At 44.1% G+C, this 143,669-nt stretch overlaps 4 protein-coding genes and 3 long non-coding RNA genes across 11 annotated transcripts; 4 read left to right on the top strand and 3 right to left on the bottom strand.

The window, feature by feature from the left end:
- Positions 1-2,239: 2,239 nt before the first annotated feature.
- lman2 (lectin, mannose-binding 2) lies at positions 2,240-8,972 on the top strand. 2 transcript variants are annotated; one of them, XM_026185243.2, is made up of 8 exons: positions 2,240-2,613; positions 4,478-4,596; positions 4,734-4,851; positions 5,308-5,390; positions 6,532-6,693; positions 6,795-6,909; positions 6,997-7,116; positions 7,283-8,972. In XM_026185243.2, exons 1-8 carry the CDS (start codon positions 2,478-2,480, stop codon positions 7,441-7,443), a joined length of 1,014 nt encoding a protein of 337 aa, XP_026041028.1. In that variant the 5' UTR covers positions 2,240-2,477; the 3' UTR covers positions 7,444-8,972. The 2 variants fall into 2 exon arrangements, with proteins under 2 accessions (XP_026041028.1, XP_026041037.1); XM_026185252.2 differs by lacking the exon at positions 5,308-5,390 and adding an exon at positions 5,456-5,535 and having other exon boundaries at positions 2,350-2,613.
- A 3,945-nt stretch (positions 8,973-12,917) lies between these two features.
- sparc (secreted protein, acidic, cysteine-rich (osteonectin)) lies at positions 12,918-27,299 on the bottom strand. 2 transcript variants are annotated; one of them, XM_026185271.2, is made up of 10 exons: positions 27,027-27,299; positions 18,785-18,850; positions 18,366-18,419; positions 17,132-17,219; positions 16,320-16,441; positions 15,785-15,905; positions 14,187-14,320; positions 13,721-13,869; positions 13,480-13,628; positions 12,918-13,342 (listed from the first exon to the last, which is right to left on the bottom strand). In XM_026185271.2, exons 2-10 carry the CDS (start codon positions 18,839-18,841, stop codon positions 13,314-13,316), a joined length of 903 nt encoding a protein of 300 aa, XP_026041056.1. In that variant the 5' UTR covers positions 18,842-18,850; positions 27,027-27,299; the 3' UTR covers positions 12,918-13,313. The 2 variants fall into 2 exon arrangements, with proteins under 2 accessions (XP_026041056.1, XP_080165382.1); XM_080309256.1 differs by lacking the exon at positions 27,027-27,299 and adding an exon at positions 18,934-19,170.
- An 8,407-nt stretch (positions 27,300-35,706) lies between these two features.
- On the bottom strand, positions 35,707-42,952 carry LOC113032376 (uncharacterized). Its single transcript, XR_013912680.1, has 3 exons — positions 42,931-42,952; positions 36,878-42,598; positions 35,707-36,691 (listed from the first exon to the last, which is right to left on the bottom strand). It is a non-coding gene; the product is annotated as an uncharacterized LOC113032376 (long non-coding RNA).
- A 5,202-nt stretch (positions 42,953-48,154) lies between these two features.
- On the top strand, positions 48,155-88,709 carry slc36a1 (solute carrier family 36 member 1). Of its 3 annotated transcripts, none has more exons than XM_026185198.2 (12): positions 48,155-48,511; positions 50,138-50,274; positions 52,373-52,484; positions 53,186-53,276; positions 53,362-53,450; positions 59,884-59,973; positions 60,229-60,313; positions 61,611-61,838; positions 62,743-62,841; positions 64,328-64,494; positions 69,114-69,283; positions 87,145-88,709. In XM_026185198.2, the coding sequence occupies exons 2-12, from the start codon at positions 50,238-50,240 to the stop codon at positions 87,417-87,419; spliced, it is 1,443 nt and encodes a 480-aa protein (XP_026040983.1). In that variant the 5' UTR covers positions 48,155-48,511; positions 50,138-50,237; the 3' UTR covers positions 87,420-88,709. The 3 variants fall into 3 exon arrangements, with proteins under 3 accessions (XP_026040983.1, XP_026040991.1, XP_080165373.1); XM_026185206.2 differs by having other exon boundaries at positions 48,156-48,511; positions 52,430-52,484; XM_080309247.1 differs by lacking the exons at positions 48,155-48,511; positions 50,138-50,274; positions 52,373-52,484 and adding an exon at positions 52,594-52,906.
- On the top strand, positions 53,457-57,621 carry LOC145432403 (uncharacterized). Its single transcript, XR_013912686.1, has 2 exons — positions 53,457-54,885; positions 54,929-57,621. It is a non-coding gene; the product is annotated as an uncharacterized LOC145432403 (long non-coding RNA).
- A 5,149-nt stretch (positions 88,710-93,858) lies between the features above and the next one.
- Positions 93,859-139,880, bottom strand: mtnr1al (melatonin receptor type 1A like). Its single transcript, XM_026185229.2, has 2 exons — positions 139,277-139,880; positions 93,859-98,458 (listed from the first exon to the last, which is right to left on the bottom strand). The coding sequence occupies exons 1-2, from the start codon at positions 139,536-139,538 to the stop codon at positions 97,689-97,691; spliced, it is 1,032 nt and encodes a 343-aa protein (XP_026041014.1). The 5' UTR covers positions 139,539-139,880; the 3' UTR covers positions 93,859-97,688.
- Positions 101,692-108,219, top strand: LOC145432402 (uncharacterized). Its single transcript, XR_013912681.1, has 2 exons — positions 101,692-106,976; positions 107,971-108,219. It is a non-coding gene; the product is annotated as an uncharacterized LOC145432402 (long non-coding RNA).
- Positions 139,881-143,669: the final 3,789 nt, after the last annotated feature.

Raw genomic sequence — 143,669 nt, 5'->3', positions numbered from 1 at the left:
TTGATTTGATGGTGTTGCCCTTTTCTGTTTTCTTCAGTTGTCTGTATATGCTGTGATCTTATTCTCCTCCTAATTTCTGGTCATATATGTGCTGTTACTCTGGTACATGTTCATGTCAAATATAGCCGAGGTTTCTATTCAAACACAAAAAGATTCAAACGCAGGACACAGTCAAGAGATTTAAAGCTTTCATACTCAGGTCGAGTCTCCTCGCAGCAGGTGAGTTTCTCCTCATTTTCTCCAAGAAAGACTTCCAAGTTTCCAAGCAGGTGAGCAAGTGAAGGCAGGCGGGGTGAGACGGGGTAAGGCAGGTCACAATGAACAATCACCAACAGGTGTCCTGAGAGGAAGGAGGAGACGAGCAGGTAAGCACAGGACTCAGGTCTGCAAACACACAGGTAAGTTTTCACAGAGTAGTAAGCTGTACAGCAGCTCTCTAACTGTTAGAGAGCTGCTGGATTCCTCTCCTTAAATGGTGCATGTTGCTGCATGGGGATTGTTACTTTCAAATGTAATAGGCTACAGATTACTAGTTACTTTGTCAAAAAGCTAAATACTGGTGCACCTACATTCTGATTACTTTTCAAACAAATGAATTATCATGTTTTTGAGCTTGTTTGTTTAATTTTTTTTCCTCGGTGGAAATAAATTCCTGCACTGGTATATGATTATGATCCAGAAGGAGTCACTGCTAAAAGATGCTCCTGATCTTTGAGAACTTTCTTCTGCTCTCACCTTTTCTCACCTATCCCACCTGCTGATGTGAGCCCTGAAGGTTTACCCAGAATCCACTTTGTGAAGGTTCCTGCAGTGAATTATCTGAAACAGATTAAACATAACGCTGGCTTCTGCTCCACTACATCACAGACATGAAGCTGCTGCAGTGTATTCAGACCCTGATGGATCCATCACACTGATGATCACAGCTGCTCAGAGAACACAAACCAGCTTTAGTCTTCAGACTGGGACTCTTGCAGTAAAAATCATTTGGTTGTAGTTTTTTAAAAGTGTAGGTAAGTCAGAGTCATCTGTAGATGAATTAGGATTAATATTAATGTAATGTGTCTTTTACTATTATTCATCTGTTTGTTATTGATTGAATGTTTGTCTCATTCTCCCATTATATGCTGCTACACTATTTTATTCATTGCGTGACGTATGTCACTTGTATTGATAGGTATGTTATTTTTATTTTATTTTATTGTATTTTAGTTTATTGTATAGTATTTTATTCTATTCTATTCATGTGCACTCATTTTTTTCTTTTCTTTCCTCCTGCCGCAGTGAGCATGTTCATGACAAAAGAATTTCCCTCAGGATAAATAAAGTTCTTATCTTATCTTAAATGTGTTCTTCAGAACTGAAAATTTCACGTACCTATCATCTGTATGTAGTTGGAGTGCGTGTAAATATTCACAGTATGAATGTAACATTTGCATGGTTTCATTAAATACATTATACTTAGAGAGACTGCGGCACCCACGGTGTGGGATGGAGAGATTTCGCAGGTCTTTCCTCCCCACTGCTCTCAGACTCCATAATAAAGACTTTAACTGATCAAGCACACACATCCATACATATGCAATAATACTAAGTGCAATAATCCTTTCTGTCATCGTTGTATTTTTACTCAGTTGTATATAGTATTTGTATTTGTATTCTATTTTTATCTTATTGTATATTTATTTTATTTTATTCTACTGTATATAGTATTTTATTTTATTCTATTCTGTACAGTTGTGTACTGTATTTATTCTTATTGTATTCTAATTTTTGCCTCATAACTTTTGCACTGTCCACTCCTGCTGTGACAAAACAAATTTCCCACGTGTGGGACTAATAAAGGTTATCTTATCTTATCTTATCTTATCTTATCTTATAGAGTAAAGTTTCCATGAGGGGCACAGGGGGAAACTTATTCCAGATTTGACTGATATTGTTAATTACAACCAGTGGTTTGACAGAGTGTAATGGAAACGCACTAAAACTACAACTCTGTTCTTCTCTGTAAAGCTAAAATCGTCATTGTTTTCAGCCTGACTGAAGAATACAAACCTTCACATGACCGTAGTCTGTAATTAAATTCCGGCAGTCTGTCTCCATCTAGTGTACGAGTAATAGAAAAACAACTTCATCGCTGATTGGCTTAAATTGCGATGTGCTCGTTTCTGATTGGCTAGCAAAATCTTTACCGTCTACAAAAGCCTTCCGTATGGGAACGCGGACAGCTTAACGTTTCATCTTCGTCATTATATTTTATTGTATCTCACCAATCAAAGCCTTTGTACCTGTTTGGTTTTATATTTAATGAGTGCAAATTTCAAAGGATGGAGAATGACGCCGAACAATCGTCGGGGTGATTATAAATGTGGCATTTTGTTGTTTCAGTCCGGATGAGAACAGCGGACGGACCAGTTTATGGCGTTTAGAGGAAGAAGCTTGGCGGTGAGAGTTTCTCTCGGTGCTGTTCGGGTAAAATGGGAGGCTGCAGAGCGTTTCGGGGCTCAGCGTTGCTCTTCGTGCTGCTGGAGCTCTCTCTGGTCTGCTGTGACATCACGGACGGAAACGCGGAGCACCTGAAGCGGGAGCACTCGTTAACGAAGCCGTACCAAGGTAGGGGCGTTAGCCCGGGAGCTAACCCGCAGACTCGGGGACGTCTCCGCGGCTTCTCGGGCCCAGCGGAGGCTCCGAGCCGCCTGCATGTACACTCATCTTACACTGAATGTTTAGGGGCTTTTAAAGACCGTGTGGCAGAGTGTCCTCCTGCGGGGTTAAAAGCCCCAAAACATTCGCTGGTGGGGAGCTGGAAGATCGATAGTTCCTGACAGGAAAACACACCAAATATGACTCACTTGTATCAGGAAGCTACACAGAGATTATTAAGTGATAGGCTGCAGTCAGCATGAACTAGTTTCTTCGCATCGCTAAGGTTAGAGATTTGCGCAAGTGAAGAAAATCAGTCCTACATATTTGTGTAATGGCGCACTGCGAGACATATCCTAGCATGTCTGCTTCATCGCATGAAAATATTAATATTCACAGAAACGGGAATAAATCGAAGATCGTCTCGGTGAATACTAAAATCGTTCTGCATGTCTGAGGCTGCTTTTAATCGAATAATTCGGACTTCACTGAAGAAAGTCTGCTGATATTTACTGGATCTGAGCATGTTCACGTGTGTACAGTATCTCTCTCTCACACACACTCACACACACACCAGTCTGTGGTCACTCAGGTTCATGTGCAGATTTATTCTCAGGCAGGATCGATCTTCTGGTGGGCAGGTGTAAGATGACAGGTGCTTTGAGTGCTCAGAGTAGCAGTGTCCTTTATAAGAAGCAGGAGACACCGAACTGCTTGTCAGAGCTGCTTCATGCTGATCTCCCTCCACATCTGAGTTTTTGCTTCAGCGGCTTTCCTGCAGCCACGCTTCATTTGGCCTGCCAGTATCTGTCAGCTGCCTCAGCAATGTACGTGAGGAACATGGTCCACTCAGACTCGCTGTCCTTCAGAATGCTGTTGAGGTTCTGCTGGCGCTGGGAATTGTACATCCTGAGGACCAGGACCTCTGCCAGATGCTCACAGCACACCCTGACTATGTATATGGGTATGAGCATCCTCCCCCACCACCTGATCCAACTCAGCACCAGGCAGTGATCAGGTGACAGGTCAGCTCCTTCCTTCAGCCAAGTGTCCAGAACATACGCCCCAGATCTGGTGATACGATTACAGAATCAATCACGGACCTGCAACGTAGGGCGCCCTGGTGCCACATGCACTTACGGACATGTTTAAACATGGTGTTCAGCACAGACACACCATTTTAGCAAACCGGTCCAGTGACAGATCGGGCTGTTCCTCCTGATCATACTGCTTCAGCGCACAGCTGCCCTTCAGGTGACAGATTCCAGAGCCCATGAAGTGCTCTAACATGAGTCAGACATGTTACAGCTGACCCCTACAGCGCCTCCTGCAGGCAGTGATGCTGCAACCGATTGATTAACTAAATAAATAATTCTGCATATCATCAGCAAACAGTTGATTTTCCTTTCCAAGTTTACCAGGCGCATGTTAGTTAGTTCTTCTACAAAATCAGCTCCACCCTCCCTGTTGAGCGTGTAAGGATGTCTGATTACAGAGTTCAACCAGGAGTCAAACCATGGGAGTAAAAAATTCACACATGGTGTAAGTGGCTCACAGAGTTCAAAAGAAGCTTTAAAAGTGCCTCGGTGTGAGTCCTCCAGATTAGATTGAACACTCTTTAATGTCATTATGCAAGTTTAACAACATTATGATTACATCTTAATCCAAGAGTGTAGCCACGCTGGTATGTGTAGTGTAGCCACATTATTAGTGAGCTTTAGAAGGTGTGAATGTTTGCTGAGTGTGAAACGGGTGTGACGGTATTGACACAGCAGCGAGTCTGTGTGCTTAACCTGCTCATGTGTGTCTGAGCGTTTGCCTGTTTTTCCCGCAGGTGTCGGCAGCAGCCCATCCAGCCAGTGGGATTTCTCCGGAAGCACTTTGGTGACGAGCTCGTACGTCCGCCTGACTCCAGATGAGAGGAGCAAGCAGGGATCCATCTGGAACACCGTGGTGAGGCGAGGCGCGATCACAGAGAATCATTTAAAGTTAAAAATGTCCCCTCTCTGTGGCTGAAGCCTCCTCGCTGAGACGAGGAGTTGTAGGCTTCGACTCAGTAGCGTCTAACCCTCGGCTCGTCTCTGTGTTAGCCTTGTTACCTGAAGGACTGGGAGATGCACGTGCAGTTTAAAATCCACGGCTCGGGGAAGAAGAATCTCCACGGTGACGGCATCGCTCTCTGGTACACGAAGGACAGGCTGCACTCAGGTAACACCGGGTCTTCGCTGCGAAGGTCCGGCTGGTGTGAAGGAGCTTCATATAGAGTTTGGATTTACCCAGAATTCTCTGCTGCAACCAAACTGAGGCCTAAGAAGGCAAAGTGTAGATACTGAGCAGCCTAACCTCCCTGAAGGTGGAGCTCTTTCTCTTTGTATACGACATAACCCAGCATAGTCGTTCGAGTCGGGCTTTGCGGCGTGTTCGCGGTGAGTAAACGTATCCCTACATGCAGCTCTGTGAGGCTGAGGTACTGCGGGCCCCTTCTCGCCGGTTAACCGCTTCATGGTCAGGAGGAAAAAGCATGTAAAGTGTTGCAGCTCAGAAGGACAGCTGTAAATCCAAACCTGTGTGTGTGTGTCACTCCATACGTGTCTGTCATCTCATCACTGCTGACCTCACATAGTGTCTCGCTCACGTCTCGCCTCATCTCTGCCTCCATCCTAGGCCCTGTGTTTGGAAACCAGGATCAGTTTCTTGGCCTGGCTATTTTTTTGGATACCTTCCGCAATGACCTCCATGGGATGGATGTAAGTGTGTGTGTGTGTGTGCGTGCATGTGTGCCGAAGTGACTGACCAGCTTGTTTCTTTGCAGGGCCCGTGTTTTCCAACAGCGCCGTCTTCCACGGGCTTGCCGTCTTTATAGATACTTACTCTAACGATGATGCGACAGATGTGAGTGGCTGCAGGTTTTCCCCGTCAGCATGCTGTCTCAGTGCACAGTCTGTCTCCTCGTTGTGAAACGCTGCAGGCCTGTTGAAGTAGACCTATTCACCGTCCTCCTTTTCAAGTCTGATTGGCCGGGGTGGGGTGGGGCTATAATGACATCTCCCCTCTATGACATCACACGGGATTACTTGTGCATACACCGACCTTATCGTTAGGAACTCTGTTCATGTTTAATATTGAAAAGAAGATATGACAGGACATAAGGAGAAGCAGAAAAGGTCCACTTCAGCGTCAGTGACAGAATATTTGTTTGTTGTTGTGTCACCTTATCGCTGTTCTGTGTCCCTCACATAGAAAAGGCCCCGGTTTAAATAGAAATACAGTTAACAGCCATAGAGAGTCTGCAAATGTCTGAAATACAGTAAATTACATTTTTAGAACTAAATGTCTTTGATATATCTTAAATTGGACTGGATTACAATGCTAATACTGATGTTTTAGACAGTGTGTGTGTGTGTATTGATCAGACCAAATCGATAACAATCTGAGCTTTGCAGCCCGGTCAGTGTTTGAAATCTTTCTCTGATTTTTAAAAAACAGTCATGAAATGCTTCACAGAGGGAGCAATAAAAAAGAAACTGCTTGTGTGGGGTCAAAATGAACGCAGAAGAAGCAGGAAGACGACACAGAACGCAACCCTAATCTGAACAGCTTTCAGAGCTAATGTTGGGAATGCCCTTAGTGGGCAACTCGGGCCTCGAGGCAAGGAGAGAAAAAGCACTCGAGTGTTTAATGAGACCTTTACCCTCGTCAGAGCTCAAACGCTCAGCAGGAAGTGAACATCACTGTAACCGCAACCAACCGCCATCGCGATTTGTGCTGATTACCTCAAATGTGTCATGTGGACATGTTTTGTTTTTATGTGATGTATTTGTTGGTCTTGTCAAAGCGTGTAACGCCTGTGTAGGACTCGTGTACTGATCATTTCCTGTCCGCCGCCAGCGCTCTTTCCCGTACATTTCAGCCATGGTGAACAACGGCTCTGTGAGTTACGACCACGGGAAAGACGGCCGCTCGTCTGAGCTGGGAGGCTGCTCTGCCGAGATCAGGAACCGTGATCACGACACGTACCTCGCCATCCGCTACTCCAAAGGGCGACTGACGGTAAGTGGCCGCACCTTCGGTTTCTGCTGCGACTGCAGTTTGAGGTGGAGCGTTTGCAGTGTTTTTACCTTTGGTCCTGCCTCCCCTCTGTAACCCGGCAGGTGATGGTAGACGTGGACGACAAAAACGAGTGGAAGGAGTGCATCGACATCGGCGGAGTTCGTCTTCCCACGGGATATTTCTTTGGGGCTTCGGCAGCTACGGGCGACCTGTCGGGTAGGTCTGAGCTGCCGGCGAAGGAGGAATACTGATTGTTAAAATCGCATTCTTAAACCTCGAAGTGTTTTCACCGACTCTTCACAGATAACCATGACATCATCTCCATGAAGCTCTACCAGCTGATGGTGGAACACACGGCTGAAGAGGAGAACCTGGACTGGACGAAGATCGAGCCCAGCGTCAGCCTCCTCAAATCCCCTAAAGGTAGATTCAAATACCCAAAACTTTATTTAGAATAAAGTGCTTCAGAGTGTTTCAGCAGGGCTACAAGTGGGAGGGATGTTTCTCAGACTTCTAAAATATTCCAGTTAAAAGCACAGTTAAAACCAGATGGAGTAAACTGATGGTGGATGTTCTTCCTGCTTCTCAGACAACATCGATGATCCCACCGGAAACTTCCGCGGCACGCCTCTCACCGGCTGGAAGGTGTTCCTGCTGCTGCTCTGTGCCCTGCTGGGGATCGTGGTGTGCGCCGTGGTGGGAGCTGTGGTTTTTCAGAGGAGACAGGAGAGGAACAAAAGGTTTTACTGAGGAGGAGGAGGAGGCAGCAGAGGAGGACGAGACTGGTGTTCTTACTGGAGAGGAATAAACTGTTTCCTGATCATGGATTGAGCACTTAATGTGAATTTGTTTTCTACAGATGGTCTGAATGTTTGTATCTGTGAAGCACTGCGGGGGGGAGGTGATGATTGCAGGGTTCGATTTCCTTTCATTGACAAACTTTTGGGGGGGTTTTCTTAAAGAGAGTGTTACGCCTGCTTTTTGTTGATCAGGTGTGTTCTGCTGCAGAGAACGTGAACGTGGCTTTGATCCATGAAGATGGTTTCTTATTATAGAGGAGAGCTGGTGCTGGTTTAGTGCCGACATGTGAGGAACAAACTCGTGTAAAGAAGTCATCACAGCCAACGGGAAGGCTTCAGATTATAGTCGGAGCCTCGGGCTGCGGTCCAACAGTTCAGACATCCCTCATTTGTTTGGTTTTGCTGGACGTTAAACGTGACGAGTCTGACCGCTCCCACTCAGCCTGCTTCACAGCGATGGTGGATGGTGTTAACGTGGGTCTGCCGTGGAGACGAGAGGATCATCTTACACACATCCACATCACGTCCGTTATGTTAGGGTCAGTTTCTCGTGTTATGTTCTGCCGCAGACACGTATCAGCCTTGTAGTCGTCTCCTAGGTCTCCTCTGCCGAAGGAGGTGATAAAGGACGCTTAGAAGCTCCTTTCCTTAGTGCTGGTGGGATTCAGCGGCTCTGGTTGTGCCTGCAGCCTTCAGGAAGTTAGAGACTCATGAGGGAATAGAAGGGACTCTTTGGCCGCGGCCTGATCGATTTGATTCGTCGTTGTTTTATCCATCCAATCAGAATCATTCAGTTCAATCCAGGATTTCCTGAAAGTGTTTTTTTTTTAAATTTTTTTATTTTATTTCAGAGAACAACTTTGTGTGTGTCTGTCTGTCTCTGCTCTGATCAGTCTCCAGCCTGTCGACGCCCCCTGGTTTACTCGATGGCGTCTGTGAAGCTTCGTTCTGATGGTTAGCTGACGGTTTCGTTTAACGTCAGAGGAAACTGATAAGCTTGCCTAAGAATAAAATATTTACTGGACTCTGCTCATCGCTCATGACATAAACACGTCAGGCTGTACAAACTTTAAGGGGACGGCGAGCAGCTCGGAGGGATAGTGCGGTCACTTCCTGTTTTAACTGAAGTAGACATCGTCCTGGAAACAGACGGTAAAGTTCACAGCGAGTTGAAACATTAGAAACATTAAAGCTGTTTATGTGTTTGTGGAGAGCAGCTATTGTCAGAGTTCACATAGAGTACGGCCTTCTGTCTTCAGTTTATGTGACGGGGTGTTTGAATCATGCTCGGAGAACAAGTGTGAATAATAACTGATCATTTCTTATTTTCTCCTTTTTGTTCGTTTGGGTTTTTGCTTTGCTCACGTTTTTCTGTCATCTTTCATTCAAAGCGTTTTTATTGATTTGGTTTTTCTGCAGAGACAGTAAACTCTCCTCTCGTCACAAATAATATACTGAAATAAAAAAAATTAACCGTGAGACTGTTTGTGATTATTCCACGTCTATGACATCATTACTTTACACTCTGCTGATAGTAAAGCATCCCCCTGCCTGCAGCTCCACCCTCTCTCCTCCGCACATGCTCAGACCCTCTGATCCTGCTCACTAGAGTTGGATGTCTCCAGACCACTTTTACGTGGTCTTGGTCTCGGATCCCTCGGTCTTGTCTCTGTCTTGCTGTCTCAGATCGACATCGTGGAGATTTGGAGTCAACAGTATCCATGACACACAACGTAACGTCCCATAATGTGTCATGCGCATAAGCATCAGCTCTGAGCCGTGCTTAGAGAGTGCTTGTAGTGAATCGGAAGAGTCGACTCCCATTGAGCGAGAGCCAGCTCCTCACTTGATTTCCTTTCGCTGCTCAGCTCTCACACAGTGGCTCAGCTATGCTCCAATCCCTCCATATCGTGGCCAATCACATGCGAGGATATAGGATAATATCATTATGTGAAAAACAGAGGGTGAGAGACGCGACAGTCAAGTGGAGCGTGCGTCTGTCCTCTCAGTAAGTGAGTGAGACAGTAGACAGCGGTGAGGAGGGCTGTGCGAGTGCATCTCAAAAACATAAATATGCCTGACACCTGTAAATGAAGCAGCATCTGGCTGCAGTTTAAAGACTTGTCTCGGTCTCGTCTCGACTTTGTCTTGGTCTTGACTCGGTCTGTCTTGGTCTCGATACCCTCTGGTCTTGGTTTAGGCGGTCTTGACTACAAGTCTACTGCTCACTGAACATCTCAGCCTCCGCCATCTCCAACCCTCACAGCAGGTCTCACCTCCACATTTAACACTTCTCTTTCTGTCATAAATCACACCTGACACTCATCTCCTGCACTTTCTCCGCCTCTCTGTGGATGTGTTGACCCCGGGTATTTAAACTCCACCCACCGTCACTACCTCCACCTGCGCCCCTGCTCTCACAGCGGTTCAGTTTTGGGTTGTTTTGTTTATTCAGATTGAATTTAAAGAAATCAAAAGTTCAAACATTTTTGTCCGTGATTAGTTATTTTCAGAATAAAAGCAAGTTCGTTACTAAAAAGTTTTTCATATAAATCCAGAAGCTTTGGTTTCCTGCACAGGAAAACTTTCTTGTGTTTAGACAAACCTCGGGATGGGCTCAGTTTAACCTTCAAAGAAGTTTAAATTAAACGTCTTTTATTTGCAGCACCGGCTTCTCTCCGTGCTTTCTTCAAAGATCGCCAGCTTTGTGCTGGAAATCTGAGGATTCGGGAAATTGTTTTAGGTCAGCACTTCAGGCTGTGTTCATGATAACCACATGAGACGTGGCTTAATGTGTTTGCCCCTTCCCTGACATGACGGTGAACGAGGTTGTTCCTCCTGTTAGCTCTGCTCTCCTCGTCCTTTACGTGAATCTTACACGAGGTCATATGAACACCATCAACGGGTCCAATGAAGAGCGCCGCTTTATCTCGTTTAGTTTTAATAAATACTGGAAACCAAAATTGTAACTGAAGTGAAATTGAATTGTTTCTATTATCTGTCTTCATGATGTTGAAGTCAAAAATGCAGTGAAACATCTTTCCAAATTATTTTTATATGAATAAAATCTTTTTGATAAATATGGCAGGGATAGACGCCCCCCCCCCCCCCCCAAGTGGAAGACTAAACTGTCGCATTAACAGCAGGTGGCAGCACACGCCAGGGGCGAGCAGGTCTTACTGGGAATAAATGAGTAACGAAAGCTGTTCAGTCACGGCCTCAGGATCAGGAAGCACCAGCAGAGGACGTCTTTCCTCTGTTTGGGGCTCTGGGATGTGCTCAGAGCAGCAACGCCTAAAGCTGCGAGGCTCTGTGCTCGTCCATGCAGCCTCCAAACACCGTCTGACCACGAACCCACACTGACTTTTGCACAGCTGCACAAACGTCAGAGCCCCGCGGTGACATCAGCCAAACACAGGACATTTATATCAAAAATACAAACGACCATGGGCTGCTGCACAGAGTTTGTTTTAGTCAGTTTTATGGTCCTTTTCATGTTAAAAGTGCCCTTAAACTGCACACAGGGCCTCACAGCAGCACAGAGGGCTTTTATTCTGTGTAAATGAGGATTGTTTCCTCTGCAGGACTGAGCTTCATATTCTCTGCTTGTTTAAAACGGGACAAACCTACCTCTCCCCCCTCCCAGCCTAACCTCAGCTGCAGTGACTCAAACTTCCAGTAAACCTTCGTCTGTTGGATGAAATCGCTGCTGTACTCACAGCTTTTTTCCCCCTGCGGCTCGGAGGCGGGGCTGGAATCTTTGTGGACGAGGCGAGGCTGTTGTTTCACATACTTGACGCTGGAGTCTGGATGAACGGGTGGAGACGGTAACCGGGTGCACCACCTCTCCCTCTCCGGTCTCCCGGGGGACCACGAGCAGCTTTGCACAGTCAGCAGGCACGCAGCTGCAACTCGTGCACTCACGCTCCGAGCTCACTCCTGTGTTTTAATGAGTGCAGTCTAAAGAGAGGCCTGTAATCGTCTGCATTTTCACAGTGATTTCTCAATTTTAGTCTCATTTTCAGCTTTTATGTCAAATAATTGTTAATAAAGTTGTGGTCCTCATGTGGCTTTGATATGATACCAGCTGTAGGAAAAATACAACACAAACCCTGCAAATGTTAAATCAGAAGGTTTCCGTCTGGAGATTCAATATCATTGGATCATTTCAGACGTTCACCTTGTCTAACAATAATATTTACAGCTGAAGAAGTCACACTTTCAAAAAAGTTTTGTTTGTTTTTGAGAAAATAAGACAACTTTTAAGTGAAATCACAGTAAAAAGGCCTTCGGTGCACACGTAACCCACAGCTGGATTAAATTGGAGATACTGAATAAATATTGTAAAATCCAGCTGTTTCTGTGGTTCTCCAAAAATATCTACCTGATACTCGGCACCAACCTTTGATGCATGATGAAAGCCACCAGGGAGCGATAGCTGTGGTTTCAGCTTTGTGACCCCTGTAGACTGTTTTGGGTCCCACTGAATAAAAAAATGTAGCCTGTTTTGAAAATCCTAATCAGACTTTATTAACTGTGACATCAAACCGCTCACTCACGACTTGTCAGTCACAGGTGAGTAGCCAATGAGCACGATGCACGATGTCATCACATCCAGGTCTTTCTGCCGCCAAGATGGAGATGGTGGAGACGGTGGAAACGGCGGTATGGTCAAAGCGGTAATGCTCCCACTATAGCTGCTATAGCCATCTTTTTTATACAGACTTTGCTTGTGCCTAATCCTGGACCGTCTGTTTTTCTTCTTCTTCCACTTCACAGCTGGCAGCTCTGATTCTTAGGGCTTCAGGTCATTTGCATCATGCGCTGCAACGTTTTGGCTAAAAGTTGTTCATCGCCAGAGGGACTGGGATCTCCTCCACTCTACTAATCCTCCACACTACTCATAGTGGTGGTGAAAAAGTTTAAACTATTTACTGCATCGGGGGCAAAGGGAAGACTGTAAAAAAAAAATTTTTTTTTTTAAAAAGAGGGGGGTGTAATTGGGAATCAGAGTATTTAAAGCTGATAAAGGTGGAGTTAGGAGACACCACAGAGGACGTCCTTCTCCCAAAAACGTGCCCATAAACAGATGGCTTTAGTAAAAGCTCCAGAGAACGGGAGAAAGAAATGCAGATACGAACGCATGCAGAGATGTTCAGATCTTTTCATAGTTTTTTATTCATGGATAAGAGATCGCTCCGGCTCTCAGCGTCAGTAGAAACATGAGAAAAACTCTCAGCCTGCGAGATTTTCCCCTCGTCATAACAATATATCCTCTTTATTGCTTTCAATGTACTGGTGTAGCAGTAGTCATAAGATCAAAAACCAAAATACATCAAATGACAAAAAAAAAAAGAGAGTCCACCACCGAAAGAGTGCAAAAACTAAACAGCTCATTTTAGTAGGAAGCAAGCAGAGGGAGCATTTATTTCCAAACTTTATTGTCAATTTACAGCTTTGTCCGCTCACAACACTTCAAAGCCATCTCCAATTAAAGCCCCGAACACATGGCAGCATGAATACAACACTGGCAGCACGTAGATTTACATCAGAGGTCTTTTGTTTTTTACAGGAGCTTTTTGTTCCACACGTGGACGATCCAAAGATCCGTGAACACATCGGGTTAGTACAGGCTGTGCACATTTCTCTCTTCTAATTGATTTTAGTGGTATAGGTAGGAAAGACCGTTATTTGAGAAATAAAAAATAGAAATGCAATTAGCACCGTTACTGTCATTTGTTTGTTTAACTTAGGGATCAGCACCTTTTCCCGTTAGTAGCGAATAAGAGACATCATACTGCTGCTGCGGGTCAGAGCGACTCAGATGATGAGATCTTTGTCCACATCCTCTGCAAACACAAAGACGAGAAACACAGAGAGGACACGGTCAGAACAGTGAGCTCGTCGGGTCACGCCCTACCCACCCAAAAACTCTGTCCCACAGTCCGAGGGATCGTATTAGATTTGTCAGGTGTTCGGTACTCACGGTCCTTGAGGCCAAAGCAGGTGGCCCACTCCTCCAGGGCGATGTATTTGTCAGCGTCAGCATCGCACTGCTCAAAGAAGCGGGTGGTGCAATGCTCCATGGGAATGAGAGGCGCGCGCAGAGGGGCGAGCTCTGTGTGGGTCAGATATCTGGAAGCAAACAAACAGGACAGCAAGGATAAGTTTGGCCTTTAGTTGGTGAGACGCAGCATCATCTCCCCCTCCCCATGACCCCTACATACCCGTCGACGGGGTGCTGGTCAAGCTGGCCGAACTGCCAGTGGACGGGGAAGATGTACATGTTGTAGTTCTTCTCGAAGTCGTGGGCGAGCAGGTCCAGGGAGTGATCACCGGCCTGAAGCCTCTTCTCGTTCTCGTAGATCTTCTTCACCTGAAACGTCGGACGGAGGAGTTCACGTCGGGTCATGTTGGAAGTGGCAGACGTGCAACAATAAAGAGCCTGAAAGCTTTTTTCTGTTTTATCATGTTTGTAGGTTTACTACTTATTTCCTCAGGCTGAGGTTAAATCCTCAAACTGTTCGACCGCATTTCAAAGCACTCGAAGCACAAATGTGCTTAAAGACACTTCTTTAAACTTACGTTTCATCATGAAACCTGAAACATTTGTGTCTGTGACTGCCGTCTAAAATGATGACAGTTTATTGTGAACAGAATAAAGGACAGATCAACAAGCCGGTCTGTTCTCACCCTGAGCTTCTGCTTCTCGGTCAGCAGGTTGTTGTCCTCGTCGCGCTCGTACAGCGTCACCAGAACGTTCTTCAGCCAGTCCCTCATACGCAGCGGGAACTCTGTCAGCTCGCTGTCCAGACAGGGCTCGATGACTGCAAGACAAAAGCACCATCAGACACAGACTCATACTGACTGCTGGGCTCTACACCTGCACAAACGTCTGTGATGCTGGAAATCAAAGCATGAGTGTTTCAAACATTGATGATGCAGGGTTAGAAGTGACGGCTACACCCAGGTGTACTTTGGTGTACTGAACAGTGCCGTGATCTCCATTTAAACCCTGGAGCCCAAACACTTCTCCTCGCGCTGAGCTTGTGTATCGTGTTCTATAGCTCGCGTGTTGGGACACGTCTGAACGCCGCCGAGCCACAGCCACAGTCAGACCCACCCATCAATCACTAGCGTGCTCTGACACACCTGAGCTCAGCCTATTGGCACGCCTGGGAGGAGGCAGGGGAACTGACTGGGAACTAAACTTCAGATATGTCTGAACCATCAACACCGAACCAAAAAACAGAAACAGGAAGAAACCAAAACGCACTATGTCGAAACAAAAGATGGGAGCAGCGATACAAGAATATCCAAATTCATGAGCTGGAAATCCAGATGAGATAAAATTCCAGTCGAGTTGTCAGATAAATTTAGGAGAGGTTCTCCCTGAAATCTCAGAAAAGCTGCACTCCTTTTACTGCAGAGCCACTTCAAACTCCTTTTTGTCCTCATGCATCCACAGATATAATTCCTATCTCAGTTTCATCTTTGTTTCTGTGCGTTATTGGAGGTTTGCAGCTCATCCTTCAGATCTTCTAGAATTAGTTTAAATGCTGCAAACAGGTTCAAATAATTAAGTGCTTTACACGTGATTAAAGAGGCTTTTTCCCCGAAGCCAACATTAACGTTTGGGTGTGACCAGGGTGGAGGCAGCACGCCCTCCATCCCGTCCTTTACTCAGTGACTCAGACTCACTCGAGACCACCCGAAGGCTCAGCGCTTCAATTCCTGCTGTATCCACTCAGATTAAAGGAGATAGCGTCCTCCTCGATTCAGTTTTATTTATATAGCGCCAAATTACAACAACAGTCGCCTCAAGGTGCTTTATATTGTAAGATAGACCCTACATTAATACATACAGAGAAAAACCCAACAATCATATGACCCCCTATGAGCAAGCACTTTGGCAACAGTGGGAAGGAAAAACTCCCTTTTAACAGGAAGAAACCTCTGGCACTCCACTTAGCCGCGCTGTGAGCTTACTTAATGCTCACTGATACCATCTAAAATACTTGCATGCTGATTCAGGACCGTTTAAATCAGAAATGGAAACAAACAGTTTGTTTCCATTTCTGATTTAAAACTTTGTTTAACTGGACAAATCTGTGAAGCCAAGTTCAGACTGTGCTAAAGACCTGCATCCAGAGAACACAACGTGTTAGTCTGTTAATCTGAGTCCTCATGAATAGAGGAAAATCTCTGCATGGTCTGCAGATCATGTGTTTTTATACCCTGCCATAATGGATCATTGCCTGAACGGTTCCATGCAGAGTGTGAGAGCTCACGTTTGCAGGAGCCGATGTAGTCGAGGTGCAGCTTGTGGCCCTTCTTGGTTCCCTCCAGGGTGCACTTGGTGGCAAAGAAGTGGCAGGAGGACTCGTAGGTCTTGTTGTCAGTGCCGCAAATCTGCAGGAGAGAAAGCAGAGCTCAGTCTGCAACGCAGTGACATTGCAGGGACAGACGAGTCCTCACACGTGTGCTTCTGACCAAAACAGCCCTTTAGTTTGAAAATATGATTTTCCTGAAACAAACTGAACTAAAAGCTCGGAATTCTTTCTTTTTTTTCTACTCTTTGCTTTGCGTGATGTCACAGACACCAGATAGCCCTAATAGAGAAGCTCCGCCCACCGGTGGCTCCTCTGCTTTGCTTGCAGGCCAATCAGATTACAGTTGGCCTAATGCTAAAATTCTTCTTTCTGCTTGCAGAGAGGACAAAATCTCTTCATGCAGAAACACGCAGAGCTGCACAGCTTCAACTCCTGCCGCAGATGCCAGTCACACCACTCAGGTCAGGAACACTCGGGCTGATTTTAAACTCACATGCTCAAAGTCTCCTTCCACCGGTGGGCAGGTAGAGGGGTCCTGGCACACACACATGGGAGTGTTGCTCTCATCCACCTCACACACTTTGCCCTTCTTGCAGTGGTAGTTCAGACAGGCATCTGTGGAGAAAACAGAAGTGAAACAGTAGGTTTTAGCTTCAAGGGACAAAATGTAGTTTTTATTTAAAGTGGACATAAAGAAGGCAGATCTGCATCATTTTTGCATTTCCATCTTTCCTTCTTTACGTCTCTTCTGTCCTTTTTGGTTGTCAGAATCAGAATCAGAATACTTTATTAAGGGAAAGTATGAGAGTTACGGTTGCTCCAGTACAGTAACATTAATAGAAACAAAAACAAAAACAGACTAGACTATTAGCAATACAATATGTTAAGATATAAGGAGCAGCACAATATATACAAATCATCAAATAATCACCAAATTGCTGTCAGCTGTTGCAGTGAGAACACAGCGGCTCGTAGCTGACCTGCTGTGCATTATTAAGTGAGGGTGTGCAGCTCATAGGCTGAGCTGCCTCTTAAAGTGGGTGGAATGTGTAATTACAGAGCGAGGGAGTCTGTCATTACGGCCATTTGAGTTGCCAGTTTGAGGCTTTACTAAACTCAGACAGCCACAAATGCTGTGAAATCAAATCCTTCATTCTAATGTTTACAGCAGGTTTGCAGGAACATCTGCTTTGACTTCAGCATCTCAACATCTTTCATGTCCACGTTACCACCCATCAGGGGACAGAAGGACATTAACTGTGACATTAAAGTTTTGATTGGAAGTGAGTGTGTTTGTGAACTTACTCTCAGTGACAACATCCTCAATAATGTCGATGGCCTCGTCAAACTCTCCGATCTCAACCTGCACTGGATTGGCCCCCACTTCGGTCTCCTGAAGGACACGAGAGGTCAGAGATCAGATCATAAAGCGCTCAGATTGAGGTCTGAGCTGTGTTCGGGTCTATTTCTGCCTGACGTCCACTTAAACCAAACCGCCTAAATACGTCTGGTTTCCTGAAGACGGGAAAAACAAGCTGAAGCATCACCGCTAAAGAAGGTTCCTCCCTGAAGGCCAAACAGAGTCTGGGAGCAGCCAGACCATAATATTCAACAATAACACGCAGCTGGGGCCACATGTGGAGTAATGGCTTCCTGAGCAGCTAAAATTAACAGCTGTGGGATCTTTGGTCCCACTGGACCTCTGAAGCAGGAAACCATAAAACGTTCTCATGAAGACTCTATGCTCTGCTGCAGGAATGTTTCTGGAATATCACGGAAAGAAACCTGAGTGGATGGAACTGAAAGAATAGGCGCTGCCGTGTGTGACATGGCGCTTTCCTGAAAAGGCAAAAGCACGGACGTTTCACATCTTCAGTCGCTGCGTGTCGGTTTTGGGTGGAATTTGCTTTAAAACCTGAGACGCCTTCAAGGACGAAACAGAAGCTCCCAGGCTTTTTTTTAAAAGCTTTGACGAGGCAAGAAGGTCACGACCCAGAAACAAAAGCAGAAGCACAGATGACTGATTCATTAAGCTGATCTTGGTTATTTTCTGACATGTCTCAAACATGTGTCAGCTCTTTGTAAAAACACTTCGTTGTGTCCTTTGGGCTCATGTTTTTAGAAAGCAACCAAAAAACAACAAGTTTTTGTTGATGATTTTATTGCTGGACTGATTTCTTCACAGAAGCAGTCTCTCCTGCAGTCACAAGTGGAAAAACGCCTCGAACTTCGGCTATGCTGCGGATGAACCCTAAAGCTCCGCTGCAGATCGCATCATCTCCGAGCAGCTGCGTGGCTCAGAAAATATGCCGCAGAGGCCAAATCAGACATACGGGAGAGCAAATGTTTCCCACAGACATCACGGTCACACTTACACTCGCTGCCAGAGGATTCCTCTGCAGACTTTCACCCAGGGTTTCTCACAGATCCACGAAGGCTACAGAGGAATCCTTATGGAGTGTTTCATGGAAACTGAAGCTTCCTGTTTGTGTGACGGACGATGATCACAGACGGCAAGAACATCAACATCTGGACTCACCTCAACAACTGGCTCCTCAGTCCCAGGCTCTTCCACGATGGGCTCCTCATCAGCCTGACACACACACACACACACACACACACACACACACACACACACACACACACACACACACACACACACACACACATTAAACATTATTAAATGCTTGTGGCTGCTCATAGAAGTCATGTGAGTGCGTCCACACAAACACACAGTAGAGAAACACTCACAGGGGAGGAACTGGCCATCAGGAAAACACACACACACACACACACACACACACACACACACACACACACACACGTCGAAGAGAAACGCACACACGATAAGTCACAGCAGAGGAAAGAAGAAAAGAGGTCACACAAAGAAAGGAAGATGCTATCGAGACGTAAACATCTACACACGCACACACACTCTTACAGGCATGTGTGACTTACAGGAGCAGCCCTGGCGTGGCCAGCCAGGCAAAGGAGGAAGACGATCCACACCCTCATCTTCAAAGTCTGTGGAGACAAACAGAGATGATGAGCTGACAAAAACGCACACAGACACTTGATTAAGTACGCAGCTTTGTGTGAGTGCTCACTCAAAGTAAAGCAGAGTTTTTGTTGCTTCTTCTTTCGCTTGTTAGAATCAGTGTAAACTATGGCGCCTCTGGCAGAGAGCCCTGCAGTTCTTCTCACGACCACAGAAGCCTGTGGGACGATTCTGACGCTGATGGAAGCGCTCCAGATTCCCAAACAGAAGCGCTCACTGTCTGCTTTGTTTCCCGACACGCTGGGTTCAGATGGTCTGTGACGCTCTGAGAACCATCTCTCCCTCTGAGAGGCGTTTGCTCTGCTGCAGGAGTCTGACCGAATGCTAACCGGGGTCCCCGTACGAGGCCGGGTCGGCCTGTTGTCATGCTCTTCGGGTGGAAATGGCTCCGGTCTTTGTGCGCTCTCTCTCACAGCAGCCTGAGGCAACGTTTGCACCAGCCAGTGTTTGGATCGACCAGCCTCAATTAAGCTCAGTTAAACACACATTTACACCCTAATGACAGATATGTGATAACAGGGCCCTGATATGTGACTTGGGGTCTTTTAAAGGGTGAGACAGGACTTGGCACCCGCCTGTGAAACACTTGAGAGTGACATGAGGTGACGTGGATGTGAGAGAGGCCTGCAGAAACAGATTCGCTGGAGTTTTAGGAGGACTCATTCAAATATCAGTTGACCAACTTATTTTGAAGGATCTGTGCTGAAACCTAAAGGTGTGTCTGCTGCTCGTGTCCTCACACCCGAGCGACAGAGAGGCTCGATTATGGAGCGACACGCTGGCGTCTGTGCGTTTGCGGTGGCAACGCCTTTGGTAAGGACAAAGTGTGTATTTAGAGGTGGAACCAAACACAACACCAGCTGGGAGCTTTATTAGGTGCTGGTGACGGTGCCACCACCTTCTGCCACCTTCACGAAGAGAGGTCATTGTGCAGTTACCAAAATACGCTTGATACGCTGGCGTGTTAGTGCTGCACATGCTGCAGTAAGCTCTGTCACCCCGAATGTGTCAAAGATAACAGACAGTGCATATTTCCTGTGAAAAGAGACTCTCTGTGTCTCCTCTAAGGAACCACTGTTGGAAACTCATCCCGGCTTCTGTCTCCTCTTTGTGTCATGTCTCCAGGACTGAATAAAGCCTCCTTTGTTTGCAACAGAGCGCAGCGCTGCTCAGTCTACTAGTTATCTCATCCTGCACCTCCATCAAGCTTCTCCCAGACATCAGGGGAAGAATCTGTGAGATCAAACATATGAGAAGGAGCAGACCATACAGATCAAAGCTCCTCCCTCTGTTATTGTGTCTTGATTTTGAAAAGAAATGGAATTCGCCCCAAAACACAAGGCAGTATCTGCAGTTTTGAGCGGACACAGTTTAAAGGCTGCGTGAGATCAGCAAGGATAATAAGACTTAGCAAACAGAGCTGTGCATACTTGGAATTCCTGCGCCTCGGATAAGAGTGCAGCAGCTTGAAACCAACAACAGTTGAATAAAAACGAATGATCCCTCCTTCCTCTGCAGCTTTAAACCTCCCAGCATGTCAAAGATAGCTGCAGCTGAATGGCGTGACTGTGAAAACACTGAAGCTGACACCGTGCCCGGCTGATGAAAAGCACGAGGCCTGTAGACACGAAGAGGCTGAGTCGAGCGATGTTTTGCGACACATGCAGAAAAGAGTAAATCTGTTTGAAGAACCTTCAGGCTAAACACGAGTCCGGGGATTGGCGTTTGTCTGCGATCGGCTCCAAATGCTCACAGCAGTGCTCGTTAGGAAGGACGGACGTTGATTTTTGGTTAAATTTGCAGCTTTAAGGAACCAGATTTCCTTCTACTCCCACCGGTTTCTATCAGCTGATACAGGGTGGTAATGTTTCAGCATATAAGTGCACACATTCATGTAAAGTCACAAAGTCCTGCTGCTGCCCCTCTGTAGGCTTCCTGAAGCTGGCCAAGAGGGAAATGGACTTTTAGCAGGGCTTTCTTTATTTAGTTTAGTTTTTTATTATTACATGTTGGTCATGCAGAAGAAATATATTTAATAAATAAATAAATCACAAAGAAAAAATGGTTCTAATTCTTATCGTTTTGCTTTCCTACTTGTCTGGAATCATAGCAACAACTTTCTTTTGTTCTTTAAACGTTTCCATGTGGTTCAAATTGATGCTGTCCTCTGGATTTATTTAAGAACCTGAGCTTGCTCTGATTATCACTGCTGTTGATGGAGGCCTGAAAAACCTTTAAGTTGGTGGGTGAGTTAACAGATATCACTTCCTGTTTCTGTTTCAGAAGATGAAATCTGTTTCCTTTGGCCTGAAGTCTAACGGGGGTTAAGCACTGCATCCCTTAGGGTCAAATCCTGACATGGATTGGGTCGTATTAGGAAAAGGAGAATAATTCTGATGTGTAGAGTTGCTCGTTGCTTCTGCAGCTATAAAAGATCGTTTGCTCTAAGCTCAGAGTCCAGGCAGGACCGGCACAGAGGTGTCCTCTGTTTCAGAAGGCTAAGAAGTCATAAGCAGCTCAGATGTGGAAAATTACAGAAGAGCTGGCAGCAGTCGGAGAATGACCTGCACAAAGGCACTTCTCTGCACCTTTTGAAAAGAAAGAAAAAAAGATGTTCTGCAGACGGGACATAAGTAAGGGCCTCTGACACATCGTAAGCAGAGTGTCTGGGCTGAGTGTCATCGCAGCAAGAAGAGAAAATAAGCAGGAAAGCGAGTGTTTGATTTGGAGGGACGTGGTGTTCCCATCGCTTTTACTTATTCTCGTTTGGCCAGAGAGCCACTGGGCTTGACTCGGCGGGAAAGGGGAGGCCGGACATGCTGATGTAACAGCAAAACAAATTATTTTATTTGGAAAGCCGCTCACATAATCAAACACGGTGAGGCTAAAAGGGAAACTTGAGGCTCATAAAGGGGCCTTTCTCCCTCCCCACCAGTGGATTTCAGCTGGGTAAGCGAGCGTAAACAGCCCAAGCTGGATCTTCCAGTGATGCAGACATTTCCCTCTGCAGCTGCTCCTCTCCCAGCAGGCCTTCAAAGAGAGCAGATTCACACAGGTTCTTTCTTCTTCTCCTTGGTGTCATAACGGGCAGGTTGGCGGGCCTGGATAAACAACCTGTCGCAGTGCGTCTGCAGACAAACAGCTGTGCAAAGCAAATGCTGAGAATGAACAGCGGTTTCCTCTGTGTGTGATGTGCTCTGCAGACACACACGCTGTTCAGAACGAGGAAGGTCAGCATTCATGATGCACGCAAAACACAGACGCATCCTAACTTTGACTCTCCTGCCTCGGCATGGCCCTCAGATCATCTCGCTTCTAAGGTCTTCGCTCAGTGTGAGCTACAGCGGTTTCCTTCAATCTGCTGGCTTCTCAATAACTTCTTCAACTCTACAAGAAGAACCTCTCTTCCATCGAGACGGACACCTCAAGGAAAGATTCCTCTGTGATGGCTTCCAGCGTTTGCCCTTTGACCTTTGGCACCACTGTCTCCCACCCCCGCTCCAAAAGACCCGTCCATCAAACAGGTGGCAGAAATCCGAGTGTGCCGTAAAGCCTTGCTGAGCCGTCTGTGACGAGTGAACAGGACTGACAGGAAGTAAAAGATCAGTGCAGACCCTGAGTCAGGCTGTTAGAGGAAAACTGGAGGGTCTCCTCTATGGGCTCAGATTTTTTTCTTGTAAATCACACTGATGAGTTACAAATTTTTTTGTTAAAGTTTGTCTACAAAAACCTACACATAAAACTCGAGTTGCAAGTATGAATTTTTCTTCCTGTCAGCTGATTGATCAATGTCATGTCAATCACAAATGTAACAATCCAATCAGAGAGCAGATGGGTTTAACTGTAGGAGGGGCGCTTCACTGAGCTTCAGGTCCCAGAAAGGTAAAACATTTTGAAGATGGAGGACGGCGACGGCGCTTCTGTAGCGCAGTGCGACTTTGTGTTAAAGTAATACTAAAGTAATAATGCTATTTCTGACCATTGGTATACCACAACTATACCCTTTCATCTTTTATCGAACATGTGTTCGCTGTCCTCCATCTTCATAAAATTCATTCAACTCTATAAAGTTTTCAGATATTTTGGTTTACAAGGTCACAAAGCTCAGTTCACAACGATGCAGTCTTATTTACAAATACAAAATATTTATGACCACAGTCTGAGCCCGTACTCCTCCTTCGTGTTTGGTTCAGAGAAGAAAGATTATGATTCGAACTTTAACGACTTTAAACAATCTGCTTTCTAAGTAGCTGAAATGAAAACAACAACACTACAGATTTAATTGAGGACAGAAGACGTGGCTGATGCTGCAAACCCAACAGAATCTGCAGCAGCAGTCACTGAGTCACTGATGGTTTCCAGTTTTCGTCAGTGGAAATGAGCAGAACATGTCCTAGAGGGATATATGAGGTGACATGGAGAGCATCCACTTTTCTGACCTCTTAACATCCACCACGTGACCCCTGGCCCATAGCAGATGTTACTTTTCCATTAGGACCTTCAGAATCCCATAAAAAAGCGTTGATTTTTTAATTCATCACACACCTAATGTGAGATGGGCTGCATGTCTTTGGATGGATGAGGTAAGTAGTTTTTCCTGAATATGCATCAAATCTCACTGGAACCTGGACCAGTAGGACTGTTTCCTTACCAGAATCTCTCTAAATTAACCAAATCTTCACTTATTGAATATAAGCTGCTGACATTAACTCTTTGTGGATTGCTTCATTACAGATTCTTGCATTACTTCAGGTTTAATCTTCACAGCCTGCTGCAGCGGTTTCTTTCTTCAGTCCGAGCTCACACCTGATGAATCTGGTTTCCAGGGAGTACAGGGACCTCCCTGTACTGAACAAAGAGCAGTTTTCACAGCGTCCCATTCACCTGCACCGCTGAGCACAAAGAGAAGAATGAAGGAGAACTCGAGTGGAAAAAGTCCGGATGTTTGTAACCCGAGTCCCTCGCCACATGACCTGTTTGACTCTATTTCATCCTTCTCTCCTTCCCTTCATAATTTTATCTTTGATATTCTTCTCTTTGATTGCTGTAATTTGAGGTAAAATAATATCACCAATCTTCATATCTACAGATCAGAGGGAACACGCTGCTCCGTCACTGGGCAGGCCGGCTTTAAGCGCTCTTCGCTTTCATCTCGGCCACTTTTGTAACACTGAACTACATTTGCTGCCGCTTTCACTTCATCCAACACACACAGCAGGAAACCAGGAGATCCTGACTTTATGTGCTCGGTATGGTGGTCACAGACCCTTTACTTCAATATTATTTATATTCTTTTTAAGGTTTTGGAAGATGATAAGAATAAAGCAGATGTAATCACACACAAATGTAACTTTTAATAAACTTTTAATGATTTAATGTTCACTCTTACAGCTTTACTCTGATTGGATAAAACACCAGACAACAGAAAGTTGCTCGTAGCTTGACCTGAAGTCAGACATTGAAATACCTGATCCACTCATATCAGTTAGCTATCTACATTAGCCTTAGATAACCGTGGAAGTAAGCTAACATTAACTCCGGTGAGGTGTCTTTCTGGCTGGCTTACCCTGGCTATAAAGCTAAATCTGAGCTAAAACCTCAGACAGCATAAAAGATGGTGGTAGCGTTCAGGTCTGACACCTGCTCTGTATCACCTGCTCAACTCTGTATATTTTTATATACCGGTATTTTATTTATTGTTTACTCTATTTAATTTGTAAAATATGTGTACACACACACACACGTAGAAAAATATTTAGTATACACATCCAGAAATGCATATACTATTATATATTGTACATATATGTATTAGTTTCAGATGTAGCCATTCTTGTATTTTGCTTGTTTACATTACTGTATTTTGCACAACTCTGTTGCTTTTGAAGCTCGCACACAAGAATTTCACTCACATGTACTGTACCAATGTACCTGCACATGTGATGTGACAATAAAAGTGATTTGATTTGATTTGATTTGCAGTTTCTCTAATGTCCACCAGAGGGCGACTGCTCTGCTAACCAAAACAATTCCAAGAGACAGGGAGTGTACCGCTCACTGATGGCAGCGTCCCTCAGCCTGTCAGTCAGAGCAGCCCCTCTCACACTTCCGCTCTTCCTTCCCTCACCCCAAGGCAGTCGCAGCCCCTCCCTGAGCCTGTTTCTGCTAGAGGTTTCTTCCTGTTTAAAGGGAGTTTTTCCTTCCCACGCTCGCCAAGCGTTTCCTCATTGGAGGTCGTGTGATTGCCGGGGTTTTCCCTGTATTATTGTCTGGCCTTTACCTCACCATATTGAGCGCCTTGAGGTGACTGCTGTGGTGATTTAAGTTGTATAAATTCAACTGAGAAGTCAGCACGCCTCGACTGAAGTGCTTCTTTAAACCGATGAATCAGTCACACCTCAGACTGAACTCTGAAGAGACTTTTCCCTCTAAGCAGCAGGACTTGTTAGTCTGTTGGTGTGTTCTCATATTTCTTTATTCTTTTACTTTTATGTCTCCTTCTCTGTCTCCTTCCTCGCGTCCTTCTTCCTCACATTGAACTCCAGATTTTTCTTCTCCGCGCTGAGCACAGACAGTAGCACAATCCCTCCTTCCTTTCTGGGGATTAGTGTTTTTCTAGAGATTGCCAAGCTGGCTTTTCACAGCATCCTCAGCTCCAGCCCCTCCTCCACCACCTCCTCCTCCACCTTCCACTCCGGTCCAGACCTGCCACCTCAACAATTAAGCAGCCAGAGACGCTGTGTCTGCACTTCTCTCATACTAATGCTGGCACATTGTGCTTCAGCCTTTCCACAGAAATCTCGGACAAATCCTCAACAGGTGTGACGAACACACAAAACGAGACTGGAGACATTTTACTGAGACACATGTAACCGAGTGTGACACAAGAAGAAAGGACTGAGCACATTTCCTTAGACAGCAGCGAGCAATGAAATAACCCAAGATTTTCTAAAGATATAAAAACTCAACTCAGTTTGAGTTAAAGTTTCATTTAGTCTGTGCATATCTGAAAAGTATCGTCCAGTAAAACTCAGGTGTGACTACACGAAGGTTCCTGTGGTTAAAGAGTTCCTGTAGATCTTCAGTTATTTTTTCAGTTTTCCTCATGCAACAAAAAACAAACTGCTGGGTGCAAAATTACATAAACGTCTCTTCTGTTGACCTTTTTTTCTTCCCAGGAAATGTTGCCATCCACAAAAAGGGACCAAAGGCAGAGCCATCATCATTATGAGAGCTCACATGCCACTAATGTTAAACTACTGATTTGTACTTTTACGTAAAATCACAGTATAAGTTTTGGATTCTTGAAGTCATGATGGTCATATGTGCTGTGCAGCTCTCTAGTTTATCCTCAGGCTGCTGGGTGGATCTGGGGTGGGGGTCACGGCTCTATGGGCCCAGTCAGGCTGTTCTAACCAAACTGTGAAAATCTTTATGGAGCTCCATGACAATCCAGCTGCTGCACCATGGATCAGCACTAACTCAAAGAAACAGCTGGTAACCGATCACCATGGCAACCTGCATTCCTTTACATGAGAGTAATCAGGGAGGGGGTCACAGAGGGGGTCAGGAGGAAACTGTGGAGAAACTAGAATCTGTCACAGCTTCACCTCCTCCTCGTCCGATTTTCTTTCTCTCTTTGTTTTTGTATTTTCACACATTTTTCCACATAATTGTTTTTTACAGAAACAATAATTCACCAAAGAGAGGAAAGCAGAAAATCGAGAATCAGAATAACAAAAGTGTCCAATTAAAAAGGGTCTGAATCCCTCCTCCCCCTCAGCCCCCCTCCTCTTATTGCCGATGTGGCACACAATAGCTCCACAGTCTGAATGCTCTCAGTTCGTTCACCTGCAGGCTGTGATTGAGCAGTAATGGCAAAGGAGCCGTGGCTGCTCTCAGACCACAGTCCTGCCTTTAAAAGCAAAATTCAACAAAGTGGAACAGAAAAAAAGTACCAGCTGTTGAATGTGCTGAAGTTAAAACGGACATCTGTGTTTGTGATAAGTGTGTGAGGAAAAGTGTCAAAGCAGAGCCCTTCTGCGTAAAGCCGTCACTCCAACTGACAGAGCTCTAACAGCAGAAACGTTTCACTGCATCTAAAAGTGTAAATGTGTCTGTACGAGTCGGAGGCAGAGCGCTTACCTTCAGCTTTCAGAGAAGAACACCAGAAGAGAAGTCAGCTGTGTGCGGGACCCCGACGATCTAACTCCAGTACTGCTTTACGCACAGCTCATTTCCAATGGGACGTCCCAGCCTGGATACAGCCCCCCCCCCCCTTTGGTCCATCACAGCCTCCCCCACCGCCTGTGGGCGGGTCTGTGATGTTAACCCTTACGCAGTGGCTGGAGGATAAATGAAGACTGGAGAGCAGCGATGACACGAGAAGAAACACGTGACCTGTGTCGTTACTTATTACTGTTAGAAAGATCAAAGACATAAAAAACATTTTGGTAACTCTGAAGAAAATCATCAAATACAAAATACTTTAAACATCTGGATTGACGTAGTCCACCTACAGACTGTATATGGAAGATGGGCACACATTGATTAGCTGAGCATTTGCACTTTGTGCAGCAATAAGATCAGGATAACCCTCCCAGTCCCAGCAGCTGATTCATGATGGAGCCTATCCCTGTTACCATAGGGCGAGAGGCAACGTACACAATTTGACCAATCAGGGCTAACACAGAGAGACAGCCATTGGCACAGACAGCCACTGGTACATGCATTCAGTCCTTTTGGCTGTGGGAGGAAACACAAACATGGAGAGAACATGCATGTGACATAGAACTCAGGCAACAGTGCTAACCATAGCTGTCCAGTATTTGGGTATATGGTATTTATTATTATTATAAGTGCGTGTCTGGTTGGTGATGGTCACTGATGGCTGCTGGCGTACACCTGCACCGGAAGCCTCTCTGTGTCCCGGGTTGTTTAAGCCAAAGCAGAATGGAGCAACAGCATAAAGACGCTCCAGAGGTCCAGTTCAGGGACTCCAGGTAGCTGAGGTGAAGCCTAGCAGGCAGCTAGCAGCTACAGCCACCTGTGTCACTGTTCACCTGTCAGTCAGAGAGGCCACGCCCATAATAATGCAAACTGAAAACTAGGTGAGTATAAAAACATTGTTCTAAAGTTTGTCTATGGGGACTGACTCACTGCTGCCTCTGCTGGACAGACTGCAGCTATCTGAGTTCTTCTCCGCCTGGTCTTGAACCTCGGGTCCAAGTTCTGTGCAAGTAAATCTTATTTTTCCGTAAATGTGCATCTATGCCTGAGTTAAATAGTCACGATCTCGCTCTACACTAAAGCTTCAGTCTTGTTCCCATAAAACTGTAACTCAGTGACTTCAGTGCTTTGGGGCATTTGTAGAACATCTGCATCACCACAGCTCAGACTCATGGACTGCTTTTCCAGCACCTGCTGTCCTCTGACAGACAGAAGCAATCAAGAACCATGTGCATGCCTCATGCTCTTCGGCTCGCCCTTCATTTTCTCTGTCTCATTGTTTGATGGACTGCTACTGTCTGTTCCCAGCATGCAGACCAGAGCTGATGTGAAGAACAGCTGGATCAGAGGGAGAGAGGGAAAATCCCTGCAATGCAACGTGGCGTTTTCCATTCTGCGAGGAAGCCACAGTCCAGCTGCAGATGGAGAGAAAAGAGGGGAGGAGGTGTTGTTACTCTTCAGTCTGCCCACCTTTTCTTCTTTTCTTCCCTCCCTTCTCTCTGCAAACGTGGCAGTCGTCTCTCTGTGTCTGATGAAACATGTCATTATTTTTTCCTCTGCTGCTAAATCATCCACGGGCAGCTCTGCAGGTCTGAAGATGTGAGGATTTAAACGCCCCTGTAATGTGGCAGCATTATTAAACAGGATTATGGAAACACACCCATCTGTGTGCCACGTAGTGAAACAAAGAAACACAGAAATATCTGAGGTCTGTGATTGGCTGAAAGCTGTGTTATTTTTTTATATAATCCCTGTGATTTAATATCGGTGATGTTTTGGGGATGGCAGAACGAGCTCTGCTCTTTTGCTGTGCGATGTGTTCATCACACTGCAGGATAATTTATTTTGTCTGAGTAAAGTCTTTGCAGGGACGTTACTGCAAAAGCATACTGGCATTTACATGCGCACACATTTCTCACATTTTATGACAGAGTTACCTGATTGGTGGCCTGTGAGCAGCGTGTCCGCCACATTTGACCTGAAGGTCACACGGTGTGGTGGTCCTGGGGTTTTCTGAGCTCTAGATTCTTGTTGGTAGTTTTCGGTTCTCGTGTTTTTGCTTCCTGTCTTGATGAGCTGAAGGCTTTTCTTTGTGTTCCTCTTCTGCTTTGTTTTTGGATTTGTGCCTCGTCTTCCTTCGGGTCAAAGTTCTGCTGTCATTCAGGTCCGAGTCCAGGTGGACCAGGACCAGGTGACCCTGAATCCTCCCTTAGTTATGCTGCAATAGACGTAGGCTGCCGGGGGATTCCCATGATGCATTGAGTTTTTCCTTTCCAGTCACCTTCCTCACTCACTATGTGTTCATAGACTCTCTGCATTGAATCATACCTGCTATTAATCTCTGTCTCTCTTCCACAGCATGTCTTTATCCTGTCTTCCTTCTCTCACCCCAACTGGTCGCAGCAGATGGCCGCCCCTCCCTGGGCCTGGTTCTGCTGGAGGTTTCTTCCTGTTAAAAGGGAGTTTTTCCTTCCCACTGTCGCCAAAGTTCTTGCTCATAGGGGGTCATGTGATTGTTGGGTTTTCTCTGATTCTATTATTGTACGATCTACTGTACAACAGAAAGCACCTTTAGGCGACTGTTGTTGTGATTTGGCGCTATATAAATAAAATTGAATTGAGTCACACAGCAGCTTTTCGGGGGGGGGGGGGGGGGGGGGGCAACAGCTGTCTGTGTTTAGGGCAACAGCACAGTGACAGTTACAGGTAAGAGATCCTGCTGCATTTGCATTTCCTCTCAAGGAGCAACAGGGAGCAGAATCTCTAAACCGCACAACCTGATTTACCAAAATTTGCAACATGTAATTTACAGATGCTACATCAGATACTTGATCTCCTCCACCCTTCTCCTGCCGAGAGCACAGCTTGAGACTTTGAAGTGTTCATTTTCATTCCAGCCTCTTCACATTTGACCCAGCAAACGACCTGCAGTGACACCCCGCCCTGTGCAGCTACACTTGGAACAACAGAATCCAACAGCCAGCAAGCCTCGGTCCGACCTACAACAGTCAAAGTGATGCGGCCTCCCACTGTGGTTCTACTGGGACCAGAACAGAGGGCCTGACAGGTTTAGGCTTTTCCACATCCACAAAACACACACCGTCGAACATCCTCCAGAGGATAAAGCGCCAGTTAAAGGTCCACCACCAGGACAGAAACCACTCTGTTCCTTTTTGGATTTTTCATCAGTAAACCTTGCTCTGTCTTCAGCCTCCACCTGGATCTTCCGCTGTAACTGAGGCAGTCTTCAGGTCCGGACTCCACCTGTGAAGTCGTTAGACTGCAGTGTACCTGCTGCAGGCTGCATCTCTTATTGGTTACAGCTTTGTTCAGTGCAAAATGTATGAAATGTATGATATGTATGATTTTTCCTGACTGTAAACACCAGAGCTGCAGCAGGTCCTGGTGTTTCTTCGAGTCTGATGAGGGGTTGGGGGGTCGGGGGTCCGTTTTTAAACTAAAAAAGAACATTTTAAACCCAGAAACAAACATTAAAGCTTCTTCTTTGACCTCTTCCTGTGAAATCACAGGCTCTTAAAATGATTGCTGCTCTATGCCGGCCTTCAGGAGGCTTCTTCACTTTGATGGAGGTTCAAGCCTCCTCCTCCTCCTCTTGCTGCTGTTCCATACCAACAGAAACATTGAGTATAAACCCACACTCAGAATAAATTATGGGTCATTTTAGATTTTTTTTTTTTTTTACTCATATGAACAAACTCTGAGGTGTAAATGACACGCTTACTGCTCGCTGCCGCGCCCTGAGCTAAAAAACAGAAACTCAGCTTGAAATAGAAAACGTGACAGCGCCATGATCAATGGAAGAAATGTGGAGAAACACAATAAAACCCAAATAGATTTTTACAGGCTGCCTGATTCCTGAGACGCTGTTTGATTTTCATAAATGTGCCCTTGAAAGAAAACAACAGTGAGCCGGCTGGATGTTTGCTCCAGACTGAGCATGCTGACGGTCACAAGATGAAATGATTGTTTACGATGCCCGCTGTGGCAGTGATGCGTCCGCCTCGCTGTCCTGTAAACTCTGAGATGATGAAACATCTGTAGGGTTAGGGAAACAGTCATGTTGTCATGGTAACGATGACTGTAACAGTCATGAAAATTTGTCTTCCATCCACCGAGGCCATCAAGGTCAGCTTCATGAAACTGATGAAAAAGTCTTATAACTTAGAAACTGTGCTTCTTACACATGTGCTGTGTCATCAGCATATAGAAAGCATCAAATAAAGATTTAAAATATTGTGTCACATTTGACCTCTGACCTCTCCTTCAAGGTCAATAAACTGATCTGAAGGTCGAAGTGATAATAATGTTGATAATGATGCTACACTGAGCTATTTAAGTGTTTCTGTCTTGGTCCTCCGGTCCATTTCTCACTTTCTCTGGCAACAGTGGGAATGAAAAACTCCCTTTTAACAGGAAGAAACCTCCAGCAGAACCTGCCTCAGGGAGGGGTGGGCCCATCTGCACACACTGTGCTGCTCGGATGATCTGATATCCTCGTGTTGGTGTTGTTCCCAGACCATCATGAAAATGTTGTTCCAGGTTCAACATTGCAAGTGACCAATCACATTGTTGTGACGTTATTCTTTTGCGCGCCAAGCCATTCGTGCATTTATGAAATTCCAATGTTGCAAGGACAATATCAATTCTGCTTACTGTTTATTAAAGGGTTACGGTTAGGGTTAGGGTCAGGGTCCGTTGATCGGCGGACAGAGGCGGTTTCACGCAGCTTAAGTACAGTTTTTTGTTTTACGCCGGTTTTTCCCGAAGTCGAAAAAGTATGACGTCACAACATTCTGATTGGTCACTTGCAATGTTGATCCTGGAACAACATTTAGTATGATGATCTGGGAACAACACCAACACGAGGATATCAGATCAACCGTGCTGCTCAGAGTAGAGTAGTTAACCCAAGCTCCCCGCTCTGACCCTGGAGGAGACGTGACTCCTGCGGTTTCATCAGGAAATCAGACATGGAAAGATGCTAACAAGAGCTGCTAACAGTAGCATGGCTCATGAGAAGATCGCTAACTGTCAGACGAGCTAATCACAGCTCTTTAAAGTGAAGTTTGAACTACACCCATCACTCTTTCACTGTGTTATGTTTGTTTTTGCTGCAGTCTTCCTGCATTGCTCTTTAGTCTAAATCACCAATAAATTCATGTCTCATTATGTTGTAAAATCGATCAGTCTGCCGTCCCGAGTTCAGCTGTGAAAAGCCAGTTGAAGCAGATATTTTCACTCCTTTCTTCATCTAAATGCATGTGTGGACTGAGCATGTGTGCCTGGACCAGCATTCGCGTTTCCCCCTTCAGGTTATTTGGTTTGTGCCGGGTGGGGATGGTTGTGGACACCTTCAGTGGGCGACAGCGTATCCTGTAGAGGCCTGGGCTGTAGTCCCGGCGCTGAGGCACTGAGCTCATCGGCTGTCCTGTAATTACAGCCTGCAGCCCTCCATCATGGTTTTGGTTTGGCTTGGTGACGCAGTGGGACTGATTTGGTTTTTGAGGAAATCGTGATGCTCTGTCGCATTTCAAGCATCCATCCAGAACATCAAACTATACTACTACTGCACATTTAATATAAACCGAGGATTTAAACCAGCTAAAACCCGCTGATCAAGTCTCAGAGCGTAGTTTAAGCTCAGGTTTAGGAAATCCTCTGCAGGTATGATGGTGCACCATCCATTTTAATCTGTATTAAACTCATTTTAAATTCTTGTGAAGATCCCAAAAGAAGACTTCTGGGTTTGAATCCATCACAGACGATGTGAACGACACAGTCAGTGAGGAATGAGGTGATTTCTCCCTGCACAGCTGAGCCAGAGCTGAGGCTGCAGCAGACGGTTTGGTGACGTGTAAACCTCGGACACACACACACACACACATCAGAGGCTTGGATTTGAGGCGTGCAGTAAAAGTTTAAAGGCTTTCAAGTGTGAGCACACACTAGTCTGCTACCTCATACTCTTCCTGCTATATGCTTTTGCTGCTTTAATTCATGGTTCAGATAGAGAGATTTTATTGCATAATTAAGATAATTAAATAACTAAGACTGTGTTCATTACTTTACTTTAGTTTCAATATATCCTGGAAGCTCAGAGGGACAGAACGCTCAGATGAGTGCAGCAGAATTCTCGCCTGGGCTCAGTTTGGTGTCCTGTCGACTTCGTGGGTGGTCACTTGTGCACATCTGTATCTCCTCAGAGTGAAGGCACCGGCACACCTGACACTCAGACACAGGCATGAGCGTCAGTAAAAAGAACAAGTGGGCTTAGAGGCCACCTTTCCTAACTCCTCTGCGATCACAGGTTAAATTACTGACTACAGACTACAGGAGGATTTAGAATCAGTCTTTTAGCAAGCACAGACCTGGTTCTGTTTGTAAACCATTATAACGTCTTTGAGCCATTTTTATGCAGATTAACAGTGTAACTGTGGCAGGAGGCTACCATGGACACTGGATGATGGTTGTAGCATATTTTATAAAGTGTTCTGACTTTATGTGATGAATCCTGAGATGCTTCAGATCAAATTCTACTAAAGTAAAACAGCTTTTATGAGATGTGTTTGGTTGGGCTGAAGCAGCCAAACTGAGTGGTTGGCAGGTAAAATCACAGTCCTCTTTTTCAAAATAAAACACATGAAGGTGGATGCGTTTGAGTGTTTGAGCTATCTGAGCTTATATAATAACTGCAGAATGTTTCCGCAGAAGCATGAGGCCACAAAGAGCTGCTGCTGAATGTCTGTCCAAGTTATTCACATTTACGCCACTGAGCGTGCTCAGGCTTGTGTTCGTCATTTTGTGGCTACAATCAGCAGCCATGGGCAAATCCTCCTCTGAAGACGTCGTCTGTGGTGGCTGCTCTCTGCTATCAGATCAAAGCTCACACACTTCATGCACACATGTCTGTTTCTCCTGCTTTTATCTGTCTTCCAGCTGTAATCTGCCACTCTCTGACTGTGTTTGTGTTTGCGTGAGCTTATTGGGATGATGACGGGAATTCTAGATAATCCACATTCTGATCAAGGTCCCTGATCCAGATTTGGGGACTATGTTAATTTTGGAATACAGATAGGAGACTAGGACCCTCATCTTTGTCTTATCTGCGATCCAAAACACGGCAGACGCAAATATCGCACGACGTTGTATTGGCGGATTTTCTTGGAGACTGATGAGGCAGCACGTGCTCCTCCGTGCTCCTCCACGCTGTGTTTTGTTTGATGGGTCTTACCCGGCCAGGGTGAGCCTGGTTTGAGTTAGGGCTGCTCAATTAATCGAATTTTAATCACGATTACGATCTGGGCTTTCAACGATCATTAAAAATGACTGAGCCGATTATTAGCCCCTCCCTCATTTATCCGCGACACCTTAAAGGCCGGTCCGTGAAAATATTGTCGGGCATAAACCGGTCCGTGGCGCAAAAAAGGTTGGAGACCGCTGATTAAGAGGACCCGAGGGAAGCTCGGAAAGCTAAGCAGAAGTTATTTGGAGAGTGACTGCCGTTGGTTGAAAAGAGAGTTTAAAAGAAAAAAACTTCAGTGGTGTTGCACACTATTTTATATTATTTTTTTAAAGTCATTGTTAACCCTTTAAAGCCGGTCAGAGCAGCACGCTCCGTTTTGCGTAACTATTGTTAAATCCCTGTAGAACCTGAACCGTGTAAGCTAGCGCAATAATTTGTTTTGCATATGAAACCGGAGGAGTTGTACTTACATCTTATGCCATCAGCTTGTCCTCGGTCACGGTTTCGTTCCACATATAGCTTTGCAAAAATTGCATAAAAAGCGCTTGCAGGAACAAAAACATAATATTCCAGAAACACGCTTTGCCGATCCATCAGCTGTTCGTAACACTTCCCACAGTGAAATGATGCACATGCTGTTTTCTTTGCAAATTTGCATCATAGGATTGTTTTTTGTTTTTCCTGCAGTATATAAAAATTGCTGTATCTCCAAAATAAAACTATGAAGACACTCAAAATAAATTTCCTGTGGTGGGAAACTATTTTTTGCAACTTTATTGTATTTAAAGTTTTGAGGGATAAACCTCTTAAATTTCTCCAAGTAGAAATATATGTAAACAAAACAAAAGCGATTTTCAATTTTTTTTGTAGTTTATTGCACTTTTTTGCAATTTATGTAATTACTATGGACTTAATGCATACATATTATTAAAATATGGGCTATAACAGTTGTATTGATGTATAGCAACTTGAAATGCTCCCACAAATGGCACTACAGCATGTAAAAAAAAATAATATAAGCTCTGGTGGACTTGGTTCTATAGTAGGTCTTAAAGGGTTAAATAAATATCGTCAAATAATCGTGATCTCAATTTCAGTGAAAATAATCGTGATTATCATTTTTGCCATAATCGAGCAGCCCTAGTTTGAGTGGCATCGCTCACTGGTTTGTTAGTTTTGTTGTTTAACGGGTAGGGGTGTGTGTATTGGCAAGAATCTGGCGATACAATATGTATCATAATACAGGGTAGACGATACGATATATTGCAATACTAAAAGCCAGACGATATTTGTGTTTAGTAGGACTAAATTTAATTAGGAAAACTCACAGTAAACAGTCCAAACTGTTTAATGCTTGACATGAAACATCTGAAACAAAAACACTCTCTAAGTTCAAAATGAATGGAGAAATTCACATCTGCCTTATTAGAAGTCATGTCAAATAAACAAACAAAACTACTTTACTGAAATATCAAGTATTTTTTAACATGAAAAAAGTAAACATGTAACACTGAAGTCTTTCTAAGTACTATGATTGTAAAATACTTATCCAAAAACTGCTCTATGGAGCATCAAAACAAAGTACTTTTTATGTGACCTTAACATAAACAAATATAAATCAAAAATGAAATTGCTTGTAAACATTAACAAAAAATGTAAAGTGCTATTACAATTAAGTCTTAATAAAATAAAGTACAGCTCTGCAGTGTCCATCAATGGAACACTTTTAGTACAACCTGAAAAAAGGAATTTACTCATCTAAATAAAAGTGCTTATGAGACTCAACCAAAATGTCAAACATTCTCATATCAGAGATTTTACATGTGTAGTGTTTTCTCAGTGTTTATTTTTCAATTTCCAGATTTTTGTGCAGGAATACAAGCTGATCGACATGGTCAGCTCTCAGGACACTTCTCTGTGCATTTACTATGTCTCCTGCAGAGGAGAAAACTCTCTCTGCAGAGACACTTGTTCCAGGAATGCATAGGAAACTTCTTGCTACTTTGGATAGCTGAGGGTATTCCTGTTCATGGTCCTTTCACCAACTGAGAGGATTTCCTGTGAGAGGCAAAGGGGTCTCATCTCTATACCTCTTGATCTCAGCTGCAGCAACATCATGTTCTGATTTTGGTGCAGTATTGTCACTAGTAGAGGTAAACGTAGCTCCGAACAAGTCCACCAATGCACATGAGGTCCTCTGTCTCTTTAGGGGTGGCCGAGGGATGGAGTCAAAGTTGTCTTTGATATGTGGGTGATGAGCCTCCTCTGTGGCATTCTCTTCCTCCACCTGTTTGTCAGTCTCCTCATTCTTTTGCTGCTGAAAAACATTAAATTCAAATAGTATTAATGTCAGAAAGTCAAAATTCAAATCCAAGATTCACCCTGTTTTTCACTAATATTTGATGACAAATGTCATCAATATGCATTTTTTTTTCTTTTTACTTTATTCACTTGCTTATAACTTCAGTTGAATTTTTCCAAATAAATTAATTTATTTACTTACATTTTCTTCCTTCTTTATCACAGTCACCACTGTGTCCAACAGTCTGGAATAGGTCTCACTGGTCTCTGCTTCAGACAGGAAGGGCAGGTCCTTAAACCGAGGATCAACAGTTGATGCCATCCATAGTGTCTCCCTTTCATTTACATATCTCTTTCCCAGATCTTCTGCTATGGCAGTCTTAATGTCCCTTACTATCGGTGTATCATCAACACTTTCTTGTGCATCCATCACAAGCTTGGCATGAAGAGGAGCAGGGTTGGCATACTCTCCTCTGACATCACCAGGGTGGCGTCCTTCATAGGCTTGAGTGCCCTGACAACTTCTTCTGCACATGTGATGTCAGACTCACTTAATGTGAAAATTTCTTTTTCACTCTTCCTAACTTCTGCAGAAAGCAGAGCTGCACAGATGGCTGGTTGCTGTTCTAAAAATCGTTCTATCATATCATAGGAGCTGTTCCATCTTGTAATTATGTCCGTGATCAATCTGTGAGCTGGTAGCTGAAGGAGGCACTGTTTCTGCTTCAACTGGTTGCTGGCTGTGGTGCTGCGCCTGAAAAAGGCTGTTACACGTCGGATCCTCCCGAGAAGTCGCACCACGGATTGTATTTTCAGTGCTTTCTGTGAGGCGAGATTCAGACTGTGTGCAAAACATTGTATGTGCGTCATGCCTGCAAGTCTAGCCGCGAGAGCCATGTTTGGTGCATTATCGGTAACAACAACAAGGTCCTTTGCGTTCAATCCCCATTCAGCCACAGCGTCAGTTAGTAACGCTGCAATGTGCTCACCTGTGTGACTGTCATGCATGGCTCGGGTTTGTAGTACATGAGACTGAAGGTTCCACTGGTCCGTTATGTGATGTGCTGTAACAGTTACGTACGATTCAGTGGCTCTCGAAGTCCAAGCGTCGCATGTCAGAGCAACTGTCTCAGCCGAGCTGAGAGAGTCCAGCACTGTCGCTTCGACTTCTTGGTACAACTTTTGGCAGAGCGATGTCCGTGATGTGTTGTCGAGAAGGAACGGTGTAACGGGGCTCCAGCGTTTTAATCATATTACGAAATCCTTTATTCTCCACAACACTCAAAGGGCGCATGTCTTTGCAAATAAAAACAAGTACTGACTGCATTATTTTTGTTGCAGTTGAAGTTGCTGGTAGTTTCGAAAAGTTAACTTCTTCAATTGTCCGTTGAGAGGGATCACCTCGTTTCGTTTTAAAATTAGCATTTGACGCTACGTCGCTATGGTGTCTAGACACGTGTGTTCGTAAATTTGTTGTGTTACCGGAATATTTGACTCTGGCGGTGCAGATTTTACAGACTGCATAGCTCTTGTCATAGTCTTTACTGCCTTCTTTTGTCCTAAATCCAAAATAAGTCCACACATCAGCTTTGAAAGCTGCGGGGGCCGGCTGTATCCTCTCCTCTTCAGTCATCAGTTAGCTAGCATCACACACGTCCACTGACTGTTCTACTTCGTTCTTTTGGCAAACTAGACGCTTCTACAGTTATCGTGAGACCTCGTTTTTACGTTATAGTAAAGGCGGTGAAAACTGCAAACCAGTGGCCGGAGTTTGAATTCCAACATACAAAAGAAATAAACAGTAAATGCATGTCATTTTTCAATTAAAAAAAATGATAACACTGATTTTAAATATCAATTCAGTATCATTGCGCGAAATATCGCGATATTTCGTTGTATCGATATTTTCTTACATCCCTATTAACCGGTGTTTTCATCATTTGTTCACATTTCTTTTGTTGAATCTATGAAAAATCCAAAAATAACAGTTTGACATGAAATGACAATTTTGTAGCAACAGCTGCAAAACAGACTCTTTCTTTTTTTCATTTTTTTTCAAAGCTTAAAGATGCAGGTGATGTTCCTAAGTGAAAATATTAAAGAGCTTTTCGTGTCAATTTCTGATTGTCAATTTCTGACACTTTAAAATACTGGCTCTGTCTCACTTCATCACACACAAACCTCTGCAGATAACTTGCTGTCGCTACCTCCACCTGTTTCTGTTCCGCTGTGCTGTGGGAGGATGGTGTTAGCTCACATCCATGTACTTTACGTTTCCCGGCGTATGAATTCTGGGCAACGGTCCACATGAATTTCCACCAAACGTGGAGGAAATATACGGCAGGGACTCCCAGAGAGATGCGAAGCCACAGGCCGGACTGCTTGTTTGCTCTCGTCTGTCAAACTGCACATTTCCCCGACTGTCTGTAACCTCCTGCTGATGCTTCTGTTTGCTTTGGCGCCCGGGACAGGACGTGACAGCAATAACTACACCCAACCCCACCTCAGCCCAAACCATAGGACACACACACACACACATAAATTACCTGTTACTGTTTACCTGCGGACAGGTGTGTGTGTATGTGTGTGTGTTTATGGCATACGCTGAGCTAAAGCTGACAGCATTATTGTGAGGCTACATCCAATCATTTTCAAGTATATTTCACATTTCAGTTCAGTTTTATTTGCATAGCACTAATTAACATCAACCTCAAAGCTCCATCAGATTGATTCGCTGTGAGCATCACCTGGTGATGGTGGGAAGAACTCCCTTACAACTGGCAAAGTTCAGTCAAGAGGCCTGAAACCAAGCAGTCAACAGAGTTTAAGAAGAAGAAGATAATAAAAAAGGATCCATGTTTAACATCCCCATTCATTAAATAAAACTGGACGAGGTACGAGGCCTTCCTGTGTTCTCATACTGCTCCGCAGGTAAAGGTGAGCTGGGTTTGCTCTGGGCTCCGCCTGCTGGTGGGGCCTCCCAGGTCCCGCTCTTCAGCAGACTCACCTGTCTTCATCCAGGTCATCCCTCACCTATACTTTAGGACCAGCAACACACAGCCGGACTGTCGTCTGTGGCCAAGTTTGCTGACATTTTGTTTTCCTGGCTTCTGAACAGCTCCCAGTCTTACCTGGTCAGAGATTCTTAGCTGTCTCCTTTGAATTGCTCCAGCTGTCCTGGAGAGAACTGGTAAAGGCCTCACTGCTCACCTGGGTGCTGCCCGGGTAAGAACACTCTTCATCTTACTGGACTAATCTCTCTAACACACAGATATCCGGCAGGGCTGGGCTCCTCTGAGCTCCTCCCATTAACGATGATGTCATCGTCCATGTTTGTGGACATTATGATCCACAGACGTCATGCTTCAGTGAGAAAAGACTCAAATTAAATCTTCTGCTTGGTTTTTATAAAAAAAATAAAAATAACATCAAACACTCAGGGAGTGTTCGTGGTATCAGTGTACAGTCGTATCTGCCTCTGTGTCTGTTTTAATGCTTGTCTTCTGTTTTCTGGATCTTTGTCTTGTTGGGCTGAATAAATACGACTGACCTGACTGAGCACAGGAGAGAATCTGTCTGTGATAGACACCGAGGCCACACAGAATCCAGAGTTAACCATCAGCTTTTCTCATTCAGCACTTTCTTTGACCTGCTCTGTGGTCTGAGGCACTTTTCGTCTTCTGTCCCTGACACGGCCGGGAGCTCCTCAGGCGGAAGAGCGTGGCCACACCGCTCCCCCTGCTGGCTGAAGGGCTGAGTTGTAAGAACGGCTTCCCACCTTCAGTTTACAGCGAGTGCAAATATAACCGTGACTTCTGTGGTGACGTGTCAGCAAACCAACAAACTGTCTGCTTTCACACATGTCAAATTCTGTCTGTCTGTTGTTTTTATGTGACGCCTTAGGCCGTGGCTCTCGTTATGAACCAGTTTCCTTTCCTCTTAAACAATCGTGAATCATAAGAGGGTCCAGATTAAAGTTCTGATAAAGGTGGAGGTCTCTGAGCAGCGTTAAAAACAAGATGAAAGTCCTTCTGTGATGCTGCAGAGAACATCAAAGTCATGGAAGAGGAGATTGCTCACTCCTCAGTTCCCTGCTCAGAGACAATTACTGCAGAAACAACAGAATTATTGTTGTTGCTCCCTCCCCAATAACCGTTTGCAATACAATGGTTTTACCCACATGAGAGAACAAGCTGAAGTTAATCAGTCTCAGCAGACAGAGGTCTGCTCACTGGCCGGTCCACTTTTTGTCGACATTACAGGATTTGTGGAAGAACAAATCATTTATTTGGTGCTTCAGTTAAATGTGAGTGTGTGATTACAGACCAGGCCACTGACAGGAGCCTTAACCTGTACCAGCTTCCACTATGTGAAGGCTTTCTATAAGATTTCGGTGTCTGTTATTTTTGCCCAGCAAAAGGAGCCTTTGTGAGCTCAGACACTGATGCTGGATGAGAGCACCGAGTCACAATCTGTGTTCTAGTTCATCCTAAAGGTGTTTGATGGCATCTGTCAGTAAGGTCCAAGCAGACTGACAGCCTTCCACAGAAACCCCCGACTCACTGTATCCGAGTACACTCACTAATGATGAACAGCGGCCAGAGTGACCATACCAAGCCATAAAATACTGCAGTATGTTTAACTGACCATATCTGTCATTTTTTAGTGCTTTATTGTTCAGCTATGTTAAAATAAAACTTGTATAAAAATACTTTTACTTTACAGCAGGGGTAGGGGAACTCCAGGCCTCAAAAGATGCTGTCCTGCAGGTTTTAGATCTCACCCTGGGTGAAAACACACCAGAATCAAGTGATTGGTTCATTACCAGGCCTCTGGAGAACTTCAAGACATGTTAAGGAGGTTATTCAGCCATTTAAATCAGCCGACACAGGCCCTTTGAGGCCTGGAGTTCCCCACCCCTGCTTTATGGGCACAGACTAAATTTAATAATTTTGAGCTATTTGGTCACTAACACGTTTGTCCTACAGCGGCCACTCTAGCTAGGATCATGCAATGGAGAGGGAGGGGGAAGAAAACAGAATTCAGCTGACTGCAAGCAGGTGGTGAAATTTTACACTGTTCCTTTAAGATTTCCTTGCAGTGGGACAGAGCATATCTGAGGTCAAAGGTTAGTACAGACTATTACACAACCTACAGTTTAAAAAAAGATAATTTTAGGATATTTGCATTTGTATGCTGAACAGAGACAATATTTTGTAGACAGTGTTTTTCTAAAAAGACTCAAGTGGAAATAAAGTCTGACGTACTGAAGACAGAAATGATTTATTTTCTCCAGCATTGAGACATTTGAGCATTATGGAGACAGCGGGCGAGGAGGAGAGCTCCTTACATTCCTAAAAACCACGAAAACAGCAGAGAATAGACTGTAGTGTCGAAGAGCAGAGTGGAGATGCAGCAGGTGGTCCCACCCTCACCCCCACATGGTGCAGAGCTCCAAATATCCTCACACAGCAAAGCTTCAAATGGTCTTTTTATGAATAAAATCAACAAATTTAATAAAACAGGTTCAGCAAACACAGCCAACAGGTTTCATCATTTACACCCCAGGAAATGGAGTCATCATCATCATCGTCATCATCACATAGCTGAAACTAAATCTAAAATGCTGCTTTTTCCTTTTTTCATTTACAGCCTGAAGGTAAAGGTTTGGAGATGATTACGCTCGGCAGGTTTGTGTGAGGACGATGTTGTAACTCAGGAGGTCAGAGGAGGCACACTTCCTGTCTGCATCAAGTGTGTGCGTGTGTGTGTGTGGGGGTGTGTGTGTGTGTGTGTGTGTGGGGGGGGGGGGGGTGTTTGTGCGTGACAGCTGGATGGGAGGGGGTGCAGACTCACTGAGGGTCTCAGACTTTAACTTGAATTTCATCTTAAATCTTCAGTTTGCAGCAGCAAGAATTATTTCCTAAAGCAAGACAAAAAAAGACATTTGCATTAAAAAAATATGAAAAAATAAAAGTGTAACTCTATTAATTGTGATGTGACTCTGAATGAAGTGTTGGGGGATCTGAGACAAGCAGAAGATAAACATCCTCTAAATGTGCACAAAGGTTAAAGTCAGCCGATGGAGCGCGCTCTCCTGTTAACGTTTCTGTGAGCTGCTGGAAGAAGATAGTGTCCCTGATATGTTCCTGCATGCAGTAAACTCAGCACGAAGCTGCAGATTTACAGGAACTTTATGGCCGTCATAAACATCAATCTACAGAAAACACGAGGACTATAAACGCTCCGGGTCACCTGGTGCAGGTCCTTCACTTCGTGCCGTTGTATTTGACCTCCTTTCCGGACTTTTGCAGCGCCGTCATCAGAACATCCACGTCTTTGTCAGACTCGATCCAAACCAGCTTCTTCGGCAGGTCAATTTCAAACTTCACATCTGGGAACAGGAACATAAAAACAAAATCACATGATGTCTCTGCCTCCCTAAAACAGTCAGCATTTCCACTGATGGGAGGACGTGCTGTAAAAACAGAAGTGATACTTGGATCATTGAGTCACACGAGGCTAAAAGGAAAACAGCAGCATCAGGGGACCTGTGGGCCGAACGTGAGGAACTGGATCCTCTGTAACAGACAGGACAAAACATGCTTCTGGTTTTTGCAATGGTTGCTGCACAGGCTGAGACCACCTTCACTAACTTCTGATGGGCACATGCAGTAAGGAAAACTGCTCGGGTCAGCACAAAAAGGGCTGCTTTTGGGGAAAAGAGTTAAATGTCATCACTGCACGTAGCTGAGCTGCTCCCAGTTTGGATTCAGGAGACACACAAACTCTCTACCTTTAAGATTAGGCTTCAAACTTTCATAGCATATAGTTAGGGCTGGACCAGGTGACCCTGAACGTTCCCTTCACATCTACCCCCCCCCAGCATATCCCTGACTCTGCTTAGGGCTGCTCAATTAATCGAATTTTAGTCACGATTACGATCTGGGCTTTCAATGATCATTAAAAATGACTGAGCCGATTATTAGCCCCTCCCTCGTGCTTTACTCTCGCGCTGCCCCGTGTGGCAAATCGAGCGCACCTCTCTGCATTTCGAACACATATCACAACAATTAAGAGTAGGGCTGGGTATCATCACTGATTTCTAGAATCGATTCAATTCAATTCAATTCGATTTGAATCTGTGAAATGTTGACAGTCAGAAATATTATAAATCAGATCAGTACATTTACATATTTTTGTACCTATATAAAGGAAGCTGACACTCCAAGACTTTACCAAAGGTGTGAGCATCACAGCAGATGCCTTTGTGTCAAAGTAGCTGAAGATAAAACACAGAAAAACATGAAGGTTTTCCTGGCCTGGGATTTTATACAAATATTCTGCAGTACATCAAAAACGAAAGAAAACCATTAATCAACATATGAACATTACCTCTGAAGTTACAGCGGTTTTATTACAGACACGGCTGAGCGTTTTGCATTTTGCATAATTTTAAAAAGTTTAAATTTGTTCAGTATTGAACAGCAGAAATTAGGTTTTCTTTTCAGAAGTATTTAAAACGAAAAAAAAAAAAAAAAACGTCGGCCGACAGCGCTGTAAACAACGGCAGAAAGTGGCCACTTTCATGCGTAAATCATATATAAATCATATATGGCTTACATGATTTACTCATGAAAGTCGCCACTTTCTCATTACTTTCATATATTTTTTTAGTAAGTATACAAAACATACAAGTTTCATTATATAATTTTTTAAAGGGATCTTATATGTGTTTTCACTCTTGTATGCTTTTCATACAAGTTTCATAAAAGACAGATAAAAACTTTATAAGATTTATATATATATATATCTTTTCCATATGGGGTGGTGGAAGCAAAACAGCAAAAGTAAGAGGGAATTCATGACGATGTTTATGTGAAGCATAGTTCGGATCTTCTTTTGCTGCTGGTTCGGTCAGTATAAACTATAAAACTAACAGCTTTATGATAAGCGCAAAAAGGGCATAAACACACAGCGCGGACCCGCGGATCAGAATCAGCGAGCTGTCGGCTTTCAGCCCCAACCGTCAGCTGAGAAAGGCAACATCTCACTGATTCTGATCCGCAGGTCCACGCTGTGTGTTTACGTCTTTGTGCAGAATCCGTGTTCCTGCTCTCATTTACTGTCTTAGCTGTTTGGTGGTTGTTGAAATTTTGTGATCTCTCACCTGAGATTCTGGCATTTCGGGCAAAATAAATTTATATTAAAAAATAGATTCAGGATTTTAATGAATCGATTTTACGTTATCCAAGCCAGAATCGATTTTAATCGATAAATCGATTATAAAAACCCACCCCTAATTAACTCATTCAACGTAAGTTGAACTGAAGCCCACCAGCAGTAAAAGTAGACCTGCAAGGAGGTGCAGGGTTTGCGCACGTAAGGGATTGCGCAGTGAGACAAAAATGTGGTGCAAGTCTTGTTGTGTTTCACTGCCAGCCGTGAATGAGTTAAGAGGACCCGAGGAAAGCTCGGAAAGCTCAGCAGAAGTTATTTGGAGAGGAGAGTGACTGCAGTTGGTTGAAAAGAGAGGTAAAAAAAAAAAAAAAAACTTCAGTGCTGTGGAAACATTATGGGTTCGCGGAGTCAGACGTGGATCAAGTAGACATAGTGTGTAAACTTTGCTACGGTGTCATAGCTGCACCACAGAGCAACACTGCAAAGTTCACTAAACATAGATGTTTACATTTTTCATTTATTTTTTATATTGCAAACATTTGCACTGTTATCAGTATTTGCACACTATTTTATATTATTTTTTAAAGTCATTATTCAATACATTGTTATTGTTAACCCTTTAAATCCCCGTAGAACTGGAACCGCGTAAGCTAGCGCAATAATTTGTTTTGCATATGAAACCGGAGGAGTTGTACTTACATCTTATGCCATCAGCTTGTCCTCGGTCACGGTTTCCTTCCACATAAAGCTTTGCAAAAATTGCATAAAAAGCGCTTGCAAGAACAAAATCATAATATTCCAGAAACAGGCTTTGCCGATCCGATCAGCTGTTCGTAACACTTCCCACACTGAAAAAGACGTCAACACGAACTATCGCATGTCCGCCATTTCCTGACAGACACCGTAAGTGACGTCATTTTTCGCGGAAAATGTAGTTTTTTTACTTGTAGGCCTTAAAAGCCTATACTGGTGTTTTTATAAGTCATGTTTGACTTTTCTGAATAGTTTCTGGGATGCTTAGAACTCGAATTGCACTGCTGGAAATAGTTTATTTTGATGCACATGCTGTTTTCTTTGCAAATTTGCATCATAGGATTGTTTTTTGTTTTTCCTGCAGTATATAAAAATTGCTGTATCTCCAAAATAAAACTATGAAGACACTCAAAATAAATTTCCTGTTGTTGTAAACTATTTTTTGCAACTTTTTTGTATTTAACGTTTTGAGGAATAAGCCTCTTAAATTTCCCCAATATATGTAAAAAAAAAACATTTTCAATTTTTTTGTAGTTTATTGCACTTTTTTGCAATTAATGTAATTACTAATGTAATTAATGTAATTAATTACTGACTTAATGCATACATATTATTAAAATATGGGCTATAACAGTTGTATTGATGTATAGCAACTTGAAATGCTCCCACAAATGGCACTACAGCATGTAAAAATATAATATAAGCTCTGGCGGACTTGGTTCTATAGTAGGTCTTAAAGGGTTAAATAAATATCATCAAATAATCGAGATCTCAATTTCAGTGAAAATAATCGTGATTATCATTTTTGCCATAATCGAGCAGCCCTAACTCTGCTCAATACTTTAATCTCCTCATCGCTCCTGTGACAGCAGAGCTAACACTGTGAGGCGGTGATCCTCCAAATGCTTTAACTTTCTACAAAGCTCCAGGAAAAATGTAGATAATTACCCAATCCAATAATAATTGCAGAGAGTCAGGTGAAAACCATAACCGTCTGCATGAGCCTCACATGCCAAGTGTATGATTGCTCCGTTTATACTGGAGTCTCTCCACTCCAGTATAAACTAACTGCTGCTATGAGAGGACTCTGTATAAATAAAACTGAACGATCAGCCTCACCTCCCATCTTGTTCAGGATCCTGGTAACAGCTCCTGAGCATCCCTCACACGTCATGGCCACCTCAAACTCGTGCTTCTGTCAGACACACATCAAAGTCCGGTTAAAGTGAACCCCACACCTCATTTCCTAAAACATGTACCACATTCACAACAAAGTAAGCCGAGCAGAGCAGCTGCAAGAGCCCCCGGTTATGGTTTAAAGCTACTTCAGAACAAGAACACTCCTGTACCCTGTGCACGGACATTTAGAAAGCAGCTACGGACTAACGTTAAACTTCACGCCGACAAAACTGCATAAATCTCCCCTAAAACCTTACAGTCATGTCTGAAGTGACGTGTCCTAACCCGGCGAACAGACCGATGTAGACTTTTGCCTCCACGTAACTACACGGCTCCAAATACTCCCAGGATGGGACTGCTGTTTAGCCGCAAGCTAGCTGCAGTTAGCACAACAAATACCGGATATCCGGGTTAAGAATACCAGATTTTCAAGATTTTCAAGACCGTTTTCACAATGTTTATATCTAATATACATAAAATAACCCTTTAATCAAAAATATTTTTATTTTAACATGAACGGTACACTTTTAGTTTCACTTGGCTAAATAGGTTGGTTGAGTAAGCTGAACAAGTTTAATAATAATAAAAAAAATTTTAAAAACAAACTGCATTATTGTAATCCCAAAAAGTTGATGATTAATATGCAAACTGTCGTGACCAATGACTAACAACCACTGATTGATCAGAGGCCATGAGTACCATTTACAGAGAGTTGGAGAAGTCTGCAATCATAACGTAGTAAGACTGTGAAAGCTCCTCGATTCAGAGATAGTCTTTACCTTGTCCTAGCTACCCCGGTGCACACAGCAAGCGAACCTAAATCCTTAAACGAGTTTCCAAAATAAAAGCCCAATGAATCCGAAAGCAGATTTGAGAATATGAGAACAGAGCGTTTTAGTCTACGTAATCGTATTCCTTTCGATAAGCTCACGTAAAACTCGTGATTTTATTCATTTCAGTTCAGTTTCAGTTTTATTTGTCATATGCACGTTAGCACAGGGTCAACATTGCAATGAAATGTGTTTGACGAGCAGCAGTCACTCAGCAGCACGGTACAGTAGAAGAAAATATAATAAAATAAAATAATAAAATAATAAATAGACTTTTTAAATATGAATATCAACAATAAAGTGGAGTGACCAGTGCAGATTAAACAGAGTACTTGTGAAGCTGCAGGGTAGCTTCTGAGTGCGTCCTGTGGACTGTGTTGTGTGTGTTTAAGTGTTGTGGTTGAGGTGTCGTATGGCTTGGTGGTCAAACTGTTTTTAAGTCTTGTAGTCCGAGCAGACAGACTCCTGTAACGTCTGCCAGATGGTAACAAGGAGAACAGCTGATGTGCTGGGTGGCTTATTTATTTATTTTATTGTGTAGAAGTGAACATACAGGACTGCGCAAATGGTAACAGAAAACTGAGAAAAAAGATTAAACCAATAAATAATAAAATAAAATAAAATAAAATGGTTTACCAACCGCCACGACATTATAATCCGTATCTATGGCAACGGGATCACGTCGAATGCCACGACCGTCCCTCTCGACAATGTCATGTGACCACACCGCTGGCTGTCTGTTGGAGAGTCGAGCCCGACAGAGCACAGTCCCGCTTTGCCTTCAATCTGTGCTGCTTCGCCACCATGAGCACGATACGAAAATAAAGCGGCCTGCGGCGGACTGAGAGCTGATAACGAGGCCAGGAGGACCGAGTCCGCGCGGTGTCTGCGAGGTAAGGCTGGCCGCTGCTGCCGCGGCTCGTTGTTTACTCCGAAAATGGCACCGCAGCACACAGCTAACTATGGCTAACAGCTAACCCTCCGTCCACAGCCGGTTTTGCGGGACCGTGGGCTCGTTTATTGTGTTTATGGCGGGAATGCCCGCCGGGTCTGTGTCCGTTGACAGTTTAAAATGATGCGATTATCACGCTGACTGCCGTTAAAGCACCGGGGGGCTCGGGCTGGGGCTGTCACGGTTTACCTGCACAGTAAAACACACAGCAGCTCATATCTGTTTTAACGCGAGGCCCAGAGGACGAAAACAGAAGAAAAAGAAAATACCAGAAAGTAAATAAACATGACAAATACGCCAACTCGGCTGGCGCGGTTTCTGAAGAGCAGCTGGGGTCAACATCTGCACAGGTGCACTTTAAACCTCCTCCTGTTTGTAGGTAAATATATAAAGGCTTCTTCTCTGCAGATGAGATAAACACGTGAGATAACGAGCTCATTTTCATGTTGCTCAGCCATCAATGTACACAGTGTTCCACAGCAGCAGGCTCCGTGTCACATTTACCTGACAAACACACGCTGATGATGATCATTGGCCATTAGATTAAACCAGAGTGTAAGAGAGAGAGCATCGGGACACACCTAAGCATCAGGACGAGCTCGATCAGTAACGTCTAATCGTAGTTTCTGAGAATGGCTGAATGAATCTTTATAACTCAGCAGTGTTTCCTGCTCAGGTAAATCACTTCCTGCTCACCTGGGCGACATTTTAATTTATATACTTTCCAATTTGATTATTGGTGTGAAATAAAAACACGCTCATTTGTCAGCTCAGCCGGCCGAGGAGGCTTTGAATCAGCTGTATGCACAGTGTTACAAATATCACCCAACAACAGCTGAATGTCACGCTGACTGCTTTTAGGCCAGAGAGTTCAGTTATAAAGGTACTTGAAGATGAGCACCTTCGAAATGGGATATTTAATAACTGATTGCTTTGTTCTGCGGGTGAAGCCTGGAATATAAAGCAGCTGTGTGGGAGCACAAAGGCGAGAAGCAATGCTGCAGGACTGAACCTTTCTGTTACATAGTGAAATAAAAGCCCACATTGAGCTGCTGATGCTGTTTTAAGTGCAGAAACTATGCGCTGTGCTGTTCAGGCCTCTCATGTCATGACTCGCTGTAAAAAAAAAAAAAAAAAAACTAACAAAAAAATGCTGAGTCGCTCCTGATGGCGACACTTTGGCCACGCTTGGTGAACCGCTGCTGGGAAACACGCTCCTCTGAAGAGGAAGTGCCAGGAGAAGTCAAGCCTCAGAATTGTCCCCTAAAAACCTCTTTCGGCTTTTCTTCCGAAAGCCATCAGACACAAACAACGAAGCGTGTGTTTGAAACCTTGTGCGAGTACGAAGGAGGTCATGAAGTCTGTTTAATGTAAGCATGATTAACCTCACAGCAGCTGTGTTATTGGTCATATAATGTCATTAAGAAGGCTCCAGCAGCGCAAACACGGTGCAGAGGTCCAGTTCAGGGACTCGTGCAGCAGCCTGTGAGCATGCTCAGTTTCTGACTCTGTTTTTGTTTTGCTGCTGCCAGATCTCATTCTCTTCTTATCTCTTATCTGTTTGCAGTGGACAGGCGTCCACGCTGGACTCCCTGATCTCACTGCATTAGGATCCGTGAGGCTGGGAGAGACGACGCCCGGCTGTCTGCCAAACCTTCCCACCTAGCATGATGGCATCCAGCGACGTAGACGGCCGAGGCGAAGGTAGTAAAGTCAGGACGATGGTTAAAAATGATACGGCGCACGAACGTGAGCCGGGGCCACAGTCACACAGGGATTATGTGTAATCCCAGCTGGCAGGTAGACGGTGAATCATCAAAGCAGCTTTCACTTCATCTACAGAATCCGTCTGTTGGCCGGCTCGCGTCTGGTTTGGTGGGAGGTCACGGCCAGACACGACGTGCTCGTTATGAGCGGTCACGACATAGATCTGTGAGCGAGCATGTTCAGTTTGTAGATGTGGAGTACAAGATTGTTGGCTGAAGTTTGATGTTGCTTATGTCGTGGTTTCATTGTTACACTCGTTCATGTTATTTAGCATGTAGGGAGGGAGCACGGGAAGGCACGAGTGTAACTGTGCCTCTGGTACAAAGATTAAAGCAACACAGCGGAAACGAGTCCATCAGAGAGGCAGCTCAGAGTCAGAGAGGGTGAGATGGTCTGAGCATGTGCAGAGGAGTGAGGGTGGAGGATGAAGATGGAGTTGCCAAGCAGGAGGAGAACAAGAAGACATGCAGAGGGGTGGTGTGACAGAGGAGGAAGGAAGGATAGGAGGAGATGGAGGCAGATGATGCGCTGCGACGACATGTACAATGTTTACCTCCAAAAATCAAACTTGCCTCCTTTAAAAAGCTGAAAGGTCGGAGAGGGTCACTTTATCATCATCAGTAAAGGAACGCGTCAGAGTCTGATTCAGTCTCTGCATTGCTGAGTAGTTCTTCATGTTCTTCAATGTTAATTTTGATTGGTCATCAGTTATTAGTTAATTCAAAGAATCAAGCTTTTTTTCTTCCCATCAGTATTTTCAGATTAAAGGTCGTGTTTAAGGCTGAAGAAAGTGGGTTGCTCTACAGTTTGTTTTAATCCTTGAGTGTGATGGCAGTGACCGCCTGTCTGTTTGGTGTCTGTTGGTCGCTGATGTGCTGCTGTCAGTCGTTCTGAGTTCTTAGATAAGTCAGAGATGGTTCCTCAGTGTAGCAGCACAAAGTGGGTTTTACTTTCTAAAGACTTTAAACACATGCAGCTGCTGCAGCGTGTGTGCGTTTGTGTTCCTGTCTAGCTATCTTTGTGAGGACCGAAATCTTCATTCTGCTATAATTGTGAGAACCAACAGTCACTTGTGAGGACACACTCACCGGTCCTCACAAGTTTGAAGGCCTGTTTGAGGCTCAAAATGTGGTTTTAGTGTCAGGGTTACAATTAGGTTAGGCATTCATTTTTGATGGTTAGGGTAAGGGGCTAGGGAAAGCATTATGTTAATGAAGGTCCTCACTAAGATAGCTGAACGGGCTTGTGTGTGTGTTGTGTGAGTAATAGAGTTTTATGTGTGTGCTTAGCATTAATAAGCATGTATGTGTGGACTGCAGATACAGTGGGGGTGGGGTGATATAATGTCCACTTTCATTTATAATTGAAAACCTCCCTTTGAGGCTATTTTTAGTTTACCTGCTAGTCTGAGATCAAATAAAGAGCAAAGATAAGAAGTGTTTGGTGACAGGTTCATGAGTGCAAGGCTCGGGTTCCTCTGAACGTAGTTACGATGCTCTCAGATCTTTAAAGACGCTTTTATAACTGTTAGTTTTATAGCGCTGTGTCTCAGCTCAGTTCACAGCTTCCTGCTGTTCTGCTCTCACGTGGAAGTACTTCCAGTTTTTATCATGAAGGGATAATAAGAGTCATGAACAAGTACTAAAGCGCCACATTATTAAACACAGCACTGAGCCTAATGTGTGCCTTCAGGACTTCCTGCTTATTGCAGTCAGGTGATCTTCAGTTATCACCGTGTTTATAGTCATGTGCAGCGAGCCTCATGCACGGCCAGATCTGAAGGGTTTCTTCTCCAACTTCAAGTCTTTCAGGTCCTGTAGTTTGTCACTGAGAGTGTAGGTGTCAGGTCACATGACGAGGTGGATGACACCTGTGTGTGTATATAACCGGAGTCACATCACTGTGAAAGGTGACGGTGCAGGAAAGCTTGCTTACACACTGCTGACTGACATAAGACAGGGCGGTAAACACATCAGAGGGTCACGTGATGTCAAACACATGGTTTTCGTCTTTGTCTCTTTGCCTCTCGTCTCAGCTTTGTTGTCCGACCAAAATCCGTCTGAGCTGGACGCTCTGTGTCCGTCTCCTCCAGGACCGTCCAGACCCCAACGCAACTACGAGAGGATAGGAGGACAGGCGGGGACCTCGTGAGTAAAATGCCTTCGGACTGTCCAATTGTTACGATCCAATGTTGTCAGTGTTTTGTGTTAGGCGTGACTGTTATGTGTTTCCTGTGGTACTTTGAAGGTCTGTCTTATCTCAGTGTGTTCAGTTTACGCTTCCTTGTCTCGTCAGTTCTGATTTGCCCCAGCTGTGTTTCCCTCCTGTTGTCCATTCCCTGATTGCTCCCTCTATGTATTTAAGCCCTGTGTTTCAGTTTGTCATGGGTTGTGATCACTGTGGTGTTGGTATCTTAGTTTTGTATATAGCTGTAAATAGATTTGTAAAGTAGCAATTGAGTATTTTTTTTTCCCCACCTTGTATATATTGTTCACTGCAGCAGCCTAGTAGGCGTGAGACGCCATTTTTGTTGATTAAGTTTTCTCCTGTTTTTCATGTAGCGAGTTAGGTAAGTGAATTGTCTTTTGTTTGGTTTTTCATTTTGTGTAGGAAAGCGTAGGGACCATTAGGGAGTTTTGTTTGTTATTTTTGGCACTGCTCACTGCTGAAGCAAATAAATGGCTGCTTAGCATTTTAAAAGATACTATTGTTTGGGTTCTTGTTTTGGGTGGAGTGTGGTGGGCAAATTTTTGTTGCGTTCAGGACACACCTAGACTTAGAACGTAACACCAATGCAGGACGTACAGATCTGGCTGGTCTGATTCTAACTTCATTTTTCATGCTGCAGTTTTTTCCAGACTCTGATCCACCTGCTCAAAGGGAATATTGGTACAGGCCTGCTGGGTCTGCCTCTGGCTGTCAAGAATGCAGGGCTGGTGGTAAGCATACCTGCAAAGGTCACATGACACAGAATTAGTCTGAGCCTTTAAACGCCACACAAACTCGGTCTGTGTTTGTGTGCAGCTCGGACCCATCAGTCTTCTGGTCATGGGCATCATCGCGGTTCACTGCATGAAGCTGCTGGTGATGTGTTCCCACCACCTCAGTGCAAAGTGAGTATCTCGATTCTCGCTCTTCAGCCCTCAAAAACACAATCATCTGGTTTGATTTCCTCACATCCCGTCGTCCTCCGTAATCCACACAGCCTCAGCCCACACACATTCACAGCTCACTCCTGTTCTTCATCTAACGCAAACACTCGATACAGGGATCGGATGGGAACACATAATACACAGAATAAAAGCTTCTTTTTTTTTTTTTTAAATGTTTCTCAAAGTAATAATAATGGATTGGATTTATATAGCGCTTTTTAAGGCACCCAAAGCGCTTTACAATACCACTATTCATTCACTCTCACATTCACACACTGGTGGAGGCAGCTACAGTTGTAGCCACAGCTGCCCTGGGGCAGACTGACAGAAGCGAGGCTGCCATATCGCGCCATCGGCCCCTCTGGCCAACACCAGTAGGCGGTAGGGTAAAGTGTCTTGCCCAAGGACACAACGACCAGGACAGAGAGCCCAGGGATCGAACCGGTGACTAGGGCTGGGCCATATTATACCGTTCACGGTAATACCGGTATAATGTTAGGCAACGATAGGAAAATGAAATATTGCGATAGAATGGGAGTAAAACGCGCAGTGCCTTTGTTTTCATACGCACATGGCCGATTGTTGAGTGAAACAGAAGGGCTTTGGAGTTGACGTCACGCCGCAATGCATTGTGGGAGCGCAGCTCCATTTTCGGGGTCTACGAATCAAAACAAACACACTGTGTTGGGACGACGACGACAAGAAACATGCTTAAAAGCAGCTCAAAAGAAAACGGACGGTATAGAGACCGATTGCGTCCAGAGGCGAAGCAGCGGTACTTGGAAAAAAAATAGAGTGCATCGCAAATCTGGACCCATTTGAAATACGGCAGTGGAGTAAAGACCCAGACGACTTACCGCCACTGTCCTACCCCGATATCTTCACGTATCTTGTTTGTGGAGTAAGCGCTTACACAGCGAACCAGTTTCGTAATTACAAGTCACTGGAGGCGCACATCCAATTTACAAATGGCTGGGTGCAAGATTTGGCTATTTTCAAGCCGCCAAACTCTGAGTATGTTGTCAAAGTAAGTCAGCTGGAGTGCACCGAGTGAAATAGCCATTTTCCACCCCCCACCATAATTAATGTTACACATTTATCATTTAACTGCTAAAATATCGTTATCATATTATATGCCCATAATTGTAAAGTACATGCAAGTTAACACATTGATAATCGGGTAAATTATTAACGCCAATTTGTGTCCTTCCTGTCTCATTTCATTTATTGTCTTTACATCAACCAATCAAGTCACTCCATTCTATGTTTGATCGCAATTTCTATAACTTCTGAGACCACCAACGATGATATTATTCAGCTATAAAGTGTGATGTGAACATATTTAGAACTTACCGGAATGAAAATGTCTTGAGCACACCAACTGATATCTGGAGACGTAACAGAACTTGATATCAGCTCGTCTCACGGCTGCTATCCAGGCTAGACGCCTTCGTTTGGTAATATCCGATACATGAGCTCCTTCATGTTGCTTCCAGGTTGGGAAAGCATAAAAAGACAATCCAAACTTATTCCCGTGCCGGTCGTAAGATCGAACATTGCAGCCGACCGCACAGCAAGTACGAACCATGGCTATGCTTTCGCTCCTTACTTAGACCCCCAAAATGGCAGATCGGGCCAAAATCCTTTCCACGCCCACCCCCGTGACATCACGCTCCAAAGCCCTGATGAACCAGAATAGTTGGGTTGCGGTCACGTGGTTCTGATGACGTGCGGAGGCAGCGCGATTTTTGAGTGGAGGGCGGAAGTAAACATGGAGGACACTGTGGAGAGTCAGGAGAGCAGCTATTGTGCAACTTTAGACCCCGTTTCTCGGGAGAGATATAAACAGATAGTTTAAAAAATATATCGGACGTGATCCGTATTCTTTGAAAATGTCCGAATACACCACAGAAGTAAAGGATTTGCCTACTATCGAGGCTGTGGATATCACCAACTACTTGGTCCTCCAGACTTCTTACTACACTAGGCAGCAAATGAAAGCTTTCAAGAGTCTGGAGGCGTACAATTTTTTTTGTCAGCGGGTAGGTCCACAACCTTGGAACAAAACGTCTCCGTGATGGATACAGTTTGGTGTTTGCAAGGGTGAGTGTTTGTTCTTATATTGCTTTTTAAACACGCTAACAGTTAGCGGTAGCGGCTTTAACGTCAACAAACATGCCACATCCTTAGGACTTCGTTAGAGTGACAGTTGTTTGTTTCAAGGTAAACCATTCTCAGAGGTCTAACGAGACACCTCTGAAGACTTGGGTAATTGCAAAGGAGGATGGAGAAGTGATTGCAGCTCATTGCAATTGTATGGCAGGGTTAGTAGCCTGTTCTCCACTGTCACTAGGCTCAAATCCGGGCTCTCAGCCGTCTGTTGCATATCCAAAATCGCCTCTGCACATCGATGCTGTTCTGCCTTAAGCTTCATTCTTTTCTCTCGTTTGAGAACTGATTCCGATCTGGGTTTTCGTTCGTAGCCGAGATTGACCGTCGGAGCCCAGTCCTCCGACTCTTCGTCATCCAAAGCACTTGGGCAGCCTATAGTCCCAATCAAGTCAATATTAGACTACTAACTTAAAAGCACTAAGTAAACGAGAATTTAACGACAACCTAATGCTAATAAGTTCGTTTGCAACCATAACATTACCTCTGACGAAGTGGTCGCTGCAGACACGGGCATTGGCAGACTCTGCTCCTCCCGACTGTAAACGTAAATTTAAAATCCATTTTTTCCTACGTTTTTCGGTTAGAATTTTCCATTTTTCTCCTCTTCGTTGGGCTATTTTTGGTACCCTAAAATACCGTTTATCAGTTTCTCTGGTCGACCTACTGGAGCATCCGTAAACACAACAGGACATTTTGCGTACTGTCTGTCTGTGATATCTTTTTCACTTCCGACCGCCAGTCAAATTTCGCGCTTTACGTCGACGTCACGTCTACGTCAAATGAAACCTAGCTATTGGTTTGTAAAAATGGTGCAACTTCCGTGATGTGGAACTGGTTTGGTGTTTGTCCGTCAGATACACAACAAAGCACATTTTTTTTGCAGAACATGCAAGCGGCCGTTGTTATTGTCGTATTTGTCGGACTAAGATGCTCTTAAATCTGGGAGTAATCTGGGTCCTAAACTCCGTATATTTCAGGTCAAACAACACTGCAGCATCACTGAGCGTTAAAAACTGTCTAAATTCTTTCATCTTTAATAAAACGATCAGCATTGCTGCTTTACCAGGTGTAACTATAAAGTTTAACTTCCAGGCATCCATGAAAACAAAAGTTATTACATTTAACGGAGTTAGAAGTTAGCAGGAAGCTAGCGGAAGTTAGCTCGCTAGTTTCGCTAGTTACCTAAGCATGATAATGCATGTTCTGACTGAGAGATTTCTGAAAAAAAAATCAAACGTACAGCTCTGCTATCACTTCCAACATAAATGAAGACAGGAAACTAAACAGCAGTGACGTTTGTAGGGTTACTGAAGTTGGGCTAGCTGGTATATAATGATGTGCTACGTGATCGCTAGCGACACAGCTATGTTAGCATAACATAAACAGTGAAGCTGGAGGACGAACACTAACACTTTTCCACTTATAAAAGTTAACGTGAAGGTTCCTCATGGTTAGAGACAAATGCAATCGCATGGCAGGATGCTGTAAACGGACCAAACTTCAGTCAGGAGAACAACTGAGATAATCCATCCACAATACGAGGTTAGTCATTAATATACTGCAACAACATGGGAATAGAGCAGCTGCCAGAGAATTCAACATTAAGGAATCAATGGTACAGAAGTGGAGGAAGCAAGAAGAATGAGTTTAATAAAGTTTGATTTATCTGACTGCTTTGTTTCGCTTAATGTGCCTTATAATCCTGTGCACCTTATGGTCCGAAAAATACGTATTGCACACTGCAGTTTAATGTTGCAAAGCACCTCTTTTTAACTTCAGTGGATATTATACATGGTTATGCTCAGGATATGTCAGCCCATTTCTACTGGAAATGCCTTTTGGTTAAACTTTCAGCAAGGAATTTGCATTTGCACTGTTACATTTTTATAAAGCTTTAATGTACATAAAAACCAGCTTCTTGTTTAAGTGAAAATAAATGGAAGGTTGTCTTTTTGCGCTAGTAATGTTGTGGAGTTTGTATTTTGTCTCGCATCAATTATATCGTCGGTTATATCGTTATCGCAAATTTTCAAATATATATCCTGATAAATATTTTTGCCCATATCGCCCTGCTCTACCGGTGACCTTCCGGTGACAGATGCGATTCCCAACCCCCTGAGCCACGGTCGCAAGTAGCTGGAGGCTCAGCAGGAAGACTGTAAGGTCCCTGTGTTTGGACGTGGCTGAGAGGATAAGTGCGTCACTTCGGTATAACTTTACGTTGGAGCAGAGCGGCTCTTTGCTCTTTGTTCAAATGAGATGTAAAATGTCCGGAAAATGCTGTTTTTCTTTCACTGCACACACGCCTGGAAGCAGCAGACTGTAAAATAACTACCAGCCCGATTGACGCACTCACCTGATGTTTGCAGCAGCTAATGTGTGACCGGCAGTGTGTCAAGACTTAAGAGATGAATCCTAATTGATTCTGAACAGATTTTAATGATCACTAAATCACTGATTTCTACTTTCCACAATAATGCAGTAAAACACACATTTCAGCTTTTATTTTGAAAGTTTTTTTTTGGAGATACCTCATTTATAGATGAGGTAGCATGAGGCACAAGAGCAAATTAAACTGGGTTTGTGGGCCGGTGTCATGTGACGCTTGTATCATGAGAACAAAACGGTCTGAGTCTGTGGCTCTGCTGAGAAATCAGCTGTATGTTGATGCACAGATCCAGTGAATCCAGTGCTGATGATGAATCCTGTCTGTTTTACGATGTCTCTGAGCTGCACGTTTTATTTTATTATTTTTAACTAACTGTAGAGGTCAGGCTGGGTTTCTGTAAGCTGTGCTCGAGTCCTCGTTGCTTTGAGTCTTTCTGTTTGAACTGAGTCCTTCATGCCTTTGCAGCAGCTCATTTTAATCTCCTTTGCACTAAAACCACACTCGTCCTTGCATGTTTGCTCTGCAGCGGCTTCGTTGTGTTTGCTGTTGTTCCTGCTTGAGGCTCATCAGCTGTCACAGACATTACCAAACACTGTCACCGTGACCTGTGATCAGCCCCACCTCTCCGTGGCGATCGCCACATCGGTTCAGTTTTAGTGAGATTACATAAGTGAAGCCATGTGGCCGAAAACCCAGAGTACCGGGGCTTATCTGTTTTACAGCTGGTGACACGTGGCAGCTCAGCAGATTAGTGCAGTCACTATTAGACTTTAATTGGTGTACTACCTGTGACTGTGAACCTGCCCATCCACCCCTCGTCCGCCCTTTGCCCAGTTCACACGGCGATCCATTAGCTGGGATTAAAAGGATCAAGGAGATCGCGCGTGTGAACGGACACCTCTGCACCGTCACGCATCAGCTGAGGAGACACAGAAGTGGTTGCGGCCCTTCCTGTTTTTAGAGGTTTAATTTTTGCCGAGTCAGTCGTCACTTCTCTGATTCTGTCATAGATATGGAAGAACCGCAGTTACCCAATAAGGGTTAAAACTAAACTTCATTTTCTTATTTCTTTGTCAACTCGTTGGGCATGTGCACCTGTGTTAAAGCCTTACTAAGGATTTTATTGTTTTTAACTCTACATATATAACGTTTATCTGTTTTTACTTCAGAGGGTTTCTGCAGGCTTTATCATTTTTTAGCTCATTTCGTGTGCTTCTGGGCTCCTGAAATGTCCCAAAGTCAGGGTATCTGTGAGCTGCTCTGTTACTACAGTAACCTCGCAGAAGCCATGTTATGGGTCAAATGATGTCATTAAAATGCTCCAAAAGCCTCCAACAGCACAAACACGTCCAGAAGTCCAGTTCTGGTGACACTAGCAGACAGCTAGCAGCTACAGCTGCCTGTGTCACCATCCACCTGTCAGTCAGAGAGGCCACGCTCCTGATCGTGCAAGCTTTAAGCCTTAATGCGATTTAAGCAGCTGAGTTATAAATCATCTATAGAGACTAAACCAGTGTCTGTGTCGGTCTGTAAACATGTGGGAGCTGGCTCACTGCTACCTCTGCTGGACACCAGATGAACTGCTTTGTTCACATAAGCTTTGGAGCTTAAGCTTGTGTTCAGGCGGTGTTTACTGCAGTGAACTTATAAACTGTATATTAAGATGGACATGGCTTGTCCAGGCTTGAAGCCAGTACTTTAAACCTGGATACCTTTATGTCCAGCAGAGGGCGACTTTTCTGTGCTGGTTATTTTCAGTTTGGTTATTTAGCTTCATGTCAGCTGAAACTGACTGACACCTGGATGCCCCCCCCCCCCCCCCCCCCCCCGCAGGATGAACCGACCATCTCTGACCTACGGCGAGGCTGTGCAGTACGGGATGGAAAACGTGCCGTGGCTGAGGCGACATTCACAGTGGGGAAAGTAAGAAACACGCTCACCTGTTCTGCTCGGTGTTTCTTTAGACACGTCAAGAAAACAAATTAATTTTAATATGTAAAACATGTAAAGATGTCAGATTTAGTCCCACAGGCATAAGAAAAAAACAAATAACAAAAAACGTAAATTTTTTAAAGGAAAGGAAATTCTTTCAGACCTGTGAACCTCAAAGAATTAAAGATGTGATCAGAGAGACGTCGTCCTGTTCTGTGTTTTTAACTGTTTCATCGTCTCGCCCAGGCGGACCGTCAACCTGTTCCTCATCATCACACAGCTGGGCTTCTGCTGTGTCTACTTCGTCTTCCTCAGTGACAACGTCAAGCAGGTCAACACACTCACATAATCAGATGCACTCACAGACTCACCGACAGACACACCGACATTCACAAAGTCACAGATGCACTCACAGACACAGTTTAATTGTCCCTGTCAGCGTTACAGAGTGATTTTCACCTGTGGTGTTTATTGGGCTGATAACCACAGAGCTGCAGCCAGTGTGACCTCAGTGACCTCACAGATGTTTTCGTTTTGTTTAACTGATCTGAACTTCATAAATCAGTACGGATCATTTCTTCATAAAAAAAAAACAAGACTGACTCTGAAAGTTATAAAAACTAAAAGTGAAACTTTAAAAGTATCCTAGAAGCTAAACTAAAGAGAAAATGAAAGATTTAAAGATACATTCAAATAAAAAAATGGAAAGCTGTAATAACTCCAGATCAAACCCCTGCATGCAGGTCAGCCACCCAGAAGGCTGTGCCATGTTACAACAAATTTTTGCAAAGTTTTGCACTCATGGAAAACCTGAAAATGTTCTCCAGAAGTAATCTGTCCTATCAGGCCAAGCGTGAGGAGGCACGCTGAGCTTCATCCACCTGCCTCAGTTTAAAGAAAGTGCAGACAGACTGACTGTAGAGTAAACACATGATCTAATAATTTTATGGATGTTTGCACGAGTAAATATTTAATTATGTTTGGTTCATACTCCTGTGGTTTTGTCTTTACTGAGAGAATAGAATACCATGAAACACACTGATATGGAGGAAAATCAGACGATCACTTATTTCAGCAGGGAGTGTGTGAGGTGATGGAAATGATGGCGATCAAGACAGGCTCAGTTTGTGTAGTTCAGTTTTTAGCCACTAGGGGGTGCCGCCTGCCTGCATGTATTTTGTGTCCGCTCATTTTTGCTGAAGCAGCAGTCAAACATCTGGTGGGCGGTGATTTTACTCAGAGATTCAGACTGACTCGGCTCAGTAAATACAGAGCCGTGTGTTGAAGAGCTGAGCAGAAACATGACACAAACACAAACACAGATCTGAAATATCCACAGTTTTCAACCTTCGGAGAACACAACACATTCCATTTCCAGGTGGACAAGCCCCATGCTCTTACTTTGAAAGTCACGTGATATTTGCTCTGTTATTTATTTTCACAGAGAGAATTTCGTATGATTTTTATGTCTCAGAAAACCTGCACACACTGCCCGAGCTCTAGCTCTGATTGGTTTGAGCCTGCAGACGATCTCTATCCAGTCCTGGGTTGTAATCACTCCTTTGGTGTTTAAGACCTTTTCAGCAGAATGAGCATCATCCTCTCTTTATCTGACCTGCCTTCACCAGGTGGTAGAAGCTGCCAACGCCACCACCATCAGCTGCCAGACGAACTACACCAACCAGACCCAGGTCCTGGTCCCGAGCTTTGACTCCCGCCTATACATGCTCTGCTTCCTGCCTGCCATCATCCTGCTGGTCTTTATCCGCAACCTGAAGTGCCTGGCCCCGTTCTCTCTGGGGGCCAATGTGGCCATGACGGCTAGTTTGTTCCTGATCTACTACTACTCACTCACGGTGAGCCGCAGGTTTCTCTCTGATTCGATTGCCTTCAGTCAAGGTTGTAGCCTCGTTTTTCACCCTCTGTGGTCTCATTAAGTTGTGACATTGAGCAGAAGCTTGTTTGTTACCTGGATAAGTAAGAGCTCCCTGCAGCAGCGCGTGGTGGAGAAGGTTGTGCGTGCAGCCTGTGAGATGACTGTGGCTGATGGATCATCTGAGCAGCACATTTGGGGATAAGCAGAGCATAAAGGCCACTAGCAGCTTTGAAAACAATCTGGATCTTCTGCTGCTCGGTGGGACTTTTTCCTCTCGGCATGAGCTCTGATTTGAACACCAGGATGATGATGATGATGATGATGATAATAATAATAATAATGTACTTTTTTTAATCACTTCAGATAGTTTTCAGGGTTCGGGCTCATCCTGCTGACCTTTTTTAATGAAATGCATCATCCAGTCAAAGTTTGCAGACAGAAGGTTAACTCGGTGCTCCTCTGCAGATACCTGCACACAGACACATGCTTTATAATAAATCATGCACAGGTAGTACATTTAGTGCTTAGGTGACCCTCCATCTCGCAGTAGAGAAAGAATCATTCATGTCCCAGACCAGAGTTTGAATTTTCAAAATAAGAGCCAAAAGATACAGAAATAATGGCATGTGTCTGACACAGCTGGCCGAGCTGCTTGCGTGGAGCTCTTTGAGCGGATGCTCTCTTATTTGTATTGTTGTGAAGAACAGGGCTGTCGTGCAGATAACATTTAACACCTCACTCCATCTGTAATTTTTAAGTCTGCAGCAGTTCATTTTCATTGTGCAGCTTTTTCTCGGCTAATCATGTTAAGAGTAGCGAGGATGCGATTAGTTGAAGAACAGCTCTAACTGGCTGTGGATCTATTTTGTTTTGTTTCTCTACAGAACATCTCAAACCCCACTGACCTCCCAAAAGTTGGCAGAGCTAAAGACTACCCTCTCTTCTTCGGAACGGCCATCTTTGCCTTCGAAGGCATTGGAGTGGTGAGTGAGTGGCTGATGGTAACACATGCACGCATGTGCTGCCGAAAACTTTATGACTGTATCAATGTGAAACACCTATGTGCCTCGATTACGTGGATTATAAACGGCACTGTTATCTCCCCCTGCATTACCGTTGGATTTCTTTATGCAAATGAGGCATCATGCATCACGCTGCTGTGGGGGGGGGCTGGAGATAGGAGAGCAGCAGGGGTCCAGAAAGAGGGGGATTACACCAGCACGTCCCACTGACCATTTTTAATAACAGAGTGTGGAATGTAAAGTCTGTGAATGATTTTACTGTCAAAATCCCCGTGTTCACCTAAACAATTCAAAGCAATATTTCAAGATGATCGAACACAGTTCACTGCAGTTCCAGGTTTTTAAAACGATACATTAAAAGATAAAAGATAAAAGCTCAGATGTGATAAGACTGTTGACTGTGCAATTAATGCAGGTATACAAACTTTGACATCACTATAAATATTTTCAGATTTACAGGCCCATATAGCACAAAGAGACGGTGCTTTTTAATCATTTTTTAAAATCGTGTCTTCATCAGTGCAGCAGATATCACGTGTCACAGATCTGGAATCTGTGCAGCTGCGAGTGTCAGTGTGAGTCACCTGTCAGAGTAATAAAGTGCATTCTGGGTAAACTTTGAGGGCTCGTGTCAACATATGAAAGGTCTCCTGTTAGCTACATAGGCCAGGCTCACCTTCATGCTGTGACTCCTTCACAGTCATTTTCTAATACTGTCATATTTGAATTAAAAAGTGCCATATTTGGATGAGCAGGCGACCATATGCCGCATGACTGAGAGCGGCCGGCTCGGGTTCGAGTCCAACCCGCGGCCCTTTGCCGCATGTTTCCCTCCGCTTTCCGGTCAGTCTTCTCTGTATCTGTCGAAGACAGAAAAAGGCCAAAAAATATATATATATATTTTTTTAAAGTGCCAGATTTGCACCCACTCTTGTGTACGCTCAGAGCTGGAAGGTATTCACAGTATGAAGCACAACGTGAGTCAAAATCAGTCGTCCGATTTCAGAGCGTTTAAAGTCCACCGCCGCTCACCGGTGACCATTGAAGCACACACGGTGTGTAACCCAGTGTTAATGTCACAATTACTCATTACAGATACATTATTGATATGTTATTATTTCACTTTATTGATGTTTATTTAAGAACATTTGCCTCATTTTGACATTTTTCAAAGCATCGTATGACTCTCGCTAACATCTGCCCTGCAGACACGTGTGTTTCAGAGTTGGCCTTTTTCCTGTCCATGCAGAGAAGCTTGTCTTTATAATGATGAAGCCTGGCTGATAAGCTACATTTTCCAAAAGCTCCATTTAATTCAGTTAAATCTGGTTTATAAAAAAGCAAAGCTTCCTGGCGAAGGCGAGCTTTCAGGGCATCAGTGTGAGCAGACACCACTGAGCCTTCACGTGTCACTGAAATGTCCCGCTAACAGCGTTTCTCTCTGCAGGTTCTGCCCCTGGAGAACAAGATGCAGAGGCCACAGAGGTTCACCCAGGTTCTCTATTTGGGCATGGGCATCGTCACCTTCCTCTACATCAGCCTGGGAACCATAGGATACATGTGCTTTGGAGAGCACATCGGCGGCAGCATCACACTGAACCTACCTAACTGCTGGTGAGATACCGCCACAACGCTCAGGATTAGAAATCGAGTCGAGTCGGCATGTTTAAAAACATTTGTGCTGGTTAATGTCCTACAGCACTCAGAGAATCACATAAGACACCACAGGATGGGTGGAGTCAGCTGTGCACTCAGATGACTCCACCCAAGCACATCTCCTCCTGTTGTGTCACCAGTGTTGGGAAGGTTACTTTTAAAATGTATTCCATTACAGAATACAGAATACATGCCCCAAAATGTATTCTGTAACGTATTCCGTTACGTTACTCAATGACAGTAACGTATTCTGAATACTTTGGATTACTTAATATATTATCGTGCTTTTTACAACAACGTGAATGTGCTATTGCTGTGTGATTTATTACTATTACTGAAGGTCCGCGACTCCGAACTGTAGTAAAGGGACCTCAGACTAATACGGCGGGGTCCGTGTCAGCTCGTAGCCGAAAAATAGCTTTACTTTGTGTGGGTCACCTTTTCTTGCGAGACACAGAGAGAGGTGTCGAAAGGCTGCTCCAACGGAACTTATTGTTTTCGGAGGAAAACATGAACACGGTGTACAGTCGAGTCTTAATAGCTTACTTACAACTGGGCTCGTCAGGCTCTCTTCTTGGCTGAAGTGGTTATTATTATATTTACATGCTTCCAGCTCCCGTTTTTCCTCGATGACAACTTGTACCTTTCCAATCCCCTTTTTCTCCCTCCTCGCGCTCACAGACACTGCCCATGATGCTACATTCTTTAGAGCTATGCTTGTAGCATTCTGCCTATTAGCTTAGCACAACAACGAAAAGGCGCTCTCTCACCCAGGAAACACACAGTCGCAGAGAGAGAGAGAGCGTCGCCCTGTAACCATGGCAACCGTAACGCTGCCGCCTGGAACAACAGAACGTAGCTGTCAAACAAAACCCAAACAGTCCTGACCCGCGACAAGATGAAACAGGAAAGTACCGCAGTGTAATCCATTTATTTCAACAAAGTAACTGTATTCTGAATACCACCTTTTTAAATGGTAACTGTAACGGAATACAGTTACTCATATTTTGTATTTTAAATACGTAACGGTGGTACATGTATTCCGTTACTCCCCAACACTGTGTGTCACTGCCTCAAACCTCCAGGAACACAAACTATTGTGTGTGTTTGTGGTGCAGGTGCGTCTCAATACACAAGTCCAAACCTCCTAAACTAAACTGAAGCACAGTGTGGTACGTCCAGACTCAGCAGATGTGATGTGCCGAAGAGCAAAGAGACTTAAATCTTCATTGTTTAGAAGAAAGGTGGCAGGATTGGGACCCAGTGTCTCATTAAAATATTAAAACCTGTTTTACTGTGTTTTAGACCCATAGATAGTAGGGGTGCAACGATACTCGTATCAATATTGAACCGTTCGATACAGTGCTTTCGGTTCGGTACGCATATGTATCGAACAATAAAAATTTTTTAATTTATTTTATCAAATCAAAATCAAATCAAATCACTTTTATTGTCACATCACATGTGCAGGCACACTGGCACAGCACATGCGAGTGAAATTCTTGTGTGCGAGCCCCACAAGCAACAGAGATGTGCAAACACAACACAAACGAGCAAAATACAAGAATGGCCAACCTGAAACTAATAAATATATGTACAATATATAATAGTGTATGCATTTCTGGATGTGTATACTAAATATTTTCGTGTGTGTGTGTGTGTGTGTGTGTGTGTGTGTGTGTGTGTATATACACATTTTTACAAATTAAATAGTAAAAAAAAAAAAAAATAATAAAATATACAGAGTTGAATATGTGCAAAACAAGTGGCATTTATATACAGTGTGGAGTGCATAATGTTGAAGTTCCAGTAGTGAAGCTGAGGTGTCTATGACGTGTTCAGCAGTCTGATGGCCTGGTGGAAGAAGCTGTCTCTCAGTCTGCTGGTACGGGACCGGATGCTGCAGAACCTCCTTCCTGATGGAAGCAGTCTGAACAGTTTATGGCTGGGGGGACTGGAGTCCTTGATGATCCTCCCCGCTTTCCTCAGGCAGCGCTTCCTGTAGATGTCTTGGAGGGAGGGAAGCTCACCTCCAATTATCCGTTCAGAGCACCGCACTACTCGCTGGAGAGCTTTGCAGTTGTAGGCGGTGCTGTTGCCATACCAGGTGGTGATGCATCCAGTGAGGATGCTCTCAATGGCACAGTGATAGAAGGTCCTGAGGATGCGGGGGGCTCATGCCGAATCTTTTCAGTCTCCTGAGAAAGAAGAGGCGCTGCTGCGCCTTCTTCACTGTTTTGTTTGTGTGTACTGACCACGTAAGATCTTCAGCCAGATGTACTCCAAGGAACCGGAAGCTGCTCACTCTCTCCACAGCAGCGCCGTTGATGGTGATGGGGGTGTGTACTTCTCTGCACCTCCGGAAGTCCACTATCAACTCCTTTGTCTTTGCGACGTTGAGGGTGAGATGGTTGTCTTGACACCAGTGGGTCAGGGCGCTGACCTCCTCCCTGTAAGCCGTCTCATCACCGTTGGTGATAAGACCCACCACTGTAGTGTCGTCCGAAAACTTCACAATGATGTTGGAGCTGTTAGTGGCTGTGCAGTCGTAGGTGTAGAGTGAGTACAGGAGAGGGCTCAGTACACACCCCTGTGGAGCACCAGTGTTCAGTGTGATGGGGGATGAGGTGATGCTGCCCAGTCTGACCACCTGGCGTCTGTCAGACAGGAAGCTAAGGATCCAGCTGCAGAGGGAGCTGCTCAGTCCTAGATCCTGCAGTTTCCTGTCCAGCTTCGAGGGAACGATGGTATTGAATGCTGAGCTGTAATCTACAAACAGCATTCTCACATACGTGTCTCTCTTCTCCAGGTGTGACAGGGCAGTGTGTAGTGTCAGGGCTATGGCATCATCAGTGGACCTGTTGTGGCGGTATGCGAACTGTAGAGGGTCCAGTGAGTCGGGTAGTGCAGAGCAGATGAAGTCCCTGACCAGCTTCTCGAAGCATTTGCTTACGATGGGGGTCAGGGCTACAGGTCGCCAGTCGTTCAATGAGGAGATGGTGGAGGATTTGGGTACAGGGACGATGGTGGCCATTTTGAAGCAGGCTGGGACTACAGACAGAGAGAGGGAAAGGTTGAAGATGTGTGTGAACACTCCAGCCAGCTGGAGTGTTCAACTTTCAACTTTCCTTCTGATGATGCTGTCTGTGTGGAGTGCTCAGTGGATCTGCGCTCGACAGTGCAGCCTAGGTGGAGTAGTCGAACGCAGATTCACTGAACGCAGGGCAAGCTAGCGAGACAGAAGTTAAGCTCTCCTTGCAACATGGCAAATTGAACCTCCCCCACCCTCATTCAGATCTGGCGTTTGGAACTATTTTGGTTTTCATGTGACGTATGACCCTGAAGGTAAGCGCATCATGGACTAAAGTAAAACCGTATGTTGGATGTGCCACGCAATGCTCAATTACATTGGTGGGAACTAGTGTGTTAGCACAGTTAGCTCGTTAACGTGTTGGCCGTGCACATTTACTCCGACATCATCCTAGTGCAAAGACAAGTGGAAGCAGACAAAAACAACAGGCACGCATGCTACAAACTTTACCCGAGTCATTTAGACAGCCGTTAGCACATGATTCTCCTTATGGGTGCCTGATATGTTTAATATGCTGCTGAGAATATAGCCCAGAAGAAGCGGATAGTATAGCTTTTATTTTGGAAAGAGCCATTTCTCTGTAATAAACTCTCTTTTCCAAAGATGAGTGATTCCTCAATCAGATATATTTATTTTTTTTATTACTTTGTTGTAACAGCAGCATTAAATTTAAAAACTGTACATTTGAGTTAAAATATATATTTATAATTTTAATAAATGACAAATTAAAAAGGCATGAACATTTTTTTTTTTTTTTTTTTTTTTGTATCGAAAAAATATCGAACCATGACACCAAAGTATCGAACCGAACTGAACCGTGAATTTTGTGTATTGTTGCACCCCTAATAGATAGATACTCAGAGCTGATGCTTCACATCCACAGCTTGTTGTATTTGCATCAGGAAACCTGCGGACACTGCATGATGAATGAATCAGGAAGCCATGGATCTGAATGTGTTTACATTACTTTAGTAAGTCCAGGTGAGAGCTGCTGTTACTGGTTTCTCCTTCAGTTTCCTGGCTCTGTGCTCACATGCTCCACAAGCTCTAGCGGTGGTGGATTGACTGAGTCTCCAAAAGTGCAGAGCATGCTGAGATCAGAGTGACAGCTGCATCAGGTTTTAAATCAGTTTTATGGCTCTTATCTGGCTCAGGGGCACACAAGCTACCCCCTCTCTCCAGCCGGACACTGAGGAAATAAACACTCAACCTCAAAGGGTTTTTCTCTGCCTTGGTGAGAGTGGAAATCCTCTCCAGCTCCACCTACCTGCTCTTTAAACTGTCTGTAGGTGAGTGGCAGCCAATCAGAAGAAACTTCACTCAAAGAGTGGGGAGGCGAAATGGCTTGTTTAAAACATAGCATTATTTTGAACTATGAGTCATGCAAAGCTACTCTAGGAGAATCTAGGAGTAAAAATAAGCGGGATAGGTCACATTTTTCCACACATTAATTGACTCCTTCCACTCCTTCCTCCCCATTTTCCAGGATGTACCAGGTCGTGAAGCTCCTGTACTGCTTCGGGATCTTCATCACCTTCGCCCTGCAGTTCTATGTCCCAGCAGAAATCCTCATACCATCCATGGTAGCTTGCGTGCCAGATCAGTGGGACACCGCCATCGACCTACTGCTGCGTGCTGTCATGGTCATCTTCACGTGTAAGTACGAGCGGGTCTGCGGTGTGTCGGGCGGCGGGCTGTTAAATCTGCACACGATGTCAGGCTCAACTGCAACGTGTTTCAGACCGAGAGCCGAGCCTTCTTATGTATGAATATAAATGGCACGCGTGTCAGCACGCACGATCGACTTTATGCTGTCACGGGATTTACAAAGAAACTCGTCCTCTTACTGTTATTTATGCATCAATTCTCAGACATGTGGGTTAAAGTGTCTGCTGTATGTTCGTGAAGGTTCTCACTCATCCAGGTCATTGTCATCCAAGAAGCTTGGAAAGAAAAGCATCTGGACAATTGGTGGAAACTCTCAGATTTGAGGTGTCCCCAAGAGGGTCATGGACCCTTCCTCTACCTAATCACACGACCCACCACTATATCCGCTGTATGTTTATTCTGCACATTGAGTCACAGCATGGGCTGATTTCCACTCCTCTGCTCAGATTTTCCTTCATGCGTTTCTAATGTGAGCTCTGAGCAGAGTCGTGGTTTTTAAACACTTTCAGCATCATCTCAGCTACTGCTTGTGCAGGGAATCAATTTAAAGAAATCTAATTTCTGCGTTTGTTCTTTAGAGAACAAACCCAGACCAAAGACCCCGATCTGTTATAAGCAGTTTGGTACTTTCCCTTTCTCACCGTTTAACTGTCGTGACTGTCACCAAACCCCATCTGGGGTTGCGAGGTCGTCCTCTGAGCTCTTCCCCCAGGAGGTATCAGACCAGGATGACTCTGGGCGAGCCAATCCAGGCAGGAGGAGCATCCTGGGTCTGGTGTGGGAATGCTTGTTTCTGTGTTCAACCTCTTTGATTCTGTTCTCTGTAGTCTTCAGACTGCAGAGCTTCACAGAGCAGCATGGCTTTAGGTTGATGTGAAATTGTCGTGTATCTTTAACAGCAGATGAAAGGTCTGCTTTTGGAGTTGCCATCAGCAATCCGGCCCGTGTTAGTGGTGTGTACTGACGCAGGAGAGCAGAGCGAGCGGTGTGGCTGCTCCTGAGTGTACTTCTGTGAGGCGCCTCCTTTATTGTATTTTTATTAGGCTTATTTCTGCAAAGAAAACTGAGTCTGCACCACAGCCAAGGCCCCGCTGACAAATGAGGCTCTTTAACAAGCCGTAATGAGGCAAACAGCACGTGTACAATCTGCTCCTCTCTTGTCTTTGTGCTTTTATCTAAAGTGGAGCTAAAAGGGGCAGCAGAGTAATTTACTCTTAGACATAGTAACAGAAGCGTCCCATTAGAAGGTCGCTGCTGCTGAGTTTTGCTCTTTAATCCCGTCAGTAACAGTCGTTTCAGCTGATTACCTGGACTTGGTTCTGGTTCCTGTGGAACTATTGACTCGAGCCCCTATGTGGCTAATCAGTTCCAGGTACTTCCACAGATGCAGAGAGTCCACAGTACCTGGAACATCCCTGTTTGTGTTTCTAATGAATTAGAGAGGATTTAAAAAACAGCAGACATACATGAAAAAGACTCATTTGTACTTGTTGTGTGAATGAACCTGCACACAAGGAGCTCACTGAGACTGTGAGCTCTGGATCTTTTGTGTTGTTGTTGTTGTTGTTGTTTTAACTCCTGGACTAAATAAAAAATCTAAAAATGTTCACAAGGAAAAGTTTGGCTGCAGTTCCTCTGGTGTCCAGCAGAGGCAGCAATGAGCCACTCCCCATAGACTCCCGTGTTAAAAGAAACATGCTTACAGGCTGGTACAGACTGTTTTGGTCTCTGTAGATAATTTCACCCTCACAACAGCTGTACAGGGCCTCTTTGACTGACAGGTGGATGGCACCACAGGTGGCTGTAGTTGCTAGCTGTCTGCTAGGCTTCACCTCAGCTAACTGGAGTCCCTGGACTGGACATCTGGGACACGCGTTTGTGCTTTTAATGACATTATCTGACCAATAATATGGCTGCTCTAAGGTTACGGTACCGCCCAGGACATCTGAGTGCCTGTTTTAGGATTATGATTGGATGATTCTTAGCACTGACCAACTGTGGGTGCAGCTTTAGCTGATAAACACATCCTGTCTGGTCTCCCTCTGAGGTGACGAGTGAAGGGACAACAAAGCCACGTGTCTCACATGCGTTCCCTCGCCTGATCCTCTCCCTCCTCCGGGTTTCCAGCAGTAGCCAACAGTTCCCCGTAATAGCCCCGCCAGGCTATTTATAGCTACAGTAGTCCTCCAATTGCAATCGATTCTCATCTGGCCATGACCGCTCATTCTCTGTGTTGCAGGCTCGTGCCTGATTGTGTGCACCGCTGCTGAGTCACGCTGAAGTCAGCAGGGGGCACACTTCCACCTATTGAGGGATCATTATATTTACATTAAAGGCAGAGTAGTTCTTGAAAGTGGGGGTGTATTTATCCTTTCACAAACCTTACAGACTGGAAGCACAGAAACAGACTTTCTCTCCCTGCTGCTTAACTGGTAGTTAACGTCAACTACCAGCTGTTTATTGTTGGTCTCCTCCATCAGCTGCTCAACATCTGCCGGCTTCAAGGTTAGGATCAGGACACTGGATGATGATGAATCTTCACTGAAGTACAGACTGATCATTTTCATATTTATAACGGCCATTAAAGTAATCAATAAATACAGTTTCTGCATCCAACAATAAGACTGAGCCCTCTTGGGTCTGTTATGTTAAAAAAAGTGTGATGCTCAGGTGTGCTCTCCACACGGACTCTAAAGGTGACTCTAAAAGTACTGCAGAACTGTACCCAGGAGGAATCGGGGTAGAAGGTGATCCTGGTATCAGGTAAAAATGGACCTCTGACCTGTTGTATGATCATCTCCTGTAATGATGGGAGAGAATCATTAAAAGGCTCCATTATTTAAAAAATAATGAAAATGCGTGACAGCTGAGATGAGCTTCCTGCTTGCTGTTAGAGAAACTTAAACATCTGGAAGAACGGCACATGGAGAATCCACGAACATCACTGCTGTAGTGCAGCAGGTAACTCATAAATCCAGCAGGCTTCACTGTCTGTAGAGGCGTCACATGTGGAGATGTTAATTTGATGGAAACGCTGGTCATGGGAGGAGTCTCAGGTCTTTGTAACGTGGGCGCTTTATCGGATTGTTTAAGATGAATACAGTTTCCTGCTCTCAGGTCATCCTCACTGCTCTCCACATGAATGACGCCTCACTGTTGATCTTCATTTACTTCATTTACTTCATTGCCTCTGAATTATGCAGATGGAATTTGCCTCGCTCTGTCGGTTTCTGCACACACATCCCGATAAGCTAATAAAGGCGTGCGCGCGCACCGGCTGTCTGCAGCTCGTTTGTCCTATGAGTGTGGCCACGCTCAGCAACAGGAGGAGAAATCAAAACACTCGAGCGTCCGGTGAGATTCTCTGCTGGATGCTGTGATAAAGGAGGAGGGGCTGCAGCAGGGACGGTGCTGCTACTGCGTGCACATGTGTGAGCAGGAGATTACTTTAGCTTTTGAATGTAAATACGAGATGAGACTGGGGCAGCACGCTGTTGTCTGTAGATGCTCTGAGGATGCCTCTGAGACTGTCTCCTGCTGTATTCTGTATTTTAGTGACTGATGTGTGTAGTGTGTGATTATACAGAGGTGCTGCATTGCTCTTCTAAAGTGGTTTAAACGGTTTGAAAACAAAGAAAGTCGGCCTTAAATTTTGATACTCGAGGAGAGCAGAGATGAGTCACCTTCAGACTTGCGTCTCAGTCTTCAAAACGCTCGCTCTTTGCTGTTTTTACATTTGCAGCCATCTGTCTGCAGTGTGATCGGTCAAAGATGGAAAATGTCACAGGAAGTGATTTTGACTGATGTGCCAAATGTGTTTGGCGCTCTTAGAGCTGCTGGCCAGCCAAGTCTCGCGTGCTTCCGCGTGAGCTCTCGGGCAGATTAGAGTTAAAAGTGGACGGCCTTGAGCAAACTCTCCCTCTCACTCTGCTGAGCGTCACTCTGACTTGCACTCCTGCACGAAAGGTCAGTTCATTTCAGCGCAGGCAGATTTCTTTTGAAGTGAGCACTCTATTCTAATTTAGTAGAGCGATGGCGGGAAAGCGCAGGAACTCAGCGTAGCTGCAACTGCTGCTGGGGATCAGCGAGCCTCTGAGTGGCAGCGGTGGGAATGCTACACGACTTGGCCGTGTTCCTTACAGTCGATGCTGTTATGTTGCTGTGTCTCACATTGATTACCTGAAGGCCACATCTCGTTTGTTGCCGTTTGATCACATTAGAAATGCCAAAAAGCCACAAACATGAGAAGAAGAGCCTCTGCTTTGGGACTGGAGATGAAGATGTGCATCGGCACTCTGCTGCGTCACATACCACTGTAAGCTTCAGCTTCCACTTTTCATTCTTAAAACAGGTTTCTAACATGTCTGAAGTCTGAGGAAGAAGCTGTGAGTGTCGTCTGCAAAGCAACAAAACATCTTCTTTAATAATACGAGGTTCTAAATAGTGTAGAAACGCTTCAGAGGTCGCGGGCTCTTTAAACGACTGCACCGAAGCTTAGTTTATTAACCTTGAGCAGGAACTTGTTTCCCACAATGAGCCATTAGAGTCCACTCTGATCCTCAGTAAGCCAGACCGGCTCACTTCATTTGGACTGTAGCCTCGAGGAGCGAGCGCTATAACCGCCCCTTCTGTCAGAGTCTCAGAAAAAGCATGACTTTCTACATGATGAAGAACCGCGGCTGCAGGAACTGCACAACTGTAAGAAATACGTATGCCGAAAACTTTATTTAAAAAGTAAAACACAAGATTTTTGTTTGTTTACATCTCATCTCCGTTCCTTTTAAAAACAAAAACTTTTTCGTGCTCAGTTACTCCGGTGTAGTTTTTATTTCGGAGGCAAATAAAAGTCCAAAGTTTACGCCCTTTGTCATGTATTCCAAAGCCATGCTGTGAGCCAGATTGGACTCTTTTGCCTTGCCAGTTCTGGCCTCCGGACCTTATGTTTGACAGCAGTCAGCAGTTCCTGGGTCTCAATCATGTCAGACTGGACCAGATGAATGGTTAAACTTGAAGCATCAGTGTTAAAAGCTGTGTGTGTGTGTGTGGCTGTGACAGAAGCAGACCTTCCCTCTTCATTAACAGTCCCAGCTTCCTCGTTAACCCTCACCGCGTGGCCGTGTGTGCCGAGACTCGCCGTGGTGCTGAGCGTGCTTCCTTTGTCTGAGTCACTTTGCCACAGGCTGCAGCTGAGCAGCTAGCATGTGCTGTTGATGGGAACGAGAGAGGACGTGTGGACGTCGCGTGAGCTTTCTCTTCTTCTTCTCTTTGTTGTTTCTTACAGCGCTGTGGCACAGAGGTGGTGTGCCGCTGGGACTTTGTGCTGCGTGTTGCCGGCTGTCGTATTTTTACCCTTTCACAAACATGATGTGTGCACACGTTCACCTTTTACGGATTCCTCTGGCCTTTGCTTCCTGCGCCTGTTTCGGCTCACCTGTGACTCTGACAAACTGAGTCAAAGATCTGACATGGAGCAGCGTGTATTTTTAGAGGAAGTAACGTAGTCACGTGGAGAGGAAAAGCAGTGAAAGTGTCTTCAGAGGTTAATTAACTGAATTTAAAATGAAATGGAAATGTCCTTTTTCATTACTTCCATGTGAAAAGAGAATTTTCTAACTCAATTAAATTCAGATAAATTGGAAATGAGGTGCAGTCCATGGCTGAGAGCCACACTGGCATTAAACTCGTCTGGCTCCGGGCTGTGCAGCAGATTTGGGGACCCGGCTGCAGGCATGTGTTCCCACGTGGCTTCAAGAGCATTACTCAGATCCTGATGCGGGACGATAAGGCCAGGAAGGTTCCAGCTTATCCCAAATGTGCTGGAAGGGATTGAGGTCAGCGCTTTGGGCAGTCCAGTCAGCGTCTCTTTGCAGAGAGTGTTCACCCTCACATCATCACCGATCTCTGAGACAGGACCCAACCTGTCTCTGGTGCTGCTGGGCCGAAACATTTCAGACCACCGCAGGGAAAAAGACAAGCCGGGCTATAAATGAGAGGTCACGCTGGTTTATTCACAGCATGCAGGAAGCGGCATTAATACACATACAGTTTATGCAAAGATGAGAAACCGATAAATATTTAAACATCAGTGAAAAATCCACTTCACACTGCATGACTGAGTCACGCTCAACTCCAGCTATCAGGTGACCCCTCCCTCTCCTCCTCCTGTTGGCTGACATGAACGGTAAAACGGTTTTCATATCACGGTGAACCGCGTCCGGTTGCTGCCAAAGGGAAGCACTTTGTTTTAGCGAGCGGCACAAGCGTTGAGTCTTTCCGCTTGTTTCTGGAAGTGTGGGGTGTAACTCTACCTGCTCACAGCACTTATCCACTAACCCAAACTATTCCTTGCATTTGTTTTTCCAAATCATGGAAGCTGCATGTGGTCAGGCGTCCACATGCTTTTGACCATATAGAGCTGCATCACTGCATCACCGAGCTCCCACTGTGAGATCGGAGAATATAGGTTTCACCTGATAATCGACCCTAAAGGTCACACATGAGAAATGATTCTGCACGTCGCACATTTTAACCAAACCATCGGCTCTCTGAGCTAAAAGAGACACAGCAAGCAGAGCTGGGCTGCAAGTAGAGAGGTCAGCCTGAGGATTTCTGTCTTTAGCACAGACCTCCTGCTGGGTGGGGAAGGTCAGGCTTGCCCTGCAACTCCATCCTCCTACACTTCCACCCTCCTCTCCTCCACTTCTCATGCTTCTGTCCAGGGAGTTAGATTAAAATGCAGTGGATGTGTTTTTCCTGCAGATAAGCACGTCGACGGTCAGCCAGTCAGCGTCTCGGGCACCCCACACGTGTTGGTTGTTTTCCCTCCCCATCGCCTGTTGTACTCTGTATAAGGGGTGTCATACATGTGGCCCGGAGGCCTGCTAAAGGGCCCATTGCATGGCTTTGCAGAGTGTGAAGGCTGCAGTGAAACAAATGAAGTACTTGGGTTAGTCAGTAAAAATCTTTTCTGTTCCGGGTGTGTGAGGCAGGTGGAGGGATCCTATTGTATCCATGAGCGATGGGAGGGTTTGCCCCGGCGTCTGCAATGATGCAGACACTTTATCTATCTGCTGAGATGAACAGAGGCCTGATCCAACAGAGTCCACACCTGTGGGGTTGGGGTTAGGGGTCTGGGTAGAGGCTGAAGAGTAAGACTGGGATTAGAATTGGCTGAAATGAATTTCCTCATTAGGGTGGCTCACTACAGCATCTGAGGCAGGGGAGGGACTCTGACGTGCAGGCGGTGCACAGCCATGTTTGATGGTTCAGCATCTGGTTTCTGGTAACAGGCCTGTGGTAGACTCTCTGCTGGTCTGGGAACAGCTCAGAATCTCTGCGGTAGTTGATGGATGAAAGCATAAATTACTGACTGTGGAAGGTATGTTGTAAAAGTTCCTTTCACATCTGTCAGTTTTACAGAGAGTGGGGTGATGAATCTGTTTCACTTGGTTTTATTTTTTTCAGCCTTTTTAAAGGTCTTTGCTTGAATAGTAAATGCACTGGTACTTACATGGCGCTTTTCTACTCTATCTGAGCACTCAAAGCGCTTTTATACAACTAATTCATTCACCCAATCACACCCATTCACTTTTTCTAAACTGTGAAGTGCTTACTGTCTAACATTATACACATTCACACTCCAATGGGTGCATCGGACAGCAACATGGGGTTAGTATCTTGCCCAAGGATATTTGGGCCTTGGAGCCTGGGATCGAACCACCAACCTTCCGGTTAATAGCTGACCTGCTCTACCACCTGAGCTACAGTCAGGAAATACGAGCAAAATGTGGCATTTTTGCTGTTTGTTGTGGTGAATCTAAATGAGTTAGACACCATGATTTTTCCCCTGCTGTGTGTCAAAGCCACTCATGGTGGGCCTGGGAGAGAACCCCGGTGCTGCACGAAAAAGGAACATGAAAGGCCACTTTGATTAGCCAAGTGAACAGGAAGTCCACTTCAGTGTGATTACAGGTAGCTTTGGCAGGTTCCCCAGCTCTCTGCGTCTGTGTCAGGCGCCCTCTCACTCATAACAGTTAACGGAGGTTGTGTTTGCCGGGCAGGACAGAGAGGGTGTGTGTGTGTGTGTGTGTGTGTGTGTGTGTGTGTGTGAGAATTTCTTTCCTGTTTGTCATGCTTGTTTTCAGTTGTGCGCTGCGGGATGAGACACGAGCTAAAAAAAAAAATAATTCACGACTTTTCCATGTCTGAAGCTGAAGTTTCAGTCCCGCCCTGAGGCTAGCACCTCGAGAAGGTGACGAGTTAATGGAGAAAAGGACGGAGCTGAAGAGGAGGGTCCTCAGTGTCTGTGATCAGATTGTAGGACACTGTGTATAAACTGCACTGTTGCTGATCTGCTGGTCTGCACTTGTGTCACATCTGGATTGTTAAGTTTAAAATCAGAGTTTCTGTGTTAAACCTGCTGCTGCTTTTAGAACGGGAGGGAATCATGTGAGACCGCATCAGAGCGTTTCCCTCTCCTCTCGCTGCTGCCCGCTGCTGTTGTCTGAGATTCATCACTTTTCCTTTTCAAACAACTGCATGGGATGATATTATAAAATGTTGGTGAATGTATATGTTTGAAATAAAAATGAACTGAACTTCTTAGAGCTCACATTTATACATGGAGCCGCATCCATCATCCCCTCCCTCACAGCTGCACGCCACAGAGCAGTGGTTTCCCACAACTGTCGTGTTTGCAGCTGCGGGCGAACGCCTCCGTGCACTCGCTGTAACCAGCCGGGTTGATGCTTATTAAACTGCTCTGGCAGGAATCCAGCGGCTGCTCGAGGCCAACTCTGCGCTTAGAGCAAACACTCAGGTGTATGTTTCCAACAAGTCTGTTTTAATCGGGTCAAGCTCTTCATCAAAGCTGCACAGAGCACCGCACACACCGCTGGACGTTTCTTCTTCACCTGTTCACTGTCACAGACGCCGATAACTGAAGTCAGCAGCTGTTTGAGAGAAAGACGAGAGAGAAACACAAAGAGGAGCATGTGCGTGCAGCTTCCAGCGTCACGCTCGTTTGGGCTTTTCTTCTTCTGGCGTTTCCTGTAGTTACAGCGATATTTTAACCACGGGTGTGGGTGCAATTGCCGGCATTAAGTCAGTAGAAAAAGGAGCAGAATGGAAAATATTGAGAGCATCATGGCAGGATAAATTAGGCAGTGAGTGTTTGCAGTGAGATTATAGCATTTAAAGAAGTAAACAAGTGTTTGTGATGACTTCAGGGAGCCCTGAGTGTCAGACGCAGGAAGAGCTGTCGCGCTGCCTTCATGTTGTGTCTGAGCCACGAGGGAGACAAAGTGCTCCTAAAACGTCCAACAGGGTCACGGACATTCACGTGGCGATGGTCTACCTGAGGACGGAGAGCATGGGGAAGGTGTTGTTTACCTCGAGAGCACGTTGTCTCGCTGCCGGTGCTTGTCTGAATCTCAGTGATTTCTAAACGGAGAGGGCTCTCTCTGTGACTCCTGCAGTTCTCTGTGATGCAGACACTGTAAAGCTTCTCATTAACAGGAAGTAATTGTTTCCCTGCAACTGAAGCAAAGTGGCAGTGACGTAGCATGGCGGCAGAGAGACGGACAACTTTTACTTCATTTATCACATCGTGCTTTCTCCGTCTGTAACTCAGTCATGGCTCAAAGAAGCTTTCGTGGTTGAATAAAAAGAAATAATCATGTCAGTCCAAATTGATTACAGCCCCTGCAGCTCCGAGACCCCCCCCCCCCCCCCCCCGAGATTAAATGAGTCCCCACTCGCCCACGGGGAGGAGGAGCTGCAGTGATGGCTTCTGTTACCTTCTACCTTTGTAATTTCAAACGACCATGAGCCACGGTAAATTGAACCAGTAACTGTGAGGTTGTGCATCCTTTCTCCACCTGGCCGACCAGTTTGATTGCTCTCACAGTGACTCCCAGAGGCTCAAGTAATCCATTTATTTTCTGAGGAAATTCTAACCATTTCCCGTACAATCTAAAAGAGCAGTTTACCGAGGACACATCCACCCCCTCCGACAAAAGTTTGTAATTGAATCGCAAGGAGATGTTTAGACTTTTGCTCATCTCTGGATGGAGTCCCTCCTCAAGCAGACTTATGTTTCTTGAAGTGAAAACTCTTTTTATTCCTCGCTGGAGTCGCAATTACTCAGATGGGCTTCGGGCATGTCCTAAAAAATTAAGGTACGCTGCCTCTTCCTGTGAAAAAGCATCAAAGAGTTTGCAAATGTGTCTTTGTGACTGTAACAGGTGTAAATATTTCAAGTTTTAATCATCATCTACTTTTGCAACACACGCTCATCAGAAAGATATAACAGGGCTGAAGTGAGCTTCCTCTGAAGGGTGTCTGAGCTCAGCCTCGAGGATTTTGGTCTGGGTTTTTATGACGTCATTGTGACATCATTACACAGCTGAGATCTGTGACTGTGAGGCCGTCTGGGTGCAGTGAACTCATGGTCATGTTATAGAAACCAGTCTGAGCTTTGAGACACGGGGCTTTGTTATCCTGCTAAAAACACTGAAGAAGCGGCAGCACTCAGGCAGGCTGTGGAGTTTAAATGATGCTCAGCTGGTACTGAGAGTCACACCAGCAGCAGCCTGAACACGGACACAGACAGGATGGATCCATGCTTTAAACTCGTCAGACCAGGAAACGATTCTCCAGCTTCTGTTGTCCAGGTTTGAGAGTCTGTGTGAACCGTAGCCTCCTGTTCTTGCTGACAGCAGTGACACTGGTAACACCCATCTCCTTTGGAGTACAGAAGCTCCTCTGACGTTGTCCACGAGCAGAACTGAAGCAATCCTTTTCATATTCGAGGCATGCAGCCAGCTTTCCCATATTAAAGTTGGAAAACCCGTCGTCTGTGGAGCATCTTCCAGCGTGTGATACTAAAGGTCATTTCAAGGAGACAGGCAAAGGTGAAGTAACAGCAGCAGGATGTACAGCCTGACTTTCCAGGATTCAAATGGCAGATAATGGAATATGGATAAACAGGGCAGAGTTATCATCTGGGAAAATCAGGAAGAGGAGGAGCGAGGCTCAGTCACGGGCCAGGTGTCACACTAAGGCCGGCCTCGGCTCCGGAAAAAGCCCAAAATAAGGTTTTCAACCCAAAGCAGGCAAACTGTGCAGCTGCTGCAGGAAGGTAGCGTGCAGAATATACAGGGAGTGCAGAATTATTAGGCAAGTTGTATTTTTGAGGAATAATTTTATTATTGAACAACCATGTTCTCAATGAACCCAAAAAATGTTTTTGGAAGTAGTTTTTAGTTTGTTTTTAGTTTTAGCTATTTTAGGGGGATATCTGTGTGTGCAGGTGACTATTACTGTGCATAATTATTAGGCAACTTAACAAAAAACAAATATATACCCATTTCAATTATTTATTTTTACCAATATAACATCTCCACATTCACAAATATACATTTCTGACATTCAAAAACAAAACAAAAACAAATCAGCGACCAATATAGCCACCTTTCTTTGCAAGGACACTCAAAAGCCTGCCATCCATGGATTCTGTCAGTGTTTTGATCTGTTCACCATCAACATTGCGTGCAGCAGCAACCACAGCCTCCCAGACACTGTTCAGAGAGGTGTACTGTTTTCCCTCCTTGTAAATCTCACATTTGATGATGGACCACAGGTTCTCAATGGGGTTCAGATCAGGTGAACAAGGAGGCCATGTCATTAGTTTTTCTTCTTTTATACCCTTTCTTGCCAGCCACGCTGTGGAGTACTTGGACGCGTGTGATGGAGCATTGTCCTGCATGAAAATCATGTTTTTCTTGAAGGATGCAGACTTCTTCCTGTACCACTGCTTGAAGAAGGTGTCTTCCAGAAACTGGCAGTAGGACTGGGAGTTGAGCTTGACTCCATCCTCAACCCGAAAAGGCCCCACAAGCTCATCTTTGATGATACCAGCCCAAACCAGTACTCCACCTCCACCTTGCTGGCGTCTGAGTCGGACTGGAGCTCTCTGCCCTTTACCAATCCAGCCACGGGCCCATCCATCTGGCCCATCAAGACTCACTCTCATTTCATCAGTCCATAAAACCTTAGAAAAATCAGTCTTGAGATATTTCTTGGCCCAGTCTTGACGTTTCAGCTTGTGTGTCTTGTTCAGTGGTGGTCGTCTTTCAGCCTTTCTTACCTTGGCCATGTCTCTGAGTATAGAAACACCTTGTGCTTTTGGGCACTCCAGTGATGTTGCAGCTCTGAAATATGGCCAAACTGGTGGCAAGTGGCATCTTGGCAGCTGCACGCTTGACTTTTCTCAGTTCATGGGCAGTTATTTTGCGCCTTGGTTTTTCCACACGCTTCTTGCGACCCTGTTGACTATTTTGAATGAAACGCTTGATTGTTCGATGATCACGCTTCAGAAGCTTTGCAATTTTGAGACTGCTGCATCCCTCTGCAAGATATCTCACTATTTCTGACTTTTCTGAGCCTGTCAAGTCCTTCTTTTGACCCATTTTGCCAAAGGAAAGGAAGTTGCCTAATAATTATGCACACCTGATATAGGGTGTTGATGTCATTAGACCACACCCCTTCTCATTACAGAGATGCACATCACCTAATATGCTTAATTGGTAGTAGGCTTTCGAGCCTATAAAGCTTGGAGTAAGACAACATGCATGAAGAGGATGATGTGGACAAAATACTCATTTGCCTAATAATTCTGCACTCCCTGTATATAACTTTTTTTTTTCTCTCAGAATGAGATCCAGTAAGAGTGTTGCTAAAGTACCCACTGATGCATAAAAAGTAGAGTAGAATAGCCCTTTATTGTCATTGTGCATTTACAATGAAATTATGGGTGCTCCACACCAACTGTGCAGGAATCAAATATAAACAGTAGACAGCTCGGATAAATGCCTGACCAGAGCAATGTATACAATGCAGTGTAACCTGTGTTTTTCCCTCCCAGAGGCCAAATCAATCTGAGCGTGTGTCTCTGGAGTGGCACTCATGGGCGGAGACCTTTTTGGCTCTGGCTCGTTGATAACGCAGCACAGACTTCTTTAAGCTAATGACTGCTTTCACAGTTTGAGCCGTTTTCTCTGTGGAGTTTAGTCTTCTGCCAAAAAAGCCAACTTTAACTTATGCAGACTTCGGTTATTCCCAGTGAAACGGCCCGGGAGTTACTGAGCACACTGAGCCCCCCCGACATCTTTAATGAGGTGCGGTCCACCGAGCGACAGACAATCAGAGAGCCCGCCTGCCTGCCGCCGCCACGGGCTTGCTTTCCTCTCTGGGAAGTGTTTGCCAGTGGCGCCGGTACCCTCTGACTCCCTGTGGAGAAAGTAGACCAAAGCCCTCCCAAAAGTCTGATCCCACCTCGGAGCATCACCACTGCTGGACGCAGCTGAAGGTAGCGGGTCCATCTCTCATTTAAAAGTTTTTGGCTCAGTTCACAGGCTCCCGCTGACGGGCTAAAAACCACCGCACCCCCATTTTTCTTCTGGCTGTGAAACCAGCCCGGCCTTCCCAGTGTCTGTTGATGCTGGTGGGTTTAAATAGAAAGTTATCCATATACTCCAAACTGACGCCGTCTGAACAGAGGGTAATGGCACTGAGATGCACTGATGCTGTACGCTCTGCAGCCCTACCTCTACACCTGAGGGGGTGTGGTTAAAGGCATGACGAGGTCAGCACAGAAGGGAGAGACTTGTCATGCTCTCGGCTGTTGTTGTTATTGAGTCATTTAAAATGAAAATAGTTGGTATCTGTGACTCTGCTCCGTTTTTGGTTTTATGTGGAAGGATGTTCTCTGTGAGTCGGTTCTCTGACTCTGCTTTTCTCACCTGTGGAGGGTTCCTGCAGGGTTCAGTGCTGGGTCCAGTTGTATTGTTTTTCTTTTTCTGGAATTTCTTTTAATGTCTATGCCATGACACTGTGCTGTGCATGTTTTTAAGCCTCAGCAGACGGGTAGGCTGCCCACTCTGGTTGAATGTTTGTTTTGGATTGATGATTAATAATTTCCTTGTTTTAAACTCTGTAAACTGAGCCCATGATTGTCGCTCCTCCTGATGTACTATGTAAGAATCAGTCAGGTGATTGCTTCCTTCCTGCACAGTGTTCATAAACATCATGTAGTATTTGATTCGTCTTTGACTTGTAAACCTTATGTCACCTTCCTGTTTATTTACAGAATAAATGTAAGCTATAGGGGGTGTCCAAATTCATGGGCTGCATCCTCCTGAGGCCGCATTTGTAGGCCGATTTCGTCACAGCGACGCAACAAAGGCTGTATCCCAATTCAGGGTCTGCAGCCTTAAAGTACGCAGCCTTAACGGTCCACAAGGGCCGCATACTTAAAGACCGCTAAGGCCGGAAGTGCGAGGCTTGTGAAATGGGACGGTCTAGCCTTCGTTGCGCTGGCCAGGTTGCCTAGCAACCATGATGCTAACAGCTGGAAACGTTTTATACAGCTTTGTTTGACAGAAATGAAGGAGAGAATCTTTTGTTCATTTGTTTGTTTCTACATGAGCTTTGATCATTCTCTGTAAGATTAAGGTCAGCTATTGAACGGCGTATATTTTAAAGCAGCGGTTCCCAACCCCCGGGCCTCGGACCAGTACCGGTCCGTGAGTCGTTTGGTACCGGGCCGCGAGAGTTGAGGCTTAGGTGTGAAATGTATAGTTTTCAGGGTTTTTATTGTTTTTCAGCGTTATTTTGTTATCGTTTTTATCGTTTACTCGGTTTTCCTGGGTCTTTTCACCCGTGTTATGAATAAATATTCTTTTTTTCGGTACCGGTACTAGTTTTATTTTGTTGTATTTATCCGCGACACCTTAAAGGCCGGTCTATGAAAATATTGTCGGGCATGAACCGGTCCGTGGCGCAAAAAAGGTTAGGGACCGCTGTTTTAGAGTAAGGCTTTAAAACCAAGTTAGTACAAACGTCACCAATGTCACATAACTTTGCCGACATGTGGCCAACAGGAATGTTGTAATGTTCTTCGTTATTAAACATTTGCACATAAATAAGTGACATAATATTCAGTACTTAAGGTTTACTCTTCGGGCGCCCCTCATCCACAGTTTTTTTTTTTTTTTTTTTTTTTTTTTTTTTTTCGGCAAAATTATCCACACCCACCACGCTGCTATGCATTCTGGGATATGTTGGGCCACGAAGTCTACACCGCCACGCCCTTAAAATTCAGGGAAATGAAGGACGCATTTGAGGGCCGCATTTCGAGCAGCCTTTGAATTGGGACAGCCTTCGTCGCGTCGCTGTGATGTAATCGGCCTTAAAATGTGGCCTTTAAGGCTGCAGACCCTGAATTGGGATACAGCCAAAGGCTGTCCAAATTCGTAGACTCAGATCGGTACCACGCATGCGCAAATCTTACGTCACTTCCTCTCTTTGCCAACACTGCAACAGTTAATGTTTTTGAATGACACGGTTAGCTCCCAGTTAGCTCCTAGCATTTCTCAACAGCTCTACCTCCTTTTTGACTGCCCGGGACATTTAAACAATGGACAATCCGTATACAATGATGTGATGCCCAGCCTTCCTAGTCTTCATCTTTCAGTGTGTAGCATGCTCTCTCTCTTTTTAAACCCAGGCAGAAAAAAATTTGTTTTGTCTCTGAAGCCCTAAAAGTGCTACAACCAAATTAGCGTGCTCAGAGTGTTCTCTCCGGCACTTTGAAGATCCACGCCTCCTCTCCAGGGACCACGTCTCCTCCCCGGAGAGGCTCAGCATGTTCTCTAATAAGCCTCACTCGCCTCACAGCTCCTGCCTCATTTGATGACTCGGTAAACTGCAAAGCTTTAAATGGAGTTTGAAGAGCAGGCTTCAGGAGCCGTTCCCCAGAGGTGACAGGTTTCCGCTCTTGTTGTGTGAAAGCTCAACTTTGCCATTGCCCCAGAAGTTAATCTGACAGATCTGAGCACGATCGATTCTGGTTGAGAAAATCTTTTATCAGCTGATTTGTCCCGTGCGCTCGCCACAGAGAGGAGCGTGACTTGAACCTGCTCATGTGCAAACATTTTCAGGCAAATGCTTTGACGTCTTGTCAGCGGGCCGCTTGTTTTGTACGAGCGCGGTCGGCCATCGCCCTTTATGCCCATCTCCACGGCAACAGGTGAAGGCACTTAAGGTCCCCGGTGACTTCAGTGTCACGGTCGGCGCTTCCACCAACACGTGAGAACAAACTCCACATGGTGGGAGGCTCTCCCGCCGCCTCCTCGGTTTGCTGTCTTCCCCTCTGGCTATTGCTACTCTCCGACCTCACTTCATCTCTCAGCCGTCACTTCTCCTTTTTCAGCACCAACTTTACGTTGCCCATGATTTAAAAATTAATGGGCAACAGACTCGCTATCAGGAAAGATGAGGACACTCTTCTTTAATCATCGAAAACAAAAGGTCTGGCAGTCAAGCGTTCACTGAGATCCAATGCTCACTAGGTATGACAAATGTTCACCTGAGCAGCCACACCATGACCCAGCAGGTTTGAAACTGCTCATTAAACACACCTTCTCTTCTCATTTCCAGCTCTGTGGTAATAATCAGTCTGTTAGATAAGCTTTGCATGATTCACAGTTGAGAATAATCCTCCTTTGTCTGACATGTTTGCTGGTCCAGGTGTGTTAGGAACATCTCCTGTGTGACATCATCACTGCGCAGTCTGACCTTTGGCCTCACAGTCGTTCATGAATAAAAGTGTTTTGGAAATCCCACAGAGGGTTTGGTGTGCAGAGGAAAATTACCTTTTAGAGAACCGTGGATTGTTTCCTGTAGAAGCACTGAGCTCATTAGAAATGTTTGAGGTCATGTTCCACTTTAAAGATGATGTTGTTCACTAGGGCTGCACGATTAATCGTTAGAAAATCCCGATCTCGATTCATATTTATGTGCGATCTCATTTCCAAATGACAACGATTTTTAAAAGGGAAAAAAAAAAAAGATGACGATTGTACCGCATTTTGATCCGGGACATAATCTGCATGAAAACAAGCGCTCACGCTTCCTGCTCAACAAATGACAAGGGCGGAGCCTTATACCACGTGATACAGAAGCCATCTGGCAGGGGAAAAACAACGGAGAGCACGTGAAACTGCCCGAGGGGAGAAAACACAATGAGCGCAGAAGAAACGTTTCCTGATGGCGGTGAGAATGACAACCCCACTGTAAAATTATTTCCAAGAAAAGGTTCTCATTCCTCCGTGTGGAAGTTTTTTGCCTTCAAAGAAGACGATGAGAGTCAAAAAAATATCATTTGCAAGCTGTGTTTTGCCATAGTAGCAGCACCGCAAGGTAACACTACAAATCTGTATAACCACCTCAAACGTCACCATAAAGTGCAATATAACGAAGCTGTAAAGGCCAAGAAAGTGACAGGAGAAAATCCGTCCCCGTCAACCACCCAAACATTAATAACGGGAATGTTATACAGCGCTTCCCCATACCCGTCGACCTCCCGCAGGCACAAAGAAATTACGGAGGCTATCACTTATCACCTGACCAAAGATATGGCTCCCATCAACACTGTGCAAAACGAGGGATTTAGGAGAATGATCAACATCCTAGACAAACGCTACACAGTGCCGTTCCGCAACTATTTTAAAAATGTTGCACTACCTGCTCTATACACGCAGTGTCGAGCAATGGTGGAGACGGAATTACAAGCAGTACAACGTTTTGCGGCAACAACAAAATGTGAGACATTTATTGTTTTTATGTTCTGTCTCAACTGTTACAAAGTTGATGTGCGGTTAATAAGTGCAAGAAATATTTATATTGGAAAAGAAAATCGTGAGGGAATCGTGATTTCAATTCTAAGCAAAAAAAATCGTGCAGCCCTATTGTTCACTGTGTCCTTCTTTCCTCCTCTCGTATCCCAGGTGCCCTCGCCATCCTGATCCCAGAGCTGGACCTCGTCATCTCGTTGGTGGGCTCGGTCAGCAGCAGCTTCCTGGCGCTCATCTTCCCACCCCTGCTGCAGCTCATCGTTTTCTACGGCGAGGGCCTGTCGCTGCCAGTGAAAGTCAAGAACCTCGTCATCAGCCTGGTGGGGCTGATCGGCTTCGTCACGGGGACCTACATTGCCATCGTGGAGATCGTTGCCCGCAACGGACACAAGCGCGACGAGACGCCATCCACCTTCTTGGTTCAGTGATGAAGTGGCGTGACTCCCGGCGGGTGGATGGAGGCCTACTCGGGCCATTTGAAACCATTTTAGTGCACATTTGAACTTTTATCTCATTTTATCTGCTGCTGTTGGACATCACAGCTGTTTCAGGATAAATCTGTGACATGTCTACGATTAAGGACCATGGAGAACCTGTGGTGCTCGATGTTTCACTGCTGTGTCATGTTCTGTTTGTACCTGACAGTCACGTCTTATCAAGTCCATCCTTTTAGTGCAATCTAACAGATTAATGATGATGGAGAAGGTAGGAGATGGTACGGGGGTTAGAGGTAATTTATTCTTTTGACTGATTATTGTTTGTGGTGTTTTAGTCAAAAAATCAAACTACCTCAGTTTTTAACATCCAATTTGGAGCCTTGTAAAACACCTTCGCTTCACGCAGCCCCCAGTTTAGAAGTAAACATGTTTGTTTAGCACTTTGATTTCTGCCTTATTCACTTTGAATATAGTTTTAAAATCGCTTTAAAAAATTAAAAATCCGCTGTTGCTTGGGTCGAGGGGTCATAGCGGTTCTGATGGGAACGCCTCGAAGTGCCAGGAGATCGTTCGTATCTCATCACAGCAGACTCACCAGGATGACACAGCAGCTGTTAAACAGTACAGCTGCTTTCTTGCTCTCAGCTTTGGGTCAAACTGTGAGCTTTGACAACAAGGTCACAGGTGCAAGAGGCAGAACCTGTGAGGGTCTCGGGATCCTCTGGGAGGAGTGTGGCAGGTGTGCAGGGATTAAAACCCCCTAAAAATGTGCCAGATGTTCTTGTGAATATTACAGCTGCATTAGTGCCCGATGATAGGTTGCTACAAAAAAACGCCATCAGGTTTGAGCTGCATGTATCTAATATAGCAAGTTTTAACTGCGGGCTTGTAGGTGTTGTCGACGCCTCACAGTGAAGCGTCTGTGCTGCCGTGTGTCTTTGTCCGTGTGGCATTAGATAACAGACTTCTGGTTTCCCTTCACCTGTGAAGTCACCTCATGCAGGGCTGGAAGTCGTTCTGTGTGTGTATATATCCATCCATCGTAAATGTTTGCACATGTAAATACTCATCTAAACTATAATTTTCCTTTTCTGTTGTAAGTGTCAGGTTGCAGCTGATCAAATGAGTGCATTTCAGCATGAAAACATCAAGAAATGTAAAATATTCCAAACTTCATCCAGCTTGACGGCCTGCATCCTTCATATGTGTGAGACCTTCATTTGCTAAATCACTCATTTCTTTACTCTTTACTTTCTCAGAATAAAGATGTTGAAAGTCCAAGTTCGTGCGTTTCAGTCTCTTCGTATTAGCAGGACGACTCATAAGGATCTGAAAACTCGCCAACTCTTGGAGCCGATCCAGAACTGGGTTCGGAAATTTTTAGAGGGATTTGTTACTGGACGTTTGGCATCACATCCTGACAAATGAGGTAGAAAACGAAGTTGTTCGTAGCACACATGATTAAAACTCTGTTGATGACCCCATAGTAAGAGCATCAGAGTCGGTATGACTGAACATCAGCCCCTAAATATTACCAATGCATGAGTGTGTTTGGAGTTAGCTGTAACTGTAGTTGTCCAAAAAGGGCAGATTATTATCAGCCTCTGCTGCCTATCCACTCAGCAGAATTGAAGTTGAGGCCAGATGGCAACCTTGGAGCTGCCTGTGTGAGCGTTTCTGCCTGGTTCATGTGCTCCGCTCCCCGAGGTGCAAATGCTTTTCAACATGCGCCACAGAAGCAGTCCGAGTAATCCTTCCACCGCCTAATTGACACAAATGAGAGGGAGAGGGGAGGGTCCGCTGGTGCTCGTTTTCCCTGTGAAGCTTGGCCAGAGATGGAATTAAATTAACTGGCCTGGGATATTTAGCATGAGCTGCTTCACCCTGCGTTTAGCTTGGCGTGTAGACTGTTCGTGGTCATGAACGTGAGCGCGTTCCTCCAATGAGTCCACGGCACAGGTTTCTGTTGGGCATGTTTCCTGCCATCAAAGCTACCATGGATGGACATGACTGTGCTTAAAGGGGGTCCTGATCCATTATTTTAAGTAAGGCTAATCAGACTATCTGTCGATGTTCTTGTTTTTGTGCTACTTGTTGTATAAAAATGAAAAAAGGCATTTTTATTTTAGGAATTATCGGAGTATCTTCATTGGCCAATAAGTTGTTAATCACATGTGAACTGGTGTAATCTCAGTTTGAATTACCCTCTGCTCGTCACACCAACATGGCGACAACAAACCTCAGCTCAGATATTCATGACATCAATTTGACGCTGCAAGATAAAAAGATAAAAACTTCATTTTCAGTGACCTAAAACATGGTTTACACCTGGACAAAAGGCCAAACAGAAAAGTCTCTAATTACTAAAATCCCTGAAGAAAATGCCTTTTTCATATGCACCATGTCATCATTGGAAACACGTTTTCCTCTTGGGGCCGTCCGAGGGCTGCGCCGCAGCTTCGGTGGACAACATTTCACTTCATCAGCGCTCTGGTTAAAGGCATGAACCCCATATAGGAAATGTAATACTCACTTTATAAGTTTCAGGACTTTCTCTAGTAATTAGTGCCTGAATGACTGCAACCATCCATAAAAATACTATGTAATAGAAATACTAACATTTCCATGCTAACCACTGTCACCAGACTTCACTCTATGGAGCAGAAACTGGACATGTCTGGCTTTAAGGTTCTTACTGGTCAGCAGATTTGTATTGATCCTGAAAAGGAGCCACAATGGAGCCAATTAGCAGCCGGACTGAATGAAAAAACACAATTAGGTGACTTTCTGCCACCAGTTCAGCCCAAAGGGACCACGTTCCTTATTTCCTTTTGCAAACAGCTGGTAATTAAAAGCCACAACTGCTGACACAGCAACTTTCACCTCCCACTGCTTCACTTCGATTTGCAGAACTTGTCTTGTGTTTGTGTGCAGCAGTAAAGCTTAAAGCTGAACCTCACCTAAGTGGCATGCAGACACTAACATGCAGTGTTGGTAAAACTCACAGCTTTTCTTCAACACTCTGGAGACTAAAGATATGCTTGTTTAACCAGAGTGTTTGAATGATCACAGGTAAGATGGCAGTCTGAGCCACCACTCTGTGTCAACATGTGTTATTAACACGAGGTAGAGATGTCTGTCTTCTTTCCCCTCACTTTCAGATACTGTTCTGTGTAGATAGTTTTTAGACCTCACAGTTTGGTCCAGTTTTGTAAGATTTTTAAGGACACATTGCACCATGCTGAGATGTGCCAAAGTTTCAGCCAACAGCCATTTGGTAATCACCTTGTTGGGCAAAAATACTATTCATGTCAAATTATGTTGGCTTTGGTATTTTTCATAGATTCATCTAGAGAACCGGGGACAAACAATTTAAAGTACAGTTTATTATTCAAAATAAAAACAAGATATTGTACATATACATTTATTACTGTGTAATTATATCTTTATTAATGCATACTCATAAAGCTGCTGTGTTTCCCCACCATATTTAAATATGATGGTCAGTGAGGACTTCTGCCTTTGCACTAATGGTCTTTCACAGATCAGCCACATACTTGAAACACCAAAGGTGGAGGAGAATAACTGCAAGCGGCCATTTGCCCTGGAGGGACATTTAAAGTCATGTCTGCAGCTTCAGACTCAAGATGTGAACGATCATCCTTGTGTTTTAATATCTGACAAGGGCTCATCCCCCTTTTCAGATATTATGTGATCTCTCAAATGAGAGATCACATCTTTCCTTCATCCTGGGGCATAACTGGTTTCCTAAACCTGACCGAACTCTCCTGGTGTGAATGCTTGGGGGGGGTTGTTGTTTTTTTTCTCGTTTGGCTCTTGGCGAAGGCGGTTGCACTTTTCTCCTCTCCTCCTCTCCCTTATCTTCCCTGCTTAGCCTCTTATTTCCTTGTCTAGTCTCGTGTTTTTTGTATTACTTTTCCCTGGAACACTCTCTCACAGTCTGTTCTCTAAAACCTAAAAGAGAATTATGGATTTGATCAACTGGTACCTGAATGCTATTGACACCCTTTTCTTAACAAGAAGTATTGGCTCGGGTGAGCCTGAGTGTCTGGGTGGCACTTTCCCTGCCGGATACACGATGGACGGGTGGCAGAAATGGAGAATCGTGTGCCTGCTGTTCAAACCCCCACAAGGCTGCCCGCTGGGATTGAAACAATGGCACGAGGCGTGACTTCTCAGAATGGGTTCATTGAGTGCAGCATGGATAAGATCTTGGAGAAGCTTACGGCTGCTGTGAATACTCAGAATAAGACCTCTGAGCGCAAATTGGATCACATCTTGGAGAAGTTCACTGCGGTCGTGAGTTCTCCGAATCTGCTCTTTGAGCACAAGAATGACAAGACCACGGAGCGTAAGTTTGATAACATCATGGAGAAGCTCGCGGCTCTCCAACGGGAGATTGAGAGTCCAGTGTTGGACTGTTAAGAACAGGTTTGAAATTCTCATGAGTTGTTCGCACTAAAGAAAACCACCATCATAATGCGGCTATCCCTTCGGCGCCAGCTATGGGCTCAAGGCTGGAGCTGAACAAAAACACCCTGATAACGACTGTGTTTAGACTGTTCTTCATGTCCTCAACAGCTCACCTGAGTATGACTGTGATCGGTCAGAGCTCTGACTCATACACTGGTGTGCTTGACTCCTTTCACAGAGTTTTACAGAGTAAATACAGGCAGTGGCTCCACAGCTGAGGTGAACAGCTGACTGACAGCCAGATTAAGCACTCTGGTCTGATGACATTGAGTGACTGTCCCAATGGTGCCATGTTGACGTCCACCTCTGGCTGAGTTCTTCCTCCCACAGTCCACAAACATGCTCATTGTCTGTAGGCGTGAGTGTGATAGCTGTCTGTCTCTGTGACAGGTTGGTACCTGTCCAGGTATAGCTGCCTCTTGCCCTGTGACAGCTAACATGGGCTCCAGCCTAACCTTGACCCTGAAGTGTGTAAGTGTAAGGAGATGCCTGGATGGATAAATTATGGAGGAATCACTGCTGTGTTTGTAATAAATAGATCTAAGAAATATTTCCTGTACAGGATGCGTTGTTTACAGGGTCACGTGTTCTCTGTGTGAGCTCAAGCCGCCGGTCATACATGAGACCTTGATGAGGATCAGGTCCTCGTTACCCAGCCGTCATTCTGTTTCTGATTTATTCAAACCCAGTAAAACTGAACTTGGGCAACATGGCTGTCAGCGAGGTCAGTTTTGATTCAGGGTGTGTGCTGGCATGCAAGGATCCTTCAGCTGCTCGCTGTTCATCAGCAGGCGCCTCTCCTGAGTCCAATAATGATCTAACCTTGTGAAGCTGAGGAGCACTTTCTGCATCGGGGGGTCAGTGCATTAAAATTTAGATCACAGCCGACGGCATCGTGAGAACTTGAATACTCTATGAGGTAAAATGAGAGCTTCGTTAGCCGGCTGAAGCAGGGATGGGGAGAGGGGTCTGATGAAACACGTCATCTCTGTTGTTGGAAACTCGAGTTTCGCTCACATTGCATCAGCTCCAGCTGTGCTCCAGGTGTTTTCAGGTTCTCAGTTTGCTGTGCTTCAGATTTGAATCTAACAGGTGTGGCTGCTGTTTTCGACTCACCTGTGCTGCCGGCATTTATTTCCACTCACACCTCACCCTGTTACTTCCTCCTGCTTATCTCACTTCCTTTTATCTCTCCATCTTCTCTTTGATTTCTTTCCTTCACCTGTCCTCCTGGCGGGGAGGTGATGGCTGATTGCCGTCGTTGCTCACGGCGACAGCTCCTCCAAACTGACAGGTCACCCTTCTGATCTTCCTGTTGCCACAGCAACAGACTTGAGATTACACAGGGTGATGTGGTGATGGGCCGCGTGTTGAAGTGCAGAGAGACAGATAGCTGTCAGTGTGGCTCGACTGAAATCACACAAAGAAATGTGGAGGGAAGTGTTTCCTTTTGGTCTGTCACCACAGCAACAGCAACTTTTTAACTGCTGATGAGCGCTCAGTAACCTGTATGTATTTGACCGGCATCAGCTTTTAAATATTGACCGGTATTTTAAAGCAATTAAAGTTTGGAACCAGCAGATGGATCTGAGGTTGTTCAGACTGCGATCAGTTACTGGCACCAACTCATCGATCAATCACAGAGGTTGTTACCAACTCGATAACTTAGCTATGAGTTATCAGTTGAGATATGATGTGTTCATTTGAAAGAGGCAGAACTTGTAATCAGTCACAAATGTGGACAGGTGTACCAGCAGGAGAGAGAGATTGACTTTATAAGAGAAGAAGAAATAATAAAATGAGTGCGGTGGCTGCAGACAGAGCAGCAGCGTGTGAGGAAACCAGAGTTAAACCTTCATGAACATAACGATAGACCGGATCAGTGTCTCTGTGAGCGTGCTGTTTCTGTGTGAAATAAAGCGAGGAGGCCAGCGGCTCACACTGAAAGTTCTTTTATTAAGACATGGATTTCAGGTGTTGCTTGGTTTCTTTTGTTTCATCGACATTACAAACATTCAGAGGAAACATTCTCCACGGCAATGTGCAAAACAGCGTGAGAAAGGAAAACCAGAACATTGTCATTCAGAGCAACCGGCTGCCGCTCGGCCTTCACATCCATTCTGTTTGTTTAAAACTGATCCAAACACACAAACAACAGCAAGCTTCATTGATTTTTAGCACAAAAAAATAAGAGAAATACGTCTTTAGATGTACACAGCTGCAGGTAATTCAGGTAAAAAAAAAAAAAGAAAGCCAATAACTGTGCTTCTTTAAACCCTCAGTGGGCCAATTAAACCTGCCGCTGTCCTCATCGAGCTGCGCTATCTTCCAAACATGAGTATTGATGAATTCCACTTTATTCGTTTATGTCATCTGTGCTTCTTTCTTTTATTCACAGTCGTGTTGGAGTCTGTAACTGCAGATTCCTCAGATCCCAATCCGATCCAGCATCGATCCACGGGTGTCCTGCCAACAGCCAGCTGGTTGTCATTAGAAGGAATTTAGGTTTTTACATTAGCTTCACCGCTCAGACTCACTGTAAGTGTCTGTGGAAGCTGGTTAGATTAGTCCAGCTTCATCTGAGAGTAACTGCTTCCCGTCATATTACTATTTATTATCTTAGATTCATCTTTGGAGGTTGATAAAGTAAATAAAACTTGCAACGCAGAGGCAGCAGAGATATGATAAATCCCACAGGTCCCAGATCTGCACCGAGGACGGGGAGGATGGCTTCTTTTTACGTGGTGTCAAAAAGAACAAGACGTTGTTATGTTAAACTAGTCTAAACTCCTGTTGGTCTTCAATTAATGTACTTAATTCTTGGTCAATTTATTTTCTCTGTTTCTTGGACAGATGTGAAGACTCACAGCAGCTCATTGAAGATTTCCTGTGAGTTCAGATTATTTGTCAGATGCCCTTGTTTTACCTGTATATTACCTGCCTGCGCTTACAAGACGTGAACACAGGAACATTTGGCTTTAAACTTCAGACCTTGACTGACTTTGAACCGGCAACATCTTGGCACAAAAAACAAACAAAACACACACAAACACGCTGTCCCTCCAACAGCTGTCCCTGGTGCCATCGAAGGGTCCTCAGTGGACCCATAAACTGGTCCCAAAACATGCACGCACGCACGCACGCACGCACGCACGCACGCACACACACACACACACACACAGTGAGCTTATTAAAATAGGACCAAAGCACAGGCAGATTATCACAGCTTATTAATACATATGCAACATTCATCTTCAGCTCCCCAGCAGTATGAAGCACAGTGACATGTTCAGAATACCGTTACCATGATTTAATCACTCGTGCCTGTTTCTCTGATGCTTGGCTTGTGTTCAGACTCGGTGTGTACAGCAGACGCACTCATGCGACTGTGAGGGAACACTGATAGTCTCAGGTTGCTGAGCTCAGACTGGCTTTGGTCATGTGGGAGGACACAGCGGTACACAGACACTGTGTTTTCATCCTTTTGTCTCCGTCTGTGTTTGCAGAGGGTTGCACACGGACACACCGTGCAGGCAGTGCAGAGAGGCTGTGGCACACCTGTGCCGCTCATTCTCAGGAAGAGGAAGGTGATGATGCAATGAAGGGAGACAGTCTCAGAGTCAGCCTCTCTGGAGCATATTGTACCCCCTGCCCCTCTTCATATTCATCACACTGTCCGTTCAAACTAAATGTTTGAGTCCTGAAAGCATCATTGCAAAGTTACACTTAACAGCAGAAGGACAGCGAAAGAACATTTTACTGCTTTAAATTAAAAGTGGATTTTGATTAATGACACTTTTAACTTTCAGGCCTCACAAAGTCAAAAAAGCTTGTAGCCTCCTAAGTGCCCTGGCAGCAGGTCTGGGGATGTTTTGCACTCTTGCACATGTTTGTTTCACCATTTTCTGACACGTGTTTTTTGCAGGAATCTGGGCACTAAGACTGTGGATGCACGACTCACACAGGTGGATGTGGTGAGGTGTGGCACTTCTCAGACTCCACCTTGCACTGAGTTTTTTGTTGGGATCTCAGAGCTTTAAGCGTGTGTGGTCATCCATGCGTCATCTCCCAGCTTTTGGCCCGACAACTAGAACTGGAAGTCAGAGTAATTATTACTGTATCAGTATAAAAGCACAGCATAGTGTTTCCCCCACAAAGACTTTAATGGGTTACTAACAACCCCACGAATACACGGGGTACTTTATTTTAGTATTTTTTATTTGCATTTTTAAAGTATTGTTGTTCACTGCCTTGAACTGCAGCTGTCCATGGTAGTCTTTCTTCTTCTCTGTGAGATGTAGAGTCAGAAAATGCCGCAGGTGGAGAAGTGAGCTGCTAAGCTGAGCAGAACCAGGACTGCCAGCTGCAGTCGAAGGCAGTGGAGCCAAGGTTCGGGGCTTGAGACAAACGCACAGGTAGCTGCTTATAATGCTCCTTTCTAAAAGGACTTGGTGATTAAACCATTTGCAGGTGACCTGAGCACCTTCTAAGTGGTAAAAATTTGCATACACATGATTCCATTGATGTCATGACGGCCACCAGCTGAGTGCAGGGAACTCTGTGATGCAGGAAAACGAAACAAAACCCAAACCATGGCTGCTAGAAGCAATGGATTTTGTAAGTGATGCTGTTAATGTTTTATGATGAGCTACTTGAAAAAGTGTTCCTGTCTTTTAACTTGAACAGCAACTTTTCAGACTTCATGTAAATTTTGGGGCTCGTTATTAGAGCTGAATGACAATGAAGTCACTAAACAGCTGTTTTTATTGGATTACATTACACAACAGCTGGTTGGTAAAAACAGGTGAACTCTGCAACATTTCTATCACTCTGCAGTCATAGACGCATGGACACCTTAGTTAAGACTAGGTTTAAGTTGGGCTGGTCTTAACAAATATCAAGTTTTAGTTAGGACCAGTCTTGCAGGAACCAGACCCATATCATGGAGTACTTTTATGCTTCATACTGGGACTCTTAGTCCAAAGCTGAAGTCACTGGACAAGTCGTCCATCGTCCCCCTCTGTCCTCAGTGAGAGTTTGCTACCTTCTTACATAGATTAGTTATATTACAAGTAAAATATCCCAATCGTTGTTGTGCACACACAGAGTCTCTCGCAGCCTTAATGTTCAAAAATGTGTCCCACCTTAAATGATTTTGCAATTTTAAAAGTATATAATGCATCTTCATTCTCCTCAAAGCCGATTTGTCATCTTCGTCGTTATCTTCGTACTTCGTAGGAACAGGAACAGCGTCGACGTCTTTTAAAAAAAATCACAGTGTCAGAGCTCTGCCTTGAATCTAATTCACAGAGGATGCTATTCAACTCAGTGACTCCACATTTAACTTAATTATGTTGCTAATTAAACACAATGAATTATGCTCTCATCTGAACATTAAGTCACGACTTCATTACCCAAGAAAGTCAGGATGAAACACATTCCCAAGTTAGGAGTGCTTCCCAAGTTCTGGCCTCTCCCTTGCTCTCTGCATTCTTAGTCTCCTTGTTTCCCTGAAGGCATCACTGATAACTCTCAGTGTGGCAACATTTATTTCACTTTGTCTGCTCTTCATCTCTCCTCCTGCAGCTATTAAAGCGCTCCTATTTTTCTCTCCCACTCAGTGCTCTTGTTGTTCTCCTTCCACTGTACCTTTATTTGCTTTCTTTCCATTTCATCAGTCCTGTTTTATTTTCCTGTCAGGGTAAAGTTCTTTCTATCTTTCATGTCATTAAAGATAAAAATCTCTGCATTTCCAAGTATTCCATCTCAGCAGTGGAACTTGAAGATGATGAGGACGATCCTCTTGTACTCCTTCCTGAAGTTATGGTTCAGGACACCGTAGACGACGGCATTGAGGCAGCTGTTAAAATACGCCATGAAGTAGCTGGCTGTGAACAGCCACTCTGGGATGGCACGGCCCAGCGTGGAGTCCACTGCCACCGCCAGGCCAATCAGGTTCAGCGGCGCCCAGCAAACAGCAAAGAGCACGAACACCACAAACATAGTGAGGAAGTTGCGGAGGTCGTGTGGCTTGATTTTAGGTCTCGAGTCTGGCTTGACCCGCCGCCTCACCTGGATGACCAGAATCCAGATACGCAGGTAGCAGTAGCTGACAATGCCAATGGGCAAGATGAAGTGCACCACCACCACGGCGATGGTGTACAGTGAACTGACGGACTGGGCGAAGGTGCAGGAGTAAACCCGCGGGTCGTACTGCAGCGACTCCACAAACCAGTTGGGGACGATGGCGAGGATGGTGAGCGCCCAGACGAGCACGACGTAGCACATGGTGTTGCTGTTGGAGAAGAGCTTGTCATACTTGAGGCTGTGGCAGATGTAGCAGTAGCGGTTGATGGCGATGCCCGTGATGTTAAAGATGGAGCCAATTACGCTGAGGCCCATAAGGAAGCCACTGATCTGACAGTGGATGTAGCCGGCAATCCAACCGTCGTTGAAAATGGCAGTGAGCACCAGCGGGTAGGGATAGATAGCAACCACCAAGTCAGCGAAGGCCAGGCTCACAACAAAGGCGTTTCCTGTAGAGCAAGAGGAGGATGACAAGCTGTCAGTATAAAATAAGTTAATCCAAAAATCTTTCAGGCAGGTCGTCAGCTAGATAAGTCAGATCGACGCATTCTCACTGCCAACTCATCACATGCTGATACCTGTAGGACTCGTCATCATATTTTACCGTTCATCACACTTGTGGACACACCTTAGTGTTACTTTTCAGACGCGGTGGCAGACACACACGTGGAATCACACAAGCATTTGAGTCTGGTCTGGGCATTACATTAGTAAGAAGTACTTAGACTGAGTTTGGGCTATACTAAGAGATTTACTACAAAGATTGAAACACGGGGTACTGCACTGCAGTGGTTTGAATCATATCATAGGACTGCTTTCTTCCATTTTCGCAGTATCTCTAAAATTAGAAATATCCTGTCTAAGAGTGACGCTGACAAACTAGTTAATGCATTTATTGATTCTAGGCTGGACTACTGTAATTCATTATTATCAGGATGTCCTAAAAACTCCCTGAAAAGCCTTCAGTTAATACAAAATGCTGCAGCGAGAGTACCGGCAGGGACTAGAAAGAATATTTATCCTATATTGGCTTCCCTTCATTGGCTCCCTGTTAAATCCAGAATTTAAAATCCTGCTCCTCACATACAAGGTCTTATATAATTAGGCCCCATCTTATCTTAATGACCTTATAGTACCATATCACCCCATTAGAGCACTTCGCTCTCAGACTGCAAGTAGTCGTTGGAGTTTTCTTTGTATTAAAGTAAAACAAAGTTCATCCATCTACCACAAACTTCTCCAACATTTCCTTTGTTGCCCTGTGACAGTGATGATCCAGTGGTGTCTTTTCGACATGTTGTAGGGTTTCAGACCACTCTACTTTCTAGGCTGTGAAATAACTCCACTGTGTAAAAGACACGGGGGAATATCAGTTATGTACAAAATGTCCAATGGCAGTGGTGCACTACCTTATAGTACTAGTGCGACACTTGTCATTATTCATTTTCAAAGTTGTTTTAGGGGACAAACCAGAAGCTGAGTAGTTTCATCATAAGGCTCTCCAAACCTCATCACTGCTGCTTTAATGGCTCCACCATCATTCAGGCAAATTAATACTGCTGTCCCGAGCTGCTCTTGCGCACTTCCATATAGAACTTGTCAAAAGAAATCTCCTAATAATGGGCTGTTGCTTCCAGCAGAGGCATAAACATCAGTTTTGAGCCACAGTTGCAACTGATAAATTTTATTCCAATTTATCAGCTCCTTGCTCGGCCAACTTCTCTGACAATAAGAAAGCTGGGGCTCGCTGATGTGCTGTAAAGGTCTTTCTCCCACACGAGGAAATGAAGTTTGAGGGCTTGATTTAAGAGTTTAACATTTACCTGCCGCCCCGAGTGAATTGTGCTGCATTTCAATTATATTTTCCCACGGCTGAAGCCATTGTACCAAGCTCCCAGCATTAAACTGTCCTGCCTCTGAGCAGCATTATTATTACTGCCAAGTTTCCTATCTCACATACAGACTGTTTACCCCCAAATGTAATGAAGCAGGGTTAGTCTGCACATCAGCCGCCTTCTACTCTCCAAAGTTTTTCCTGAAGCCGTCCACCCAAAACCAGCTGCTGGTTGGGAGTAATTTAATACTTTTCCACATCCCGTCCCGGCTCATATGACCAAAAACAAACACACGGAAGTGCTACCTGTAGCTTCACTCACACAAGCAGCAATTTAGCTGAAGAAAATGCTGCCCAGTGCTATTTCTGTTCTGTTATTTATTCTGTTTATCGACACTGATGAAGCGGTGGTTTGTTCAGTTTGGCAGAGTATCTGAAATGCGCTGTTTAAGCGCCTCCCTCCTTTAAGCGTACTTTTCTTCTGATTGGCTGCCCCATGCAAAGAGAAAGGTTGAACAGCGAGTGGGTTCGAGGTTACCGTCGTGCATCAAAGTTAAGCTAAAGAGATTTTCTGTTTCGGTCCAAGCTTTCTTTAAATGGAAGTTCAGTTTGGTTATTTACAGTGAACGGTTTGACAAAGAAAGACGACTGGGTTTTCTGATTGATAGTGGAAGCAGAAACTCCAAGCCGTGTCATCCTCAACCTCCCAGTTACAAAAGATGACTTGCAGGCTCGAAGCTTATATCGCAGAGCGTGCAGTGAGAGCGGGGCTGTCGATGGAGGTGGCTTTAATGACACCGTCTCCTCCCGTCATTCAGTATTTATCACCATCCCCATTACAGCGACGCTCTGTATTCTGGAAGGCGACTCTGTGTCTGTTGCAGGTCACAGAGGGAAAGTTAGCAAAGATCTGCAGCTGCGAGAACAGACACGGCCTCATTAATTGCCACTCAATAAGTATTAGTGTCAGGGTTCTGGGCCATGTGGCCCAGTGTTTGAGATCTAAAGCTAAGATGGTGCCGGTGTACGTGGCTTGCCGTCCTCGGCTATATCTGCTTCGCTGCTTTTTACCCTCTCTACGCTCTTTATGGACCTTGGCATTGTATTTTTTATCCTTTTAGTTGTATGCTCATCTAATGGCTGTGCACGGATTACATACGACAGGCAAACACTTTTAAATCTAAGACTCTCTCATTCCTCTCGGCCTGATCCTTGCTGGAACCTGGGTGACGCCACCGCTCCCCGACCGGACCCTCCAACCGGACCCTCTGACCGGACCCTCCGACCGGCTTCCTCCACCTACCTATTCCGAATCTACACAAGAAACGCTATAGGAAACACGGTAGAAGGAGCTGGCATGTGGGTAGCCTGGATATTTTGTCTTCTTTCCCTCCTTCCCAGGAGTGCTCTGATGTTAAGTTGCTCACCCACCGTTGGATTTGCTCGGCCGACCACGAAGTCTACCCTGCCATTCCTGTGGCATGTTTTCCTGCTTGGGTTTGGATAACATCGCTCCAATGCAGCGTTTGCCGAAGCAACCTAAGTGTCCTATGACGCACCACCCTAGGCGACTTAGCCCCTAGGATACGGATGGCATTGCTTAATGTCAGGTCGCTGGTCAATAAGACCTTTCTCTTAAATGACTTCCTCTCCACTAATGGGATTGATGCTTTATTCCTGACTGAAACCTGGATTCGTCCTGGTGAGTTCATCCCTTTTACCAAGGTTCAAGGTTCAAGGTTCTTTATTTGTCACATGCATAGTTATACAAGTATAACACACAGTGAAATGTAGTCTGACACGCTCCTCGACATGTGCAAAAATTGGGGGGGGGGTGTAGAGGAAGAACATTATATATATATATATACATACATATAGTATATACACTGGGTGAATGTGTACCAAACTTCTTCCATCGGACTGTGTCGCTTTTAGCTCACCAAGGCTTACTGGTAGGGGTGGCGGCGTAGCCTCTGTCTTTAAAAATTCTTATGGTTTCATAAAAGGTAGGCACTCATCAACAAATACACGTAGATTACTTAATTTGATAGACTACTCATACAGTAAAAACCTAGAAACTACAATATTCTCTTTAGACGCAGAAAAAGCATTTGACAGAGTTAACTGGAAATTTTTATTTGCAACTTTACACAAATTTGGTTTTGGATCCTCTTTCATAAACTGGTTAAAAATATTATATAATTCCCCAACAGCTTGTGTCAGAACAAATGACCAGACATCCTCCAGCTTCTGTCTCTTGAGGGGCACCAGGCAGGGATGCCCACTCTCCCCTTCACTGTTTGCAATTTTTATTGAACCACTAGCAGCAGCAATTAGACAGAATTCAGTAATTAAGGGCATAAAATGCAAGAACGTGGAACATAAAATCAGCCTTTATGCAGATGATGTGTTACTTTTTCTCCAAAACTCACAAACCAATATCTCTGGGGTGATTGAATTGATAAACTCTTTTGCAAGAATATCAGATTACTCAATTAACTGGTCAAAATCTACAGTCCTACCGATTAATTGCTCCCTCCATAATTCCTCTTCTACACCACTGCAATCGGGAAATATAAAATATTTAGGTATTAATGTTTCTCCCAAGCTTGCAGATCTAACTAAATTAAACCATATCTCACTTTTAAAGAAGGTAGAAGGTGATCTGGCTAGGTGGAAATGTCTACCCATATCACTCATGGGAAGGGTTGCTGCTATAAAAATGATGGTCTTACCAAAAATAAATTATTTATTCTCAATGATCCCAACTAAACCGCCACAAGATTGGTTCAGATCTCTAGATTCATGTATGTCCAAATTCCTTTGGAAAAATAAACCCCCACGTATAAGCTTAAAAACACTGCCTCTGCCTCAATTTTATCCCACAACTTAGACATTCACATTACTCACACTGCCTCTCCCCACCGCAGGGAAAAGGGTAACACCACCTGGGTCTGGGTGCAGTTCCCCCCTCCAGGGGCAAGGGTACCTAGACCCGGTTCGTAGAGTACGCTTGGGGAGTGTGATCGTGTGTACAGCGTCTCTTCATGTCTGTCTCCACGTTGGTTGAGTGTGGAGTAAGTGCACATGAGAGCATGAGGGTGGGAATGGATGTTTGTATCTGTGTGTGCCTGTATGTCTGTGTCTATATGTCAGGTTGAGTATCAGACGCCACCTCTCTGGGGACATCTCAGGCCCTCCAAGGTTTGGAGGTCTATCTCCACCCACCACCACTTCCCCTGCCAGTGGTGGACTCCCTCAGATATTGGTGCGTTGGTGGTTCTTTGTGTCTGGGGATGGGCGTCCAGGTACACACCGGCTCACTCCTTGGCGGCCGCTCATCGGGGCCTGGAGCCTGGGGCTCGCTCGGGCCACTTCGGAGGTGGGGTGCCCCCGGCCTCTCGGCCTGGGGCTCGGTCACTCAGGCACAGCTGGCTGTTCCTTTGGTTTTTAAGCATGCTGTAGTCCACCCGATTCTTAAAAAAAGAAACTCTTACTGTAATGACCTTTCAAACTACAGACCGATCTCTAAGCTTTCGTTCTTGTCCAAGATCCTGGAGAGACTAGTTCTCTCCCAGCTCCAGGAGTACTTGGACACGAACAATATTGCTGAGAAATTTCAATCTGCCTTTAAGCCATTGCATAGCACTGAAACAGCGTTGGTTAGAGTTCTTAATGATATTCTTGTAATCACTGATACTGGACGCTCTATGGTCCTAGTTTTACTAGACCTCTCTTCGGCCTTTGATATGGTGGACCATAACATTTTATTACTAAGACTTGAGCACACTGTGGGTATTAGAGGCACTGCCCTCGACTGGTTTAAATCATATCTTGCTGACAGGTCCTTTTCGGTTAACTTGGGCACCTTCTCCTCTTCCTCTGCTCCGGTCTGTTGTGGTGTGCCTCAAGGATCAGTTTTAGGCCCTATTCTCTTCTCATTGTATTTGCTCCCTCTAGGCGCAATCTTTGAAAAATACAGTATCACCTTCCACTGTTACGACGATGATATACAGATCTATTTTCAACTTACTGACGACCTTGCTGTGTCCCTACACTACTTTCAAGAATGCATGCGGGAGGTCAAAGAATGGTTCCTGTCATGATCCGGAGTCTGCGACTCCGTGTTTGTTTAGTTTATTAGTATTCTGTGTTTTTGGTTACCTTGGGTGTTTATACTCTTCTGTTTCATGGTTCATGTTCCTATGTTCTGTGTCCCCCAGTCTGTGTTAAGTTGGTGTGTTATGTCATTGCGTGTATGTGTTTCCTGTTTTATTGTGAAGGTCTGCGTCTTATGTGAGTGTTTCTGTTTGTCTCCCTACTCTCGTCACGTGATCACTCCCAGCTGTGTTCCCACCTGTATGTAATCTCCCTGTGTTTTCTGAGTGTATTTAAGTTGTGTCTTCTGTCATAGTAATTGCTGGTTCGTCTGTGTTGTTTCCCCTCGGTCTCCCTGCGTCTTCCCGTATGTATTTCTCCGGACCTCCCTGCATCCTCGTTTCTGGTTTGTCTTATTAGTTTACCTAGTTTAGGTTTCCAGTTTCATGTTTTGTCGCCACCGTTGTTTGTACTTACCTACCTCTGTGAATAAACACTCACCTGCACCAGAGCTGCCGCCTTTTGGTCCCTTTCTACAATTCCACACGGCTTGCCCCGGCAATCCGTGACAGTTCCTGAGTAATTATCTTGTTTTAAATGATAAGAAGACTGAGATTGTGGTGTTCAACAGTAAAATCCCTTGTGCCCAACTCTGTGCTGCCCTGGGTTCCTTTGCTAGCTTTTCTTGTGACTATGTCAGTAACTTGGGTGTACTGCTGGATAGCTCGCTCAAACTCGATAAGCAAGTGTCTGCTGTAGTGAGATCTAGCTTCCACCAACTGCGCCTTATCTCTAAGGCTAGGCATTATGTTCCGCATGAGGAGCTGGAGAAGCTTATTCACGCTTTTGTGACCTCCAGGTTGGATTATTGTAACTCCTTGTACTACGGTTTTCCCTCTTCTCTTCTTCTTAGACTGCAAACAGTCCAAAATGCAGCAGCCCGCCTTTTGACTGGTACCAGGAAATTTTGCCCTATTACTCCTGTTCTAGCTAGCTTGCATTGGCTGCCCATAAAGTACCATATTCAATTTAAAATATTACTCCTTACATTCAAAACTATTAATAAATTAGCGCCAAGTTATCTTAGTGAACTTCTCAAATCACATATTCCTGCTAGAACACTTAGATCTGCCACTCAAATACTTCCGACCCAACCCAGATCTCGACTGAAGTCCCGGGGTGACCGTGCGTTTGCTCTGGCTGCCCCGGTACTATGGAATACCCTTCCTCTCGACCTCCGCGCATCTGATTCCATTGCACTGTTCAAATCACGACTAAAAACCCACTTATTCAATCTTGCCTTTCCCTCTAGTTAATATTTCTTTTATGATTTCATATCATGCACTTTTATGCTCATTTAAATTCTTGTTTGCTCTGTACCTGTTGCTTTCCTATGTATCAGTGACAGCTACCTGCTTGCATACTTAGTACTTGCTTTGGTCCTATTTCTATTATGTTCCTTCTATTCTCTATGTTACTTGTTAAGCACCTTGGCATACCCTTGGTTTTTAAGTGTGCTTTATAAATAAAGTTTTTTATTATTATTATTATTATTATTCTAATGTATATTTTTGTATCCCCATGTTGTAGTGTAACACATCTAGTTGTTTTCTAGTTTGCAGTTTAGTCCTTGGTTTCTTAGTCCCTTTTGTCATCTTTCCCTGGTCCGTGCGTCTACTTGTCATGTTTCATGTCTGTATGGCTCTTGTTGTCAAGTTCATGCCATGTCTATGTCTCTGTGTTTCCTGTTTTATTTTGGAAGAGTCTGGTGTTCTTTGTTCATTGTAGTTAGTGTTACTCTCCCCTGTATTGTCATTATGTTTCATTCTAGCCAGCTGTGTTCTCGTGTGTCTCCACTTCCCCTGATCACCTCATGTGTGTATTTAAGTCCTCAGTCTTCCTTTGTTCATCGCTGCGTCGTCTGTTCTACTTCCCACATGTTACGCCAGGTTTCAGGACTCTGTGCTGGTCATGTCCATGTTACTTATGTGAGTCCTGTTCATAGTAGTCTCCATCATGTGCATCGTTGTCACCCTGTCTTCGCTTTCCCTGCTGTCTGAGTTAAGTGTCAGATCTTAGTTTTCCCAGTTCAGCTTCTAGTTTAGTTTTGCCTCAGTGCTTTCTGTTGTTTGCCACGTTAATCAGCCCAAATAAAGGCTCGCTTTTCGTTTCAAGTTCAGTACTGTCTCCTCGTCTATGTCTGCACCTGGAACCTCACACTCCCACACAAGCTCTGTCTTTATTACTGTGTTTGCCCTTTGCAATGCCCCTCCTGTTGTGTTACCTGGCTCTGTGTTGTTTGGTAATAGGTGAGGAGAAAAGGATGTCGGACGTCCTGTTGGAGATATTTTTTAATTATCTCTCCAATAATGTGGCTGCTCTGCGGTATGATGAAACAAAGACAAGTACTCAAAGGAGCAGACTTGCAGATGTGTTTCTGCCTGCTGTCTAATATTTGGGATCCTTGTGCATGAATGCAAAACTGAAGAACACCTCAGAAACAGGTACTTGGTCTAAAGCGCAGAGATAAACCTGTATTCTTTCTAATGACCAGCAGGGGGCGACACCTCCAGTTTCCAAAAGAAGCCTGGCTGTATGACCCTCTGGATGTGTGAACCTTCTGTCTGTGACCTCAGGAAACTATGATTACTTTAAAATTTATTGATCATGTGACACACCTTACCATCAAAAATTCTGGAGGACATTAAAGGTCGTGGGCTTTTCTACACAGCAAATTCAAAAGTGTTAAATGTTTTGGTGTTAATAGTCTTCTTGCAAAAGTAGAGTTAATTTTACTCTAAGCGGAGTCACATTCTTTTAATGTAACTCTGAGGTGTAAAATGATAGTAGTTAAAATCGAGTGTTAAAAATGAGTGTTTCTCTGTCAAATCTGGAGGTGTTACAACTCCTAGAGGGGCTATGACACCAACAGAGTAAATTCACAGACTCCGCCCCCAGCACGGCTCCAATCGAAGCTGAAGTGAAGCCGTTTCAGAACATTTTGCTCTACATATTTGAGTTGTTTGCCATGCTTGGTAAGTCCATCCATCCATCCATCCATCCATCCATCCATCCATCTTCATCCGCTTTGTCCGGGGCCGGGTCGCGGGGGCAGCAGCCTAAGCAAAGAGGCCCAGACCTCCCTCTCCCCAGCCACCTCCTCCAGCTTATCCGGGGGAATACCAAGGCGTTTCCAGGCCAGCCGAGAGATATAATCTCTCCAGCGTGTCCTGGGTCTGCCCCGGGGCCTCCTCCCGGTGGGACATGCCTGGAACACCTCACCCAGGAGGTGCCCAGGGGGCATCCTTGTCAGATGCCCGAACCACCTCAGCTGGCTCCTTTCGGTGTGGAGCAGCAGCTGCTCTACTCTGAGCCCCTCCCGGATGGCCGAACTTCTCACCCTATCTCTAAGGGAGAGGCCAGCCACCCTTCGGAGGAAGCTCATTTCTGCCGCTTGTATCCGCGATGTTTCAATTATTTCTATTAGCTTTTCCTTCTGTGGCTCTTTGGAGTTGAGACAAAGCTGTGTGAAAGGCATTAGCCATGTTGCTCGGTGATAGCATAATATTCTGTTTTAGCTAGCTGAAAGGTATTGTTTGCGGGCAAATACCACAGCCTTGAAAAAAGCTTGCATGTGAATTTTCAGTCAAACTTTTGGTCAAATACACCTAAAACAATGTGCAGAATGTAAATGTTGGTATAATGGTGCTACTTGAAGCCTGAAAATGATCGCCCATAAAAAAAAAACGAGCAAACAGCAGTAGCAGACGTCCTGACTGGGTTCTACGTTAGCATAGATCCTTCCAGAGTTTTCTGCACACGGTTTAGGTAAAAATGAAAAAGGTTGAAGTTTTACATTTAGTTCAGTATTACCTGTTGCCTGTGTCCTTGTCTTTTGGGAAAATATTTTACACAAGTAATGGCTCAAAGAGGATTCCTTTTTTTTTTTTTTTACTGTGCTGCAATTGTTTACTGGATTATTTGTGCCATTAATTAGTGTCAACTAATTTTTATTCAATCTCCGCACAGGATATGCTTGTGAAGATGGAATATGGGGGAGAGTAGAAGTGCGTTGAAGTTCCACAAAGGGATGAATGAAGGACATGCATATTGTATTGAAGAAATAAGTGATGAGAATGCTGTTATTTGCATTTACCATGTCAGACCTTTTGATAAACAAAATTCTAATGAAAGTGAGAACATGTATACTGTTACATCTTTCAGAAAATGTTTTGAAATTGTGGTGCACAGTTCAGAATAAATGTTTTTCAAAAACCATTGCGTCTTTTTAGTAAATGTTTATTTCCAAAAGAAATTTCTAGAAGTTCAGAACAGTAAAATTCCCACTTTTTAGAATGAATTAGAAGATAACTCTTACGTAGTTAAACTAAAATACTCTTTGAGAGTTAATATATAAACTCTTAACACCAAGTGTTAAATTATCAACTCCAGACAGATTTGGTGTTTAACACTAAATCAGAGTTAATGTACCAACTCTCCAAAAAGAGTTAAATTAACACTCTCTGGTGTGGACCCATATAGACACTTTAATAGTGTTGAAATCAAATCCGACAGTGTTAATTTGGACATGCTGGATTTGCTGTGTACCCATTCGATTAACCTCATAAGAACATTGTGTTAAAGACCAAGAAGCTGCTGTCAGGACTGAGTATGGACTGAGTACGGATAATGAAGAAAGGTTTTTTATTGGAGGACAAAATACTGACAACCTGGCTCAGGGGGTTGGGAAGCGTATCTGTAACCGGAAGGTCGCCGGTTCGATCCCCGGGCTCTCTGTCCTGGTCGTTGTGTCCTTGGGCAAGACACTTTACCCTACCGCCTACTGGCGTTGGCCAGAGGGGCCGATGGTGCGATATGGCAGCCTCGCTTCTGTCAGTTTGCCCCAGGGCAGCTGTGGCTACAACCATAGCTTGCCTCCACCAGTGTGTGAATGCGAGAGTGAATGAATAGTGGCATTGTAAAGCGCTTTGGGTGCCTTGAAAAGTGCTATATAAATCCAATCCATTATTATTATTATTATTAACCTATGATATGCAGAGAACACCACTTTGATAGCAAACAGCTCCCAAGACGAAGAACAAAGAACCTACTCAGCACTGTTTAATGAGAAAGCCAGAACAAGGGGATGCTACTCCATATGTCTTAAACCAAAATCCTGATGACTGAAAACTACAAAGATGGCAGCTTCCACATATATAACGATGAAAAAGAAAAGGTCAAGAACTTTAATCTGCCAGGATCGATAATTAATCATTTGAAATCAAAAGAAATATCGCAATGTTAGAGCAACGATGAAGTCACCGGATAAAGTCTTCAAATCTATAGTACAGTTTTATTTTCTCTACGCTCACCTAGAGCTGTGAAAGCTGAAAAAAGAAAACAGGACAGTCAATGAATCCGTGTTTCAGAAATGTGGAACTCTTGACAGATTTTATCAGTACCATGGATGCCCAAAGACCGACAAATCAATGTTGGAAGAAATAAAGCCAACAATGCCTGTGGAGGGCAAATAATGAAGCTAGAACTCAGTTAATTTTCACAGGAAAACAACAGTTATTGGAAAAGGACATCATGGTTGGAAGACCAGAAGGAACAAGGTCCCGAGGAAGACCAGCAATGCTTTGGTTGACCTCCATTATAACAACGACAAGAAGAACTCAATTAATCAACAGTGACCAATATCCAATAATGGATTGGGAACCAACCAATGACCTTAACTACCTAACACAGTTTAAGGCCCGCCTACTTCACTGAGTAGAGCCCCTCGGCCATCATTTTTCTTTTTAAAAGTCCCCAATGTTTTAAGACACTGGACTTCTAACAGTGTAGTTGGTGATTTTTATCAGATAAAGACAAACACTGAGACTCTCCAACTCAGATGATAAATGAAGCACAGTCCACAATGCTAATCAGCCTGCTCATTAATACAAACGTGTCCTAATCAGCTCAGAGATTTCTATCAGTGTGTAGTGATCTTTGCCTCCTGGACCTGCTGAGATGTTCTGATACTTTCAGAGATATTGGTTTTTCCACATTGAAATGCAAACATATGCAGCTGGTGGGACCAAAATCTAATCAGACCATCAGCTCTGGAGAGGGAGCAGAGTGGGAACTGCCCAGTGTTTGTCCATATGTCCCAGTGTTTGTAACTGAATGACCGAGACGAACGGCAGACGACCCCACGAGCGAGCTTCGTCCATCAAAGAGCCCTCTGTGAAGTCATCAGGACTCCACCTGAGGGTTTTAATGCGCTGTATAGGAAGAAGCACAGATGTGACTGTGCTGCTTCACAAACAGCATCTCTCTGCACCTCATTTACCACGTGATGTTTCCTTGAAGTAGCACATGCGACACGTGCTGTAAAAGTCACGCAGCAAATAAAACTCATATCTGATCAATCGTGCATACACCTGTTTGTTGATCAAGCAACCATCATATTGAACACAGGGAGGCGTCTGTCTCTTTTTGATCTCGGGTCACCTTGCTGAAATGAAACAGGAGACACTGCCTTGGGCTCCAGACAGAAACCAGGGTTCAGACTGTAAGTAAAAGATATTTTTCTGTCAATGGAATATTTAAAGAGCGGTGTTTGGAAACTGGATCATATTCAGGGGCAGATTATAAGAACAGTGCAGCCGTCTACAGCTTTGAAAAAGTTTTCCGTTTGTCTGTCCATCTGTTGTTTAACTCTTTACCCTTTGAAAGCCTGCTAACACTAACCGTTGTTTCTCTTTTCGGGCCTAAGAGGTGTCTGTCATATTTCAGGCCTGCTCATAGAACAAAACGACTGAGTGTGCATTGGAAGTTAGCAACGGTGGTCTGTGCCTGTGGAAAAACCCACAAACTATTCTGATGGTCGTCAAAACACGACTTTATTGATATTTAAAGAGGTGTCAAAACTTGTCAGTAAAGGGGAAAGAGTTAGTTTCTTCTATTCTTTAATGTCTTGATACATTTTTATTTTGTTGCCTCACTAAGCATCCATCCATTCATGTTGTGAACTGCTCAGAGTCACCAGGCAGGCGAAGCCTGTCCCAGCTGTCACTGGGCTAATATTCCAGCTACCTTGAACTCACCATTCACCCTAAAATGCATGTCTTATGACTGATGGAGTAAAAACTCATCAACCAGCACAAGATACCAATGCTGCTGTCAGAAAATACACACATTTTAAAGTGTCTGGTTATTTGATGATCTTTACCACAAAATTACACTGAATTTGTGGTGTAATGAGGCCAAATATCATCCAGCAGCTGACTGAGAACCTGAGCAGCTGGCCTGAAGGGCACGAGGCATGAAGGACCAGCGCTAGCTGGTTTGCAGTGAAAAAAAATGTTCAAAATAAGATGATGATTTTGCTATTTCTTTGGCTAAAAGGAAAAAATAAAGGGCACATGGTGGAATAAAGGCAGGAAGCATCAGAACATCAGTAACTTCAGTACTGTACTCGAGTAACTGCACTCCAATATATTTTGCCACTGTCCTACATACTGTCAAGAAATTAGCTCTCTAACATTCACAACATGCATCACCACTGGACATGCACTGTATATTTCACTAGTGCAGCTGAACAAACACACTCATTTTAATTACCTCAAGAAGGACTCAGAGTGAGGTGTTAACGAACTCCTCCTTTCTCTGAAATGAATTAATAAGAACTTGCTTTGGTGGAAAGTGGAGAGGAGCAATGTTTAGAGTGCTGTTTGAAGCTACATCGAGGCTGATGCTCGCTGCCTTTAAGCTTTGCATCAGCAGAGCATCCTTGGTGCTGCAAGCACGTGGACGCCAAAGTTTCTCAGCCTTTGATCATTGAATGGACTCAGCAATTAGTGAAGTGGCTGTTAGCGAGGATGCAGAGCACAGGAGGATAAACCAGCACAGCTAAAGTCAGTTGCTCAGCAAAACGTGCTGAACAACTCATTCATGTCCACACTGAGGTTAAAACTGAGAACAGTTTAAATTGATCAGTTTAAACTAATGGCTTTAACTAACTAACTGTTCTGATAGCTACATCTTTTTGTGCCTATTCTGCAAAATGAAATTGCAAATCTCTACAAGTGGGTGGCAATAACAGAGCCAACATCTGGATGTAGAGGAAGAAGCCAGCCAGCATTCCTGCCACCTTAAGAACCACACAGGATCCAAACAGTGACCTCCCCGATCCACAGAAAGAGTCTCAGAGGTCTGTCCCCTTTAAAACTCCTCCCACAGTACAAACAAACACAGCGGGTATTTTTTATAAAACCAATTTATTTCCAGAGTCAGGCTCTGCTTCCAGCAGCAGCTGCCTCCTCTGCCTCACCGAGAGCACGAGCACACAGAATTACGCCCGACAAGAAAGCGTCGGAGCAGTTTACAGGAAATTACATCGAATAAATCATGAGTGCTGGCGGCTCAGCGAGCGTCTGAATCCTTGGGCAGGTGAGAGGTGGCAGCGGCGAGCTGAGATGGGGGAGGTAGCCAGGATCAGGTGAGCCTCGAGACACGATGTAAGAGAGGAAGAGAGGCTAGTTAAGCTTCCTGCCACCTGCTGCTTCTGTCCTGACATCCACATCTGCTCTGACTCAATAAAGACAATTACATTTATTAATAATACATTTAAAGTGTGATGTCTTTGCTCTAAAGCTGAACTTATATGGATGGCATTACAGATTAATACTGTGGCCCTGATGATCCTGTGAGCACTGTTGGCTGACTGCTGCCACACGCAAGTGTTCATTAGCCACATTAATCTCATCAGTCCTCTGTTTGGATGTTGGAATTTGATTCAGTTTTATTTTGTACTTGGCAACAGTGGGAAGGAAAAACTTCCTTTTGACAGGAAGAAACCTGCGGCAGACTCGGGCTCAGAAAGAGGGGCCACGAGAAAGCTAGCACATCTGTAGCAATCCATACGTGGCCTGATTTATGCAGCTGGAACAAAAGTACTCGAGCTGACATCCTCAAGCGAATGCTGAGTGATGGAAGTCGGTTGTAGAGGCGTTCAGTTTTGTTTCTGTTCAGCACAGAAAGCGCAGCTGCAAACGCTCTGTCTGATCAACACAGCAGCTCTAAGCAAGGATTTGCTCGCAGATGATTTCAGAACAGTCACGCTAAGCTATCGACGCTCTTAATCTCACCGATTCAGAACAATAATTAAATAATAAAATGTAATCTGAGCTGCAGCCTGACAAGGAGTGAAAACTGAACGTAGCACAGGGACTGCTCTACATTAAGAATTAACTGTAACAGAGTTTCAAGTTAATTTCATGGCTTTGCTGTAATGTGAATGACTCTGGGCCAAACTTCTTGAAAACATCTGTTTGATTTTTTTTTTCTTTTAGTTTCTGCAGATTTGGTCTCAATACAAAAACTTCATCACTGTCTTTTAACCCCAAACAACTCACAACATGTGCTGAATTATTTTATTACAGTTTTTCTCCATTGATTTGGCTCATTTCTTGAAACAGAAATTACATTCTCAAAATAACATGGACAAACCCCCAAATCTCTTGGCAAATGTTCACAACAGAATGGCATTTCTCATTCATTTTATCAAATGGCAAATGCCTTAGTACATGTCTCAATTGTCTCAGTGCATCTTTGCAAATGATTAAGTACAAGTAGCCTACAGTTATACAGTTAGCCCACATTTAGCACATTTTCCAAATGAATAGATCTTGTAGATCTAAACTGATTAGTTGATTCTCAGTCTAATGATCATTCTCTCCAAAACATGTCAGCATGATTTCATTGTATAAGTACTCGCATGCACAACTGTCTGTTCAATTGTCAAGAAAATAATACCATGAATACCACATATGAATTTCTTTGAATATTTGATAAATTGATGACAGTCATTGACAGTCAGGTGAAACTAGACTAACGAAGGGGGAGTGTCACACACAGGTGTGTTCCATGATTGTGTGCTGCCAAACACAGATATATAGAGCTTGACCAGAGCCAGTCCGATCTCTGAACATGGATAGACAAGGCCAAGCAAATGGACAAGGGGACGTTCTTCTTTGAGGAGGAGGAGGAGGAGGAGGAGGAGGAGGAGGAGGAGGAGGAGGAGGAGGAGGAGGAGGAGGAGGAGGAGGAGGAGGAGGAGAAGAAGAAGAAGAAGAAGAAGAAGAAGAAGAAGAAGACTGAGAAGACTGAGAATGCGTGGTGGAGGAATAGGGGGAAGAGGCTGAGGTGTGCGAAGACACTGTGCTGTCCCGAATGAAATTTGGGCCACAATTATAGACTATGTCATAAACCATGGCCTCACAATGGCAGAGGCAGGTCGTCGAGTGCAGCCTAATGTGCCTCGATCTACAGTCTCCTCCGTCATCCACACCTTTCGCAGTGAAGTTACTGTGAGTAAAACAATAATACAATTACGCTGGTAACTTACTGTATTCTGTTCTTTGTGTAGGATTGGACGACAACCTCGCGTGGGTGGCAGAGGAAAATGAATGAACAACAGGAAAGAGAGATTTGTAACATGGTGATGGCAAATAATGCCATCACATTGAGACAGATCCGTGATTCCATCCTTCAGGACAATCATATATTCCAGAATATAAACACAATAAGCATCTCTGGGTTTGACATCACAGGTTTTGAAGAAGCATCAGATGACAATGAAACAAATCTACAGGGTACCATTTGAGAGGAACTCTGACAGAGTGAAGGAGCTGCACTACCAGTATGCAAATGTAAGTCAGTTACTGGTTGTCTCTCATTATAACCTTACCTGTAATCACAGTAAGCAGTAGTTCACTTATTTGGTTTCAATACCTCCTTTACCTGCTTTCAGAATCAGTATTTGCTTCATCTGACTTCAACAATTTCAACAGAAAACTGCAGTTTACTGTATGATACTGTAGGTGTGGCTGTTATTCCTCTCTTCCTCCTCCTGCCCACTACCTGTTCAGTGCTGCTGCGTGCGCATGGCCACTGATTAGACCTTGGGTGCAATCAACAACTAAGCACGGCCTGGTGTGCGCCGCCCTGCCAGGTGAGCCACATTAGAGCAATCAAGGGTGGGCGTGCCTAGTAGACCTTAAAATGCATGCAGCAGTCATTTGACCCGTGAGCAACATACTGAGAGGACGGCAAACAAAGCACTTTTCCACTGTGAGGAAGACTTTGAACAAGACGGGCTATCGGTAAGCTCTTGAGCTCACATTTGCTGCACATATATTTGGAACTATGGAAGCTCAGTTGTACAAATGTTTTACGCTTAGGGAAATAGTTCCTGCATTTAAGTTTAAAAAATTATATTGACAAAAAAAATGTTTAAGTTTGAATAAATTGTTTGTGCAGTTACTGTGGGGCGATCGTGGCTCAAGAGTTGGGAGTTCGCCTTGTAATCGGAAGGTTGTCGGTTCGAGCCCCGGCTTGGACAGTCTCAGTTGTTGTGTCTTTGGGCAAGACACTTCACCCGTTGCCTACTGGTGGTGGTCAGAGGGCCTGGTGGCGCCAGTGTCCGGCAGCCTCGCCTCTGTCAGTGCGCCCCAGGGTGGCTGTGGCTACAATGTAGCTTGCCATCACCAGTGTGTGAATGTGTGTGTGAATGGGTGGATGACTGGATATGTAAAGTGCTTTGGGGTCCTTAGGGACTAGTAAAGCGCTATATAAATACAGGCCATTTACCATTTAGTGTTCCCACATATTTATGTTACTTAATATTAAAAATAGTTACCCCCCAAATCCTTGGGTGGATCGTAAAAATAGAGAATAAATGTTTGGTTTTGATTTAAAGAAAATAATTCTTTGTAAAGAAAATCCTTAGTTAAAGTCTCTATTAAAATGTTTGTGAACTCTAAAATGTATACTTTAAAATACAATTGTTTATAAAAAAAAGTGTTAAATGCAAAGAAGACACATTGTGTATATTTATTTAAGAACCACAGTTAAATTAACACAGTTAACCACATGGTAAATGGCTTTACTGAAGTGTATTTTGTTATTTCATCTGTCTTTTGTGTAATGCATGTAATTTATCTGAATGGTTAATGAAATGTTCTTTATTTTTGTGTTGAAAGGTTTTTTACCTGCTGCTACCTACCAATTAGTTGGTCTAAATAAAGTTGAGTGAAATTCAAAGTCTGGTCTTTTTCAAGTGTGGACACCTCACAGTCAGAGGAACACTTGACAGTAAAAAACCGGCCTGGCCAGTGAAGACTCCACAAAAGCTCACCACAAAGACGGAGAAGACTCCACCTGGGGGCCTGGAGGAAATCGCACGCCGTTTGCCTGTCCAATCAACAACCGAGAAAACAGCATGGCTGAGTCCAAGTCACTCGAAGAGCTGAAAATAGAGCGAACCACTGCAAAGAGACTGTTTTCCAGACTCACCAACCATATAATAAGGACCCACATGGATATGTCTGTAGAGGAGCTGCAGGATTCCTTCAAGAGACTCACAGCAGAGGGCTCCAAAGTGATTGACGCAAACGAGGAGCTTGAAGCCGCCTACATCACGCAGTGTGAAGCAGAGGGCACACCGGAGCTGATGGGCCAACAGAGAGCAGACGTCGAAAAAACGGAGAAAGAATGTGAGCAGAAGTTGAAGGAGGTGAAGCACCTGATCAGAGAGACACTGTGGACATCATATGGTGAAAAAGAACTGACCCTTGCTCTAAAATCAGCAGAAATGGCGTGTGAGAACGTCACATCCACTCAGCCTGATACACCCCTGGAGGCATATGATTTTATGCTCCACCATCTAGAAGAACTGGTGAAGAAAGCTAAGCAGGCACACCAGACATGGAACCGCTGGGCTCCACCTGCTGAGAGGCGAGATTGTGATCGTCGACTGATGGAGCTCGAAACCTGCCTTCCAAAGCTGGTGTCAGGGAAGGCAGTCCTGATCAAAGCAGAGAGGATTAAAAGAGATGCCGACAAAGCAGTTGTCACAGTCCGCAACGCAGCCTCGGTCGCAGCCATAAAACTGAAAGCCACAGCTTTACCAAAGTTCACCGGCAGCCAGCGTGAGTTCTACAGATGGCGGAAGGAATGGGAGGCTCTGCAAAAGCAAGGTGAGCCAACCGGGTCCGTGGAAGTAAAGAAATTCCAACTTCTTGATAGCCTCGATGATAAAGTGGCCAAAGATCTGCGCCTGTCCACATACACCTCGGCCGATGAGATCTTCAGAGTCCTCGAGAACCGCTATGGAAATCAAGCCACCATCGCCATTGAAATCATTGAGGAGCTTCAAGCTATCCCTCCTGTCCGTAGCAACCAGCCTAGAAGAATTATAGAGCTTATCCACGCAGTTGAAAAGGCCCTCTATGATTTGAGTGAGCTGGATGAAGCAAATGCCATAAAGAACCTCTTAGTAATAAAGTCTATTGAAAGCAAGCTGCCTGAGTCCCTAAAGAAAGACTGGCTTACCCACGCTGCTAATCCAAAGAATGCTGTGACTCATCAGAACCGGTTTGACAAGCTGCTCGCATACCTCCAATCTCAAGAGTCCATCTACGAGCAGTTAGACCAGCTGAGAGACATCGACCCTGCCAAGGAGAGAATAAAGTTCCCAGTAAAGTACGCCCATACCAAGTCAGTTAAATCCAGTACTGATCCAGCAGGCTGCATCATCTGTGGGGACCCAAAGCACAAGAGAAAGCTCTACATCTGCAGACGGTTTAGAACCAACACAAAGTTACAGGAGAAAGAGGATGCAGTGCAGCAACTTTGAGCCTGCAAGAGATGCCTCGAGATCCACGATGAACCCTGCAGAAAGACTACTTACCTGTGTGGAAAACCAGAGTGCAAAGACCAGCATCATTACCTTCTTTGTCCCTTGCCACGACCCTTATCACAAAGGCCCAAGTCTGGTCCGGCGAGAGCTGAGGGGAGGAGGTATACAGAGGTTCAAGAAGAGTTTATCTCTAAACTATCGCCAGAGCTAGCGCAGCAGTGTCGGAAAGCTTTCTGCAACGTCTCATCACGAGCCTTCAACTCCATGGCAGCAGAGAGAGGTCTACTGGAGGAGACTGGTCTAAAAGAGTACCCTGTGATCCTGATGCTCCTTGACGTCATCGCCAATGATGGGCAGAGAATTGGGACACTAATTGATCTAGCATCTGACACAAACTACATAACCCATAAAGCTGCAAGTAAGCTCAACCTTCGCAGTGAAGACGTCATGCTTGTCATCCAGGGTATCGGAGGTATGAAGGTGTCTGTGGCAACCAAGCGCTACCTTCTCAAGATCCGTGTCAACACCTCAAGAGGAACTTTAAAGCCTCACCAGTTAGTTTGCTATGGTCTTGACAAGATTGCTGAAGTGACAAGACATGTTCCACCTCAAAAGCTACAGAAGATCTTCCCTGACATCCCTCTCCAAGACCTCATCAGACCCAGAGAGATCCAGCTTCTAATCAGCCATAAAGAAGGCCAGCTGGTGCCCCAAAAGATCCGTTCCATCGGTGACCTGGTTCTCTGGGACGGTCCACTTGGCAAGACAATTGGGGGCGCACATCCAGACCTCTTTGAGGAAGTCACTTTGATGGCCCACACCTCCAAGACTCACTTCGCAAGATCAATGAGAGCTGCTGCATTAAAGTTCACTAAAGACCTAGCTTCCTGTCAGCATCCTAATCACCCTGAGACTCTATCCACCACAGCTACCAGCAGCAGAGACTTTCTGAAGTGGTGGAGGTGGGAAAGCATCAGAGCCGCTTGCCAGCCGAGATGTGGAGGGTGTCGTTGTGGGAGCTGCCAGCCAGGGGGTAAAGAAATGACGCTCGCAGAAGAGAGGGAGATGGAGATCGTGAGGAACGGCCTGACTTATTCAACTGGAGATGACCACAGCAGTGAACCACATTGGCATGCCAAATACCCATGGGTAGAAGATCCAGCAACCTTGCCAAATAACAGGAAAGCGGTAGAAGCAACATTTATCAGAACCGAGATGAAGCTATCTAAAGAACCTGAATGGAAGAAGGCCTATGCTGCACAAGTTAATGAGATGGTAAACCGCAGAGCTGCAGTGAAGCTGTCCAAAGAAGTCCTGCAGAGTTGGACTAGGCCAGTATGGTACATAAGCCACCTCATCGCGCCAAATCCACACTCTGTCTCTACCCCAGTGAGGTTGGTGTGGAACAGCAGCCAGAAGTACAGAGGCCTCAGCCTGAATGACATCCTCATCAAAGGTCCTGATGTCCTGAACCTGATAAGAGCTGTCCTGCTGAGGTTCCGAGCTGGTGTCTACGCCGCCCTTGGTGACGTCCGCAAGATGTACAACTCCGTCTGGCTGGAAGATCGAGAAGTCCACTTGCACAGATTCTTGTGGCGTGACACAGAAGATGCAGACATAGAAGACTATGCTATAACAAGAGTCAACATTGGAGACAAACCTGCTGGTTGCATAGCCCAAGTCGCCATGAGAGAAACTGCAAACCTACCTACCTTCAGTCACTTCACAGAGGAGAAACGTGTGCTGGAAGAAGATGCTTATGTCGATGACATCCTGACATCACACAATGACCTCGACCATCTGAGACGCCTAACAGCCAACATTGAGCACATCCTGAGAGCTGGAGGATTCTACATGAAGCCTTGGGTCTACTCCAGTCAAAGTGGGAGGGAGGAGTCGAATAAAGAGTTGCCTCGATCAGAGCCAAAGACTATGATCCTGCCGAACCAGCTGAGGGAAGATGACAACAAAGCCCTTGGCCTTGGCTACACCATCAATGATGACAAGCTTCATGTCATGGTTGCAGTGAACTTCTCAAAGAAAAGGAGAAAAATGCGCCTTGGTCAAGACCTGCTCAGAGAAGAAGTCAGAGAGCAAACACCTGATCCACTCACCAGGCGAGAACTGCTAAGCCAAGTCTCCGGCCTATACGACCCACTCGGTCTAGTGACTCCCGTCAAACAAAAGGGTGCCATCCTGGTAAGGAGAGCTTTCCAAGAAGCAAAAGTAAAGCACTGCCTCGAAGACACATGGGACGCAGCCTTGTCTGAAGGTCTCCGAGAAGACGCTATAAAGCTTCTGGAAGAGTATGCTGACCTGAAAAAACTGCATTTCACTAGAGCCCTGACTCCACCAGATCCTTGTGCAGAGCCCAGTGCCATCACGTTCTCTGATGGCAGTGAACATGCATATGGTGCAGTGATGTACCTTCGCTGGAGCTGCAGCCATGGTGTCATTGTGAGACTAGTAGAGTCCAAAGCCAAACTGACGCCTCTCAACTACAAAGGTGATCCTGTTAAAGCAGAGATGTGTGGCGCAGTCTTTGCTGCCCGTCTGAAGACCTACTTCCAGAGACACTGCAGAATCCAGGTCAAAAAATGGTACCACCTCGTCGACAGCCAGACCGTCTTGGGTGCAATCCAGCGTGAGAGCTACGGTTTCCAGACCTTCTTCGCAAACCGTGTTGGTGAAATCCAGAGTAGCACTGATGTCCAGGATTGGTGGATTCCTTAGGGAAATAGTTGCTGCATTTAAGTTTAAAAAATTATATTGACAAAAAAGAATGTTTAAGTTTGAATAAATTGTTTGTGCAGTTAGTGTTCCCACATATTTATGTTACTTAATATTAAAAATAGTTACCCCCCAAATCCTTGGGTGGATCGTAAAAATAGAGAATAAATGTTTGGTTTTGATTTAAAGAAAATAATTCTTTGTAAAGAAAATCCTTAGTTAAAGTCTCTATTAAAATGTTTGTGAACTCTAAAATGTATACTTTAAAATACAATTGTTTATAAAAAAGTGTTAAATGCAAAGAAGACACATTGTGTATATTTATTTAAAGACCACAGTTAAATTAACACAGTTAACCACATGGTAAATGGCTTTACTGAAGTGTATTTTGTTATTTCATCTGTCTTTTGTGTAATGCATGTAATTTATCTGAATGGTTAATGAAGTGTTCTTTATTTTTGTGTTGAAAGGTTTTTTACCTGCTGCTACCTACCAACTAGTTGGTCTAAATAAAGTTGAGTGAAATTCAAAGTCTGGTCTTTTTCAAGTGTGGACACCTCACAGTCAGAGGAACACTTGACAGATACAATTCTCATTATAATCCTTATCAAATCTATCTAATACTGTAGGTTTTACTGTAACATCTCAGTAAGTCATCAGTATTTCCCACTCCCCTTTCTATCAAATACCCCTGCAGTACTTCCTCATAGGCCTATCACTGGCCTGTAGTATATTGAACCTGTGGGGGAGAACATGTAATTGTCTAACTGTAGTATATGACTCTTCTGTATGACTGATTTTATGGTCTTTACTCTATTTTAGAGAATAATGGCATTGGAAGGACATGAGACCCCTCACATCCTGGTGTTCGTGGATGAAGCTGGCTTCAACCTGGCCAAGGGCCGAAGACCGTAATATTATTGGCCACTGGGCCACAGTGGATGTCCCAGGTCAGCGAGGGGGCAATATAACTATGTGTGCTGCCATTTCTGAAAATGATGTGGCCACTCACATCCCCAGTCTTGGCCCATACAACACATACAAGCTCCTCATCTTCTTGGATCGCCTTTATACCGATTTTATCCCTGAAAATGAGAGAGGTCTCATAGGACCTCACCTACCCATTTATGTAATTGTGTGGGACAATGTCAATTTCCACCATAGCCCACTCATTAGGGGCTGGTTTGCAACGCATCCAAGGATGGTCATGGGGTTCCTACCACCTTACTCTCCTTTCCTCAATCTGATAGAGGAGGGTTTTTTTTCTGCTTGGAGGTGGAGAGCATCATGCTCAGGATCAGCCGTCCCAGGGGCGTGCATGCCGCAACCATCAATGCAGGGGATGGTTGCAGCATGCACGCCGTTTCTTCCCTCATTGCATCGCAAGAGAAAGTATCTGCTGTGATGTGGACGAGAATCTGTGGCCAGACGGACAACAGCGTGTAAATAATCAGGAGGGTGAAGACAGTGGACAAGAGCGGGAGAATGAGTACAGCGACCACTGAATAAGTCCTTGTTTTTTGATTTTGTGTTCATACAATTTACTACATTTTCTTTTTACATATGTATGAAACTTTCTTTGTGTGTGAATAAAAAATGGTTATCATTTCCTTGGTAGTGTGAGTGCAATCTGTGATGTCAAACCTTGGAGGCTACTCTTTTCTGTTGTATATTTTTGGTCCTCTGCCATAGTGACAAAACATCTAAACATTTTGTATGGCAGTACTCACACAATGCCATAGGGACGATGCATTTTGGGGGAACTGACTATTCAGATTAGAAAGAAATGTAGTTTTGACACATGAGTGAACTGTTTTAGGAGAGATATGAGCTTTTGCAGGTGGACCATGTTGTTGTGATCAACCATCCAGGTTTATTTTGACAAAAGCACCAAGAATGATGAGAATGTCCGATCTGTGTCGAGAAATGAGCCAAAGCTATTGAGAAGGATCTTTGCCATTTTGGAGACACTGACTGTTTAAATGAGAAAGGGATTTAGATTGAAGCCTGAGTGACCAGTTTTGGAAGAGATGAGCTTTTGCAGTTGAGCTATAGTGTTGTGCTAAACTGTAAGAGTGTTTTGCCAAATGATCTTAGAGTTTTGAGAATGTAATTTCTGTTTCAAGAAATGAGCCAAACCAATGGAGAAAAACTGTAATGTGTAAATCACTATGGAACATCTCACATCTGAACACTATAACTGTTCAGATGTGAGACTTCAGGTGAACCCTGATGCTGACGGTCACTGACCCTCCGAGCCCGGAACCACATTTTAACCCTTTCTATAGAACACCCAACAACACGCAGCAGACAGTTTCACACATGAAATGTGAAGTACATTAATCTTACAGCTAGGATGGACAGTTGGATGAATGGACAGTTGGATGGATGGTTGGATGAATGGACGGACGGTTGGATGGATGGACGGGTGGTTGGATGAATGGATGGACAGTTGGATTGATGGACGGTTGGATGGATGGATGGATGGATGGATGGATGGACGGATGGTTGGATGAATGGATGGACAGTTGGATTGATGGACGGTTGGATGGAGAGTTGGACAGATGTTGGATGGATGGAGGGTTGGATCGTTGGATGGACGGTTGGATGAATGGATGGAAAGATGGATGGATGGATGGATGGATGGATGGATGGATGGACGGTTGGATGAATGGTCGGACGGTTGATGGACGGATGAATGTGCACAAAGAAACAGATCGACTTTCTGTGTCTAAAAATCAAAACAAGAGCAGTTATATAAGAAATGGTCATATGGTCATTGAAGACTTTTTTAAATACAAAAATTGCACATTATAGATGTCAAAAACTTTTACTGTGAAAGGAAAAAAAACAGGAAAATGCCTATTTATCATATGCCCAGGGGTTCTGGCACAGATCAAAAGTTCTATTTCTGTTTTTTGTACTGTATGAAAGCCGGTGAGACGGTGAGTGATCTGACACCTGTCCACTGGTTAGGCTGTGATCTCAGTATGACCCTGGACTTTGTGAAGGCTCACCGGTGGGGTGCAGTTACAGTCTGCAGGTAACCAGAATCAGAACTCATGCAAGGAGAGGAAAATATGGGAATTAACTATGCCTCCTCCCATTATGTTTGTGACGAGATTAAGAAGCTGAAGCTTTAAAGTCCATCAGTTTAAATACCCCCATGAGACTGTCTCATTATCGGGAACAGTCAATACAAGCTAATTATGCTTAATTTCATAAAGATTTCCTGTGAAAACATGTGCTTGTGTCTGCCAGTTTAAGACTGATTATTGGACAGCAGTCCTGCTGACAGCAGCACACAGTCACTCCTTTACATGCTGACAGCTGGCCTGTGAATGCTCCATAATCAATTGATCACATCTAACCTCCTTTAACACACAGTACTGTATTTTCCACACTATAGACAGTGCGCTTTATAATCCTGTGCGCCTTATGTATGAATTCTGGTTGTGCTTACTGACCTCAAACCGATTTTATGTGGTACATGGCGCTCAAAAATATCTCAAAAAATGTTTTAGTACGACTATGCTAAGCTATGAAGCCGCACCGCTTGATGGATTGTCGTACCATTACGGCTACCGTAGTCGGGAGCTTCGCGGAGTAATCTTGGTTCAAAACTCCGTCTGCTTCAGGTCCCAAAGACAAACGAATGCTGCAACATCACTGAGAGTTTGTCTGTGTAAATGATCAGTAGTGCTGCTTTACCAGGTGTAACAATTAAGTTCAATATCCAACCATCCATGAAAACAGAATTTATTAAATTTAACGGAGTTAGAAGTTAGCAGGAAGTTAGCTTGCTAGTTTCCACCTAAACATGATATACCATGTTCTGACTGAGAGATTTCTGAACAAATTAAAACGTACAGCTCTGCTATCACTTCCAACATAAATGAAGACAGAAAATTAAACAGCATTGACTTTTATAGGGTTACTGAAGTTGGACTAGCTGGTATATAATGATGTGCTACGTGATCGCTAGCGACGCAGTTATGTTAGCATAACATAAACAAAGTGAAGCTGGAGGATGAATGCTAACTTTTTTTCACTCGATAAAAGTTAATGCAAGATAATCCATCCACAATACGAGGTTAGTCATTAATATTGACCATTTTGTTTCGCTTAATGCGCCTTATAATCCAGTGCGCCTTATTCAATTCAATTCAATTCAATTTTACTTATATAGCGCCAAATCACAACAAAAGTCACCTCAAGGCACTTCATAGATACAGAGAAAACCCCAACAATCATATGACCCCCTATGAGCAAGCACTTTGGCGACAGTGGGAAGGAAAAACTCCCTTTTAACAGGAAGAAACCTCTGGCAGAACCAGGCTCAGGGAGGGGCGGCCATCTGCTGCAACCGGTTGGGGCGAGGGAAGGAAGACAGGATAAAAGACATGCTGTGGAAGAGAGACAGAGGTTAATAACAGATATGATTCAATGCAGAGATGTCTATTAACACATAGTGAGTGAGAAAGGTGACTGGAAAGGAAAAACTCAATGCATCATGGGAATCCCCCGGCAGCCTATGTCTATTGCTGCATAACTAAGGGAGGATTCAGGGTCACCTGGTCCAGCCCTAACTATATGCTTTAGCAAAAAGGAAAGTTTTAAGCCTAATCTTAAAAGTAGAGATAGTGTCTGTATTCCGAATCCAAACTGGAAGCTGGTTCCACAGAAGAGGGGCCTGAAAACTGAAGGCTCTCCCTCCCATTCTACTTTTAAATACTCTAGGAACAACAAGTAGTTTTGCAGAGCGAGAGCGAAGTGCTCTAATAGGGTGATATGGTACTATAAGGTCATTAAGATAAGATGGGGCCTGATTATTTAAGACCTTGTATGTGAGGAGCAGGATTTTGAATTCAATTCTGGATTTAACAGGAAGCCAATGAAGGGAAGCCAAAACAGGAGAAATCTGCTCTCTCTTTCTAGTCCCTGTCAGGACTCTTGCTGCAGCATTTTGGATTAGCTGAAGGCTTTTCAGTGAGTTTTTTGGACATCCTGATAATAATGAATTGCAGTAGTCCAGCCTGGAAGTAATAAATGCATAAACTAGTTTTTCAGCGTCACTCTGAGACAGGATATTTCTAACTTAAGAGATGTTGCGCAAATGGAAGAATGCAGTCTTACATATTTGTTTAATATGTGCGTTGAAGGACATTTCCTGGTCAAAAATGACTCCAAGGTTCCTCACAGCGTTACTGGAGGCCAAGGTAATGCCATCCAGAGTAAGAATCTGGTTAGATACTAGGGGTGGGGGAAAAAATTGATACTGTGTAGTATTGTGATATTTTGTTTGCTAATAATGTATCGATACAGGGACAGCAGAAATCGATATTTTGTTACAAAAAAAGTTTTTGTGGACTGGAACATGCTCTGACTTCACAGCATGTTGATCCTTTTTCTGAGCAAGAATCCTGACATTCCTTCACTGTCCAAATGTGTTTAACTTTTTTTTTGTCAGCAATAAACATGACAGTTTACTTATTTTAATTTAAGACATGTTTTATTTTAATTATGTTTAAAACTTTTTTATTTAATGTAAAATTATATTTTGTTTTAATTTACTTTCTAATTCTTCAGTTGCTGAAGGGGCTGCATAGTTTTCATAAATTTCATAGTTCAGAATAGCTATAATTGTACCAGATGGTTGCATTCAGTTAATTTGGTCTAGACTGTAATACAAACCGTTCAGTTTGTCAACAATAAAACTGACTGAAATGAGAGAAAGACTGAGTGTGAGACTTTGATATTAGACAAAATGAATATTGATAAAGTTTACCTTTATGTACAGAATCTGAATATCACAAAATATTTTTAAAAATTGCAATAATATCGTATCGTGCGTTAAGTATTGTGATAATATCGTATCGTGGGATGTATGGTGATTCCCACCTCTATTAGATACCATATTTCTAAGATTTTCAGGGCCAAGTACAATAACCTCAGCTTTATTTGAATTAAGAAGCAGAAGGTTAGCGGTTATCCAGGTCTTTATGTCTTTAAGACATTCCTGCAGTTTAACTAATTGGTGTGTTATCTAATTTCATAGATAGATAGAGCTGGATGTCATCTGCATAGCAGTGAAAATTTATGCTATGTCTTCTAATGATGCTGCCTAAGGGAAGCATGTATAGTGTAAACAGAATTGGTCCTAGCACTGAACCCTGTGGAACTCCATAATTAACCTCAGTGTGTGAAGAGGACTCTCCATTTACATGTACAAACTGGAGTCTAATAGATAGATATGATACAAACCACTGCAGCACAGTACCTGTAATACCTACAGCATGTTCTAATCGCTCTAATAGGATATTATGGTCAACAGTATCGAATGCTGCACTAAGGTCTAGCAGGACAAGCACAGAGACGAGTCCACTGTCAGAGGCAATAAGAAGATCATTTGTAACCTTCACTAAAGCTGTTTCTGTGCTGTGATGAGCTCTGAAACCTGACTGAAACTCTTCAAATAAGCCATTCCTCTGCAGATGATCAGTTAGCTGTTTGACAACTACTCTTTCAAGGATTTTTGATATGAAAGGAAAGTTGGAGATTGGCCTATAATTAGCTAAGACTGCTGGTCTAGAGATGGCTTTTTGAGTAAAGGTTTAACTACAGCCAACTTGAAGGCCTGTGGTAGATAGCCAATTATTAGAGACAGGTTGATCATATTTAAGATCGAAGAATTAATTAATGGCAGGACTTCTTTGAGCAGTTTTGTAGGAATGGGGTCTAAAAGACACGTTGATGGTTTGGAGGAAGTAATTATTGAAGTTAACTCAGAAAAATCAATTGGAGAAAAAGAGTCTAACTTAACATCAATGGTACTAAGAGTAGCTGTAGATAATATTACATCTGTGGGATGATTACTGGTAATTTTTTCTCTATTGATAAAAATTTTATTTGTGAAGAAGTTCATGAAGTCATTACTAGTTAACGTTAAAGGGATGGTTGGCTCAAAAGAGCTCTGACTTTTTGTCAGCCTGGCTACAGTGCTGAAGAGAAACTTGGGGTTGTTCTTATTTTCTTCAATCAGTGACGAATAGTAAGATATTCTGGCTTTGCGGAGGACTTTCTTATAAAGCAACAAACTATTTCTCCAGCCTAAATGATGATTCTCTAAATTTGTGACACGCCATTTCCTCTCCAGCTTACGAGTCATCTGCTTTAGGGTACGTGTTTGAGAATTATACCATGGCAGCCTTATGGTCCAAAAAATACGATAATTCCTCATGTTGTGTTTAATGATCATTTTCTGTAGAACTGAAGACTTGTGTGTCTGATAAACTCAGCAGAGCATAAATCACATTATTAATCTGAACTTTATTAAAATGCTTTCCGCTGATCTGCACTACCTCTTCCTCACTGTGACAAACACAAAAAAGACAACATAGTTAAATACTTGAAATACTTTAGCCTCTAGTGTGCATGTATATCATCAGCATATATATATATATATATATATATCTATATATATATATATACATTTATATAAAAAGCCATCTGCTCAGCTTTGCTTGTCATGATTCAGAGGATCCTCCCACCATCCCAACTCTGAAAACTCTTAAAACTGGCCAAACTCCATCTGTGAGCACACGCTGACCATTAACATATGTTTAAATATCTGAGTATTACAGACTTCAGGATGAAGTGTTGTGCTGTTGTTTCAGAGCAGATTTTTTTTAAAGTAACTGTGGTCCTGTGCAGATAGTTCATGAAAAGATGGCATATAGATTACTCATTTATGAAATCATTTAAGTGACTCATAAAATGCTAAAATTGTCAAAATATTAAGAGGACGCAAAAGAAATGTTGTTTGTTAGGTTTATAAGATAAGATAAGATAACCTTTATTAGTCCCACACGTGGGAAACTTGTTTATATTATATTGTTGGATTATCATTTATGCTTAGAAATATAGACTCATATATGGTTAAAGGTATAAAATCGATTGCATAATTATGGAGGTCTGATCCTTAGCAGTCTGCAAAGACTCTGTGTGCCTTCCAGAGTGTTCTAGCATGCACACACATCCTAGGGTCATGAGAGAGGTTGTACCTTCTCTTTCTGATTTATACTATAGGAAGACACCTACTCTGTATCTGCTTAAGTATAAGAGCCCTTTGTTTAGGTGGACCGCTGGGCTCCTAGCACCAGCTTTGGGGAGTCACAGGGTCATATCTTGACACACACACACACGCCCATATACATACACACACACACGCATATCTACACATACACACAAACGGTACTTTGTTCACATGCCTATGTAAGACGTCAAATGTTAACGAGACTATGCATATTCATGTAATCACAATAAAGAGCAGTGCTACGGGGGAGCTAACTGAGAGTGACTGAGGTTCAAGCATCAGGAACAGCACTCGTCACGGTTCTCTCCCTCGTGCACGAGCAACACAAAGAGCTCTAGTGACTTGCGTCTTGCTTTTGACATTGTAGTAGAATTGTCTTGGCGTTCCAGCAATAGGTTTATGCTAGATGAACCTATCATTGTTTCTTACAAATTTAACAAATTTTTATTACACCAGCAAGTCTGGCTCCTGTGTCTCATGCACATCCAAGGTGATATGACACATGCATTTGAAATCCAGATCAGAAGCCAAAAACTAGCAACAAGAAAAAGCCCACCTCCACTCGGGTGATCAGAAATCAAGATGCAGGCAACGACTGGAAGCACAATAACTGGAGACACATCCAGTTCCTCCCAGCAGGACATGAAACACCTCACTAACCCACATAGAAAACAGGTCTTCCTTGGATCCGGCATCAAGCTGGCACTTCTGACTGACCAGTGTCATGGCAGGGTGTATGTCAACCAGATGTGGGCCAGGTCTGGCAATGATGGCAATATTTATGTTCCTATTTTCCTATTTTAGTTAGGAGACCCAAATGCCATGTTGTAATACTATACTGCTATAGTAGCTAACGTTTCAAATGCAGGTTTGACGGGTTTGCCGCAGAGTGGCTGTAGCTCAGGAGGTAGAGCAGGTTACCTACTGATCAGAAGGTTAGTGGTTTGATCCCTGCCTCCTCCAGTTTGTATGTCAAGAGTGTGAATGTGAATGAATGCAGTTAGGAAGCATGTAGTTTAGAGAAAGTGTGTGACTGCGGCATGTTGTATAGAGCTCTTTGAGTAATCTGACAGAGTGAAAAAGCGCTATAAAAGAATCAGTCCATTGACTGTCTGACCGGAGTTTTGTCATGTTACTTTTGCACTATTACGTTTGGGCACATGTTGTTATTACATGGCTTGATTAAAGTACACATTAGGCTGACATGTGGGGCCAGAGCTGAAACTGTTCTGGGCCAGCACAGGGCCAGCAGTTTGTCTGCAACTGGCCCGTCGCTGCACGCAACTTACACATGGCCCACATACCGCAAAGAATGACGACCCTTTGGTGGCCCAGACCAGGTTTGCCAGAGGTGATCCGCAGATGGGCCAGCACAGGACCACCAGTATGTCTGCAACTGTTTTTGTGCTGGCCCATATGTGGGCCACCTCTTGCAAACCAGATCTGGGCCACCAAAGGGATGTCATTCTTTGTGAGCCATTTGTAAGCACATTGTGTGGGCCAGATCCGGGCCATACCAATTTTGCTATCTGGGAAGGAGGTGTCCAGCAAGTCAACCGGCTCTGACAGAGCTCTTCACCTGGCCTTTGAGGATGAGCCAGGACACCTTTTAGAGGATTCGTTTCTGGCCCTTGTATCCTCACAGCTGTATGACCACAGCTCATGGTCACATTAGAGGTCTGAAGGAAGCAGAAAACCTGGCATAGCCCTGACTCCATTCCAAATTTACTCTACTTAAGCGCTGCTAGCTTGAGCATAAAAAATAATATTTTATTTGCTGTGCAGTAAAGATCCTTGAACTGTGTTTCAGTGGAGAAAAGTAAAACTCCACAGGGCGCAATTCAATTCATTCATGCACACTCCACCCTGGGTGAAGCTGGGCGATTTGAACCCCCACACTGTGCATGGTCATGGTATTTGTGCGCATGTCTATTAAATACCGGACTCATAAAGGTTTTGCAGATCCCAGAGAGTAGGAGGCTTATTGAGATGAAACTTAGCATCATGGAAGTCATGTGACCACAGGCTAAAGTTAGCCTAATCTCCCTGAACAAACATATCCTGAAGATTTTTATCCACAGAGCATTTTTTAGCAATAATGCAAAATCCAATTGAGTTGTTTTTGCTAATGAATCCAGGGTGAGGCTAACCTCCAGGCTAGCCTATAAAAAAAGCACGTCAGAGAGTTTCTTCTGAAACCTGTGAGTGAACTTGCAGATATGTCCACATGTTTTTCCTGCAGTAAGAGCATTTTGTACTGGAGCTGTTACTCGTGAATATTTGAGATGAGCATTTGCGTCTGCAGTGCTAATGAAGGGCAGATGTATGAGATTCATGAATGAAGCAGCTTTGTGTGGTTTGCTCCGGCCCAATGGGACTGTTCTCAGAAAAGTTTGAGCTCTGCTGATGTTCTGAACCTGAGATCAAACAGGACAGTCTGACTCAATCAAATTGATTGCTGGACACAGCGCACAGTTTCAGAGCCAGAAAATGAGCTGAACAGGTAGAGTTTGGGCAGTCAGCCAGTAACCCTTGACGCTGATACACTGCGCTTCCACCCATGTTTGAACAGTCCCTCTGAGACCTGAGCAGAGCAGCCCAACTCGGAAATTACTTTACATATAAAATCTCTGCTTCTTTTTCAGCACGAGCAGCTGAAAGAAGAGTTTGCAGGTTAGGAATGAAGGTAGTCTGTCGGGCTTGTGTAGATGTGGTGATGAAGTGTAACACCAGTGATCAGGGTAGATGGAGAGGGAGAGCAGAAAAATGGAGAAAAGAGGAGAATCATTTACCTTCAGGAGAGGAGAGAAGGATGCAGTCGAGAGGAGAAAATCTGAGAGATAAGAGACCTGATGGGACAGGAGGAGGAAAGAAAAGAGCAATGAAGAGGAGAATCATTGAAAAGGAAGGATAAAAGGACACTGTGGAGAGAGGGAGAAAGACGAAAAGTTGGAGAGGATGAATCAAGTGGAAAGGACAAGAAAGGCAGGAGAGAGGAGAAAAATGGACATGCAGGAGAAGAACCGTGAAGAAAATTAAGGAGATGAGGCTACTGAAGAGAAGGGAGGAAGGGGAGGAAGAGGAGGGATAAGAGAGGACAGGATGAGTGATCAGATATCTGAGGAGGCAGCGAGAAGAATAAATGACAGAGGTGAATAATTCATCCAGATTTCCAACTTTTATCATTACAACCCCGGCTCAGGGATCAACAGAATGTGTTGGTTTAATAACTTTTCACCACAGCAAGGTGATGTTCTGGAGATCAAGTGTTATGGAATAACTGGAAGGTGACAAAGAATGATCTTGGATAATCATCCCAGTCTTTATTTACCCACTAATTCAAACAAGGGCGGCATGGTGGTTAGCACTGTTGCCTCACAGCAAGAAGGTACTGAGTTTGATTCCACCATTAGGCCGGGGTCTTTCTGTGTGGAGTTTGCATGTTCTTCCCGTGCGTGGGTTCTCTCCGGGTTCTCGGGCTTCCTCCCACAGTGCAAAGTCATGCAGTTAGTGGGGGTAGGTTAACTGCAAACTCTAAATTGTCCATAGGTGGGAATGTTTGCCAGTTGTCAGAACATGCAAAACAGTGCAAAAGTAACATGACAAAACTCTGTTCAGACAGTGAATGGATTGACTCTTATATAACACTTTCCTAGGTACCTAGATTACTCAAAGTACTCTATACAACATTCAGACACTTTCTCCTAACTGTGTGCTTCCCACACATTCACACTCTTGACATGCAGACTGGAGGAACCAGGGATCGAACCGCTAACCTTCCGATTAGCACGTGACCTGCTCTACCTCCTGAGCTACAGCCACCCAGTGGTAAACTGTAAACCATCGCTAGGTTTTGGATAAAGTATACATTCACAAACCTGTCAAACCTGCATTTGAAACGCTGGCTACTATAGCAGTATAGTATTGCAACATGGCATTTGGGTCTCCTAACTAAAGTAGGAAAATAGGAACATAAATAGTGCCATCATTGCCAGACCTGGCCCACATCTGGTTGACATACACCCTGCCATGACACCGGTCAGTCAGAAGTGCCAGCTTGATGCCAGATCCAGGGAAGACCTGTTTTCTATGAACCTCGGCCACATGACCCAAACCACAATCGAGCCAGATATGGCATGCCATCACATAGACAGTGTCATCTATGCCAGGCTTACCTGGGCCATATCAGGATGACATACGTCTTATCATGCCAGAAGTCAGCCAGCAGTGCTGGCTTGATACCAGATCCGGGCCAGACCTCCTTGCTATGTGGGAATGGGCAGTGAGGTCAGTTAGGGGCAGCTTCACAAAGTCTTACAATGCTTCTAAATAAGAATACTTTTCAAAAAGTGTTCGAATTCACTGAGAAGGCTCGTCTAGCACAGCGTGAAAAGTCTAAGGCTACATCCACATTAATGCGTTTTCGTTTGAAAACGCATTGTTTTCTCTCCATTTTGGCCTCCTGTCCACACTGAGACGACGCTTTCCCCAAGGAAAAACGCATGGTTTTGAAAATGCTCTTGAAAACGCATACATTTCAAAACAAAGCTGTCCCGTCGCAGTGTGGACACTCGAAAACGTAGACTTTCTAAAACGATGATGCATTTCAGTCATGTGAAGCGGTCATGTGACCAATTAACCCTCTCAAGGCAGGCGTTGCCGATTTGCAACAGTTAAAAATTAACAACCTGATTACCCCACATACATATTTTATGAGGTTTTTTTACTCAGAAGTACCACTGCAGGACTTGGTTGTGCATTAGCAACAAAAAGTTTAATTTGAGCCTGAGAGGGTTAAACAAAGATAGCGGAGGGTATTATACAGCAGTTGTTTTGTTTGCTTTCAATTATGACAGCCCTGTTAAAGATTAATATCAGTTTGTACATGTTCCTTTTCTTCAAATCATTTAATTCTCACGCGCTTTGGCAACTTTGTACTTTTGTGTTACTTGCAGCAACAACTCCACCTCATTGTTTTTCCATTTAAAAAACTTGGTGCTTTTCCCCAACCTTTTGCTGCGACGTTTCAACGAGCCGTAAAGTAAATAAATGGCAGACAGAAATGAGGCAGGCCAAATCTTCTTGTTCTTCTTGCATGCGCAGTACTGGAACGTAAGCATTTTCAGCCGTTTCAATGTGGACGGACAACTCTGAAAACGACTGAAAACGCTAGTGTGGACGCGGAGCATTTTCAGACGGAAACCCTGTTTTCAAATCTATCTATAGTGTGGACATAGTCTAAGACCAGGCAACAAAGAAAGTTTGACTTGCTGAGCATCAGAAACACAAGCAAAATACAGAGAGTGTTCTCAGCGGCCAGAAGAAAGATGGATGCCACACAGAGAAGTGTGGACAAGTGGGTGAAAAATATGTCTGACAGACAACTCACCCAAGCAGAGACAAATCCCGCTAGTGGACTGATCACAGCCACAGAAACATTAATTCGAAACAACATTGCAGACGTGGAAGCAGAGCAACTACGGACAAAGGTTTTGGCCTGTCTCAGCAATGCAAAGCCCCCAGTATCAATACAGTCATCCCACATAAACTCACTCACAAGCTGGCAACACTCAGCCTACACCCCACCTTTTGTGACTGGCTACAGGACTTTTTGACTGGCAGGCCCCAGTCCGTCAAGATTGGCAACAGGACTTCAGCCAGCATTATTACAAACACTGGCGTTCCACAGGGTTGGTCCTCAGTCCCATGTTCTACATCCTGTACACCCACGACTGTGTCGCCTCCAATAGGGATAACACCGTACTGAAGTTCGCGGACAACACAGCAGGGATTGGTTGCATCACTGGAGGGGACGAAGTGGCTTATAGGAGAGAGGTGGCCGGTCTGGTGTCATGGTGTGAGGACAACAACCTCACCCTCAACACTGATAAAAGAAAAGAGATGATAGTGGACACAAGACCTCACCAGCCGCTGTTTATCCGGGGCTTTGAGGTGGAGAGGGTGAGCAGCTTTACATGCCTGGGCGTCTACATCACTGAGGACCTCACCTGGACACTGAACACCACACAGCTGGTCAAGAAGGCTCAGCAGCGGCTGTATTTCTTGAGGAAGCTGAGGAAATTTGGTATGTTGGCCAAGATCCTCAGCAGGTTCTACAGCTTCATTGTGGAGAGCACACTGACCAGCTGCATCAGTGCATGGTATGGCAGCACTACTGCTATGGACTGCAAACGCCTGCAGAGAGTGATAACAACCGCGGAGAAGGTCACCCCGCTGCCCTCTCTGCAGAGCATATACCATCGCAGAGTCCAGAGGAGAGCTGACTCTCACCCCAACCGGTCGCAGCAGATAGCCACCGCTCCCTGAGCCTGGTTTTGCCAGAGGTTTCTTCCTGTTAAAAGGGAGTTTTTCCTTCCCACTGTCGCCAAAGTGCTTGCTCATAGGGGGTCATATGATTGTTGGGTTTTTCTCTGTATCTATGAAGCGCCTTGAGGCGACTTTTGTTGTGATTTGGCGCTATATAAATAAAATTGAATTGAACTCCATCCTCAAAGACCCCACACACCCCGAACACGGACTGTTCACACTTCTAAACCTTTGTCCTGAGGGCAGAAGTGTCCAGAACATCCCGACTGAACAACTCCTTCTTCGCCACTGCTATCAGACTCTTGAACAACTGACCTATTTTAACAGTAAAAATAACCTTTGCACATCACATCATCTTACATATCAAACCAGCATATTAAGCTCATAGCTCTTTTGCATATAAATCTATTTATCTGTTTCAATTTTTGTTGTATGTATTTATTCATACTGTTTATATTTTATTTGTTCTAGTTCTATTTGTACATATTAACAGGCATCTGTGTGTGGACAGCAGAGAAATAATTTCATTGCATAGAGAAATGCTTTTCTTTGTACACATGACAATAAACGTTTTGAATTTTGAATCTATTAATGTGCAAATGTACTGTTTATAAGGTTGGGGAAACCTGCAGAACTCACTTGGATGAGTGACTAAACGTTTCTCCCACTAAAAACGTCCAGATGAACAGAATCAACCTTTTGGGACTTCCTTACCTTGATGATTGAGCATGCATCAAAAGATCAGACAGAATATTTACAGACTACAGGTCACTTAAAATGAACATTTGGCACAAGCAGCTCACAGAGATAATTCCAGGTGGAGGAAACACCCAGTTTCAGTTTGAGTGCAAGCTTTAGGGATAGACAGAAGGAATAACTCTTGAGGTTAATGAAGCCAACTTTTGGGTTGGCACTTTTTGGATGTTGGTGTATGTGAAATGGGAGGGTCTTTAAATGAAAATTACTAACATTGACTTTTGAGAGAGAGAATAAAGCATTTTTTTTATCATGCTGGTTGTTAAAAAAGCCTAAATTGGCCCAAGAATGGAGCAGCTACTGCTTTCTGTATTGCCTTTTACCTGTAAGTAAAAAAGAGGCCACACCCCTAATAATGCAAAAGGGGAATTTTAAAAACATCCTTCCTCATACAGGTGTTATGAAAGGGGAAATTATCTATAGAAACTAAAACAGTTTGTGTATCAGGCTGTAAATACGTTTATTTTTACATGGGAGTCTATCCGTTTTTTAAGTGATGACGTATGAATCCTGCTTCCGAGTCCAGACTACTCTACGTTTATTAAGGCTGTTGTGTTTTTAACATGTTTTAATGATATGTATCTTGAAGTCAGTAATCACTGTTTACCTTTCTCGGGTTTATTACCACTATTCATTTTAAAGCTCAGTTTTTAAACCCTTACGATGTAACTACATCCCAGCCCATGCAGAAGTATATTAATGGCTAACCTCGTATTGTGGATGAATTATCTCAGTTGTTTCTCCTGACTGAAGTTTGGTCTCTTTACAGCATCCTGCCATGTGAATGCATTTGTCCCTAACCATTGGGAACACTCACGTTAACTTTTATCGAGTGGAAAAAAGTTAGCGTTCATCCTCCAGCTTCGGTCTGTTTATATTATGCTAACATAGCTGTGTAGCTAGCCACCGCATAGCACATCATTATATACCAGCTAGTGCAGCTTCAGTAACCCTACTAACGTCACTGCTGTTTAGTTTTCTGTCTTCATTTATGTCTGAAGTGATAACAGAGCTGTACGTTTTAATCTTACAGAAATCCCTCAGTCAGAACATGGTATATCATCTTTAGATGGAAACTAGTGAGCTAACGTCCTGCTAAATTCTAACTCCGTTAAATTTCAGAAATTCTGTTTTCATGGATGCTTGGATGTTAAACTTTACTGTTACACCTGGTAGAGCAGCCACACCGATCATTTAAACAGTCAAGAATTTATACAGTGATCTCACTCTCAGTGATGCTGCAGTGTTCGTTTGATTTAGGGACCTGAAGCAAAGTTTGGACCCAGAAACAGCTAATGACGTCAGACTTAAACACCAGATGGGAGTGACTCTCTGCTGCTGCCTCTGCTGGACACTAGAGGAACTGTAGCTCTTTGTTTTCATATTTGCTGCATAGCAGATACACTTGTTCTGTTTGGAGGGTTAATGATGTTCATTAACAGGTGTGCTCACATCTGTAGACAACGCTCTCTTTTTCTGCATTTTGTCGCATTATTTTATCATAACTCTCTAAAAGAAGAAGATCAGTGCAGAGGTCTTATTTGAAGTACAGAAAAACAAGATGAGGGTACAAAATGATCTTGTAATCAATTAGCTATACAGTGTAAAGTGGATATTATAGATCTACCAGCTTCTATAAGGTATAATTTCTCAAATGTGCAATTATACCAACCTTCGTGTGAATTTTAAAAAGACTGGAAAAAGAAAGTCTTTCTGTTATCTGGAGTTTCTCAGCAGGATGTAAACCCACTACAGTGTCAGTGCTCACACTTTAAGCACTCTGATCCTTCAACAAAGAGAAAAAAACCTCAGATGCAGCAGGTTACTTCAACCATCTCAAACTAAACTCTTCATCTGTTCCAGTCTTCCTGTGTGATCGAGTAGTAATGATACGGTGTCCATGATAATACTAACAAAAAGGTAGTAATGCTCTCTCAGATCAGCTGACAGTTTGAACAGCACCATGAAAACTGCTAAACGAAATCACGAAATTGGCCGACTTGAGAGACGATGCAGATCGAAGGTTCAAAGACAGGTTTTGATTAGTTTAGATTACATTTTAAAGATTGAGGACGTCCACGTGGAGCCTCATCCATAGATATGCTGCTGTGATAAATGCCTTTTAGTACCAGACATTAAGAAATGATGGTGGAAATGATGAAGCGAGCTGTTTCATGCCACATTTCAGACAAAAACAATGCACATTTTTTAACTGGAGTGATGACTGCTTCTGGTTTTTTGCACCAAGGGAGAAAAATGTGACACTGGAGATTTAACTGAGCTCAGGCCTGAAAGAACAGTCCATCAACACGACATCAGAGCCGTACAAACGCAGCAGGACATGTGGCCACAAGCAAAAAGTTCAGTGTTAGACTGTTACTGCAAAAGTAATCTAATTACTTTCTGCAATGACTAAGTAAAGTATGCATTACTTTCTTCATAATTTATTTTTCTGGAGGTTAAACAGCGGCGCGGCGCAGTTTGTGTAAAATGTGTTGATCTCCAGCACCCTGACCTGTGCTGCGTATTGCTGTGAGGAGATACGAGCAGGTGCAGCAAGTCTGAAACCCTGATGAATTGATTTTCCTGCCTGGACTAATTCTCCTGAGGTCTTGCTGGACGTCATGCATCACCAGAATGTGAAAACTGCCAAATAACTCATGGGGAAATATGTGAGTATTGAAAAGTGCAGTGAAGGAGTGTGAGTGCTTTATCAGAACCTGTGATGATGATGTGTTTGATGAGCAGGAGGTGCTCAGGTGCTTCTGAAGTGTGTGTCGCTGTCAGAGTTTTACTCATCGATCACAGTGAGTCAGCTGTCAGGCTGCCAGCGCTTCGTTTTTCTCACACCTCAAACGTGTCGGGGAGTCTCGGAGAGTTTGATCCTCTGCACGAGCCAACAGCTCATCAGTGCCTGAGAGCCAAACTTCAGACTCTTCAAGACTTTCACAACAAAAGAGCTATTAAAGGAACTCATCAACCTGTCAGGCTGATGTTAGAGTGGCTTCTGTGAGGACTCTGGGGTACCACATACTCTTTTTATTTCTCTAAATATTCTTGCAGGTCTATTACAATAACCAAGTAACTGCACGATTATGACTGTTTTATGGTTTTTATAAGATTTCTCAGTTAGGATATCATCAAAATATCACGCAAACATACTGAAATACACAAACATGAAAGCATGTCTGAGCCATCGCCCTCAGAAAAATGGACCAATGGATCAATCCACTCATTTTTAACTCCCAAATGATTAAATTCCTATGTGCTCACAGACAAACACAGGAGCAAAGAGAAGTGCTTTCATCTCATCATTGGATCCATCAGCCAATTAAACTTTATTAGCTTTTCATGCAGGTTATAGGCGCTTCACAGGTGACTGAAATATCTAATAAAACAGAACAAAGGACACAAAAAGATGATTTTAAATCAAAAGAAATACATGCAAAATGCAAAGCTAGAGTTTATTTATCTTGGAAAACTTGGAAAATGCCTGCAGCACAAAAATATAAAACAACCAACTTGCAAAGAAAAGTAGTATTATTCAAGCAGAAAAGAGTTCAATAAATGAAATCAATAAAATTGAACAGAAATAAAACGATTCATGCTGGGGACTCTTAGAGAGACATTCACTGATGTAACCGAACATCTGGTCACATCTGTTCTGGAATCACAAAGTTCCAAAAACTCAAAGAAATCCTGCTGACGAGCATCTACCGGGAGGTCAAGTGTACCTGCTTTCCTGAGCTTCCTGTTCCTGAACACGGAGACGATGACCAGCAGGTTCCCGATAACATCCACCACGATGGTCGCGATGAGGACGCCGGCCAGCAGGGTGGCCACCCAGGGCACGGCGTGGTGCTGCGGGGCCTCTCCTCCCGCGGCCGGCGTGGAGTTGCGGGGCCCCAGGGTGCCCGTCGCCGCGGTGGGCTCCCGGTCCTTCAGGGGCATCAGCTGCGGGAGGTGCCGGGGGTCGACGAGTCGCATCGGGTCCATTCAGCGTCACGCGAGGGGGTCAGAGCTGCGCGCGACGCCGCCTTCGGGCGTGCGGTTGTCCGGGTGAAGCATGCCGACGCGTCTGCGCAGGACTTTTCCCGCCTCACGGTTCAGTTACAGTCACAGCTCCGCGCCGCTGTTGTCACACTCACGTGCGCACAGACGCCTCTGTCCGCGCGCAGCAATTCCGCGCGCTTATAGCGCCCAGCCTGCCCGCAGCCGCTCTACGTCTCCGTCTGAGGAGAGGAAGACAACTCTAGCACTGTCTCCTCTGCTCCTCCCTCCTCCCTTTCCTCCTCCCTCCCCTCTCTCTTCTTCTTTTACTATTTCACATCTCTTCTTCCCCTCTTTCCTCCCTCTTCCCCTGCCTCCTCTCCTTCCTCTCCTGCTGCATCTCCATCTTCTCCTCTGTTGTGCTGTTTGAACCATTCTAATGGTTAATGTTCTAAATGATAACAAATGCCCATTCTATTATTTTCTATTGTACTGTATTGTGAGAAAGAGGAAATAAATCAGGAAGGTAGAAGAAGTGTGGTTAATGCTCTTGAAGTGGAATATTTGAACCCTGACCCCGTGATCTCTCTCCTTGCTAAACCCAGATGCTTCCAAAATCTCAAAGTTTGTGGCAGGAAGCCCCGAGGGCAAATTTCTCCCATTGGCACAAGAAAACATAAATCCCTTAACCCCCCCCCCCTCTCACACACACACACACACACACACACACACACACACACACACACACACACACACACACACACACACACACACTCACCACCACCACCACCACAGATCCACGAAAAGGACTCATGTAAGGAGGTGCTCCAACAGGTCATTTACAACAGCACTCATCTCTGAGTCTGAGCACAACTTTTCGTATCTTAAATTCACAAAGTGACCCATTTTACTCTGAGCTGATTTTTGTTCTTCCAGGGAGTGTAGAGAGGTGAATATCCAGGCCACAGACAGGAGGAGAAAGACGGCATGAGTAACATTAGTGGCCCACAGATGGGCGAAGGTTTTCACGATCTGCGGGACTAATGCAGTGTTTTACTTAATCACCCACAGATTTGACTGAACTAATCATCTTAGACATGGGAACAATGATGGAATCACCTCGCTTCACAGAGATGAGACCAAAAATGAAATCATGTTTTTTCAGATGAAGTGGAAGAAAAAAGATGGACTCATTAAAAACACATCAGCTGCTGCCGTGCTGCACCTGCTCTGTGGCCAAATTCATTGTCATCCGGCTTCTTACATGAGCAGGAAATGTGCTTCTCATCTTCAGTCATTTTTTTAAATATAAATTTTATTGCTTTTTGCAACAACATACAAAGGTTTGTTTTCCCAATAATATGCTGCTGTAATAGGAACCCTTTTCCCCCACCCCCCACCCTGCTCTCTTCCAAACCTACAACAAAATAAAAATAAAAAAACCCCCACATAGAATATGTATACATTTGTACAATATGTGGCATTTATACATATTCAAGGAAACAAAAAAGAAAGGAGAGAAAAAAAAAGTAGACAATAGAAATAGCTAGCACATACTAAACAATTTTCTCCTCATCCACACTCCTGCAGGAGTTGTCCGATGTTCACTTCTTTTATAAAGTTTTTAAATGGCTTCCAAATTTCATCAAAATATGTTAACTTGTTTTTGAGAAAGTACGTTATCGTTTCCATTGCCATACACTGTGCCAAAGAATTTATCCAAGCACCAATAGCAGGAGGATCTGATGTTTTCCAATTTAATGCAATCATACGTTTTGCCTGTAATGTACATTAATCCATAAACTTAATTTGATGGGCTCTTAGTTTAAGATTTTTAGAATACACTTGTAATAGCAACATTTCTACATCTAAAGCAATCTTTTTATTCAAAATTTGGTTTATTTTGTTCATCACCTCCTGCCAAAATGCACGGACAATTCTGCATTCCCATATACAGTGGAAAAATGTTCCACGGGCTTCTCCACATTTAAAACATGTATCTGGAATTCTGTTATTATATTTATTCAATTTCACTGGTGTTACATATGTTTGCATGATCCAATTGTATTGTAATAACTTTAAGTTATTATTAATTGATTGTTTTTGTGATTTTAAGCAAATTAACTTCCATGTCTCCTCAGAAATATTAATATTTAGGTCCTTTCTCCCAGCTTCTAACTTAGAAACTGATGTATCTGGAGAGGCAGAGACAATCCAGTTATAAAATGTTGAAATTAAACCTTTATTACCACCTTTTTTCACCATTAACTCCTCTAACTTACTTAACTGGGGAATGTTGAGAGACTGATTTTGCATGGAAGAAATGAAGCTTCTAATTTGTAAATACTTAAAAAAGTGTTTTTGGGGGATTTGAAATTTTGAGACTAAATCCTCAAATGAAACCATTACTCCATCACAAAACAGATCACCCACTTTCTTAACACCTTTTTCTGCCCAACCCTGGAACCCTGCGTCCAGATTTCCTGGTACAAATAAGGCATTTCCCCAAATAGGACTAAACTGAGAGAGATTATTCTTAATATTCATCATTTCTTTAATTGTAAACCAAACTTCAATCATATTTTGGACTATAGGATTATTTGTTTCTTTCTTTAACTGTTTTGGCTTTGCAGAGTATAAGTACAAATTTAATGACATTTTAAAAGAATTTGCTTCCATCCCCACCAAAATAAAACATTATTGTCCTTAATTGAATAGCCAGATAGTACCAGTAAAAATTGGGGCATTTCAACCCCCCTGTATCAAAGGGAAGATACAACAAAGACAAGCGAATGCGAGGATGCTTCTTGTTCCAGATAAACTCTCTGACTAATGATGCTAATTTAGTAAACAATCCAGCAGGAGGAGCCAGTGGGACATTTTGAAACATATACAACAGTTTAGGTAATACATTCATTTTAAGAACACTTATCCTTCCAATAATAGATAGTGGTAAACTTATCCAACGCTCCAAATCTTTGGAAATTTTCTGTAGAATTATATTATAGTTAAGTACCACCACATCTTTTAATGAAGGAACTATTTTAATGCCTAGATAAGTGAGTTCAGAATTAACAGTAAAGCCAGATATATTCTGACTTACGTTTTGATTATACCCTTGTTTAAGTAACATTAATGATGATTTTGTTACATTTACTTTATACCCTGAGAAGGCCCCAAACTGGTCTATTAAATCCTTTATAGCGGGCACAGAAATTTTTAGTTGCTGTAAAAATAATATGACATCATCAGCAAATAAAGCAATTCTATGCTCCTTTCTACCAATCCTAACACCTTGTATTTGTCCGCTGGTTCTAACAGCTATTGCCAGCGGTTCAATAGCTAAAAGGAATAAAAGTGGAGATAAAGGTGAACCCTGTGGGCACCCTCTTTTAATGTCAAATGGTTCAGAAATTATCTCATTTGTCTTAACCTGAGCCACAGATTGACAGTGTAGTAGCTTAATCCAATGCAGAAATAAATTACCAAACCCAAATCTAACAATGACATCAAAGAGATATGACCGTTCAATTCTATCAAAGGCCTTCTCCGCGTCAAGCGAAAGAATGGCTGTATCTTCCTGTTCACTTTGATTATGAAGAATGTTGAGGACTCGTCTTACATTATGAAAACCCTGTCTATGTTTAACAAATCCATTTTGATCATCTCCTATAATAACTGGAAGAATACTTTTTAATCTTTTGGCAAGAATTTTACAAATAATTTTAGTGTCTGTGTTAATTAAGCTTATAGGACGCATATTTTCACACTTGTTATTTAGTTTTCCAGGTTTAGGAAGCAATATTATCAGGGATTCCCTTAATGAGTCAGTAAGATTACCAGTATTAAAACATTCTATATACATGTCTAAGAGGGTGTGCTAATTTATCTTTGAAGTATTTATAAAGGTCAATTGGCAATCCGTCTGGGCCAGCTGTTTTACCAGCATTTAGAGAGTTTATAGACTCTATAATTTCATATATACTAATTTGCCTGTCAACATTTTCTTTGTCTTTGTCTGAAATTTTTGGTATATCAAGTTTATCTAGAAATAAAGATTGAATTCTAGTTGCATTGTTGAATTCAGAGTTATATAACGTTTCATAAAACATTTTAAATGCATTATTTATCTCTAAT

The sequence above is a fragment of the Astatotilapia calliptera genome, chromosome 2 (genome assembly GCF_964374335.1).
Source record: "Astatotilapia calliptera chromosome 2, fAstCal68.1, whole genome shotgun sequence".
In the NCBI taxonomy this organism is placed as follows: domain Eukaryota; kingdom Metazoa; phylum Chordata; class Actinopteri; order Cichliformes; family Cichlidae; genus Astatotilapia; species Astatotilapia calliptera.
The sequence above is the reverse complement of the archived record's forward strand: the minus strand, read 5'-3'. Positions and strand labels throughout refer to the sequence as shown.

Coding starts and splice junctions, on each gene's coding strand:
- lman2 (XM_026185243.2), top strand. CDS start 2,478: ATGGGAGGCTGCAGAGCGTTTCGGGGCTCAGCGTTGCTCTTCGTGCTG. Junction 4,597..4,733: donor GATCCATCTGGAACACCGTG/GTGAGGCGAGGC, acceptor TCTCTGTGTTAG/CCTTGTTACCTGAAGGACTG. Junction 7,117..7,282: donor CCTCCTCAAATCCCCTAAAG/GTAGATTCAAAT, acceptor CCTGCTTCTCAG/ACAACATCGATGATCCCACC.
- sparc (XM_026185271.2), bottom strand. CDS start 18,841: ATGAGGGTGTGGATCGTCTTCCTCCTTTGCCTGGCTGGCCACGCCAGG. Junction 18,420..18,784: donor GCCACGCCAGGGCTGCTCCT/GTAAGTCACACA, acceptor TGTGTGTGTCAG/GCTGATGAGGAGCCCATCGT. Junction 15,906..16,319: donor TGGAAGGAGACTTTGAGCAT/GTGAGTTTAAAA, acceptor TCTCTCCTGCAG/ATTTGCGGCACTGACAACAA.
- slc36a1 (XM_026185198.2), top strand. CDS start 50,238: ATGATGGCATCCAGCGACGTAGACGGCCGAGGCGAAG. Junction 61,839..62,742: donor TCTACTACTACTCACTCACG/GTGAGCCGCAGG, acceptor GTTTCTCTACAG/AACATCTCAAACCCCACTGA. Junction 69,284..87,144: donor TGTCATGGTCATCTTCACGT/GTAAGTACGAGC, acceptor CTCGTATCCCAG/GTGCCCTCGCCATCCTGATC.
- mtnr1al (XM_026185229.2), bottom strand. CDS start 139,538: ATGGACCCGATGCGACTCGTCGACCCCCGGCACCTCCCGCAGCTGATG. Junction 98,459..139,276: donor CAGGAAGCTCAGGAAAGCAG/GTACACTTGACC, acceptor CTTGCTCTACAG/GAAACGCCTTTGTTGTGAGC.